Here is a 144,179-nt window from a genome sequence, read left to right on the forward strand (position 1 = left end):
GTCCAGCACGAACGCTGGTCCAACTGAGGCGCCAGGTGGAAATGGCATGGCAAGCCGTTCCACAGGACTACATCCAGCATCTCTACGATCGTTTCCATGGGAGAATAGCAGCCTGCATTGCTGCGAAAGGTGGATATACACTGTACTAGTGCCGACATTGTGCATGCTCTGTTGCCTGTGTCTATGTGCCTGTGGTTCTGTCAGTGTGATCATGTGATGTATCTGACCCTAGGAATGTGTCAATAAAGTTTCCCCTTCCTGGGACAATGAATTCACGGTGTTCTTATTTCAATTTCCAGGAGTGTATATATATATATATATATATATATATATATATATATATATAATACAGGGTGGGTGTAAACGGTATAAGGCGCCAAAATTATACAGATGGTATATCTCGGTGTGCTTGACAAAAAAGTCTAATGACATTTTCTTGTATCATGTACTTTATTTTTGAATTATTAAAACCTAATGTTCGTACGATAGATAGTATACGCAACCAACAGTACACAGCGTGGCGAGCTTATTGCCTACAGCAGGGCCGGCCAGAAACTCTGCACACGTGCGATGCTCCTGCACGTGTACAACTTCTGGGTCACAGCGTGCACGCCGCAGCCGCCAGCGTTCATGTAGTGCATGTTTCTACGCACAGATGTCAGTTTATCCACTTGCTGGGATACTCTGTACCAGCGCATTCTAGTGCTCTTTCGACAGCCTGCAAGCCAACCATGGGAAGGTATTTCGCGTATTAAACATTTAAAATACTACCACAGTCTACTCATTGAGACGTCTACTTTTATGTTAACAGTTTAACCCAGTAAGACAAGTAATACGAATAACAACCATGGGTTTTTATTAAGGCAGCTTGACTGACGGCACGTAAATACGTGTAATTTTTTTGATCTAGTACAGGCGATCATTGTAGGCAAAACCACCCTTTCCTTCTGCTCGTTGATTTCTATCTCACCATCTATGGCCGTCCTATCGCCCTCACTCCCACCCTTAAGTACCTTGGCGTCACCCTCGACCGTCGACTCTCCTGGACCCCCCATCTCCAGACAATCCAAGCCAAGGCACACTCCCGACTCTGTCTCCTCAAGCTCCTTTCCGCCGTACGTGGGGTCCGGACCCCTCCACCATCCTCCACACCTATAAATCCCTCATCCGCCCTATCCTTTGTTACGCCCATATGGCCTGGATCTCCACCCCCCCTACCTTTTATAAATACCTTCAAATCCTTGAACGCTATGCTCACCGCCTCGCCTATCACATCCGTCTCCCCTCCCCCACGTGGATCCTGTATGATCTCATTCCGTTCCCCCACCACCTCCATTTCCTTGAAAGGATACAGATCCTGTACACCTCCCGCAAACTCGATCTTCCTCACCCGCTTGTCTCGCCCATCCTCTCCCACCCCCAACCGCTGCCGCACCTGTATTCCCACGTCCCACCCAGTCTCCATCTCTGCACCCTCCTTACCCTCTCCCAAAGTGGCTTCCGCCAGCTCCCTCTCCCTGATGATGCCCCCTCCATCTAGCCCTCCTACCAACTTTGATCCTCCCACCCTCTTCCTGTGTGCTCCTTTGGGCACCCTCCATCCCTTCTTTCCCTCTTCCCTCCCTCCTCTATTTCTCCTCACTCCTCCTTGTTCTCCCCTCTCCCCCACCTCACCCTTATCCCCCTCTTGGTAGGTCCCCGGACTCGCACACGCTAAGTGGACATTCGTGCACTGGAGATCATCGCCATCAGTGTCTCGTGTGTGCCGTCGTGTTTAATGTTCAGTGTTCACCGTCACACTCCATCGTTCACCAGTGCCATCGACAACTTCAGTGTTTGTGCTTCGTGTCAACAGTTTGTGGTGTGGATTGTCATCGAGTGTGAAGAGCTTCATGTTTTTATGTTCATGTGTCTACTGTTTTTTTCCCCACCGTTTTGTTCCAACTCTTGTGTCTTCTCTGTTTTTATCATTGTACTATCTTTGGCTGAAGAGTAGCGTCTTGTGCTGCTGCCATCCTACCTGTTCTACGGGTTTTAAAATCACAATAAAGAAAAAAAATTGATCTAGTATTTAAGAAATAGAGCACTTAGCGACTTCCAACGAACCTTAGTCATGATTTCAAATAACATTAAACCAATGCAAGGTTTCCTATAACTAATTCTCGGTGCCCTCAGTTACACCCACATAATTTCTGTCTCGCTGACCTTTCGATGATCACCTGTACCATTATTGCTATATCTTTCATCAGTTCCGTCTGAAATCTGCGTAATAACCGACAATTAGATAAATGTTATGTTTTATCGACTTAACTGAGCGTAGCCCTTCACACATTTAAAAAAAAAACTAAATGTAAGTATACAACAATCAGTTTAATGACCAATTTTCCTGATAATAATGTAACATGGGGCAGAATGAGGCAATAATGCACAGGTAGTAAACAATAATTTTTAATTATGAAAGGAATAAATCCAAACACCGTTTATCACCAGTCATGCGAAATGATATAGTTAATATCGGGCACAAAAGCACGGCTCATTGACAAACGCAAGCAATTGCGGGGGATTTTCATCACTGATGCTTGTTCGAAACGACCGAGAACATAGATCTGCCGTCCTTTGCTTTTTCACAGTACCTGCCATTTCTCAGTACTTCTCTGTTAAGGTTACGGTCACCAGGGGTAAACGAGACTGGGTATGTTGCGCTCTTGCTTGTACCACATAAACAGGGAAGAGGAGCCGCCGCCGTTGATTTAGGACACATGCCTAATAACAGATGTCGCTGTCGCACACGTGCGCACATGTGCGGCACTTCCCCACGTCTGGACACTGTGCAGCATTTGGCCGGCCCTGGCCTACAGTGACGGGGCGGCCAGAGAAAGGCAACGAGCCGACCAGAGGATTGAAATCATTAGGCGTGTACAACGACGTGGTGTGATAATCAGGTGGTACCGAAAAAAGGAATGTAAACGGTTTTTGGGTTGTCAAGAATGTGTAATTCGCTTTATGTGAATTAAATACAACCAGTCTGTTTCTCAACAAGTCGATAACGAAGGTCGTAGTAGTAATGACAAGCTAATATCAAACTCAATGTATTTCCATTAGTACAAATTCAATCAATCACCGAGTAGACAGATGTGCATTAATTACAATCAACTGTTTCATCTTTTTACGACGATGTCATAACGAATACTAAATTCACATTATTTTCCTTCCGTACAACAACACCGTAACGAAAAGAAAACCCATTACTTCGTTTCCTCTTACACCAATACTACAATAAATGTTCGAAATGACCACCATTCGCTTCTACACATGCTTCATTATGGCGAACCCAGTTTCGTTGCACTCATTCACACACATGCACATTGGCCTTTATGGTATTGGCAGAATCTAAAATCTTCTGCGTCGATTCGTCCACATTATTTACTGGCTCAGCATAAGCAAGTTCCTTCATATGGCCCCAAAAGTAAAAATCCAGTGGATTTAAATCAGGGCTGCGTGCTGGCCATCGACGTGGACCCGAACGCCCGATCCATCGTCCTGGAAATCGACTGTCCAAAAATCTGCGTACTCTGTGACCAATGTGGGGTGGAGCACCATCGTGGAGGACCCACAACGTTGGTAACAACGTTTCCTCTAGAAACGTTCGGTAATGGTTCAAATGGCTCTGAGCACTATGAGACTCAACATCTGTGGTCATAAGTCCCCTAGAACTTAGAACTACTTAAACCTAACTAACCTAAGGACATCACACACATCCATGCCCGAGGCAGGATTCGAACCTGCGACCGTAGCAGTCGCGCGGTTCGTTACTGAGCGCCTAGAACCGCTAGACCACCGCGGCCGGCCGTTCGGTGATAGTTACCAGTCAAACGTGCAGGTAAAACATAGCGCCCAATAATGTAATTATCGCACATACCCGCCCACATATTTACGGAAAATCGCCGCTGAAAATGTGTTGCCACTACGTGGCGAGGATTGTGTACACTCCACGTGTGCATGTTATGATAATTAGTTATTCCGTCGCGAGTGAAACACGCTTCATCTGTGACGAGTATTTTGTTGACAAAATCATACTGCGCACTGTGTAACAAAAACCACTCTGAGAATTCACATCTTGGAGGGAAATCTTGTTCTTCCAATGCTTGTACGCGTTGAATGTGGCAAGGCCGCAGACGCTCCTCTTGAAAAGTGCGATGAACGACAGTGTGCGGTATAAGCACATGGCGGGCAATGCTTCTAGCACTCTGAGAAGGATCCGCCTGGATGCGGTCCAGAATTCTTTTCCTCAGCTTCCAGTGTACGATCGGCGAGTTGTGGGCCTCTGCCTTCTGCGCGGGGCAGTAAAGAGCCAGTGTCTCTCAATCTAAGGAAATTAAATACGTACTCGTCAGTTGTATTCTGTCATGATGTAACAAAAACGGAAAGCATATCAGAACAGAAGATACGTTTCGCATACGGACGAAAATTTACAAAGGTGCAGATAACTACTGTACTTTATTAAGATGCAAATGCATAATAATCGCATACAAGTAGAGAATTACAATGACAAAAACCTTTGGTGCACAGCAGCAAATGCCTTTCGTGCAGAAGGTCGTCGATGTGGGAAGCGTTCTCGATTAATTCGTACAGCTGCCCTCGCAACACCTTTTGCCTCGCCATAAATTAAATGCATATCGCATAGTTCAGCTATAATAAATCTCCTTTCCATTCTGACAGTTAATATATAATATATATTGCAACGTCCCCTTAGAAAAATTATACATGACTGTGCTTAAACTGACACACAATATTTTTAGTGCAACGCAATCTGACTTTCAATAATCCCTACAAAAGAATGGCCCTGACTAACATTAACCTATACCTTTCACAAATCACTTACCTCACAAAAATCTTCGTTACTCAGACTACTGCAATACAGCGAGCGCCAAAACTGCCAGCTAAATAGTTAGCAAATGATAGATTTTGATAGAGAACAACCAGTGTATTTACCTTAATAGTGTTCAAAGTCATAATATATATATCAGTTCATGACATCCAGTCTTACAAATTTACTGTCTCTGTCCAGATCATCCGCTCTCAAAACTCCACCATCTCTCTCCCCACCTCCACCACTGCTGGCGGCTCACCTCCAACTGCGCAACGCTATGCACTGTTAACAGCCAACTGCCCAACACTACAATAGCGACTATTGCAACAATGCTGACCAGCCTCAGACTGCACATAGCACAGTCCGTGATTTTCATGTAGAGCACTACGTGGCGTTACCAATAAAAAAAAAAAACTAAACAGCCTACTCTCCTAGCCCCCATGCTTCCCACAAAAAATTTTACGAATTGTTTTGGGCAGTGGCCAATACCGATTTGAAAAAAAATTTTCATAGTTACAATAACAAAAGATATCAAATGCACAGACTTATTGATACACTGTTGGTCAAAAGCAAAAATTGTTCTCATAAAGACAGTCCTGATCATTTATCACAATAGTAATTACAGTTTTTTTCACAAAGTCTCATTAATAAAAGAAATTGCGCACAGAAGTAGTGAATTTCCATGCAGTCTTGAAGAAGTAGTGTTGTCCATCCAACAGAAAGACAGTGCTGACTCTTGACATGCAGACAGGTAATGGGCCACAACAGAGCAAACCCACAGCAGAGTCAGTCGAAGTTGAAGAATATTGGTAGGTAGGTCACCACAGAACAGACCACTGTAGTCTTGTTAGAGATTACTGTACTGGTGAGCCACCAGAGGTGCAGACTCACTGCAGTCCTTGTAGAAATAATGGTATTGGCGGGCCATCTAAGATGCAGACCCACTGTAGTCCTTGTAGAGATGGCCAGCAACCATCTGTTGCGACTGTGCAGGTGCACAATCACCATTGAAGAGTCTTGTGGACAATATAGCAAGTCCATAAACCACCACCTGTGCACTCACAGAGTTTTTGGAATTGTCCTTAGAACCAGCAATGCTGTTAACCAGTCCCTTGCTGAATTATCAACACACATGCAAGCACTAACAGTTCCAACTTCTCACATACTGTGCATATATTATGACCAACAGAAATGTGTGCAGTGAAATGATACTTAATTTGAAGAACTGGTGTCTATACAATTATAAATTTACAACATAAGAATACAATTACAAAGGTACAAAATACATCATTAAAGAACATAACAGTACAGATAGCATTTATAGTAACACAGGCTTTACAAAAGAATAGAAATAAACATATACATCAGTGTTACAGGAATTATGACATAACTAAATATATAAAATAATGAGAATAGTTTTTGAAACATTAATTTCACATATGAGCATTGAAACAGAACAGAATTAATAATGTCTAAACATCTGTACAAAGTAAATAACATATTATTAATGCAAATTATATTTGAGGATAACAGTATTCTTCATCATAGTGAATTTAGCTTAGTACTAGAAAAATTCTACAACATAAATCTTATTAGTTAAACACATAACAACAGGAAAAACACAAATACACAAGAGTACACAAACACATAGCAGAATAACACAGGAGGAAAGGACAGGGTTTTTTTAGTATAACATTTGGTACCGCAGTCCAACCAAAAACATCATTACATAGATCTTTTGTCTTATTTCAACATTTGTTTCCACCAAAAAAATCCTATCCAAGCATGCTTTCTGTATTTATATGTTCACATATTTCTTACCTCATTATTTATTTTCCATTATCTTACCTCATCATTTATTTCCAAGAAAATCCTACCTAAACCTGTTTTCCCTTAACCCTACTTTTTTGTTCATATCCTCTTTCAAAATACTTTTTCGGCCAAACCATTTTCTTATAGCTTCTCAATGCATTTCTTCCAATTCATCACAACTCGTTCTCTTATATAGCCTACACCATCTTAAGCTAACTTAAATCTGATGAGCTCAGATGCATAAACTAAGGGATGAGGCAATGCAGCGGCACAAAACAATTAACACAAACAGCAATGACAAAAAAATGGAAATTGGCATAGCAAGCAGCAGTAAATGTAATAACTTATATCTAAACATGACAAACCCACAAGCAGAAAAAGTAGTACACTAAAGACAACAATGCAGATAAGGGAAATGTATATTCACATCTTAGTGTCTATGTAATTAAAGTGGAGCACCACAAAAACTTATTCTACAAAAAAATACCAAGTACTTGAAAAGAAAATTATATATTGCAGTTACTGTTATTAGTCCCTTCTTGTTGTTCTTTCCTTTCCAAGTGCTCCTTTTTCGAAGAATGTGGATCATAAAATATTATTTAATATATCTGATGACAGAAAGTGTTCACATTAGCAAATGCATTTAATTTTATTTTACATAACCAATGCTGCAACACAGCTGGAAGCCAGATATCAAATGAAATAAGCAACTATGTAAAGCAAAGCTCAACAACAACATTCAATAGCCATGTGCCATTTCATAAGTCAGTAGAAATTCTTTCAAATCTCGTAGAAAGACACTTGTCATAATCAGCTGTGCAGATGTAAGAATATTTCCCATCAACTCATAAGCATATCAGCAAGTAGCACAAAGTACATGCTCCACAGTATAATCATATGTTTCCAAGTAATAGCGTGTCATATTTGTGATGCTTTCTTCAAAGGAATGTCAATAGCAAGGTTAATGGCCTCTTTTTTCTCCACCTAATGGCTTTTTCTCCAGGTGGCTGGCACAGCTGGCCGCTCACAACGCATTACATCAAGGTCACTTGGCTTTCTTACCAAAATATTTACGACAGCAGTTTGCACTACAGTGACAGTCTCATACAAAAAATTTCACAGGTCGAGAATTTGCGTTACAAATGTGTAGAAACAAAATCCTATAAATATAACAGTGTCCAAAAAATTTTCGTCGGCATTGTAATACATTCATCCATTTACACAGATTTCATAACTCTTAAAGTACGATTCTTGGTTTCCAACATTCTTTTTCACAAATCAGCGTCCCTAACCACTACTCATTATTCCTTACCTTATTACACATGTACATATTCGTTGACATTCTTCAATATTTCATAATTGTAAATATGTAGCATAATCAAATTCCTCATATAGCATCAGCTTATTGATCATAAACATACCTCAACAGCATAATACACATCGTCGTCGTAAAAATAACATCATAACACCTCAGTCAAATCTCAAAGACGTCGTAACTTTCTGCAATAATGTCAAAACCTTAAAAAAATGCTCTGCTCATTTCAATAGTGTCATCTAACTCAAACGTACTTTAAAAATCATGCTCCCTTACGAAATACGACATTCAAAGCTCTCATAATATCACAATGGTTCCGAAAAAAATATGAACAGTTCACAAAGTACAGACAAAATACAATTTCATAAGTGTGAAGTTATCCAACTGTGTAATTAAGTAAACATCTGTCACTGATGTAGTAAAAAAAATGTTTGTCTCTCTCAGTTAAATGTTCAGATAGCTGTGTAATTCTATGTTAGAGAAATATGGTACTCATGTGTAAAGTTGTATATTAGCTAGGGCTCCTTGTGCTTGCCAAACACATGGTACACAAAGTAAGCGTGTACCCCCCTGAGCATTCAGGTAATTATAACCTCAGGTATTACAGATTACAGCAATGGAATGAAATGTATCATGGAAAACCTTTGTATCATTGGAATTCAAAAATCTTTGAAATAAATGTTTTAAGTACAAAATTAATCACTCAAATGCATGTCCTGTAGCGCTAAATGTGCGTCTTGCTGTAAGATAATTCTGTGGAACTGTCGTAGTTATCGCACTCTGTAAGCAAAGTTCTGCTGAAGTCAATGTACTCACATCCTCATAAACAAAAGTGAAATGCTTTGCATATAGATATCTTAGTTATTACGCTTATTGCCATGATGAAGAAAGTACTGTGCTGTAAAGTATTGTTGTGCTATGGAAAAGGCTGTCTCATTGTAGCTATACCACAAAATTTACTACTAAAACATGTTTTACTTTCCAGAATAATACAGAAAAGCTGTGCAGATATAAAACAGATACACTGCAAATGCAACAATGTAAATTCTCACACATTAGTAGCATTGTGATATAATCATGTAGCTGCCAAGGAAACCAAATACTAAGTGATATTTAATCACATAGAAAGTACTTCAAATAAGGAATTTATTTTCAAGTAAACCTAAATGTTGCATTAAAATATCGTTAGCAGTATATGTTCTAAGTATGTAAGTCATATAGTCGTTACGTAATCGTGCAGCTAACAAGCGAGAACGTACACACACAGTAACACTGTGTCCTCTGTTCACTATAACAATGCATTCGTAATTACTTGTCTAAATACGTTCCCTAGGTTATTGACTTGATAGTTAACTTTAAAACATAGTTGCATGTTAACAGTTTCTAAGTCTGACGAAGTGTACTCGTAATGTGAAGTGAAAAGTTTTATGGCAAAGACAAAGTTAAAAAGCAGATTATCTCTCAATAAGCGGTTTTACATGTGAAGTGTGGTGCAATCCTTTACTCTTCATAGTACTCAGAGTTTGAACTTGAATGCAATTATCGTGCGGTATACGTCGGTAAAGAATGCTGGAATTTTTCTCAAGGCTAGCCTCTATGTTATTTTTCTCTGAGTCAGCCGGCGCACGTGGCTGCCTGCGGTGCGAGTTATTGTCTGTCTCTTTGTTGGCGTGCGTCGTTATTGGGATTAGGAGACCAAACTTCTACAAATTCACCTTGCCGAGAGGGTCCTGCTCTGTTTGAATCCCGCCCATTCTGATGCAATTCAGGTCTGTCGTTACGATTATATAGTCGGTCGTCATGTCGGTAGAATCATTAATTTCTTTCTTGTCGGTCACGTGGTGGAGAATTTCTCCCGGAATCGTAACTGCACGGTGGACCATTGCGTCTGAAGTTATTCTGTCTCCCTTGATAATAATTGTTTTGGTTCCCATGTTGTCTGCTTCTATGGTTATCTCTGTCATATTCATTACTACGGAAGTGCGATCTGTCTCTGTAACGAGTATTCTGCCAACAGTTGTCATACGGGTGATGTCTGTTTTAGTCACGATTTACGTTGTAAGAATAGCCTTCTCGTGTCCAGTTATTATTTCTGTCATTGCGGAATTGTGACGGATGTGACCTGTAATTGTTCTGTTCCTGTTTCCGCGTCCCGCGGTTGTCAGTGTCAATGTCCAGTTCTTGTAACAGTTTCTGAAAAGCTACGATGTTATGTTTGCAACGTCCTACCAAAATAATATGTAGTAAATGTACAGGTAATTTGATTAAGCAAATGCGGATGAGTTCTGAGGGGCTGTATTGGTTTGACAGGTACTGATTCTTGTGCAACATGTCTTCGAAATATTTCACAAGACTGGAGAATTCAGATTGTTCGAAATGTTTCATCAATATGATGCTATGTTTTACTCGGTCTTGTGTAGCTTGAGACCAATATGCTGAGAGGAAGGCATGACAAAATTCGCCTTCACTGTGACAATCGTGAATGACCGATCGCATTCTTACAGCTGGTTCATTCTCTAAGTAGCCACACATAAATTCTAATCTGTGCTGCAATGACCAGTTGGGAGGAAAACATTGAGAGAATTGATGAAGCCACACTCGTGGATGAATGTCGTTGCCAGAATTCTTAAATGTTTTGAATTTACGTGTAGTAATGAACAGCTTATAGTCAAAATCATCGTGTCGGCGAGTCGCACATCGCTCATTGTTACTTCGTTTCGGCGGTTCCATCTCAAAATTCAATGCGCCTTGCCAATTTCTTTCATAATTTCCCAAGTGTCCTGTGTTATTATTTTGTGGTTGTTCCGTTTTTCTATGTCCCTCTTCCCGTACTGGCCCGCGAGTGTCCTCTGAAATATGTAATTCTTGTATTACTTGTGCCAACTGATCTTGTACTTCCCGGATTTCTCATTTGTAGTGTATTGATTTGATTTTGATTTTGTTTGAATTTTCTAATTTGTTCATACTCTTCAGTGTCAGTGAAGGCTACATGTCTTTGTGTCATTCAGATCATCATCTACCTTTGTAGATAAGTTAGTGAACTGATCTCAGAGTTCGGCTACTTTATCCGATAGTGAAATTATTTCCTCTGTGTGTTTTTCTGAACCAAGTTTCAGAGTGTCCATTTGTGTTGAAATCGTATCTACTGTGTCCTTTAAGTTTTCCTGAGTTTTTGGAAGTTGCGTAACCGAATCAGTAGGTGCAACTGAGTCAATTTTAGCTTGCAACGTCTCATGATTTTCATGAACAATAGTTTGCAGTTCCTTTATAGCTGCTTCGTGATTCTGTAATGCATTTTCATGCCGTGAAGAAATAGATTGAAAATGCTCACAAATTTGTGTTTTTACATCATTACAGACTTTTTGACATTTCGATTCAATGTTATGTAACTCAGTAGTTAAATCTTCACGTGTTTGTTCAAGCGTGGTGTCTAACTTCCGAAGATTTTGTTCCGTTGTGTCTAACTTTTGTAGCCTTTGTCCCATTTGTTGCATTAACTGTAATAACAATGCACTTGTGTCTGAAACATGTTCCTCAGTGCTATTCGGCAGTGCATTTGAACCGGCAATATTCGCATTTTGAAAAGCAGAAAATGTGTCTTGACTTATTTGAGAAAACGGTGAGGACGCAAAACCTGAATCTACAGTATTTGCAGGATTGTGCCCTGTCATTTCGGATTCCTGAGGCCAGCTGTTGCCGACCGATCGATCGATAATGCTTCCCTGTTCACTATATATATATATATATATATATATATATATATATATATATATATATATATATATATATTGCAACGTCCCCTTTGAAAAATTATACATGACTGTCCTTTTTGACACACAATAATCCCTACAAAAGAATGGCCCTGACTAACATTAACCTATACCTTTCACAAATCACTTACCTCACAAAAATCTTCGTTACTCAGACTACTGCAATACAGCGAGCGCCACTACTGCCAGCTAAATAAAAGATTCAAACTACTAAAGGCACTAACTACTGATAGGCATAGTTAGCAAATGAAAGATTTTGATAGGGAACAAACAATATATTAACCTTAATAGTGTTCAAAAGTCATAATATACATATCAGTTCATGACATCCAGTGTTACAAATTTCAAAACTCCGCCATTTCTCTCCCCATATCCACCACTGCTAGCGGTTCACCTCCAACTGCGCAACGCTACGCGCTATTAACAGCCAGCTGTCCAACACTACAATGGCAAATTCCAACAATGCCACCCAGCCACAGACTGCACACAGCACAGCCAGTGATTTTCATACAGAGCGCTACTTGGCGTTACCATTAAAAAAACCTAAACAGCCTACTTGCAAATCTAGTGGCCAACATTGCACTGGACTGTGCCAGAAAAATTTCTTACAGGAGCAGATATATGCGCATTATCCGGCGACATCATTGAGGTAAGAAATTTTAGTTTATTCAGAATGATTTTTCAGGGCTGTGACGCAGCACTTATTAAAGAGGTTACATTCCAAGATTTCTTTTGAAAAGTTATATATGAGTCACATTTTTATTGCGAGGTTAGTCATATTTTTGTTGGGAGGTTACGGAATTTATCTGTTGGGAGGTTATACTTGGCGTACGGGATTTATCTTTTGGGAGGTTACAAACCCTTACCTATGACCAAGTCACAAATTTTGGTGTGAGGAAGAGGCTGAACACACGGTGTTGTGGTGGCAGGAAAAAATTTTGCTTTCACTTTTGATAAGTTTTCTGCTGCAATGACAAGGTTCGTTATCTACAAAATGTAGGATTTTACTTTTCTGAATGCTCATTTTTGAATTTAAGTTATTCAGCCAAGAACGAAAGAAAATCCATGAATTTTTATTTGCATGCCATGAGTCACTAATAAGCAAGGAAATGTCATTGTTTTTGAAGCACCGTAGACGATTTGTTGTATGTGTCAGCAGTGTTTCGCCTTCTGCACCGCGTAGTTAGCACAAAGACCGATCGTTAATCTTTGTTTCGCCATTTTCCGTCTTTGCACTGATCGCCTTCACAGTTAGTGTTTTGTCCGGAATGGCTTTCACTAATAGACCAGTTTCATTCATGTTGTAAATGTCACTGCCATAATAGCCACCTGTAATTTTACTAAGTCTCGACTCCCAGTCTCATACAACACGCTGATTAACTTCTTCTCCACAGATTGGTCGAAAAACAATACTCTGTCGGACACGAAATCGGTCCAACCAGCCGTTGCTTGTATTGGAATTAGGGATTCCAAGATCACAGGCAAATTTAAGAGCTTTTCCTTGTAACATCGGTCCACTAATAGGCAATCTTTTGGCACGGGGTCTATTAAACCACTTTAAAACAGAATTATTAACGTCTTAAACTGGTTGCCAGTGACTTTTCTTGGAATCTTTGGTGGTGTTTTTTTCCTACACTTCTGGCCATTAAAATTGCTACACCAAGAAGAAATGCAAATGATGAACGGGTATTCATTGGACAAATATACTAGAACTGACATGTAATTACATTTTCACGTGATTTGGATGAGAAATCAGTACCCAGAACAACCACCTCTGGCCGTAATAACGGCCTTGATACGCCTGGGCATTGAGTCAAACAGAGCTTGGATGGCGTGTACAGTTACAGCTGCCAATGCAGCTTCAACACGATACCATAGTTCATCAAGAGTAGTGACTGGCGTATTGTGACCAACCGAGTTGCTGGGCCACCATTGACCAGACGTTTTCACTTAGTGAGAGATCTGGAGAATGTGCTGGCCAGGTCAGCAGTCGAACATTTTCTGTATCCAGAAAGGCCCGTACGGGACCTGCAACATGCGATCATGCATTATCCTGCTGAAATGTAGGGTTTCGCAGGGATCGAATGAAGGGTAGAGCCACGGGTCGTAACACAACTGAAATGTAACGTCTACTGTTCAAAGTGCCGCAGTGTTAACAAGAGGTGACCGAGATGTGTAACCAATGGCACCCCTTACCATCACGCTAGGTGATATGCCAGTATGGCGATGACGAATACACGCTTCGAATGTGTGTTCACTGCGATGTCGCCAAACACGGATGCGACCCTCATGATACTGTATACAGAAACTGGATTTATCCGAAAAAAATGACGTTTTCGCATTCGTGCACCCATGTTCGTTGTCGAGTACAGCATCTCTGTGATGGAGCGTCAATGGTAACCGCAGCCACGGTCTTCGAGCTGATAGTCCGTGCTGCTGAAAACGTCTTCGAACTGTTCGTGCAGATGCTTGTTGTCTTGCAAACGTCCCCATCTGATGACTCAGGGATCGAGACATGGCTGCACGATCTGTTACAGCCATGAGAGTAAGATGCTTGTCATCTCGACTGCTAGTGATACGAGGCCGTTGGGATGCAGCACGACGTTCCGTATTACCCTCCTGAACCCACCGATTCCATATTCTGCTAATAGTCATTGGATCTCGACCAACGCGAGCAGCAATGTCGCGATACGAAAACCGCAATCGCGATAGGTGCGGTATCATTAAGTGCATAAGAATCGCGTTGGGGAATTTATAACGGAATGCAGAGTTCAGTAAATAGTTCATTCGCATATCGCCTCACGGCAGCAAAGCAGAACTCGGAGGTCGCTTCTGGCCCCAACAGGTCGAATCGCCAGACTGACGTACAACTTAGCAGTCAGGGTGCATGGAGTAACCACGAGAGTGATCCTGCTGTCATAAGAAACCACACTGCAGACCGTAACCCCGGGTGTGGGTCCCGCGTGTCTAGCAGGCAGGCAGGTCGGCTGCAGGCACTCAAGTCGCCTCCTCTTAGTCAACACCCGGCCATCACTGACACTGAGGTGGAACCAACCTCCACCAGAAAACACAAGACACCTCCACCCTGCTGCGCTCCACTGACTTCTCGCTTGACACCACTCAACTCTCCATTGTGGCTGGTCTTCACGCAGTGGTATGCACGATACAAGGCATCCACCTTGGACCTGTTCTTGAAGTAACCACTTTGTAACAGTTCAATATGTCATTGTGGTGCCAACTACCACCTAAGCTGCCGCTGCAGATGCAGTACAGTACGCCAGAGCCATACGCCAAACACAGTTGTTTTCCCTCTCTGTAGTTCCACGTGGCCGTTTGGAGCCCAGTCTTCTCAAGACCATAGTACACTGTCATGACTGCGTGTGGCAACAATGCCGAACAGTGGCAACATTCGTGCCAAGTTTTTTTGTAGTGTTGCAGACGGAACATGAACCTTCTTGTAGCCCTAATACACGACCTCGTTCAGCCCCAGTGACGAAAATGGACTCTTTTGTCACCATACAGACGTTCTTGACCAACGTCAATTCACAACGTCCAGTTTCAAAGATAAATGAAATGTCGTGTGACTAGAGCCTCCCGTCGAGTAGACCAATCGCCTGGTGCAAGTGTTTCGATTTGACGCCACTTCGGAGACTTGCGCGTCGATGGGGATGAAATGATGATGATTAGGACAACACAACACCCAGTCCCTAAGCGGAGAAAATGTCCGACCCAGCCGGAAATCGAACCCGGGGCCGTAGGATTGAAATTCTGTCACGAAGTAATCGGGGGGGGGGGGGGGGGGGGGGACGACGACAATTTCAAAGGTAATTAACGCTCACGACCATATTTAAAGGAAACCTGATTTGCATCCCCATAGAGTCGCTGCTAGCTCCACTCTTGTGCAACTGGCACTGCTCTTATATCTGCATAGACATTTTCTGAAGCAGAAAGACGCCTCCCAACTTTCGTTTAAGTTGCACAACTTCTTCTTGGTGTTGCGATTTTCATATCCGACTTTGGCGGTGCAGGTTTCTCCGTTTGGAAGGAATGGCCCCTGGCGTACCCCCCTCACCACCCCTCCCCTCACAACCACCACCCCCCTCGTCCCACCTGCTGATGTGGTGGCTCTGTCTGCTGAAGTAATATCCTAATAGCGCAGTTCTCTCGCAAATAGTTGCCATCTCGACACCTCACACTTACTACAGTACATACACACACTTAGCGGTACCTGGCGGCATTCAACTTCCCGGACTGCAGTGGTGGTCATGTGTTCGCTCATTAGCGTATTTCCTGCATAATGTATCCATCGACAATCATTTTGATCAATAAATTTATTTTTATTACAAACGCAGTTATCGACGGATTTATACAACGATACGATATTTCAGTGCCTGTGTTATTCCGAATTACGATGGGAAGTTCGTTTCGACGTGCATTAATTGTAATTCGGAATAACACAGGCACTGCAATGTTGTATTCATCCGCCGACTGCAGGCAAGCGACTTTCTACAAAAATGTCTCCCCTGTATTGGAATACACATAATGGAGGTAAGAGTTCAGCTTGCAGACACATGGTTGACAACAAATAGGTGTTTGCGGCTGGCCGCGGGTCTCGCTCGGATAGCCTAATGGTAAGGCGGCCACTAGCGACGAGTTGGACGTCCGGGTTCGAGTCCCGGTCCGGCACAAATTTTCACTGTCGTCACTCCACTCCACAGCTTATGGTTGTCCATGTTCGCAATTTCGAATACATTTAATGCACAAAGGGCGTTCAAAAAGTTTTGCACAGTCGTCTCTAATTTTTTTTATTTTTTGAAGGAGAAGAATGAAATATTTTGTGAACATACTTGGAACATTTTGCTATACATTGAGCCTACACTATGTAGCCTCCATCAGCTGTGACGCATCTGGCCCAACGTTCTTTCTATGCACTTTGGTAAAATTCTGGGGATTGACTGTTAACCATCGCTTGACACAGGAAATAAGTCCCACTATCAAATGTTTTACCGCGCAGGCGGGCCTTCTGACGATCAAAGAGGTAAAAATCAGATGGAGCCAAGTCCGCACTGTAGGGAGGATGAGGAATAATTTTCCAACCCATTGTCCTGATTTTTTTCTGAGGCATAAGAACTGTATGGCGTTTGGCATTGTCACGGTATAGTCTGATGAACTGACGCTGAAGCTGTGGGCTGTGGGTCTTGATGGCACGTCGTAGCTTGTCCATTGACAAACAGTAATGGTCCCGATTAAATGTGGAGCTAGGTTCCAAAAAGTCAATGAAAACGACACCACACTGATCCCAGAAGAACGAGGTCATCACCTTTCACCCTGCTGTTTGTGAACGTCTTTGTTTCTACTTCCGAGGGGAACCTGGATGGCGCCGCGCCATGGATTGGACTTTGCTCTCAGGTTCGGACAAAAAGAACCATGTTTCATCCTGTGTAATGACGCCGTCAAGACACCGTTTCCACTCTTCAGTGAAGGTCTTCATGAGGCCCTAGCACACATTCTTCCTCATCGTTATCATTTCGCTTGTCAATAATCTAGGCACCCAATGTGCACAGACTTTCTTGTGCAAATGGTGCAAATGGCTCTGAGCACTATGGGACTTAACTTCTGAGGTCATCAGTCCCCTAGAACTTAGAACTACTTAAACCTAACTCACCTAAGGGCATCACACACATCCATGCCCGAGGCAGGATTCGAACCTGCGACCGTAGACCTTTTTGTACCCTAGTGACTGTACCAGTGATACCACACTACCCAAACGAGTCATTTCAGCAATCTGTCATGTCGTCACACATCTGTCATTTTGGATGATTTGGTCAATGGTCTCCTTATTCACATCACTCACTGCCATCGATGGTCTACCGCATCGTGGACTGTCCAGTAGAGAGAAATCAACTTCTTTAAACCTCTGTAACCACCGCTGGATAATGCTGCGATTCGCAGTGTCCTCCCCATTAAAAGGGGGCAACCTCCTGTGAATCAATGTGGCAGAGTCATCGCCTGTCTGGAGGGGAATTCCATCATCGACCGTTGTCGCAACCTGACATCTACCTCACGGTCCATTATGAAAGGAAATACTTTTATATACCAACTGATAGCTGAATGTTCCAAGTATGTTCACAAAAAATTTAATTCTCCTCCTGCAATAAATAAAAAAATTAGAGATAACTGTGCAAAACTTTTTGAACGCCCTTTGTAGATCTACAATGCAGCAAAGAAACTGGTATAGGCATGTATATTCAAATGCAGAGATATGTAAATAAGCAGAATACGGCGCTGCGGTCGGCAGCGCCTATATAAGACAACAAGTGTCTGGCGCAACCATTAAATTGGTTATTGCTGCTACAGTGGCAGGTTATCGACATTTAAGCGAGTTTGTACGTGGTGCTGAAGTCGACGCATGAGCGATGGGACACAGCATCTTCGAGGTAGATATGAAGTGGGGAGTTTTCCCCGTACGATCATATCGCGAGTGTACCGTGAATATCAGGAATCGGGTAAAACATCAAATCTCCGACATCTCTGCGGCCGACAAAACATCCTGCAAGAACGGTACCAACGACGACTGAAGAGAATAGTTTAACGTGACAGAAGTGCAACACTTATGCAAATTGCTGCAGATTTCAATGCTGCACCATCAACAAGTGTCAGCGTGCGAAACATTCAACAAAACATGATCGATATGGGCTTTTGGAACCAAAGGCCCACTCGTCTACCCTTGATGACGGTACAACACAAAGCTTTACGCCTCGTCAGGGCCCGTCAACACCGATGTTGGACTGTTGATGGCTGGAAACATGTTACCTGGTCGGACGAGTATCATTTCAAGTTCTAGCGACGGATCGATGTGTACAGGTATCGAGACAACCTCATGTATCCCTGCATGTCAGTAGCGAGGATTCAAGCTGGTGGAGGCTTTGTAAGGATGTGGGGCATGTGCACTTGGAGTGATATGGGACCCCTGATACGTCTGTATACGACTCTGACAGGTGACACGTACATAAGCACCTTGGCGGATGACCTGCATCCATTCATGTCCATTTTGCATTCGGACGGACTCGGGCAATTTCAGCAGGACAATGTGACGTCCCACACGTCGAGAATTACTACAGAGTGGCTTCGGGAACACATTTATGGGTTTAAACACCTCCGCTGGCCACCAAACTCCCCAGACATGAACATCACTGAGCACATCTGGTATGTGCTGCAACGTGCTATCCAGAAGATATCTCCACTACCTCTTGCGGATTTATGGTGTTCATTCCTTCCAGCACCACTTCAGACATTAGTCGAGTGCATGCGGCACTTCTGCGTGTTCGCAGGTGCCTTACATGATGCTAGGCAGGTCTACCAGTTTCTTTGGCACTTGAATGTGCATCAGTTCCCAATTAATTATTAAAGACTGGAATGTCTCTTAGTGTAACACGATGTCGTCCGAAGTCCAAGTAGCAGGCGTATTTGTGAAGGAAATACTCTTTTGTGACGAATGCGTGTCCGCAGCTGATGACTTGTAAGGTAAAGGGAAAAATGAGCGAGTCACGTGTGGGAGACGTCACGCTTCCTGCGGTTTAATCTTCCTGCGGAAACACTTCCGCTGCACGTAGCGCACACTCAGTCAGTCCTCCCCGCGGTACGCACCGCGTGTGTTCGTTCCAACCTCTGGGTGAGTAGCCGACAATGGACCCAGCGGGCGTAGCTACGTCGCTGCTGGTTTTGCTGGCAGCAAATAACACCTCGATGCTCGACTGTGTCTGTAACCACGTCGCCAACGTCACCGACGAAATGAGTTACGGCGATGGACTGATGTGGGAGACGTACTGTCAAGACATCGGTGAGTACATCTTCGTACAGTGTCGACTCACTCGACGTTACGCAGTACACACTTATTATCTGCAAACAGGCTGTTTGACTTACACATAGTGCTGTCAAACGTTCGCAGCCCACCAGCGAAGGAGTACATCATACGTCTATATCTGTATGATCACTCCACAGTTCATATTTAAGCAGTTAATCGAACTACATTGTACCTTCAAGTTACGTGGCTAGTGTACAACTCTCGAACAGCCTGCGGGAGAAATGAACATTTAAATCTTTCCGTGCGAACCCTGATTTCTCCTCGTCTTCTCTGTGTAGGTGGGCGCCAAAAAAAGATATTCCCACACTGTGAGGAGGAAGCTGGTGTTTGCAGTTTCATGATAAGAACCTGCCTTAACGTGAAACGTCTTTTTTTTCATGACAGCCACCCCAATTCCTGTATTATATCCGTTCAAATGATTCAAATGGCTGTGAGCACTATGGGACTTAACTTCTGAGGTCATCAGTCCTCTAGAACTTAGAACTATTTAAACCTAACTAACCTAAGGACATCACACACTCCCATGTCCGAGGCAGGATTCGAACCTGCAACCGTAGCGGTCGTCCGGTTCCAGACTGTAACGCCTACAACCGCTCGGCCACTCCGGCCGGCTATTATATCCGTGGCACACTCTCCCCTATTTCGTGGTAATACAGAACGAGTGCCCTTCTTTGGACATTTACGATGTCCGTCAATCCTCTCTGGTAAGAATCCCACTGAATACAGCAATATTCCGGAACAGGGAGGACAAGTGTAGTGTAGGCAGTCTCTTTAGTGGACCTGCTGCAGTTTTCAAATCTTCTGCCAATAAATTGACGCCTTTGGTTAGCCTTCCCACACACATTACCTATGTGACATTTCCAATTTAATTTACTCGTAATACTAATCTCTAATTGTTTAACTCAATTAGATTTCCGCAATTTATCGTGTTCCTTGAATTTCGCGGACATATTTTACTACTCATGTTAATGACTTCACACTTTCCATTATTTAGAGTCAGTTGCCACTTTTGAAATCATACAAATATCTTGTCTAAATCATTTTGAAATTGTTTTTGATCATCTGATGACTTTACGACAATAGTAAATTACAGCATCAGCAGCAAGTGGCTTGTAGTGAAATACCGTGCTGACTGAATATCGTTTCAATTATGCGACTGGATTCGTGATTTCCTGTCAGAGAGGTCGCAATTCGTAGTAACTGACAGAAAGTCATCGAGTAAAATACAAGTGATTTCTAGCGTCCCCCAAGGTAGTGTTATCGGCCCTTTGCTGTTCCTCATCTACGTAAACTATTTGGGAGACACTCTGAGCGCCGGCCGGTGTGGCCGTGCGGTTCTAGGCGCTTCAGTCTGGAACCGCGTAACCGCTACGGTCGCAGGTTCGAATCCTGCCTCGTGCATGGATGTGTGTGATGTCCTTAGGTTAGTTAGGTTTAATTAGTTCTAAGTTCTAGGCGACTGAAGACCTCAGAAGTTAAGTCGCATAGTGCTCAGAACCACAGTCTGAGCAGCCGCCTTGCAGATGATGTTTATCGACTAATGAGGTTATCAGAAGATCCAAACGAAATGTAAAACGATTTAGAAAAATTATCGGTATAGTGCGAAAATTGGTAATTGTCGCTAAATAATGAAAAGTGTGAGACCATCCACATGAGTGCTAAAAGGAATTCGTTTAACTTCGGTTACACGATAAATCAGTCAAATCTAAGCACCGTTAAGTGCAACTATATAACTAGGAATCACAATAATCAACAATTTAAATTGAAAGGAGCACACAGAAAATGTTGTGAAGAAGGCTAACCGAAGACTGCGTTTCATTGGCAAAACACTTAGAAAATGTAACAGGTCTACTCAAAAGACTGCCTACACTACGTTTGTCCGTCGTCTTTTAGGATACTGCTGCGCGGTGTGGGATCTAAGGAACAGATAGGATTGACAGAGTACATAAAAAAAGTTCAAAGAAGGGCAGCGCGTTTTGTATAATTGCGAAATATGGGAGGGAGTGTCACTGAAATGATACAGGATTTGGGCTGGACATCATTAAAGCAAAGGCGTTTTTCGTTGCTACGGAATCTTCTCACGAGATTTCAATCAGCAACTTTCTCCTCCGAATGTGAAAATATTTTGCTTACGCTGATCTACGATAACCATAAGAAAATAAGGGAAATCAGAATTCGCACTGAAAGATATAGGTGTTCGTTTCCTCCGCGCTGTACGAGATTGGAATAATAGAGAATTATTGTGAAAGTGGTTCGATGAACCTTCTGCCAAGCACTTAAATGTGACTTGCAGTACCCATGTAGATGTGGATGTAGATGAAAAAATCTTTGTGGACTGTTCAGATTGTCTCCTAAATGATTCATGTAGATCAGGAACAGCAGAAGTCCCATAAATATTCCTTGGGAATTACTCGATCAGTTTCCGTCGATTACTACGAACTATGACCTTTCCGACATGAAATCACGAATCCACTCGCACAACTGAGACACACGTAATTTGATAACATTCCGCCTGTGAGGAACAGTGTCAAAAGTCTTCTGAAAACATAAAAATATTAAATCAATTTGACATCGCCTTTCGATACCAATTAGTACTTCGTGAGAATAAAGAGCGTGTTGTTTTTTCACGAGAACGATATTTACTGACTGCGTGCTGGTTATCTCTCGATAGATCGTCTTCTTCCAGGTGATTCATAATGTTCGAACACATCTTCAAAATCATACTGTAAATCGTCGTTACTGATATGGATCTGTAATGCACAGGATTACTCCTGTTTCCGTTCTTAGTACTGGTGTGACTCGTGCAACTTTCCAGTCTTCGGGTAGGGGTCTTCCGTGGAGCGGGCGGTTGTATGCGACTTCTAAGTACGGAGCTGTTGCATCAGCGTAGCCTGGAAGGAACCTAACTGGTATACAGTCGGGACTTTATTAAAAGATTTGAGCTGCTTCGCTACAGCAAGGATAACTACTTCTAAGTTACTCATGTTGACAGATGTTCATTATTCGAATTCTGGAATATTTACTTCGACTTCTTCGGTGAACGAATGTCGGAAAACGATGTTTAGTAACTCTTATTTACTGGCACTGTCATCAGTAACATCATCATTGTTAACGCACAGTAAAGGTATTGATTGCGTCTTGCTGCTGCTGTACTTTACATATGACCGGAATTTCTCTGTTTTCTTTCAGATTTTGAGAAAACTATTCAAGACATGTCCGCTAAATATCGAGCTTTTGTAAAACTTTGACGATCTAGGTGTTCTTCCGTACTTTTCAAAATTTGCGTGCTTTTTTTCTGATGCTTCAGCAACACCGTTCTGATCTGTTTTATGTATCATGGGGAAACTGTTTGATACGTATCTCTCAACTGCGGTCGATGCCATTTCCTAGCATTCAAACCCCGTCTTGTCTGTATTTACATATTGAGATCGAAAAGAGTGGAGACTGCTTGAAGCGGACTTTTATCTGCTTGTTTAGGTAGATGTATTTTACATGTACACTATGTGCTCAAAAGTATCCGGACATCCCTAAAAACATACGTGTTTCATATTTGATGCACTGTGCTGCCACCTACTGTCAGGTACCCCGTATCAGTGACCTCAGAAGTCATTAGGCATCGTGAGAGAGCAGAATGGGGCGCTCTGCGGAACTCACCGACTTCGAACATGGTGAGGTGATTGGGTGTCATTTCTGTAATACGTCTGTCCGCGACATTTCCACACTCCTAAACATCCCTAGGTCCACTGTTTTCGATGTGATAGTAAAGTGGAAACGTGAAGGGGCACGCACAGCACACAAGCGTCTGTTGACTGACAGAGACCGCTGACAGTTGAAGAGCGCCGTAACGTGTAATGGGCAGACATCTATCCAACCATCACACAAGATTCCAAACTGCATCAGGATCCACTGGAAGTACTGTGGCAGTTAGGCAGGAGGCGCGAAAACTTGGAATTCGTGCTCGAGCGGCAGCTCATAAGACACACATCACGCCGGTAAATACCAAACGACGCGTCGCTTGGTGTAAGGAGCGTAAACATTGGGCGATTGAACAGTGGGAAAACGTTGTCTGGAGTAACGAATCACGGTACACAATGTGGCGATCCGATGGCAGGGTGTGTGTATGGCGAACGCCCAGTGAACGTCATGTGCCAGCGTGTGTAGTGCCAGCAGTAAAGTTCGGAGGCGGTGGTGTTATTGTGTGGTCGTTTTTTTCATGGAGGGGGCTTGCACCCCTTGTTGTTTTGCGTGACACACTCACAGCACAAGCCAACACTGATGTTTTAAGCATCTTCAAAAATGGTTCAAATGGCTCTGAGCACTGTGGGACTTAACTTCTGAGGTCATCAGTCCCCTAGTACTTAGAACTACTTAAACCTAACTAACCTAAGGATATCAAATACATCCACGCCCGAGGCAGGATTCGAACCTGCGACCGTAGCCATCGCGCGGTTCCAGATTGTGGCGCCTAGAACCGCTCGGCCACTCCGGCCGGCTTTAAGCATCTTTGTACTTCCCACTGTTGAAGAGTAATTCGGGGATGGAGATTTATGCTTAAAACACGATCGAGCACCTGTTCATAATGCACGGCCTGTGACGTAGTGGCTACACGAAAATAACATCCTTGTAATGGACCTCGCTGCACAGAGTCATGTCCTGAATCCTACAGAATACCTTTGGGATGTTTTGAAATACCGACTTCTTGACCAGCCTCACCGACTGACATCGATACCTTTCCTTAATGCAGCACCCCGTGAAGAATAGGCTGCCACTCCCCAAGAAACCTTTCAGCACCTGACTCAACGTACGCTTGCGAGAGTGGAAGCTGTCATGAAGGCTAAGGGTGAAGTCCAGCATTACCACGAACTTGTAAGTCATTTTCAACCAAGTGTCCAGATACTTCTGATAACGTGGCATATTTTTGGTGGGTTTAGGTGTTACGGTATTCAGTCTCGCTACAACAACCTTGTAGTCACTAATCTGTGTATCAGCCATTATACTCTCTATTTGCTAACCGTTATTTGTTGCTAAGAGCTAAAATATAGTTTCGGAACCATTAACACTTCGAGTGCGCTCCTGAACTAACAGTTCGAAATAGTTTTCTAAGAAAGCATTCAGTGGTATTTCGAAATAAGTTTCTTGCATGCCACCGACTGTAAACATATATTTATTTCCAACGTATCGAGGGTAGATCGAAGTCACCGTCACCTATAATTGAACGTATGGGGTGCCTGTTTGAAATGAGACAAGCTTCCTTTGAAGGACTACGTTTATTAGGACTGAGTTTTTTAGAGGAAACCGACACCTCAGTTTCAAGCCTACAGATCTATGGACTTTGTCTGTTTTTTAGGCGAGACGATGTCTTGAAGTATTTTTGGGAAAGCCTGCAAATTACCCGTGTAGATCAATCAGAAAGAAAGAAATTGTAGAAGGTAGCTGAAGATTGCGATCTTTTTGCAGGGGCAAGGAATCGGAATTCGGTGCATGCGCAGTGATACACAAATGTAAATTTCCGTGTCATAAGCGAATATGGCGAACGGCATTCTGCGTATTACAATTGATCTGTCTGTCATGACAGTACTGAGCAGGTATCATCAGCGATTCAGTTAAGCGCCCCCTAATGCCGATAATACGTGCATTCTCAGGCGACATCGGCAGTCTGAAGAGCAGAACGTTCGTACAAAGAAAGAACAACCGGCCGGCGCGAAGCAGATTATCACTAATGTGTTCTCCATGAAACCCACACATAACACGCTTTTTTTATGTCTTTTACACTGAAAAGCCAAAGAAATGGTACGCCAGCCAAAGTTCGTGTAGAGCCCCCGAAAGCAAGCAAAAGTGCCGCAACACGGCGTGGCATCGACTCGACTAGTATCTGAATTAGTGCTGCAGGGAACTGACACCGTGAATCCTGCAGGGCTGTCCGTAAATCCGTAAGTGTACTACGGGACGGAGATCTCTCCCGAACAGCACGTTGCATGGCATCCCAGATATGCTCAGTAATGTTCATGTCTGAAGAGTTTGGTGGCCAGCGGAAGATTTTAAACTCATAAGAGTGTTCCTGGAGCCGCTCTGTAGCAATACTGGGCGCGAGGGGCGTCACATTGCCCTGCTGGAATTGTCAAGTCCGTCGGAACGCACAATGGACATGAATGGATGTAGATGATCATACAGGATCCTTACGTGCGTGTCACTTGTCAGAGTCGCATCTAGACGCATCAGTGATCCGATATCATTCCAACTACACATGGTCCACATGATTAGAGGGCCTCCACCAGCTTGAACAGTCCACTGCTGACATAGAGGATCCATGGATTCCTGATGTTGTCTCCGTACTCGTACACGTTCATCCACTCGATACAATTTGAAACGAGAGTCGTCCGACCAGAAAACATGTTTCCAGTCATCAACGGCCCAATGTCGGTGTTGTCCACACCACTTTCATTGGTGCTCCAGTGTATATTCTCTGCAATTCCTGTCGGTATGTACTGGTGTGCATTGAACAGCTACAGCCGTTTCCAGTCGCTATATTAGTTTTCCAGTGCCCTCTGTTATTTCGAGCAGTGGCTTGTGGTGTGGTAGCACTGGCCGGTGAACGTGCTTAGCTGACATGGCGAGTCAGACTGCGTGGTGCTTACAGCAGGCCGTAGTTGTGAGGCGTGGAACGATACTTGAGAACACCTCCTGCCTGCATACAGTCACGTAGATCGCGGATCAGTCAGAGAAGGGACGCCAAACATCATCATAGTTATAATAATCTACACACACACACACACACACACACACACACACACACACACACACACACATATACATACATACATATATATATATATATATATATATATATATATATATATATATATATATATTTTATAGCGTGGATGATAATTAATGGCGTAAACGCATGTAGTTCAAAGTACACGATACTAGAAGCAAAAAAGTCTCAGTAAACATAGCGTCGTAAATGCATACCTTAAGAGCTACGAGCAATTTTTCATCTTCAGTACTGTGAAGCAGATCTCATCTACTGCAGGCTCTTTGCTTTCCACATTTGGGGAAGTATGTCCAGTAACATTTGCTATAACATGCAAACCTGAAAAGTTATTAGCAATTGTTCATTAGAAGAGGTGTGTTTCCAAGTAGCGAAGATGAGCACGTGCTCATAGCTCTTAAGGTGTCATTTTAGAGCAAATGTTTACTGGACGTTTTTTCTTGTTTTGGTCCATACTACTACTTCCCAAAATGTGGGAAGCAAAGAGCTTGCAGCAGAAGAGATTTACTTCACAGCAGCGAAAATGAATACTTGGTCGTAGCTCTTACGGTATACATTATCGACCCTTATGTTTCCTGAGACTTTTTTGCTTCTAGTATCGTGTACTTTCAACTCTATGCGTTTACACTATTAACTACGATACACGGTATATGGTGTTCGTTTCTTTGTAATTCATACAAATCTACAGTATTATTCCGATCTTCATGAAATTTTGCACACTTTACCTTCAACGTAAGAGGATGGTCACTGTCTGCATAATATTTCGTAATCTGGCTCTAAATATATGTCTATGTGGTATATATAGAGGAAAGGTTTTTACGAAATAACTCTAAAAGTTCTTCGCCGATTTACTTCAAATTTCTACATGATCCCCTAATGAACGTTTGGGAGGACGTAGGCTATATATATTTTTAGCAAGAGCTGGTATTGTCATTTAGAGAGTGAAACCGGTAGATAAATAATACTAACTGCGACCTGTGGCTCTTTTCAGAAACTTGTATACATACCTACACACTAGCAGAAAAACCTCAATGAGGGGCGCAAAAGATATCTTGAGCTAACTTTTCTTTTAGCTTAATATTAAATAATCGCCGGCTGGAGTGGCCGAGTGGTTGTAAGGGCTACAGTCTGGAACCGCGCGACCGCTACGGTCGCAGGTTCGAATCCTGCCTCGGGCAATGATGTGTGTGATGTCCTTAGGTTAGTTACGTTTAAGCAGTTGCAAGTTCTAGGGGACTGATGACCTCAGAAGTTAAGTCCCATAGTGTTCTGAGCCATTTGAACAATTAAATAATCAAGTCACACGGAAAGTATAAGAAAGTATCATTTAAACTGATTATACGCATATACAACAGCATGCCGTCTTACGATATAAAAAAGTTACAAATGTGGTTCTCTTCCTCAAATGAAGAATTGTATGCACAAATTGATTAATTGGCATAACAAACATTATTGGGCAACTGAAAATCCATGTTGGCTGCGGCAAGTTGCACACCAAAAACCGTGGTCGGTGACTGTACGGTGTGGGATTCTGGACAGAATTATAGACCCCTATTTCATCGAATGAAATCCTAATGTTAGGAAGTACACCACGTTACTGTAAGAAACATTAGGTCTGTTATTGGAGGAAATACTTTTAGGAACAAGGAGCAGAATGTGGTATCGACACGTTGGGTGTCCGGCACATTTTTCGCTTATGGCCAGAAACGAGTTGCAGAGACAATTCCCAGATGGTTGGATTGGACGCGGAGGAGACGAGTCGTGGCCGGCTCGTTCCCCAGACTTGACACCTCTGGAGTTTTCTTGTGGGGATTCATAAAGGACATTGTTTATAAAGACGTTCTTACTACACCTGAAGATATGCGAGAGAGAATTGTCAGAGCATGTGTTTCGATAAGTGCCGAAGTGAGAAGGAATACCACTCAATCCATGATAAGAAGATTGCAGCACCGAATTGATAGCAATGGTCATCAGTTCGAACAGCTTCTCTACACGGACGTTCATGCCTCGTTTTTGACCTTCGTTGATCTTCAAAGACCTTACTGTTACACGTCATTCGATTGGTCTCGATAGCCGTTATCAGTTAATAAGTACCAAACAATAGCATCCCATTTAAGAAAACGAAGTTGACCTTCATATCTCTGACGCGACACCACCTAGCAACAACAAACCATCGTCATACAATGGCCACCGTTGTCCCATGCAACATCTGCCCCACAAACTTTTCAGCTACTATCATACTTTCGGAGTTATTCTTGGTGGCAATAGTTGGTGACTCACCCTGTATATTCGTATGCGACTCTCATTTTCCATTCATCTGTATCTGTAATTCAATTAATTACTAAATCAACTTCTTGTATTTTGATTTACATAACTGTCGATCTGTCTTTTATTGTACAAAACGTAAATTTTTTTGCAACTGCCATGTCCAGATTTTATAATACGTTTCTAAAATTTTTCCTCTCATGTGACTGAAGCGCGGCAAATTGTATCTCCTGACGATCCAACCAAAGCCCATACGTTGGCGGGGGGTGGGGGAGGGGGGGAGGAGGGAGAAGCAACAGTAAGGAAGAAAAAAAGTTGATTTCTGTTTCCCAAGCGATTTGATTTCGCTGTGGGTATCACCAAGTCACAGGGCCAATCACTTTGTTGACAGATATTAAAGATCTTGGGCAATGTCCGGAATTGCAGTTACTTACAAATAGAAATAAGTATGACTAATTTTTGTTGTAAAAAATGTCAGGCAATGTCTTTCAGCCACTGCGACGCTACTCCGATCCAGTAAACTTCCAGCCTTCTCCAAACAAATGACGAGGACAGTGATCAGACGAGAGGCCACGCAGTCGTACCAAACTACTCAGTGGGCTGTGCTGCGTGCGAAGTGAACTCGTTGGCTCTTAGACACAATGCAGCCAAGATCTGTGTGTCGATTAGGACCTCGAAGCTTTCTGCATTTACAAGTTTATTAATATCTCATGTACATTACTGTAAAGCTCGCACTGATTATCTGCAATATACACACTATGGTGACATCCCGATGTTTCGGCTGTTGATGATAGCTGCCTATCAGAGGCCACGCTTCATGAGTTTACTTCACGGCAGTGCTCCGACTGCAAGGATCACCACAACGAACAGTAACACGGAGCAGGTACGAAACAGCTTAAGTGTTCTCTCGCGAGATTATCTCTCAACCGAGATAAACTTTATCGGATGGCTCCGAGGTCGCTTCTCACGGGCTCGGCGTTGTTTGCTTACAGAGACACTAAATTTTCTCCTGTATCTCTTAGTGTAGGGCTCTTATTGCTCTTTGTTGGTGCTTTTCTAAAGAGTACTTGAGTCGCCCTTTTAAAATATTCTCCTATCCTTCGTAACGGAACTAGCGGGGATAATGTCTTTTGCGTGCTAGAATAATGTGACCACAAATTTTTAGGCAGATGAATATATATATATATTTTTTTTATTTATTGTGGGTCCACTTGCTGCCATTCAATGCTCTGACTGCTGCTTCATTTACGGCGTGCACTCATCTGTCAGCCACACTACTACATATAAAGGCAGATCCTGTTGGATTATTGTTTTAACCGATCCGAAGACTGTTGAGTAATTAGCTATCGTATTAGCTTACTGTCAACCGTGTAAATGTACGTGGAAAAAATACTGTAACACTGTGACTCTCTTACACGAGTAAAAAACGAAGAATGGCGCAGTGCGTCAGGTAAATATACCTGACGAGATATTCAACGTATGCAGCTCAGAGGCGCATCACAGAAATTAAAACCACTACACTAGGGGTGTTCAATAAGTAATGCAACACACTTTTTCTCGGAAAATTTTGATTGAAAAAATACGTAGTTTTGTATGGTACATATTGAGATATTCCCGCCTATTGCCTCATGGAGCTCCGATAGTTGGTGGAGGACAATACGTAGCCTTTAAAATGGCGTCTGTAACAGAGGTGCGTTCCAAGCAGAGAGAATTTCTAATTTCTATTGGCGGAACACCAGAGCGTCGCAGATACTCACAGGCGCGTGCAGAATGTCTACGGTGACGAGGCAGTGTGTAACCTCCCCACAGTAAAATAATATGAATAAGATTCACATTTAGTGTAACCTCTCAACAGTAAAAGTTCCGAAACCTCCCAACAGTAAAAAATATAACCATAACATTGACATTTAGCGTAACCTACCAAGAGATAAATTTCGTAACCTACCAATAATAAAAATGTGACTAATCTCTCAATAAAATTGTCGCTCACTTATAACCTTTCAATAATGACTGTGAATTTAAACTGGTAAATTTTGGACGTCAGCAGTGCTGCGTCATGGCCCTGAAAATTCATTCTGAATAAACTGAAAAGTCTTACCTTAATTAGGTCGCCGGATAACGCGTATATATCTGCTCCTATAAGAAATTTTTCTGGCGCAGCTAAGTGCAATTCTGGCCGATAGATTTGTCATGTATAAAAAGAAACAAATGATTTTTCTTTTCAATAATCGGGATGACCAAGGATTGGAGAAATTAGTAAATTCTTTAAATTGAAATGAATGATTGTCAAAAGTTACTTTTTGTGAGGAAGATTATTATTAAGAGATTTTTTTAAACATTTACATGGAACTTGATATAACAATACTACAAATGCCCGAGGCTGCTTTTACCTTATACTACCTCGCTCAGGCTCCGCCATCGCTCCACCACGACCGGCCCAGCCAACTCCATACACCAGACTGCTACCACTACTACTGACACACAGTTCCTACTGCAGTCAACACTGCTCTTTGGTCTGAGATTCTCTTATAGCTTACATATCGCAGGCAGCGCGAGCAATCCATCGAAATTACATCTGCTCGAGTGCGCCAGCAACAAATTTCTTAATCATGGACCTCTTACAAGTGAACGAAAGCACGCTGAGTCGTTGGGCGAGGCATCTAACGTCATCGCAACAAGGTCGCGCAAGACCTTCCGATCTGCCGCGTGCCGGCCGTCCACACACAGCTGTGACTCCTGCAGTGTTGGAACGTGCGGACACTCTCATTCGAGATGATCGACGGATCACACTTAGACATCTCGCTGCAGAATTGGACGCCCGTGTTGTAAGCGCTGACACACTCGTCCACCAGGTGAACTACTCAAAGGTGTCCGCCCCCTGGGTTCCTCGTCGCCTAACAGAAAGAGTGTTCTAGCAGCAGTGGACACGGGAAGATCCTGAAGAAGATCCCAGCAGAGGGGTCGAAACGTCGATTATTTTAGAGGAAATATCAAGCGGCCTAAGAGCCCAGAAGATATTAACTTCATGGAAGGACCGTCTGTGCGGAAATGCTTGCACATTACGTGACTGATAGTTACAACTTTTTGTTGGACATCGTCACATGCTATGAAACTTGGATTCATCACTTCGAAACGAAGAAAAAACGGCAATCCATGGAGTGGCGCCACACAGCCCCACTTCTGAAGAAATAACTAAAAGCTGTACCGTCAGTTGGTAAACGAATGGCGTCGGTCTTGTCGGAGTCTGAAGGGGTGAAGCGGTTATTCTGTTCGATCTTCTCCCTCATGGTGCGAGGGTCAAATCTGAAGCGTGCTGCGCTACATTCAGTGAACTGAAGAAGCGACTCCTGCATATTTGCCGTCACAAAAATGTGAACTGAATTTAACATTTGCATCTACATGGATACTCTGCAGATCACATTTTAGTGCCTGGCAGAGGGTTCATCGAAGCACCTACACAATTCTCTATTATTCCAATCTCGTGTAGCGCGCGAAAAGTACGAACGCCTATATCTTTCCGTATGAGCTCTGATTTCCCTTATTTTATCTTGGTGACCGTTTCTCCTTATGTAGGTCGGTCCCAATAACGTATTTTCGCATTCGGAAGAGAAAGTTGGTGACTAGAATTTCGTGAGAAGACTCCGTCGGAACGGAAAACAACTTTCTTTTAGTGATGTCCAGCCCAAATCCTGTACAATTTCAGTGATACTTTCCCATATTTCGTGATAATAAAAAACGTGCTGTCCTTTTTTCAACTTCTTCGATGTACTCCGTCAATTCTATCTGGTAAGGACCCTAGACCGCGCAGCAGTATTCTAAAAGAGGACGGACAAGCGTAGTCTCCTTAGTAGATCTGTTACATTTTCTAAGTGTCCTGCCAATGAATCGCTGTCTTGGGTTAGGCTTCCCCCACGACATTTTCTATGCGTTTCTTACAATTCAAGTTCTTCGTAATTGTAATTCTTAGGTATTTAGTTGAATTTACGGCCTTTAGATTTGACTGATTTATCATGTAAGCGAAGATTAACGGATTCCTTTCAGTACTCATGTGGGTGACCTCACACTTTTCGTTATATAGGGACAACTACTAATTTTCGCACCATTCCGATATCTTTTCTATATCGTTTTGCAATTTGTTTTGATCTTCTGATGACTTTATTTGCCGATAAACGACAGCGTCATCTGCAAACAAGCTAAGACGGCTGCTCAGATTGTCTCCCAAATCGTTTATATAGATAAGGAACAGCAACTACGTTGCGGAACGCCAGAAATCACTTCTGTTTTACTCGTTGACTTTCCGCCAATTACTACGACCTCTCTGACAAGAAATCACAAATCCAGTCGCATAACAGAGAGACGATATTCTACAAGCACCCAATTTCACTACAAGCCGCTTGTGTGGTACAGGGTCAAAAGCCTTTCGGAAATCCAGAAATACGGAATCAATCTGAAATACCTTGTCAATAGCACTCAACATTTCGGGCGAGTAAACATCTAGTTGTGTTTCACAAGAACAATCTTTTCTAAATCGATGTCGACTGTGTGTCAATAGGCCGTTTTCTTCGAGGTAATTCATAATGTTCGAACACAATAGGCTATATGTTCCAAAATCCTGCTCCATATCGACGTTAACGATATGGGCCTGTAATTTTGTGGATTACTCCTACTACTTTTCTTGAATATTGGTGTGACCTGTGCTACTTTCCAGTCTTTGGGTACGGATCTTTCGTCGAGAGAACGGTTTTATATAATTGTTAAGTATGGAGCTAATGCATCAGCATACTCCGAAAGCAACCTAATTGGTGTACAGTGTGGACCAGAAGCCTTGCTTTTATTAAGTGATTTAAGTTGCTTTACTACTCCGAGGATATTTACTTCTACGTTACTCATGTTGGCAACTGTTCTTGATTCGAATTCTGCGATATTTACTTCGTCTTCTTTTGTGAAGATATTTCAGTAGACTATGTTTAGTAACTCTGCTTTGGCAACACTGCCTTCGATAGTATCTCCGTTGCTATCACGCAGAGAAGACATTGATTGTTTCTTGCCATTAACATAATTCGCATACTACCAGAATCTCTTTGGATTTTCTGCTAGGTTTCGAGACAACGTTTCGTTGTGGAAACTATTGCAAGTGTCTCGCATTCAAGTCCGTGCTTAATTTCGAGCTTCTGTAAAACATCGCCAATCTTGGTGATTTTGCGTCTGTTTAAATTTTGCATGTTTGTTTCGTTGTTTCTGCAACAGTGTTCTCACCTGTTTTGTGTACCAAGGAGGATCAGCTACGTCGTTCGTTAATTTACTTGGTATAAATCTCTCAGTTGCTGCTGATACTGTTTCTTTCAAGCCACATCTGGTCTACACTGATATTATTAATTTGGAATGAGTGGATATTGCCCGTGAGGAAGGCGTCAAATGAATTTTTATCTGCTTTTTTGAATAGGTATATTTTTCGTTTATATTTGGAAGACTCGGGTGTAACAATATTCAGTCTCGCTACGACAACCCTGTGTTCAGTAATCCGTGTATCCGTTTTTATGCTCGTTATTAACTCAGGATTATTTGCTGCTAAGAGATCAAGTGTGTTTTCACAACCGTTTACTATTCGTGTGGGCTCACGAACTAACTGCTCAAAATAGTTTTCAGGGAATGCGTTTAGCACAATTTCGGATGATGTTTTATGCGTATCTCCGGAATTAAACATGTATTTTCGCCAACATATCGAAACTAAATTAAAGTCACCACCAACTATAATCGTAAGAGTCGGGTTCATGTTTGAAATCAAACTCAAGTTTTCTTTGTACCTTTCAGCAACGGTGTCTTCTGTATTGAGAGGTCGGTAAAAGGATCCAGTTATTATTTTATTCCGGTTACCAACAATGACCTCTGCCCACACTAGCTCACAAGAAGCATCTACTTCAGTTTCGCGGCAAGTTGAACTACTTCTGACAGCAACAAACACGCCACCGTCATCCATGATTGTGGAAGGTCTCAGACAAGTCTACACACCCGAGACGAGCTGACAGACCTTCATGGGACTGTTCTTCCTCGTGCATACTACATCACGGAATTCACACATTCCGATTGCCATCTGTTTGGCCCGATGAAGGATAACCACTGCAGGAAGCAGTGTGTGGATGGTGGGGGAATTATCGATGCAGCAGGAGGCTGGCTCCGTCATCACCCAGTAGAGTGGTGCCATGAGGCCCTCCCAATGAGGCGGCGTAAGGGTGTCGCACTGAACCGACGTTGTGTTCAAAAATACAGTTTAGGAGCCAGAGAACTGGGGAGTAGTATGGTGTCTTGGTACCCTGAATAAAACATAACTGTTGGCAGAGAGAAAGTGTTGCGTTACTTACTGAACATTCCTGATATGTCCATTATAATGATGAGGATTTTTGCTTTCCTGTATGTGGGCAGACAGGTCATGGTGAGAGATGTAAAGAGGGTGTCATTCCGGGAGGTGAGAGCATGTTGGAAGGCAGGCGGGAAGTCGACGGCAAAGGCTGCAAGTCTGCAGAGCAGGCCGGACTGAAGCTCTGGAGTTGGCAGCACCCACCCCCGCTGACCGCCAGCGTACAGACGAGCAAAGTCTTAGGGCTCCCGCGAGCGGAAGTTCAGGTGCCACAGGTGCAGTCCAGCGTCTCTCATGAAGCCTTGAACGGACCTCTCGCCCTCTGACGTACCGCTATCTCATCTCTATCGTTCTGAAAAGTTTCCCATCGGCGCGTGCATACATCTGCCTAGCCAGCTCGAATTCTCCAAATTGCCAATCAAATCACTGAACAATAGCTACGTTTTCGATTTGGACAACACGCTCTGTGCTCGCATTAGATATTGCACTAGTACGAGATATTTCGGATAACGCTGTAATTCTAACTGATAGGCACCATATTATCGTGTATAGACAGCCAGTCGAAATACTCCTGCTCCGTGCCATCTGAATCCACTACGACAGTGAGTATTAAAATTATCTGTTTAGCACTGTCCTGTATTTAGTACATACTGTGTCGAAACATCTATCAACATTTAAAGCGTGTTGTCAGCCTGCCTTCATATTTCTGCAGATATTTTTCTGGAAGCACTTCATCATACACTGATCAGCAACACATTATGACCACCGATCTACTATCGATGTAACCCCGTCCAGGCGACAACAGCGCCACCTGGTGGTCAGACACATGCACACTGCATGTAGTATGAATGAGCCTGCTGTCCATGTGTAGAATGGGGAAGGCGTGCGATCTATCTGGGTTTGACCAAGGGCAGCCTGTGATGGCCTAGAAGGCCATTTCGGAAACGGCACGACTTGTCGGATGTTAGAGGACTCCTGTGGTGAGTGTTCTAAACGTGGTGAAACCAGAGTGAAACCACATGCAGAGGTTGGGCAGCCACCCCTCATTACTGGTGTCGCACATCGTAGGCTGGGCAGATTGGTAAAACAGGACAGGCAGCGAACTGAGGCGGTTCTAGCATCAAACTTCCATGTTTAGTAGAAAGTATATAGATACAGCAACAAGGAATATCTCAGTGGACAGTACAGCTGAAGAGAAATGGACGTCCCTAAAAAGGGCGACAACAAAAGTTGGGAAGGAAAACACAGGTACAAAGAAGGCAACTGCGAAGAAACCGAGGGTAACAGAAAAAATATTTCAACAGAAAAATGTTCTCGGAAACTCAGGAATACAGAAATACAAGTCACTGAGGAACAAAATAAATAGGAAGTGCAGGGAAGCTAAGACGAAAGGGGTGCATGAAAAATGTGAAAGAATCAAAAAAGAAATGATTGTTGTCAGGACTGACTCAGCATGCAAGAAAGTCAAAACAACCTTCGGTGACATTAAAAGTAAGGATGTTAAATGCAGATGATAGAGCGGATAGGCGGAAAGAATACATTGAAAGTCTCTGTGAGGGGGAAGATTTGTCTGATTTGATAGAAGAAGGAACAGGAGTCGATTTAGAAGAGTTAGGGGACCCGGTATTAGAGTCAGAATTTTAAAGGAGCTTTGGAGGACTTAAGATCAAATAAGGCCGAAGGCCTAGATAACATCTCATCAGAATTTTTAAAAACGATGAGGGAAGTGGCAACAAATCGACTATTTACGTTGGTGTGTAGAATGTCATCCACACAATTCCGAAAACGGCAAGAGTTGACAAGAGCGAGAATATCGCACAATCAGTTTAGCAGCTCATGGATCCAACTTGCTGACAAGGATAATATACAGAAGAATGGAAAAGAAAATTGAGGATGTGCTAGATGACGATCAGTTTTGCTTTAGAAAAGGTAAAGTCACGAGAGAGGCAACTATGACGTTGCCGTTAATAATGGATGCAGACTAAAGAAAAATCAAGACACGTTCACAGGATTTGTCGACCTGGAGAAAGCGTTCGACAATGTAAAATTGTGCAAGATGTTCGAAATTCTGATAGAAATAGGGGTAAGCTACAGGGAGACACGGGTCTTATACAATATGTGCAACAGCCAAAAGAGAATAATAAGAGTGGACGACCAAAAACGAAGTGCTCGTATTAAAAAGGGTGTCTTGCACCCCTACTGTTCAATCTGTACATCGAGGAACCAATGATGGAAATAAGGTTCAGGAGTGGAATTAAAATTCAAGGTGAAAGGATATCAATGATACGATTCGCTGATGACATTGCTATCCTGTGTGAAAGTCAAGAAGAATTACATGCTCTACACAATGGAATGAACAGTCTGATGAGTACAGAGTATGGATTGAGAGTAAATCGAAGAAAGACGGAGGTAATGAGAAGTAGTAGAAATGAGAACGGAGAGAAACTTAACATCAGGATTCATGGTCACGAAGTAGACGAAGTTAAGGAATTCTACTACCTAGGCAGTAAAATAACGAGTGGCGAACGGAGTTAGACCGTCAAAAGCAGACTAGTAATAGCAAAAAGGGCATCCCTGGCCAATAGAAGTCCACTAATATCAAATATCGGTCTTAATTTGAGGAAGAAATTTCTGAGAATGTATGTCTGGAGTACAGCACTATATGGTAGTGAAACATGGACTGTCAGAAAACCGGAACATAAGAGAATCGAAACATTTGAGATACGCTGCTACAGACGAATGTTGAAAATTAGGTGGAATGATAAGGTGAGGAATGAGGAACTTCTGTGCAGAATCGGAAAGGAATATGTGGGAAAAAAGTGGTAAGGGGAAGGGACAGGATGATAGGACATTGTATAGGAAGACAGAGATTGGAATACATCCAGCAAATAATAGAGGACATAGGTTGCAAGTGCTACTCTGAGATCAAGAAGTTAGCACAGCAGAGGAATTCCTGGCGGGCTGCATCAAATCAGTCAGAAGACTGATGACCTCACCCCCCTCCACCCCCCCCCCCAAAAAAAAGAGTACAAGGATGTCTGAACACACAGTACGCTGAACACTTCTACCAATGTGCCTCTGTAGCCGACGACCCATGCATGTGCCAATGTTAACACCATGACATCGGCAGCTATGACTGAAATGGGCACATGGCCACTGGCACTGGAGGTTGGCGCAGTGGCAGACCGTTGCACGGTCTCGTGACTCCCAATACTTTCATCATACCGATGGCAGGGCGCGAATCGGTCATCTTCTGGGGGAACAGCTCCTTGATTTCTGTACTGTGGGACGGAGACAAGGTGGCAGCGGGTCTGTTTTGCTCTCGGGGACGTTCACGTGGGAATCTGTGGGTCCAGTGGAACTCGGGCAAGGCACCGTGACACCCAAGGAGTATCGTAACTGGTTGCAGACCATGTACACGATCATGTTTCCCAACACTAGTGGCACTGTCCAGCAAGATAATGCTCGATGTCAGAAGGCCCGGAGTATGATTGAGTGGTGCGGGAAACAGAGTGGCGAGTTCCAGTTGATGCACTGGTCCCCATGCCCTCCAGATCTGAACACAATTACACACATCTGCGATGTGACCGAATGTGGAGTCAGAGCTCATCACCCCGCTCCCCGGAATTTATGCGAATTAGGTGACTTGTGCGCGCAGATGTGGCGCCAACTCAGTCCAGCGACATACAAAGGCAACACTGCTTCCATGCTGTGATGTGTCGCCGCCGTTATCTGTGCCAAAGGTGGACATACCGACTATTAGCTAGGTGTTAACAGTTTCCTGGCTGATTAGTGTAGCTGGCTGCATCACCTGGGCTTACTATTAATATTTTCTGATGGGTAATCGACATACAGTGTGGACAGTAAGGTTCCTGTAATTTTCCCAAAAGATTATTCTGTTTATGAACGTAGTGAATTTCTTTACGTCAAGCAGCAAGGAATCTGAAATATGAGGGACATGCATGAACAGACATAAATCTTTATATATGTGTCAACTCAACGGCTACGACTCAGGATATCAGGTAGGGTATTTACTTATCTTAAAATAAATTTGAGTAGTCATCAAACCAAAAATTACTAGAAAGAGTACCGTGATGGGGTTCCATTCAGGCTGCAATAATGCAGGTAGGACTGAGACTAATTTGACAGATGCAGAGGTAATCGTAGCGAACTACACTACAAAATAAATACGACGCACCAAGAATTATGTGAATGGGACGGAAATCGGTAGATGTGATGTACACGGACCGACAAATATGTAATTGTAGTTTAAGAAAAATTTGATGATTTATTGAAAAAAAAACATAACTTCACAAGTTGAGCAAGTCTGTAACTCGTTGATCAACCTCTGGCCTTATGCAAGCAGTTGTCTGGCTTACCTTACCACTGCCTGGGGCGACTCCAGACACCTCTCCACTGGCCATCGGGGCTCAGTTCGAAGCAGAATTCATCAATGAAGACGATTCTACTCCAGTCACTGAGCTCTCAGACCAAAGACGTGTCTACAGACGTCCCGCGCAATGGCGGGACACCAACCAGAATGTCGCCCGCCGCATGGCGCGACACCCAGGAGTGGTCTGGGGTGACGTTTCTTTTCTCTTCGTAGCAGGAACTCTTTGGTAGCCATCTGCACCGCCTTTACTGCACTGTAGTACGTCGACGATTTTCTACTCCCACTTTTGTCGCCTTTCATGGCAGACCATCCTGGGCTTATATTTCAGCAAGATAATGCTCTCCCACAGACGGCGAGGATTTCTACTACTCGTATTCCTGCTTGCCAAACTCTGCCTTGTGCAGCAATGTCGCCGTATCTCTCCCCAATAAAGAACGTAAGGAGCATTGTGGGAAGAGCCCTCCCACCGTCTCGAGGCTTTGGCGATCTAATTTGCCAGCTGAGCAGAATTTCGCACGATGTCCCTCAGCAGGTCATCCAACAACTCTGTCAGTCAATGCTAAGCCGAATAACTGCCAGCATGAGGACCAGGGGTGTACAGCACGTTATTGACTTGCTCAGTTTATGAAGCTCTTTCTCTTGAAAAACTATCAAGTTTTTTTCTTCACTTGTCATCACTTGTTTGTTTATATCTGTCCACCACATCTACCGATTCGGATAATTTCTTCGTGGTGCGTCGTTTCTTCTTTGTGTTAGAGTGTACTTTGAGAAATTTATGTTCGTATTGAATGTTGATTATGCAGTGGAAAATATTGATAATAACCTCACATGACGCAGTTATCTATAATGAAGTGCTACCCAAAAGAACCGGCACAAATGTCTAACCATATGTTGAAAGTCGATATGATTTCAAACTGGCACAAAGAATGGCAAGTTGCATTAAACGCTCAGAAGTATAAAATCGTGCACTTCACACATAGGAATCACTCATGTCGTAGAAATATCTGGGTGTTACAACTTGTAAACATATTGGAATGATCACATGTGCTCAGTCGTACGCCAAGACGGTGGTAAACAACGGTTAACTGGTACAGTACAGGGAACGTACAACCCATACAAATATTACAAATGTGAAAGTAACTCTGTGTGTTACATTGTCGTGACTAAATCGCTGAACCAATTTGGATAAAATCTGGTATAGAGATAGCTTGGACCCTGAAGGAGAACGTGGTCAATTCACGGAAGAAGAAGAAAAAAATCCTGTTAAATTGTGTAGCTGTTCAGCACTTAATGTTTCTTGTTTCCTTGTTTCTCTAACACTATCTTTTTTTCGGTTTCTAAAATGTTTTCAATATTATCTCCTCGTATTTCTAAAACATCCTTTCGATCTTTTTTTTCAGTTGGGTAGTTGTATTATCTTTAGGAGTATTACTATCAATTTTAAATATGGTATACGCTTCACGCAGACGACACTCCAGCAGATGTCGACGACTCCAATGTTTATAGATTAAACCGTTACAGGTCTACTCGTGTGTGTGGTTTCTGCAGTTTTAAAAATAGCTGCTACATCACCTGGTGAAGTCGTACGATTTTTACGGGGTAATATTGTGGAGACACAACGACAAAGTCCGCATCTCGTGGTCGTGCGGTAGCGTTCTCGCTTCCCACGCTCGGGTTCCCGGGTTCGATTCCCGGCGGGGTCAGGGATTTTCCCTGCCTCGTGATGACTGCGTGTTGTGTGCTGTCCTTAGGTTAGTTAGGTTTAAGTAGATGTTAAGTCCCATAGTGCTCAGAGCCATTTGAACCAGCCAGAACGACAAAATACGGAGGTAGGCCCGAGAACCGTGTTTAAAACTATTACTCAGGTTAAAATGGCTCTGAGCACTACGGGACTTAACATCTGAGGTCCCCAGTCCCCTAGACGTAGAACTACTTAAACCTAACGAACCTAAGGACATCACACACATCCATGTCCGAGGCAGGATTCGAACCCGCGACCGCACTGGTCGCTCGGTTCCAGACTGAAGCGCCTAGAACCGCTCGGCCACACCGGCCGGCTATTACGCTGGGAAACCTATAAGAAACATACCGCTACGAGTGGAAAAATCGCTCCTATCAGAGCACAAAAAAAAAAATCATTTCCTTAAAAGGCTCTCACTCAAAAAGTGGGCTAGCAGCTACTTTCTTCTCCACCTGTAAAATTTTACGCAAAAATATAGGCATGCGAGCATATTCGCTCTTTTTTTTGACATGCATACTTCCAAACGTTCCACTACTTGTAACTCGCTCACATCCAGTAGTCCACCCCTGCAAACGGCTAACACTCATCCACTTCCAGATGTCCTTCCTCACGCACCCATTCAGCCCATCATCGCTATTACCACTGTGTGTCTCTCTGTCATTCTCTCCTGCCTCACAGCTACACTCCCCTTCGTTCTGTCCTACTACTACACTCTCCTGTCACTGTCTCTGTCTCCCTCTTGCTCTTTCTTATTGCTAATATACTATTTCTTCCTCGCCACTGCTTGTGTCTCTTCTTCGTTGTCATTGTCATACACTTCATTCACTCTGTCTCTTAATATCGCTGGCTCTCTTCCACCCCCCCCCCCCCCCGGCCTCGCCTACCACCCTGGGACTGTCTCCTTCACTCGTTTCAAAGAACTGTTCTGTCACTCTCAACTATGCTCCACTGGCTCTGAGCTTCTCTGTTCCCCCCCACACTGCCACTGTCTCATTTGTATTTTCTATAGCACAACCACTTTCTACCATCTTTCAGTATTTATTACTTTCCTGTCTCTTCGCAACTGCTACTCTCTTCTCTGTTAGCATAAAAGAGCGTGAGTATGTATGCATGTCTAAATCCTTAAAGATGCTGAGGAACATAGAGTGGCCAGATAGCACTCAGTTTTCAGTTAGAGTCTCTTAAATAAACAGGGACATATTCGCATTTTTTTCTGTCTGGTATGAACGTTTCTCAGTTGTTTTCTTTCCTTTCCCTGCTGTAACAGGGCATGTAACTTATATGAAAAGAAAGTTATTGGCCAATAAAATATAGATACTTTACTTACACTACGTGATAAAAAGTATCAGGACACACGAAAACCATATGTTTTTCATATTAGGTGCATTCTGCTGCCATCTACCACCAGGTACTCCATATCAGCGACCTCAGTAGTCATTAGACTTCGTGAGAAAGCAGAATGGGGTGCTCCGCGGAACTCACGGACTTTGAACGTGGTCAGGTGATTGGGGGTCACTTGTGTCATAAATCTGTACGCGAGATTTCCACACTCTTAACGTCCCTAGGTCTACTGTTTCCGATGTGGTAGTGAATTGGAAACGTGAAGGGATACATACAGCACAAAAGCGTACAGGCCGACCTCGTCTGTTGACTGACAGAGATCGCTCACAGTTGAAGTGGGTCGTGTAATAGGCAGACATCTATCCAGACCATCGCACAGGAATTCCAAACTGCATCAGGATCCACTGCTAGTACTACGAGAGTTAGGCGGGAGGATTTCATGGTCGAGAGGCTGCTCATAAGCCACTCATGAGGCCGGTAAATGCCAAACGATCCTTGGATTGGTGTAAGGAGCGTAAACACTGGACGACTGAACAGCGAAAAAACGTTGTGTTTATTGACGAATGACAGTACACAATGTGGCGATCCGATGGCAGAGTGTGGGAATGGCGAATGCCCGGTGAATGTCATCTACCAGCGTGTGTAGTGCCGATAGTAAAATTCGGAGGCGGTGGTGTTGTGGTGTGGTCGTGTTTTTCATGGAGGGGGCTTGCACCCCTTGTTGTTTTTGGTGGCACTGTCACAGCACAGGACTACACTGATGTTTTAAGCACCTTCTTCCTTCCCACTGTTGAAATGTAATTCGGGAATGGCGATTGCATCTTTCAACACGATCGAGCATTGTTCATAATGCACTGCCTGTGGCGGAGTGGTTACACGAGAACGGCATCCCTGTAATAGACTGGTCTGCACAGAGTCCTGACGTGAATCCTATAGAACACCTTTGGGGTGTTTTGGGACGCCGACTTCGTGGCAGGCCTCACCGATCGACATCGATACCTCTCCTCAGTGCAGCATTCCGTGAAGAATGGGCTGCCATTCCAAAAGGCCCCTGATTAAACTTATGCCTGCGAGACTGAAAGCTGCATCAAGGCTAAGGGTGGGCCGAATTCCAGCATTACCGATGGAGGGCGCGACGAACCTGCAAGTCTTTTTCAACCAGGTGTCCGGATACTTTTGTCCACATAGAGTATGTGAAACTGAAATAACGCAAAACTGAGTTTCGCCTTCAGACCTGATTTTTAGGAGCAAATGGATTTTAGTTTTACAACATGAAGTTCCCAGATGATAACGGAGACACCTTACAGCATATTAACTTCTTGTTGCGTCACTTTATGTATCATGATTTCGTCTCAAACCGGATTATAGGTGCGTATTTTGCGTGTACTAGTAGGATATCTTTTAACCTCTCTGTATCTCGGAATGTAAAAAGTTATGAAAACAATTTTTAAGGTTGTTCGAGACCCGGATCTTTGGGATATTTGCTGTGCATCGCTGTCTTGGAATCCTCGGCTGGGTTCTGGTCAGCCGGTGCTGGCGAAAATATAGTAAAAAACCTTTTTTGTATGGTTTTCCAAGGAACCGCATATAAACTAATGGTGCCTCCGTCAGTTTCATGAAACACATTATAAACACTCCGTCATCAGGCCACAAGTGCCCCATCGCTACCATCCGACCGCCGTGTCATCCTCAGCTGACGTTGCGGATAGGAAGGGCGCGTGGTCAGCACACCGCTCTCCCGGTCGTTACGATGGTTTTCTTTGACCGGAGCCGCTACTATTCGGTCGAGTAGCTCCTCAATTGGCATCACGAGGCTGAGTGCACCCAGAAAAATGGCAACAGCGCATGGCGGCGCGGATGGTCACCCATCCAAGTGCCGGCCACGCCAGACAGTGCTTAACTTCGGTGATGTGACGGGAACTGGTGTATCCACTGCGGCAAGGCCGTTGCCCAAACACATTATAGACGACGTCAAATGCAAAAAGAGCCAACCGATTTGCTCCATTTGCCTAAGCAGGATGAAGCGTGTACTATTCGTACTTTGATCCTGTACTGTAGGATAGTGGCGCTGAGAGGATCCTTCTGCTGGCTATGCAAATGGCCTCTAGCCCAAGGTCCATCCACAACACTGGGCCCTACCTTTTTATCACTAACACAACCTCAGGTTCGAGAACATTAAGGTCCTGTTTTTATACGCAGAGTTTTGGAGTATATTAGGTTCGTGTGCTGCCAGATGCGCACCGATTATCGTTTGTTTCATGCTACGCTTCGTAAACGTAAGTGTGATTTAGAGTATTTTCTAAGATAGCTCGGTCTTCGAAAGTTTCTCGAACTCATCAAGCCTCAGAGCCGCCGTACCTTACATGCAGAACATCATGCGGCAGTAACAGCTGCAGAGACAGACCAGTCACTAACACGTTGCATTTTAGACACTGAGTGTCGCAGGTGTCTTACAGCTCCCGAGACGCTTGAACACTCTGAGCGAAGGCGTTATTTAAATGCGATATAAGAAACAGAGAGACTACGTACCTTTACATGTAAAGCATTTAGTGACCTGCATTTAATTATGAGTCATTTAACTGACTACGTTAATCATCGATTGGTCATCTTAGGGAGGATACATCAAAAATGTAAACATCGTAACGCGTTGAAATCGTAGAAAGAAATGGTTGGTCTGATTTGCTCTGCACACGAGCTCTCTTACATTCCTAGGAAAGCCAGAGGAACTCCTAAAAACTGCATTTTTGACGGAATGTAATGAATCAATGTGTTGTTAAAATATAATTGGGAAATGCAATGCGTGCTTTGAGACGACTTCATTTGCTACGGGTACGGAGGTAAAAATGCCAGGTTTTCACCTACTCTTACGATTCAAGGTGAAAATTACCGTAATTGCCTCTTTGCGTCCTCCACTTAACCATCAACATCAGTCCCTACAGACAGACATAGTGGGGAATGGAACCAATGAAGCAGCCTGTAGGGATAAATATATCCGAGGCGTGGAAAAAAGAGAATGTTGGGTGAATACAATCACCTAATTACCAATTTTAAAACTGCATTGGAGAAAATGCTAGGAGGAGATTACAAAGAAGTGATTCACCCTGTCCATGCACCGAGGGCCGAACTGTAAAGTCCGTATACTGCTCCGTTACTCATCACAACATAACCACGGGTATGGGAGTACAGCTGTGTCTAACGACTAATTGGTCTATACGGGAGCTTCCTTACAAAACGGTCGTGCAACCCAGCCCTGCTTACTGGTCAAATGAATGGGATGCATACCAAAAACCATTAAGTGGGGATACAGAAGGTAGGCGAAGAGACCAAAGGAGGTTATAAGATGAACATCAACAAAAGGAAAACGACGATAATGGAATGTAGTCGAATTAAATCAGATGGTGCTGAGGGAATTAGATCAGGAAATGAGGCACTTGAATACTAAACTAGAAATTAGTTTTGCTGTTTGGGAAGCAAAATAACTGATGATGGTTGAAGTAGGGAGAATATGAAATGCAGCCTGGCTATGGCAAAAAAAGCGTTTCTGAAGAAGAGAGTATTTGAATGGAGTGTAGCCATGTATGCAAGTGAAAAATGGCTGGTCAATAGTTTACAAAAGAAAGGAATAGAAGCTTTTGAAATGTGGTGCTACAGAAGAATGTTGAAGATTAGATGGGTAGATCATGTATCGTGTGGTGCAAAAACTGTAGAGGGAGACCAACAGATGAATACAGTAAGCAGATGCAGAGGGATGTAGGTTGCAGTAGTTACTCGGTGATGAAAAGTTTTGCACAGGAGTAGCATAGAGAGCCGCATCGAACCAGTCTTCAGACTGAAGAACACAACAACAACAACGAAGAGAGCAATTCCAATGGCTACAGGCTTCTCTGAGTCGCGTAAGAGCATCAGGGGAACGCTGTAAAGGCCAAACTAATGTCCGATATTACTCGATAGCCTATACAGGGTGACGATCCACTGAAAAAGTTTGGAATCAGATATTAAATTAGAGCCACATACGCATTTCATTCTTCTCGTGTACAATACGCAAAGCATTGAGGAACCCCTCATGTGTAGTTCAAGGGAAAGTAGCCTGTAACAAGCATTCCATCTACATCTACGTACGTACTGCCCCGGCCAACACACGGTGAATGCAGGAGGGTTCAGTCCACCACTGCTAGTCATTTCTGTTCCACTCCCTAATTATCTCAGCAGGTTTTCGCGAACAGAACATCGTCTTCATTCCATGAGTTCCCATTTGACGTCACCAAGCATCTTAGTAGCACTCGCGTGTTTATCGAACCTACCGGTAACAAGTCCAGGAGCACTCCTCTGATTTGCCTAGACATCTTCCTACAGTTCGACTTGTCGGACGTACCACACACACGACCAGTACTCAAGAATGGACCGCACAATTCTTCTATACGCGGCCTCCTTTGCAGATGAGCTACACTTCCCTGTTACCGAAGTCGACCATTCGCCTTACCTGTTACCGTCCTTATGAGCTCGCTCCATTGCACATCGCTTTATAGCGCTACTTCTAGGAATTTCACTGATCAGTTCTTTCGTTACTGCTTCAACGTGGATATAGGTCCTCTCTCCCAAAATGTTAGCTAACCACACATACAACAATGTAGATTACAAAAAGACGTTACGAAAATGAACACAGAAAACACCGCCAACACTTCCCTATCCACAACAATGCCAACCACAACATATCATTTATTTTACATTTAAGAGACAAAGAAACTGGTACACCTGCCTAATATCGTGTAAGGCCCACGCGAGCACACAGAAGTGCCGCAACATGACGTCCTATGGATTCGGCTAATGTCTGAAGGTGTGCTGAAGGGAACTGACACCATGAATCCTGCAGGGCTGTCCATAAATCCGAAAGAGTACTACGGCGTGAAGATCTCTTCTGAACAGCATCGTATCTAGTATCTAGAGCCTCCACCAGCTTGGACAGTCCCCTACTGACAAGCAAAGGTCCGTGGATTCATGAGCTTATCTCCACACCCATACACGTCCAACCGCTCGATACAATTTGAAACGAGGCTCGTCCGAGCAGACAACATGTTCCCAGTCATCAACAGTCCAGTGTAGGTGTTGACGGGCCCAGGCGAGGTGTCAAGCTTTGTATCGTGCAGTCACAAGGGTACACGAATGGGTGTTCTGCTCCGAATGCCCATACCGATGACGTTTCATTGAATGATTCGCACACTGACAGTTGTCGATAGCGCAGAATTGAAATCTGCAGCAATTTGCAGAAGGGTGGGGTTTCTGTCACGTTGAACTATTCTCTTCAGTCGTCGTTGGTCCCGTTCTTCCAGGATCTTTTTCCGTTCGCAACGGTGTCGGAGATTTGACTTTTACCAGATTCCAGATATTCACGGTACACACGTGCTGGACATGACAGCCCAACACTCTCTGTATTGATGTACGTTGGGACAGCGTGGGAAACATAGAATGAGATTTTCAATCTGCAAGTCGAGCGTGCTCAGATATGAAACTTCCTGGCAGATTAAAACTGTGTGCCTGACGGAGACTCGAACTCTGGACCCGAAACTTCCTGGCAGATGAAAATCGTGTGCCGGACGGAGACTCGAACTCGGGACCTTTGGCTTTCGTGGGCAAGTGCTCTACCAATCGAGGACTTGCCCGCGAATTCAAAGGTCCCGAGTTCGAGTCTCCGTCCGGCACACAATTTTCATCTGCCAGGAACTTAATATTTTTCTGAAGACAGAATGATGGAGATCTCGAAGGTGAGAGGTCTGCAGACCACTCACAGGTCTTAAGATGTCAGAAATTTAACGATTTTTGTCAAACTTGCCAGCCACTTACTGTGTACGATGACACAAGGTGCCGGAGATATATGAGAGCGACCAGTTCAACCTGGCAACGTTCGGTCTCGGTGGAGTCGAATTTTTGTGTTGCAATTTCAGTGACTGCTAGTGACCGTCTAGACAGTAGTAGTCAACAAGAACCTGTCTGATCAGTCAGTGTGCCAGCCTAATCGGTACTGAAAATCGTTTCGCAGGATATTATTATCTGTTCGAAACGTGCGAGAACCTGGAGGCGCCGTCCGTCGCGTGGCGGCCGCCACACGGCTGGTGCCGCGCAGAGGCCACGAGGAGGACGAGGAGTGCGGCCGCGCCCTCGCAGAGGTTCGCCACCTCACGGAGGACAGCTCCAGGGAGCTCACCAGGGGCCTCATCCGCGGCGTCGCTGCCGACTGCATTCGCTCTTGCTCTGTACAGGGGTACGTACACCACTGAAAGAACCAACCCATAGTCGTACGTGTAATCCTCTTCTCCAGTTCTCATATTTGTTCTCTAAGCTGCCTTTACTACCTCTATTTTCCGAGACTAATATTAGTCAGTAGACGGGACGAAACTTTGGTCATCTAGGAGACATTAAGGTAACACCTTGTGACACCGCCTGAGAACTTGATAATGACCTCTGGATTTCATAAGACTCTTCAGGTTTGCAATACGGATCTGAACTTCCCTTAAAGTTACCAGTTGAGCAGGTGGGAAGGGGAATGGCAGAGGGAGATGAGAGGAAAAAGAGTAGTGAAGGCATTGGTGAAATAGAAGGCTGTGTAGAGCTGGAGTGGGAGCAGCAAGGGGGTGCGAGTGTGGAGCAAAAGGAATAGCAAAGGCTTGGCCAGGGGGCTTATGGGAAGGTAAGATAAATTGCAGGACAGTTCCCACCTGCTCAGTTAGGAAAAAGCTGGTGCTGTTAGTAAGGATCCAGATGGCCCAGGCTGTGAAGCAGTCACTGAATTGAGGTCCAATGTACTGGGCAGCGTATTCAGCAACTGGGTGTCCAGCTGCCTCTTGGTCACAGTTTGTCATGCGGACTGACAGCTTGTTTTTTGTCATGTCCCCATCCTATTCCTGCGTGTTCCCACAAGCAACACGGCACCCTCCCCCACAACCATCTTGCTATCCTTCCTCCTTCCCCACCCTCCTCATTACCACCAACACTCACGGATTGCTTTTCTCATCAGACACGATGGTAGTCATATGTGTGTAGATGAATGTACAGTTCTACCTTGCAACAATACTTCTGTACTCAGTGGTCCACCGAATGGGAGTTAAGTCCACAAAGTCCACATGATTTTGGATCTGCTGGCAAGTAATAACATGAGACAAACTGATTTAAGCCTGTCATCATGACCAAGAGGCCACGCACGATGATATAGTCACAACATTCAACCAGTCGACAACTTGGCACCCTCCATCGTCCCACTTACCATTTCGAGTTGGGGTGATGACGTATTGCACTGCGTATCATCTTTTAAGTCTGTATAGATTGTCACAAAACGAAATATACTTCATCAATGTCAAACAGACTCAAACTGTATTTGATGGCAGTTTGTTAACTGGGAATGAGCAAGAAAAGCTTGTTATGCCATAGAGGTGAAGCACCAATTTTTTGCCTGTCCAGCTTCTTGTCATACGTGGCGCGTTCTCACTGAAGAACTGGTTGCCATTCTCTCTGCTCACATTTTTTGGCTGTAGTGACGTCAAACAGTTCACTGTAGGACAAATAATGCTTTTCATACTATAACGGCCTAATTCGATGGCCCCACTGAAACACTCTCCTGACCATCCATTAAATAATTTTTTATACCTCCCAGCGCTGACAACGTGGGAGGGACTATTTTTCCTTTCAATTCAACATTGCCTGTGACTGTTTCACCTGTTAGCACCTCAGGGGGTGTCTGTCTCTGCAAATTACACAGTATTTTTTCTCCTAACGCGACAAGCCAAACTACTGCCATGATGACTTGGGATTTTTGTGGGCACTGTCTTCCTCCTGCGCTTCAATGAATTCTTGTTGCTGTCGTATTCTAAAAATTAAGCAGTTTCGTGATTCCAGGTTTGGATCATGATGTAGTTTTCGCTAACCTCTCTTTAATAAAAGTTTACACCCATCTACATACACTATGTGATCAAAAGTATCCGGACACCCCCAAAAACAAATGTTTTTCATGTTAGGTGCATTATGCTGCCACCTACTGCCAGATACTCCATATCAGAAAACTCAGTAGTAATTAGACAGCGTGAGAGAGCAGAATGGAGCGCTCTGTGGGACTCACAGATTTGGAACTTGGTCAGGTCGTTGGGTGTCACTTGTTTCATACGTCTGTACGTAAGATTTCCACACTCCTAAACATCTCTAGGACCACTGTTTACAATCTGATAGTGAAGTGGGAATGTGAAGGGACATGTACAGCATGAAAACGTACAGGCCGACTTCTTCTTCTGACTGACAGAGACTGCCGACAGTTGAAGAGGATCGTCGTGTGTAATAAGCAGACATCTATCCAGATCATCACACAGGAATTCAAAACTGCATCAAGATCCACTGCAAGTACTATGACAGTTTGGCAGGAGGTGAGAAAACTTGGATTTCATGGTCGAGCGGCTGCTCATAAGCCACACATCACACCAGTAAATGCCAAACGACACCTCGCTTGGTGTGAGGAGCGTAAACATTGGACAGTTGAACAGTGGCAGTGACAAACCACGGTACACAATGTGGCGATCCGATGGCAGTGTACGGAATGGCGAATGCCCGGTGAACGTCATCTGCCAGCGTGTGTAGTGCGAACAGTAAAATTCGGAGGCGTTTATGTTATGGTGTGGTCGTGTTTTTCTTGGAGGGGGCTTGCACCGTTTGGTGTTTTGCTTGGCACAATCACAATGTAGGCGTACACTGATGTTGTAAGCACCTTCTCGCTTCCCACTGTTGAAGAGCAATTCGGTGATGGCTACTGCATCTTTCAACACGATCGAGCATCTGTTCATAATGCACTGCCTGTGGCGGAGTGCTTAAACGACAATAACATCCGCGTAATGGACTGGCCTACACAGAGTCCTGACCTGAATCCTATAGAACACCTCTGGGATATTTTGGAACGCCGACTTCGTGCCAGGCCTCACCGACCGACATCGATACCTCTCCTCAGTGCAGCACTCCGTGAAGAATGGGCTGCCATTCTCGAAGAAACCTTCCAGCAACTCATTGAACGCATGCCTGCGAGAGTGGAAGCTGTCATCAAGGTTGGGCCAACACCCTATTGAATTCCAGCGTTACTGATGGAGGGCGCCACGAACTTGTGAGTCATTTTCAGGCAGTTTTAGTGATTGCCACTCCAATTCACATATCATGTCTGTGGTACTATCTCCCCAATTTCGCCATAATACAAAACGAGCTGCCCTTCTTTGAACGATTTAGATGTCATCTGTCATTCCCAATTGATGCGGACCCCACAGCGCACAGCAATACTGCAGAATAGGGCGGACAAGCTGGTGTGAGCAGTCTCTTTAGTAGACCTGTCGCACTTTCTAAGTGATCTGCCAATGAATCGCCGTCTTTGGTTTGCTCTACCCACAACATTATCTATGTGATAGTTCCAATTTAGGTTATTTGCAATTGTAATCCGTAAGTATTTAGTTGAATTTACAGCCTTCAGTTTTGTGTGACTTACCGCGTAATCGAAAGTTAGCTAAATTCTTTTAGTACTCATGTGAATAACTTCAAACTTCTCTTTATTCAGGGACAATTGCCACTTCTCGCACCATACAGATATCTTATCTAAATTATTTTGCGAGTCGTTTTGATCATCTGATGACTTTACAAGACGGTAAATGACCGGGTCATCTCCAAACACCCTAAGAGGACTACTCAGATTGTCTCCTATGTCGTTAATACAGATCAGGAACAACAGAGCTCCTATAACACTTCCTTGGGGAACGTTGGATTTTACTTCTGTTTTACTCGATGACTTCCCGTCTGTTACTACTAACTGACCTTTCTGACAGGAAATCACGAATCCAGTTGTGTTTCACAAGAACGATATTTTCTGAAGCCATGCTGACTATGTGTCAATAAATCGTTTTCTTCGAGGTAATTCGTAATGTTCTAATATAGTATATGTTCCAAAACTCAACTTCAAATCGACGTTAGTGATATGGGCCTGTAACTGAGCTGATTACTCCTATTTCCCTTTTTGGGTATTGTTGCGACTTGAGCAATTTTCCAGTCTTTAGGTACGGATCTTCCTGTGAGCTAAATAATGTGGGGCTATTGTATCAGCTTACTCTACAAGGAACCTGACTGGTATACAATCTGGACCGGAGGCCTTGCCTTTATTAAGTGACTTAAGCAGCTTTGCTGCTGCGAGGATATCTACTTCTACGTTTCTCATCTCGGCAGTTGCTCTTGATTGGAACTCAGGAACATTTAGTTCGTCTTATTTGATGAAGGAGTTTCGGAAACTCTGCTTTAGTGGCACTGTCATCAGTGTTTTCACCGTTGTTATAGCGCAGTGAAGGTTTTGATTGCGTCTTGCCACTGGTGTGCTTTATGTATGACCAGAATCTCTTCGGGTTTTCTGCCGGATTCCGAGACAGAGTCTCGTTGTCGAAATTATTAAAAGCATCTCACATTGAAGTACGCGCTATATTTCAAACTTCTGTAAAACTTTACCAGTCTTTTGGATTTTGCGTTCTTTTGAATTTGGCATGCTTTTTTCATTGCTTCTGCAACAGCCATTTGTCCCGTTTTGTGTACCATGGGGGTCAGTACTATCACTTATTAATTTATGTGTTATATATCTCTCACTTGCCGTCGATACTATGTTTGATATCATTCCACATCTTTTCTACGCTTACATGATCAGATGGGAAGGACTGGAGACTGTCTCTTCAAAAGGCGTTAAGAGCTCTTTTATCAGCTTTTTTAAATACGTAGGTATACTTCGCGTTTCTTTTTGATCGTTGTAGGTGTTACGGTATTCAGCCTAGCAGCAACTACCTTGTGGTCGCTAATCCCTGTATTCGTCATTCTATTTGTGCAGGATTTGTTGCTAACATGTCAAGTATGCTTTCGAAACAATTTACGCTTCGAGTGGGCTTATGAACTAATTGTTCAAAACTATTATCTGTGAAAGCATTCAGTACAATTTTGGATGACGTTTTATGCCTGCAGCAGGCTTTAATCGTATAATTTTTCCAGCATATCGAGGGTAGATTAAAGTCACCAACGAGTATAATTTTATGAGTGGGGTACTTATTGGAAATGAGACTCAAGTTTTCTTTGAACTGTTCAGCAAATATATCTTCTGAGTCCGGGGGTCGGTAAAACGAGCCTATTAATAGTTTTGTACGATTGTCAAGTACAACCTGTACCCATACAATTTCGCAGGAACTATTTACTTCAATTTCGCTACAAGGTAAACTACTTCTGACAGTGATAAATACTCCACTACCAACTGTGTTTAATGTATCCTTTTTGAAAGGTGGATTGAAAAATTTTCGGTTGAACTTATTTCCGGCTTTAGCCAGCTTTCCGTACCTATAACTATTTCAGCTTCAACGCTTTCTATTAGGGCTTTCTGGTTCTTTCCCAAAACAGCTACGACAATTTACAACTACAATACCGGCTGTTGCTACAATTGCCTCACTGTGTTTTACCTGCCCCCTTTTAGCAAACTCCTTTTCTGTTGTTTCTTGAGACCCTCTAACCTAAAAAAAAGACGCTCAAACCTGAAAAGGAGGAAGAAACAGGAATCAATATAGAAGAGAGACGGGATCCAGTATTACTATCGGAATTTAAAGTGCTTTGGAAGTCTTAAGATCAAATAAAGCAAAGGGGATAGATACCATTCCATCGAAATTTTTAAAATCATTTGGGAAGTCGAAAGTAAACGATTATTCGCGTTGGTGTGTAGAATGCTTGAGTTTGAGGACATTCCATCTGAGTTTTAAAGAAGCATCATCAACATAATTCTGAAGATTGCAAGACCCGACAAGTGCGAGAATTATCGCACAATCGTCTTAACATCTGATAATCCAAATTTCTGACAAGAATAATATTCAGAAGAAACAAAATTAAAATGGAGGATCCATTAGATGACTGTCACCTTGGCTTTGGGAAAGGTAAACCACTAGAGAGGCAATTCTGACGTTGCGGTTGATAATGGAAGCAAGGAAGAAAAAGTCAATACACTTTCATTGGATTTGTTGACCTGGAAATAGCGTTCGACGAGGTCAAATGGTGTAAGATGTCCGAAATTCTGAGTAAAATAAGGGTAAGCTATAGTGAAGAGCGGGTAGTATACGACATGTACAAGGATCAACAGGGAACAATGAGAGTGGAAGACAGGGATGTACTCTTTCGCCCCTACTGCTCAATCTATTCTTCGTATAAGCAGTGATGGAAATAAGAGAAAGGTTAAAGAGTGAAATTAAAATTAAAGGTGAAAGGATATCAAAAATAGCATTTGCTGATGACCTTTCTGTCTTCAGTGAAAGTGATCAAGAATTACAGGATGTCCTGAGTGGAATGAACAGTGTAATGAGTGCAGAATATGGACTGAGAGTAAATTGAAGAAAGACGAAAGTAGCAGAAATGAGAACAGCGACGAGCTTAACATCAAAATTGGCGGTCACGAAGTAGATGAAATTAAGAAATTCTGTTAGCTAGGCAGAAAAATAACCCATGACAGACGGACCAAAAAAGGACAGACATGCAGCCTAGCATTGGCGACAAGAGCATTTATGGCCAAGAGGAGTATGTCAGTATCAGACATAGGCCCTAATTTGTGAAAGAAATTTCTGAAAATGTACGTTTGGAGCATAGGATTGTATGGTAAGTGAAACATGGACTTTTGGAAAACCGGAAAAGAAGAGTATCGAAGCATTTGAAATGTGGTGCTACAGAAGACTGCTGAAAATTAGGTTGACTGATGAGGTAAGGAATGAGGTGGTTCTCTGGTGAGTCACTTAGGAGAGGAATATATTAGAGCACTGACAAGAAGAGGAGAGAAGACTGTAGGACATCCTTTAAGATATTTGGGAATAGCTTCTATGGTACTAGTGGGAGCTGTCGACGGTAGAAATTACAAAGAGAAGCAGAGTTTGGAGTATATCCAGCAAATAATTGAAGACAAATGTTGGAAGTGCTACTCTGAAATGGAGAGATTAGCACAGGAGAGGAATTCATGGTGAGGTGCATCAAACTAGTCAGAAACCTGGTGGCTTAAAAAAAAGTGCCTGTCGTTTAAGAATACAGTATACCACCAGACACGAGAACACACTGTGTCCTGATGCATTACTCACACCACCATTGTAAGAGTTGAACACCAGAAAAGACATGTTCATTGACAAGAAAGTGCATGTTCCTACTTCAATTTTATCAGCCTGTCCCCTATAAACCAAAAGCTACTTCCTCCAGAATATAATTTATTCAGTTCCTAATTCGAGTGTGTAAAGATAGTGTCTATCCCATCCACAAGAAAAACGTCGCCAGAGTCATTTGCTGAAGTTGTTACATTGTCATTAAGGTATATTAGAAAAAGAAATGGCTCTAGCATTTCAAGTTACTTAGTGACGTGTTCCACACATCATAGTCACGATAGATAAATAAATAAACGTTTTGATGTGAACTGTCTATCTGAAGAAAAATAAGACAGTTTTTTGAACCAAAATATACTATTCACATGACTATGTGCTATGCACTTGAAGAATTCTTCTATGGAATAAAAGGGATTGTTAGGGAGACACATCTTGAATCTACATTGAAAACTTCTTCTATGATCTGAAATTTCTCTTCAGATGGTGTATATTTCAGTTTTTCTGTGCCAAGGTTGCATGAAGGGCAAAGCAAATCCTTCTAGTGTTATGAACATCTCTGTTACTTTGAAACTCGGATTCACTGGTTGTAACAAATTTTAAAGTTCATAAGTGAATTCCGAGGCTGTCATTAATATTCTCGGATTATTAGAGGGATACTTGCTGGACATATGTGTGAGGACCACTCACATAATTGTAATTAATTTCTTTGGGGAAATGAATACTTTTTGCCTCTGTGAGAACTTAGGCAAGAATATTTTCCATTAAGACATCAGTGAATGGAAATATGGAAAGCATATCAACTTACTGACTTCTATATCTCCAGAGTTGAAAACTATTCTCTTTGCAACAGTAAACAAAGCCAAAAATTTTAGCAAGTCTACTCAACGGGTTTTCCAGTTGAACTTTTCATCAGTATGGGCACTCAACTACTTATAACTTCTACACTGTTAACTATTTCTATTCTGTATTCTCGGTTAATCAGTGGCAGGATGCTTTTGACAGCACAAAACTAGTTGGTGTGTGTGTGTGTGAGTGTGTTTTCAAATTTTAAAGGTAGCCCATTAGTGGCAACAAGTCAGTAACTTTTACAAAGGAACAATTAACTATTTTTTCTGCTGATGATTTTTTACTAGCCTTCACAATAATGTATGTATCACCTGTGAAAATCACTAATTCTGTCTGCTGATGCCAGTAAAATATTAGATCATTAACATAAAGCAAGAACAGTAGTGAGTACATTTATCAGTCAGTTAATTAGAGCAGAAATTTCTGTGTTCATGAACATGGGTATGTACTGAGGAATAAAAATGTCCAATAGATAGCTTAAGAAGACAAAAGAGACTATAAACGAAAATATTTACAGAGGCAGTTAATAACCACATGTTAAGCAGTAAGTTCTATACAGTGAAGGATTACTTGATAACACAGAGGTTCCCTAACAATGTAAAACAAGTAAATAATAATAGTACACCACAGTCATATCACAGCAAATTTTCTATCTGCATTTTGTTATTATGTAAAACTTCATCTCAGTGTTCTGTACTGGAAAATACTGACATGCCTCTGAGCCCAATATCTCACTCATTGCGGAGGGATGTTAGCTCAGTATTTTCCAGCAAGCCGATGGGAAGTTATGGTACATGAAATTAAAACCTAACATCATCGTCATACTGTTGATTGCAGTTGATATTGTGTACGTAGAGCATGCAGGTATGCTAAGAGATGAACGGACAGTACACCACCAGTCTGCTCTATTCACCACCCAGATATTCTAACTTCAGTATTACGTTTTCCCTAAATCACTTCAGGCAAATGCCCATATGGTTTCTGCTATGAGGCCCCGGCTGACTAATTGGCCCTTCTTGTCAAAATGGATGTGCAGATATCTAAATGTCTGTCCATAAGAATCGTAAGAATTATGTTTGTTGTCTTCAAGCTGTAAAACAACGACATGTACAACATCCTTAAAACATTGAGCCACACAGGCATTAAACTACCATTCCAGCTGTGACATGAACCAGGTTGAGCATGCTTTAGACCTGGTGAAAGTGTAGTCCACCATCACGAGAACTCTCTCCATACTCATTCGATGGTCTCAGGAATGCCTCCATCGAAGAGTGTGGTAGGCCTGGGCAGCGATGAATCGGCCACTTTGCAGACAGCATGCCAAGAGTCACTAGCAATGTGTCCCACAGAAGCGTGTTAGGGCCCTTGTTGTTCATGTTTGGTATTAACGACCTGGGAGCATAATTACAATAATCTCAGGCTTTATGTCAATACTTACTTACTTTACGTGTCCAGATTGGTAACAGTACTAGAGACCCGATCAGCCATAACATTATGACCACGAACCTACCAGTGATATAAACCCACCCAGGCGATGGAACTGTCACCCTGTGAGGAATAATTGCCAGTCGACACATGCACGGTGCATCTCTAGTATCAGTGAGTATTCTGTGCATGTTTATAATGTGGAAGGCACGTGATATACCTGAGTGTGACCGAAGACAGAGTGTGATGGCCCAGAGGCCCAGCACGGAAGCTGCACCACTTGTCGGGTTCTGGGACTGCAGTGTTGAGTGTGTTCAACATGTGGCGACACCAAGGTGAAAGCACGTCCACACGTCCTGGGGTTGGGTGGCCATCCATCATTACAGATGTCGTACGTCGTAGGCTGTGCAGACTGGTAAACCACGACAGGCAGCGGACAGTGGGGGAACTAACATCCAACTTTAATGCTGGCCAGAGTTCAAGTGTGTCTAGACACACAGTGCACCAAACACTCCACAGCTGACAGCCTGTGTCTCTGCAAATGTTAACGACGTCAGCAACTGCGACTGAAATGGGCACACTACCATCGACTCTCGAACTTGGCGCTATGGTATGTTGTGGCATGATCTGATGAATCTCGATATGCCACTGGAAGGGCGCCAATCCGTCGTCTTCCAGGGCAACAGTTCCTTGACACGTGTACTGTGGGATGGAGACAGGTTGGTGGTGATGGCTCCATTATGCTCCAGGGAACACTCGCGTAGATATCCGTGGGTCCAGTGGAGCTCGTGCAAGGCACCATGATGGCCGAGAATAGTACACTGGTTTGCAGACCACATACACCCCTGCATGACGATCATGTTTTCTGACAGCTTTTTTTTTCAGCTAGATAATGCACCATGTGACATGGACAGGAGAGTGATGGACTGGTTCAAGGAACACAGTGACAAGTCCCAATTGGTTTGCTGGCCCTCCAGCTCACCAGATCTGAACCTGGTCGAAAACATCTGGCATGTGCTTCAACGTGGCGTCGCAGCTCATGGCCCTCCTCCCCGGAATTTACGGGAATTGGGGATTTGTGTGTGCAGATGTAGTTTCAACTCCGTTCAGCGGCCTACAAAGGCCTCAGTGCTTCCATACCATGATAAGGCTCCACTATTATCCATGCCAAACGTGAACGTACAGGCTATAAGGTAGGTAGTCATAATGTTCTGGCTGATAAATGAATTTCCAGTACTGAAACACATGGGTGGCTTTGTCATTTGCCATCGTAAAGTATGCCACTGTGATCGTTTTGCCTGTTTTTGGACATATCGTTAAGTCTTGTGTTGCAGCACATTCCCAGGAGTTGTTCTTCTTACATCTCCATTTTCTCAGATTGGTATTGCAGTGTGTGATGGTAGTTCTTAAGTGGTGAAGCACCTGCCATGTTGGAAACAAAAGATGATTCGCAGCAGCCAGTGGTTCTTCAGGCTTTATGAGCATCTGATCAGTACAGTTTCAAAAAAATGGCTCTGAGCACTATGGGACTTAACTGCTGAGGTCATTAGTCCCCTAGAACTTAGAACTAGTTAAACCTAACTAACCTAAGGACATCACAAACATCCATGCCCGAGGCAGGATTCGAACCTGCGACCGTAGCGGTCTCGCGGTTCCAGACTGCAGCGCCTTTAACCGCACGGCCCAGTACAGTTTTGCAATACATTTTTATCCTATTTCAGGAGGCTCGTTTACAGAATTAGTCCTTCGCATTAAACTGCACTGGGATACCAGTAGCCTGTGCTGTATTTGTTAACCGTATAAATGGTGCCGGTGATAATCGAACTGCAACTTACCTTCTGTTTATGGGTCGAGCTATGTCGAGAGTTGGGTAAATTTGCCGAACTAGCTTTGATTTTAGGAGACAGACACTACGCGCTCTTACTCATTGTTTGCCACGTCGGCATATGTGGCAACTGCAGAGTGGTACCAGGCATTTGTCGCATTCTCAGCTGCAGAGAAACATAGGACGATAGCCGATGTTCTCAGAATTTGAGGATGAACTCCCCATTTCGTGCCGCTGAATTTTTGGATGATGTTATTATTCACACACGCTTTTCACTTAACGTCCAAAATGTCGCATTGTTTTCAAGTCGGAAACCCAAATATTTCAGCGGTTCATCTGGTTTAGTTCTTGACCCAGCCTCGCCACTTTAAATTGTGTATGTGCGTCTTTATTTCTAAAGTGAAAGGCACAAATCAGAGTTCTACTGGGATTTGATGTGCGGAAGTGTTCTCCATAGTATGTCTTTGAGAATTCACACCACAAAAGATTTACCTTGTGAGCCCATGGCAATATCGTCGATATATATATATATATATATATATATATATATATATATATATATATATATATGTATGTGTTTGTGTGTGTGTGTGTGTCTGTGTAGACCGGCCGAAGTGGCCGAGCCGTTCTTGGCGCTACAGTTTGGAACCGGGCGACTGCTACGGTCGCAGGTTCGAATCCTGCCTCGGGCATGGATGTGTGTGATGTCCTTAGGTTAGTTAGATTTAAGTTGTTGTCCAATAATGCTCAGAGCCATTTGAGCCAATTTTGTGTGTGTGTGTCATTTTTTCGCCTTCTCCTGTGCCTGTTTCTTGTTTGTACCGTCACATAAAAAGTCTATTTTGAAATAGACGTTCCCCTAATTTAGTCATTCAGAAGTCCTTGTTCTAAAATTTATCGAGCAGCCGTTGGTGACTGACCATCATAACCAGCCGAGAGATCTGTAAAAGCGAGTCCTATTATCTGTTTCTGTTAGAGGCCATCATCTATATGTTGAATGAGACTGAGTATTTTACCACAACCACCAAGCATAAATCCTACTGGTTCTTGTATGAATTTCGTCTCTAATGCTACAAAAAGTCTTTCAAAAAGTATTCTTTCAATGGCCCCATACAGATGACACAAATGTGACAAAGGTGAGAAGTTTGAGGATCTATAGGGTTTTTAGCAGGGCTACCACTCTGGCTTTCCTCTAGAGTTTCGGAATGTGCATGCTAGTGATACAGCTATTCATTAACCGTACATTACATTTTAATGCTGTAGTACCAAAATGCTTTATTCCTGTATTGCAGATATCATCCAGGCCAGCAGCCCTGTGTCCCTCCATTTCTTGGTGTGGCAAAGACGTCTGTTTCATTATTCATATCTCGTTCGATTTTCAGTCTTTTTAATTTTATACTTTCCCGTTTAATTGAGGGCGGTAAGATGATCTTTAGGGAGTTACTCTGGTTTGATCAGGTGCTGGAGTTGTAGGATGTCAGGATGTGGTTTCGCCTTAGTGTCGCCTCGCATTGAAGACACTCCCGCAGCACTCCCGGAACATCCGTCGAGTCGTGCAGTTTCTGAAATGCTCGTGCCGAGCCTCTGGGCCATCACAAGCCGCCCTTGGAGGAACTCAGATGGACTGCGTGCCTTCCCATTCTACACACAGACAGCTCGCTCACTGATACCACATGAAGCGTGGGTGTGTGTGATTAGCACACGTTCCTCGCCAGGTAACGCTGCTACAGTCTGGACGGTTTCATATCGATAGTAGTTTGGTGGTCATAGTGCTTTGGTTGACCAGTGTGCTGACTGTGGCCAAACCCAAATAAAATAACTGCTTCTCTAAACATCTACTGTAGGCGTCTCCCTTATCTGTCTCTGTCATTTGTGCTGCACTTAATGAACCTGACAAAGTTTGGCTCGACAGTAAATCAATTGCACCAATTTTCTGGAAATGACTGGAGATTAAATGCAGATATGCTACGCAATGCCCCAGCATGAAAATGTAGTGACCATTATGCACAACGAGGCCTTGAGAACCGTTAGTGGCACTGCCAGATCAAGTGCCACACAGTGGTTGCCTGTCCTATCCAATATTGCTCCTGCTCACCTGAGATCTAAACCGACCAAGGTGCAAATTCTGAAGCACCGTATGAACTCAGTTCTAAATACCGTATTCCATAAATCCACTGATTGCATACCTGAAGAAAGTCACACAGGCCACTTTGTGTTTATTTTCGTATTTATCTTCGATGTCACCGAGATGTAGAAAGAATGTGGGAATGAACATCCACCCAAAAGGCGCATCTTATTCAGAAACCAACGGTGAAGCGTGCAGAGTCTGATCTTCGTTGTGGTGAATGCTCATGACTCATCTGCACTCGAATGGCGCAAGGGAGATATGGCCACCTCTTGATGAAGTGGTGCCTTTATAGTGAAAGTGTTGCATTTGGCTGTGCTGTGGAGGAACAGATACTTGTAGAGAACTGTCAACGCCATGTTCCGAAACTTAGCCTGAAAGACTTGTGTCAAGTGACACCAAGTGCTATGGTATGATTATGAAATTTGAACATTCACCAATGAACACAATGTATATGTTTGTATATTATATAAGGAGTACGTTAGTAATGATCTATCTATAGTAGAGCCTGTACTTGTTCTATCATTGTATTGGATGAATTTGTGCACAAGTATTCTTGTATTTCAACAAAGACCGCTCACTTTACCAAAACGTGTCAACAGACTCGCATACCATTCACAATTCACGCTGGAATAACTCAATCTAATATCTTGATTCATACCTAATTACTTGGATGTCAGTGTCGAAGGGCGACCTAAAAACTTGAGAAGTGCCTGGCTGAGTTTGGTTTCATTGCTCTGTTCAAGAAAAGACGGTCTAGTATCAAAATGTAACTTGTTACATCAGGTGACCACATTTCATTGTTTAAGGTTGGATGACATGGAATGGAACCTGGAGACACTGCAAACGGATCGGCTGAGGAGTGCGACCCTCACCAAGTTACTGCACGCTGTATAGCAGATCACAAGAGCCATAAACCACAGGAATCGCCTTGTCTTGGATTATAATTGGGAATTTCTTCATAATGACCACAACATCAGCAAAACTGGTGAGTAACTCCTTTGACAGTTTGTTATCTCTATATATTAAGGGCAATGTCCTGAGTGACTCACTCGTCACAATCCGGCCTTAACCACCAAGGATCGAAATTTGGAGAGAGTAAAGAAACAGTGTTTCAGCACTTATAGGAATTGAATGCCTGTGAGGGGGAAATAGTGTGTGACTGTCTCTTTTTAAAAATAAATCTTTATTAAAGAACTGTTAAAACAATTATTGAAGTTACATCTATGTTACTTGAATTTTTATTAGAAATAAAAAGTAATACGGTTTTCAACGTTTTTGGAATAAGCAGTGAAATGTTTTATGAAATTATTTCATTAAGAAAGCATTTTAAAGCTAAATTAATTAAAATTTGTATTTGGATTCTCGATTAGAAACAAGAAATACGTGTTTTGGTGTTTTTGGAAATTCAGCCCCTAAGTGAATGAACTAGTGTGTGACTCATCATTCACTAGCCCAAACTGCTAATGAGAAACTTGAACTACTAGAATGGGCGCTGGTCTTATACTGTTAACACCATTTAGTGAGGCATTGTTCGAAATTCCATTCCTAAGAGGGTGAAGTAGGGGCTGAAATGTTTTTTGAAGACATGTCACTATTATGTTAATTGTGATGCTAGAGCTGAAAACTGGTATTTGGTTTCTAAATCAGAAATAAAAAAATACATGCTTCAGTATTTTTGAAAATTCAATTACTAAGGGGTTAAAATAGTGGATGAAAGTTTATTTTGAAAATCATTATTACAGTACTAATAAAGCATTTTTAAAGATGTATCTCTGAAAAATGGCATAGGACTTCTTCGTTAGTAATTAAAAAGTATGTGTTTTGGGTATTTTAGTCGCTAAGGGGGTGAAACAGGCGATGAAAATTTTTACGAAAGTATTTCATTAAGTAATCCTTTCTATAGGTAAACTGAAGAAAATTTGTATTTGTGTTCTTGGTTGGAAATTTAAAAAATTATGTGTTTCGGTGTTTCTGGAAATTCAGCTGCTAAGGAGGTAAAATTGGGAATGAAAATGGTTCTCGAAATATTAGATTACGAAAGAATTTTTCAAACAAAATGTTGAAAGTTTGTATTAGGCTTCTTGATTAGACGTAAAGAAATTGATGTTTAAAAGTTTTCTGGAAATGCAAACCCTAAGGGGGTGCAATAGGGGACGTTAATTTTTACAAAAAATTTCTTTATATTAAAACATATTTAAAGTTAAATCCATGAAAATTGGTATTTGACTTGTAAATAAATATGCGTTAGGGAATGAAAATTTTGATGAAAGTAAATGTCACCGAAATAACTCAAAAGGGTGGATTAACGAGGATCTCCGACTCCAGCTACCAGAATTGATTTCTGGTCGGAGGTGCATTCCGAAAAGACCATACTTTTACGGCCTTAATTAGTGTGAAAAGCTTAGAAGATGTAGCAATTTCTGAACGACGTAAAAATCCGATAAAGAAATAACCAGTGTAGACGATAGACTCCACACAAGAGAAGCAGTGGGTGCTAAGATAGTCGTTAAATGAAGCGGAATTGGCCCTATAAGTTATGTTAGGAAGTAAATCATGTCTAAAATAAAGAACACATAGATTATGGGGCTGTGTTTACCGCACACTCCTCGAAAAGACACGAATGGTACACTAGTCCGTTGCCTACATGTCGGTGCTTATATACCCGCATCAGAGTCATGCTACATTGCAGATATAACGTTTCAGACGGAAAGACGTTTCAGATGGAAACTTTTTGCAAATAGAAAAATGTTTTTAAAAGTCTGATGTCAGATGTGGCTTTCAGGTTAATAACACCCTAAAACTACGAATAAAACATAAACTGAAAGGGAACTATGATAAATTTGATGGCTCTGGAGTATAAAGGATTGACTGCAGTAATTGTGACAAATATTAAATCGGTCAAACAGGCCGCTCTTTTAAATTAAGGTTTAAAGAACTCTGACAGAAAAACAACGGCTTTGGGGCAGCATTTATCTGATACTGGTCATTCCATAGAGAGCATTGAGAGTTGTATGCGTATTCTTCACCGATTGGGAAAATGCCGTGCTCTTAATTTGTTAGAGTAGCTTGATATTCATAAAGCAAAAAATAGAGAACCAACTCAACTGCTTAACTGGCAAAATGACTTTGCGCCTAATGCCTACTTTGCTTTATTTGACAATGTTTTACTCTAATCATTTCACGCCTCTGTTATATATAGTGTGTTGACAAGTTCACCTAATATTGAGTGCATCACATTTACTTCGTTTTCATACGTTTTACTCATGACTCTAGTATGTTCTTGTTCCTTCTCTATTCACTTCATAGACTACATTAATCAGATGATGTAGATCATCCACTGTTACGGAATTTTATCGTTCTTTGCTTGCAACGGAGCACCGCTGGGTAGGAGGTGACCTCTGCCGGTCACGTTCCTCCAGCCACCTCCCGCCTGTGCGGAATTCTGTGGTTAGCGGGGCAGAGGGCGCTGATTATGTGCTGCACTATGTTTTCTTTCCTTTGTGGCTTCTTTAGTGATTTCTTTTATGGTTGTTTAATATTACCCGGTGCACTATCAACGGTGTTTAATATTTACGTCATTATCTAGAATATTGGCACTAGAGCACAAGTCAACCACTGTTTTTTAACTCTTCCCCCCTTTTAGCAATATTAATTTTGTCGTGTTCTTCTTTTTATTGCTTTTTATTAATGTAATGCCTGTTATACTTTATAAGCTTATTACAGACTTCAACTTTTGTACCAGCCCTTTATTTTCGCTGTTTCAATAATTTATTGAAAACTAGTGTATGCCGACATTAGCGACTTACAACACAAACGTCTTGTGGCTACTGTACGGCAACTTGTTTATGCAGTAGTACTACTGACAAAATGACTCGTGCATGTGATGTTATTTACATGTATTTGACGATGCTGGTGCTGATTCCGCATTTAACATTTGACGATGCCACTATGGCTGCAGTACATTAGGACTTTGTTTTTATGAAACAGGTACGCCTCTTCATATTCAAACCGCACAAATGTAAATTTTGTCAGCGCTACTTTTCATTATGGTCTGTGTATTGTTCTTAAGCTGTATATAGTTTGCGAGTGAATTTATGTTTTTCCCATTTCTGCTGCAGATCTAATGATGGTCATTAAAGACCGAAACCGATAATCTGTTAACAAAAAGTTTGTGACCATAGGAAACGTTTTGATCGCACCTTATATAAATCAGACATAATTTCTTCCTGTACTTGCCCTTTATTTGTCTGCAGCACTTCTTGCAACACTGCAATTATCTGCGTTTTCCTGAGACATTTCGGAGAACCTCTATTTCTCCTCAATATACACGACGTTTTATACTCTTTTTATTCAATATTGCTCCATAAACCATCATTATGCTGACCCCTTTCAATATACAGGGACGTCTACTTCATTAAGTCTTGAGTTATTTTACGTAATACCTAATAATTACACTTAGTTGAATCTTCAGGCTTTTACTAGCTTCATATTCCATGCAACGTACATGATATGAGATAATATGGCTCTGTCTCCATACACATCACATTCTCTACTATCTACATCAGATATAAATGTATATATATTTGTTTACGTTGTTCTCAGATGCAAACTCTCGTTTCAGATTTCTGTCTTGATTCAAAGTGGTCAGTATGAGGTAATTGTTTCAGCTGCGCCAATCTAGTCAAGATAGTCAAAAATAAAGACAAATAACACATAATTAATAAGAACGAAAGATAAACGGAAGTATGGTACTTGAATTAGGAAATAAAGTTCCATCCAGTTCAGGCCTCTTAGTTCGCCAAACAGTGTAACTACGATGCAGATGTACCGTCCCAACAGACTCTTAGATACTGTTATCTATAATTTTTTCCAGGTCTACAATGTTCCAGAGTCTCAATTCCTTCCAGATTTTCAGATATTCGAGAGACATTCACGTGAGGTTTCGTACAATTCTGAATGGTTGCTGATATACCTGCATATCCATTTTAGTTTGTGCCATTCTGCTTTATTCAGTACTCTTTACTAGTACCAGTTATCCTACTTTGAAATTAGATGGGGTTACAGATTTTACACCATATCACCATTTGGCATCTAACATTCTTTCCCCTATGTTTACTCTTTCTTGTGCTTGATTGTTGCCTAATGAGAAATCGAATAAAACAAGAAAGTCAGACAGCTCTGGTTTATGGTTACATATTAATTTGTATGATGAAAATACTGTTGCATCAGGCTTGTGGTTGTTAATGATGCCTTCTAAATACTTAATATTATTACCCCATGTTGAATGTTTCGTCCACATCTTCTGCAAAGTCCCCTATAACCTTATCACTCATATTTATCTAAGGGAAAATCCTAAGGTAATAATGTATCCTATCCTGACAACATTTCTTCAATTTTTTAGCATCAAACCGTTTACCGCCGACCGGAGTGGCCGAGCGTTTCTAGGCGCTACAGTCTGGAACCGCGCGACCGCTACTGTCGCAGGTTCGAATCCTGCCTCGGGCATGTATGTGTGTAATGTCCTTAGGTTAGTTAGGTTTCAGTAGTTCTAAGTTCTAGGGGACTGATGGCCACAGCAGTTAAGCCCCATAGTGCTCAGAGCCATTTGAACCATTTTTGGAAACCGTTTACCATTACTCACCACAACATTCTCAGGCCTACCCAAATCAACAAAATTGTTGTTACCCAGCTTTTCTGTAGGTGTTGTGGCATTAGCTCTTCTGTCTAGAAATAGCTTAATGTATTTACTGAATCCACTGAAGTAGAACAAAGCACGCTCCTCTAGATCTAGGTGTAGGTCGAAAATGATCTACTGCTAATAATTCCACTGTGTTCAAGGGATTGCATATTCCCTTGCACAATGCTATTTACTAATCTTCTATTTAACTCAAAACGCATATTTTCTAAACTTACTCTGTCATTAAGTTTGAAATGCATTTCTTAGTCCCTTAATGCTCTTACTGTAAATACACTTAGTCTATTGAAATGGCAGATTTTTGGAGGGAAGCATAGTATCCGTTCTGACAAATCCATGTTCCTCCTCTTGCACCAAATTCCTTGATGGATATTGTGATATTGTGCTACCATGGGATAATTAGGGTCTCCAAAATGGTGTTTTACTGATCTCCGAAGATCACCCTATTCTATTCTCTTTCAGAGTACCGACATATTTTCTTCAAAACAATTTCCGCCTTGATTCCATTTATAGCAAAAGTGGGTACCGAATCGTTTTTAGTTAATGTAAGTTCAGACGCCTTATATAGTTCAGCATTTCTAGGCAACCTGTTGGCCGCCGAAGTACACTTTCTTCATATGTTTTTAATTTCATGATCGAACTGTTGCAGGAACATTGCTCACCTGGCATGTTTTAGCTGACAAGTTTGCAAAAATGTTAATGCTTTAAAATCATTGCATATTATTACTTCGTGATTCAACAAAGAATGCTCAGATTTCTTCATTTCAAATACGATGGCCACTGCGTCTAGCTCTGATACTCCTTTATTATGCTCCACTGATTGCAGTGATTAAGTGGTAAAAGCTATCATCTTACGCACTTCAATATCCCCTTCCTTTTATTTTACACTCTTTTACCATATGCACCAGAGTTCAATAAAATAAAAGAAGTCTTTTCAAAATATGAGTGATTCAGCAGCGGGTTATTTACGAAATGATTTTTTAGCTTTTAAAATGTGGGCTGATATTCTTCAGTCTGAACACAGGGGCTATCCGCTTTTACAATTGATGTGTGTAAGAAGCGTAGAATGACTCCTTCTACAAAACGCCGATAAGGCATAAACAAGTCAAACATGGCTTTACGTTGTTGCTTTTTCTTTGACGTTTCAAACAGCTCAGTCACTGAGAACCTGGATGGTTTTGCTAAAATACGTTCTCCGTTAAACACATGGAGCAAGAAATACAATTGGTTCTTAGTGGATGCCATACTTTCTTAATTCACTTATGTGCCACCTTGTCCTACTTCATGTCATACATTGTCCAGAAAACTAAAATACTCTTCCCAAGTAGGACATGCAACTTCATGTTGTCTACGTAAAGTGTCACTTGCCCTAACGCTTCCTGCCTCTGTAACAGCGCCATATATCTGAAAATGGCAAAGACCGATATATTACAGAGGGAAATACTCTATACCCATGAGAAAATCCATTATATATACGGGACACATAATTTCTTCAGTCTTTTGCCAATGGAAAATTCCAGTAACCACAAATTATATCCAACCATTCATGTGAAACAAGTAGCTCCTCAGAATTATTGCAATAACTTTGTGTATTTTGTGCGCTGTCCCTCATTAAATTTTGTTTAAACTATGAGCATTCAGTACCAGCCTTACAATTCTATCACATTTCAGTGCTACTGCCAGTGGATTTTTAAAAATGTGTATTGCGTGTTCCAATATTCCCCAATCTAACGTTCGTTGAATCGTTTTTTAAGAGGTTCTTGGCAACTGGTCGTCATTGGATATGGTTTTTTGAAAAAATATTCCAACTTCTTACATTTAAATTGCATTAATAATATGTTCCCATACATTTGAAAACACATTGTTATGCTTGACTAACACTTGCCTAAGCTCTTCTCTCTGTTTACTTGAAACTAGATGTACAGACTGAATTTTATGTTCAGTACACAATGGCTCCTGATATTTGTAATTCTGTTATAGTGTGGCTCAACTTTTTATGAACTACACTGGAGCGCCAAAGAAACTGGTATAGGCTCACGTATTCAAATGCAGATATATGTAAAGAATCAGAATACGGCGCTCCGGTCGGGAGCGCCTTCATAAGACAACAAGTGCCTGGTGCAGTCGTTAGATGGGCTTTCGAAGACGATAACTGCACAACACAAAGCCTTACGCCTCGCCTGGTACCGTCAACACCGACATTGGACTGTTGATGACTGGAAACATGACGCCTGGTCGGAAGAGTCCTGTTTCAAATTGTATCGAGCGGATGGACGTGTACGGGTGGGTAGACGACCCCATGAATTCATGGACCCTGCCTGTCAACAGTGGACTATTCAAGCTGGTGAAGCCTCTGTGACGATGTGGGGCGTGTGCAGCTGGAGTGATACGTGACCCATGACACGTCTAGATGCGGCTGTGACAGGTGACGCATGCTTAAGCATCATGTTTGATCACCTGCATCCATTGGTGCCCATTGTGCATTCCAACGGACTTGGGTAATTCCACCAGGACAATGCGACATCCTACACGTCCAGAATTGCTACACAGTGGCTCCAGGAATGCTCTTCTGAGTTTAAACACTTACGCTGACCACCAGAGTCTCCAGTCATGAATGTTGTTGAGCATATCTGGGATGCCTTGCAACGTGCTACTCAGAAGAGATCTCCATCCCCTCGTACTGTTACGGATGTATGGACAGCCCTGCAGGATTCATGGTGTCAGTTCTCTCCTGCACTACTTCAGACAGTAGTCGAGTCTGTACCACGACGTGCCTCGGGCATGGATATGTGTGATGTCCTTAGGTTAGTTAGGTTTAAGTAGTTCTAAGTTCTAGGGGACTGATGACCTCAGCAGTTAAGTCCCATAGTGCTCAGAGCCATTTGAACCATTTGTACCACGACGTGTTGTGGCACTTCTGCATGCTCGCGGGGGAACTACATGACATTTGGCAGGTGTACCAGCTTTTCTTGGTTCTTCAATGTATCTTGAAAAGCATGCCCTTCAGGTAAAAATGGGAACCTTCATGGATGGAGGATGGATAGCTACCGCACCATAAAACTCCCTTAATTGTACTGGGACTCGTTTCTGAGTTTCAGGGACACACATATTATGCACTTACTTCTCCAATACATATTGATTATAAACCACCTGCATGAGTTTTGTACTCGATAAATCATATAAATCATATATAATATCATCAACGATTTTACTTAGAAATATTGAATCATCTTTGGTGATGTGTCATCTCTCTCACCGTCCATGGTCGTGTTGGGAGTAAACAGGAAAGACGGTCTGCTTGTGTATTGTAACTTACATCAAGTACATGTCTAATTAATTACACCTTCTAGTAATTCAGACTGTCTGTCTGTGAGTTTGTCTGCTTAGCATGGTATTTCAGTTAAGATGTATATTCCGCCTTATGAGCCTGGTCAAGTTAGACCAAGTTAGGCCAAGTTGAAATTATTTAAGCATGATTATGGCAATGGAATTCTTACTTTAGGCTTCAAAATCTTGTTTTGGAACCAGTTTCGCCGGATATGTGTGTGTATGTGTGTGTGTGTGTGTGTGTGTGTGTGTGTATGTGAGTGTGTGTGTGTGTGTGTGTGTGTGTGTGTGTGTGTGTGTGTGTGTCTGTGTGTGTGTGTGTGTGTGTGTGTGTGTGTGAGAGAGAGAGAGAGAGAGAGAGAGAGAGAGAGAGAGAGAGAGAGAGAGACTGAGAGACAGAGGGAGGGAGAGGGAGAGAGAGAAAGAGAGATAGTTCGAGTGTTTGTGTACAAAAATGTCTTACGTAACTAACTTTGACTTCAATGTGAAAGTTATGGAAATAATGCAGCTTAACTCCATTTTTGCGCGAGATTTACACAATAAAATTATTAAATACAGAGAAATGTGTGTGTGTGAACGAAATTTTACTGTCAAGGGAATGATGCCTGTCTGCCACATTGGTTCCCATTCGAGTTAATGTTACGTAATTCTTTACTGCACATCTTTGAACTTAGTAACATCATTATGCTTGATTTTAATACCACGGTGTGGCTGTTTGGAGAGGCTGATGAGACAGTGGTGGGGGGGAGAAGGGGGGGGGAAGGGCGTGGGTTGTCACTTGATAGACAAGGGGGCGTGGCTGCCGCTATCTTAGATTGTGACGTGGGTCACATGCTGTAAAGAAAGTGGTCCAGAACATACGTATAATGTAATGAAAGAGGCCCAGCATCCCCATACACCATGTGACTTACACTTTTGCACCAAATCGAATTTACTGCAAACTAATAGAAGGGCATCGCAGCAACATGGAGAGAACAGAATCTCGAGAAGCGATTAACTGATCAGTGCTAGAAGGAGTTAGAGTGAACATTTCGCGGCTATGTGGACATACAGTGTCGAAAATGGAAAACGTTACCGTAAAACACCAGTCAGATTTCTGCTTAACTTTTCGCAAATGTTTAACATTAATCGGTATTAAGGGGTTAAACATTCATTTTATTCGGAACTAGTGGCCATCATCATAAATGCTCTCCAAATGTCCTCTTGAAGAACTTATTGCCACGCTTAAAGTATTTGATATGGCATTTCATAAGTTTTTTAGGGTGGAAGTTGGTATGAATTTATGTCATCCTATCGCATCGTAGTTTTAAACTGCTGGGAAAATTAATTTTTCTTTATTTAAAATCATAGGTGTCACCACCGATTGTGGGGAGAGGGGGCGACAATGGGGACATGTCGGCAAAGGTTTCTTGAAAAGCAGTTTCAAGTTTTTGAGTCTCACGAGGAGAGATCCCCAGCAATACGATCGACTTTCTGAAATCATTTGATATACGTCAAGATCTCAAGTTTCAGACGCTGCAGGCATTCACCGTGACAAGCCCTCATTTACGAGTAATCGACGAAAAATTTCGGAATTTCGCCTAATGATCTTCAACTTTAAAGAAGACACTTTTAAACAGACTGGCTGCACAGCGTATTTGTTAAGATACAGGCCTCACATGTAGGAAGTTAAGAGTTCAGAACTCGTCAGGTAGATAGAATTTTTTTATTTTTAAATGTTTTCCGAAATGGCTTTAATCATTATTTTTGTTCAATTAATTGGGTTCAATTTTTTTATTTCCACACGTTTGTAACATCATTTTAATCAATATATTTTCAAAATTGCTTTCACTTTTTCTGGTGCTTTTTGAACTTGGAATTTATTTACATTTCATTTTATTATTTTTGTATATTACTTTCGACTCAAATTCTTCTACTTTGTCATTCTATGTTTCTCTCCATGTTATTGCATTCATTATTTCCATTCCACATTTGGCTAAGATTTCGTTTTATTTGTAATCCCTTCTTTTGTTTAAATCACCATCTGCGTTACTTAGTCCCTAGTGGAATAAGATCAATTTTTTAAAATGTTTTTATGACATGAACCATCCAAAGAAGCAACATCTTAAATAGAAATATACATTTTTGGCACAAATGCACAGCCAGTGTAAAGAAACTATTTCGTCTTTTGTTTTTAAACGATTCATCCGTTGTTTCAAATGTTTAAACATTATGAGTGATAAATAAAAGTAATGAAAACACTTGCGAAATGATCCCAGTTGGAAAAAGAGCATAAAAAAGAAAAGAATGAGACAAATTGTAAATGTTGATGTGTTGTTGTTGTTGTTGTGGTGTTCAGTCCAGACTGCTTTGATGCAGCTCTCTATGCTACCCTATCCTGCACAAGCTTCTTCATCTCCAAGTAGCTACTGCAACCTACATCCTTCTGAATCTGCTTACTGTACCTACCTCTTGGTCTCCCTCTACGATTTTTACCCTCCACACTGCCCTCCAATACTAACTTGGTGATCCCTTGATGCCTCAGAACGTGTTCTACCAACTGATCCCTTCTTCTAGTCAACTTGCTCCACAAACTCCGCTTCTCGCCATTTCTATTCAGTACAACCTCATTAGTTACGTGATCCATCCATCTAATTTTCAGCATTATTTTGTACCACCATTTCAAAAGCCTCTATTCTCTTCTTGTCTAAAACATTTATCGTCCATGTTTCACTTCCATACATGACTACACTCTGTACAAATACTTTCAGAAAAGACTTCCTGACGCTTAAATCAATGCTCGATGTTAACAAATTTCTCTTCTTCAGGAACGCATTCCTGGCCATCGTCGGTCTACATTTTATATACTTTCTATATCGACCATCATCAAATATTTCGCTAATAAAATAGCAACTCATCTATTACTTTAAGCTTCTCATTTACTAATCTAATTCCCTCAGCATCACCTGATTTAATTATGCATTCCATTATCCTCGTTTTGCTTTTGTTGATGTTCATCTTATATCGTCCTTTCAAGACACTGTCCATTGCATTCAACTGCTCTTCCTGGTCCTCTGCTGTCTCTGACAGAATTACAATGTCATTGGCAATCATCAACGGTTTTATTTCTTCTCCATGGATTTTAATTGCTACTTCAAATTTTTCTTTTGTTTCCTTTACTGCTTGCTCAATATACAGATTGAGTAACGAAGGGGATAGGCTACAACCGTGTCTCACTCCCTTCCTAACCACTGCCTCCCTTTCATGTCCCTCTTATAACTGCCAACTGGTTTTTGTACAAATTGTAAATAGCCTTTCGTTCCCTGTATTTAGCCCCTGCCATCTTCAGAATTTGAAAGAGAGTATACCACCCTCATTGTCAAAAGTCTTCCCTGTGTCTAAAAATGCTAAAAAAGTAGGTTTGCCTTTACTTAATCTATTTTCTAGGATAAGTCGTAGGGTCAGTACTGCCTCACGTGTTCCATCAATTCTATGGAATCCTAACTGATCTTCCCCAACGCCGGCCAGTTTTTCCATTCGTCTGTAAAGAATTCGTGTTAGTATTTTGCAGCTGTGACTTGTTAAACTGATAGTTCGATGATTTTCACACTTATCAACACCTGCTTTCTTTGGGATTGGAATTATTATATTTTTCTTGAAGTCTGAGGGTATTTCACCTGTCTGATACATCTTGCTCACCAGCTGGTAGAGTTTTGTCAGGGCCAACTCTCCTAAGGCTTTCAGGAGTTAATGGAATGCTGTCTACTGCCAGGATCTTGTTTCGACTTATACCTTTCAGTGTCCTGTCAAATTCTTCACACAGTATCAGGTCTCCCATTTCATCTTCACCTACGTCCTCTTCCATTTCCATAATATTGCCCTCCAGTACACCGCACTTATATAGATTCTCTATATACTCCCACCTTTCTGCTTTCCCTGCTTTGCTTATAAGAGGTTTTCCATCTGAGCTCTTGGTATTCATACAAGTGGTTCTCTTTTCTCCAATGGTCTCTTTAATTTTCCTTTGGGCAGCACCTATCTTATCCCTAGAGATATATGCCTCTGCATCCTTACAATTGTCCTTTAGTCATCCCTGCTTTGCCATTTTGCACTTCCCTTTGATCTCATTTTTGACACGTTTGTATTGCTTTTCGGCTGCTTCATTTACTGCATTTTCTCCCTTCATAAGCTAAAATCGATATCTCATCTGTTACCCATGGATTTCTACTAGCCCTCGTCTTTTTACCTATTTCATCTTCTGCTGCCTACACTATTTCTTCTCTCAGAGCTACCCATTTTTCTTGTACTGTATTTCTTTCCCCCATTCTTGTCAATCGTTCCGTAATACTGTCTCTGAAGCTCTCTACAACCTTTGGTTCTTTCAATCTATCCAGGTACCAACCTCTTAAATTTCCACCTTTTTGCTGTTTCTTCAGTTTTAATCTACAGTTCATAACCCATAGATTGTGGTCAGAGTGCACATCTGCCTCTGGAAATGTCTTACAATTTAAAACCTGGTTACTAAATCTCTCTCTTACCATTGTATAATCTATCTTCCAGTGTCTCCAGGCCTCTCCCACGTGTACAACCTTCTTTCATGATTCTTGAACCAAGTGTTAGTTATGATCAAGTCATGCTCTGTGCAAAATTCTACCAGGCGGCTTCCTCTTTCATTCCTTCACCGCATTCCAAATTGACTTACAATATTTTTCCTTCTCTTCCGTTTGCTACTATCTAATTCTAGTCTCCCATGACTATTAAATTTTCGTGTCCCCTCACTATCTGAATGATATCTTTTATGTCATCATACATCTCTTCAATCTCTTCGTCATCTGCGGAGCTAGTTGGTATATAAACTTGTACTACTGTGGTAGGCATGGGCTTCGTGTCTATCTTGGCTACAGTAATGCGTTCACTATGTTGTTCATAATAGATTAACTGCACTCCTATTTTTTATACATTATTATTAAACCTAGTCATTACACGTATTTTATTGTATTTGTAATCCTGTATCCACCTGACCAAAAGTTCCTCCTGCCACCGAACTTCACTAATTCACACTATATCTAACTTCAACCTATCCATTTCCCTCTTTAAATTTTATAACGTGCCTGCTCGATTAAGGGATCTGAAATTCCACGCTACGATCCGCAGAACGTGTCTTCTTTCTCCTCATAACGACATGCTACTGAGCAGTCCCCGCCTGGAGATCCAAATGGGCTACAATTTTACCTCCAGAATATCTTATCCAAGAGGTCGCCACCATCATTTAACCATACAGTAAAGCTGCATTCACAAGGGAAAAATTACAGCTGTAATTTTCCCTTGCTTTCAGCCATTCGCAGTACCAGAACAGGAAGGCCATTTTCAGTAATGTTACAAGGCCAAATCAGTCAATCATCCAGACTGTTGCCCCTGCAACTACTTAATCAGTTTGATCTCAAGAAGGTTTTCCATTCAAATCTCTTGCGAATTCCTATTTAAATCTTATGTTTCGAGTGTAGATAAACCCTAAATACCACTTTCATGATTTTAACAACATATTTAGTATCAAAAAATTGACGTTCCCAAAATGGAACAGTGTGAATGGGAGGGTACAGGTACCGTGCATGATAATACTGTGAGAAGCGAACGTAAATTTTTAATATTTACGTTTATTTTTCTCACTACATAGTTGGTACAGCTCATTTATAGATGATCCAAAATGTGGATGTATAACCAAATGAGGAATAAACAAAATTAAACTGTGTTTTATTGATTTCAGTTTCAACTTTAGTTTGTATGAAACTGCTCAAAACAATTTGCATGCAAAGGAATTTTACATTTCTTACATTGTTTTGCTGTGTTCTTCTTGCACTGGCCACATCTTAGTTCTTTGCCTAATGGTACAATCAGATGTTCTTGTCCATCATAGCGTACATCATTGAGCACCCTTTTATGTAAGGCTTTCGGATTTCGCACTGGATGGGCAGGTGATTGTCATGAGCTGTACTTTTGAAAGTAGCAGTTGATCACATACCTTCTGAAGCCAAGAAGATCGAGTGGATTGCCCTTATACTGTATTGTTTGTCTATACAACAACCAAGCATTGTTTGTTGATTCAGTTAGCAAAAAAGCAAGAAGTTGGTAGCATCATTTCTTTGTTCTGAAACTAATTCTGTATTTTACAATATTTTCATTAAGTCTGTCCACTCCTCCCATGTAAGTGTTGTAGTTAACACCTACAGCAGGAGTAATTATATCAATAAAGTTTTTCTCACTACTACTGTATCATTTGGATTGTCCAGTTGGTTGAACTCCACTTCTGTTTGACATGATGGTAACAATACTGTTGTCATGGTAGCGAATCAGAGTCAAACCATATTTATTATCGGTTACGTGGTCATATGTTCCTCCTGGAGCTTTTTTCATTTTATGAAGTTCTTGCAGAGAAGGTTCCTCTGTTCTACTTGAGCGAATTGTTCCTGTTCCAGTCCAGCCCTTTCCTTTTAGTGCATACAAAAGTGGCAATGAAGTAAAGAAGTTATCAAAAAAGAAATCATATATTTGTTCATTCTCAAATGGTATGATTCTGCTTGAGCCTACCCTAGTCTTGTCCGAAGACAATAAATATTATAACCAAACCTAATCGGTTTACCTGCTATTTCTTACTTTGTTCCATCTCTACCATAATAGGAATCATAGCCTAATCAATACATAGCAGTCTTTCATTATTGAAAGCTCTTAGCCACCTGCTATACAAGAGTTTCCAAAGGGCTCTCAATTTTGAAAATCTGTTATATTTGGATAAGCTGTTGTTATCGCAGACATGTATGCATTTCACAATTTTGTCAAATCTTCCCCTTGTCATTGCTTTTGACACAGATAGATTATGGCAATCCTCGTTCATTTCGCAGTACATTCTAAACGTAAAGGGTTGTAACGTGTCAGAAGAAATACGGACAGTAATACTCTTTTTTCTACACTTGACACATTGACTGATGTATCTCCCTACTGCATCTCAACAATAATGTCATCATAAAACAGTTCAAGTAGCATTTCTTCCATCAAAAATTCTGTAAGTGCCCATGTCTTCATCTGCACTTCATTTATGTCATTCTGAGTCCATCTCTTATCAGCCCTCTTTCTTCTGCCAGTAACAGGAATAGTATTTGATGTAGAACATTCGGGACTGAGAACACTATCAACATGGGCAGCACCAGAAGCTGAACATGATGGCTCATTAGACTCCCTATGACCTACCTGAAAAGTAAAACATCAACTTTCTAGAAACTATAAATAATATTTAAATAGTTACTGATAAATAATGTAGAAGATTCTAGTAAGTGTATTTCCTAATCAAAATCTTTAATTCATAGTACTGTCTAATATTTACCTCTTGGGTAACAATTTCCCATTCACAATACTTTGTAAGTTTTGCTTCTGCAACAGATTCTAGCTGGTTGCCACTATGATATATATCAATTTCACACTCGTCACCTGAATCTTCATCTGACCGCCATGGGTGATCAGAGGGATTTATGTACAAATCTGCATCACAAAAATCAATATCCTCTTCCAATAATGCTGTCATTTCATCGGCAGTCAACCTAAAATGCAAGTGTTTTACTGTTATTTCAATGCAACCACTCAATCCTACTGTTCCAAAAATGTAACACTCAGCTGTAATGCATTATAACCCATTGTTGAGAACAGATATTAACAAATAAAACACACACAGACTATCATTATTGTATTTATACGTCCTATTTATAAACTATAACGTCGTAATCACTGTCAAATATAGTAAAACTTACTTGCCCTTTCCTTGTAGCCATTTTTCCATAAACAGCAATTACTACAGCACCAACACTGTTCCTACACAGATACTCGCAGCGCAACTGGCAGTTTTGTGTAAAAGCAAGGAGCATGTAGAAGGCCAGCAGTGTAACAAACTTACCAGAAACTAAAATCACTGTACACAAAAAAATTACAAACTTTTGTTCCAAAAATGGAACAGTGGGATAAAATGGGTTAATATGCTGTTGCCCCTCTTCAGGAGGGACCTCTCAGCAGACACCCCTCTGTTGTGGTTGCACCTATGGTGCGGCTATCTGTATGGCTGAGTGACGCAAGCCTCCCCACCAACGGCAGCACTTGACGCCTGTAGCTTCACCGTTACACTGCACAGCATGTTATCACCGTACAGAAGATTTCTGAAAGTCCATGAGATCGCTGGGGACGTCTCCTTTTTAGCTGACAAAAAAAAATGACGTCGTTGAACGAATATTTCGAAACTCTAACGAATTACACATATCGAAAGCTCTTGTGCAGTGATTAGTAATGGTTTGTAAGATTTACTAACGTGTCAGTTTATTATTCGATAAAAAGTAAATATTTCGAACTTTAATGAATTGTGTTCGTATGACTATGTGGGGTGAATGATGAGGGTAGATGAACGTTTTCCTGAAAGCTTTTTCGAAGGAGGCACCCAGCTGGATTCCATGCAACAATCACATACAGCCTGATGTTGGTATAATAATAATGTTGTGGTTAGTGCTTGTGTCAAAAGGAATTGCTATGAAAAGTGTTACAGGCAAGTGATTGCTTCTTTCTTTCCTGAAAGGCAAGGGAGTGACTACCGAGCTTGTAGGAATTTATTAACTGTTTTTTAAACTGACTGAAAGACAGCTTGTAGAAAATTACGTTTGTACATATTATCATTCCTTGAATGTTCCCTAGAAAAAGGTTCATAATAAACTAGCGCCTTACATGTAGCAGTTTCGCCCATCTTACACAGAAAAAGGTATTCTTGTAAAATAACAGGTTTCCAGCGATCTCCATGTTTTTAAAGCATAGGTCTGTACTTGAAACTATGAAGTACATTTGTGCTTTCTGACGGGTTATTTTCACTTCCTTAAGCTGGTGTTCATAATGAAACTAATACAGTATTTAAAAATGTGGTCTCCACCTCTTACTGTTTTACTCAACCGACTGAGACGAAATCGTGGATGGACGAATCTTTTATTTGCTTTGAAAAATGGTAAAGTCTGAAATGGTTTCCACGTTGGTTTAGGAGGTAATAACACTTTAATCATACACACAGCCCTGACAGTGCATATATTAATATCATATATGTTTTTATTTTAGGTAATAGCAAAACAAGTTTTAATCTGGGTTTAAATTGGAGAGGTGTAGAAGTTTAAAAAGCTACTGAAATAAAGTGACTGAAAAAAATTGCAACACAACAAATTAATTAATGTAGACTAACTAAATTTCGGGAATATACATGTCGAGGTACCATATTTAGATGATTAGCGCTGGTAGATCTCAGCTTAATGTAAGCAGGGCGAAAGCTGTTGCAAATGTAAAATGCTGGCACATTAGTAAACGTGTAACTCCCGGAATTAAAATGCAAGCATGCAAACGAGCATCCATTGTGTTGTGCCAGATTTCAGTTTGTCGGATGGAGTTTCGTGCCTGTTGCACATGGTCACTCAATGCAGGGACGGTTAAAGCTTGGTGTGGATGACGCTGGAATCGTCGTCTGATGATGTCTCATACGTGCTCGATCGGAAATGTGATGGTCGAACAGCCCAAGGCAACATGTCGACACTATGTAGAGCATGTTGGGGTCACTACAGTGAGCGTTATCCTGTTGGAAAACACCCTTTAGTTTAACAGGTCGAGTCATCAGACTCATACAAATTTGCGTCAGATTTATACGAAATCGCACCTCCTACCATAACTCCAGATGTAGGCTGAATGTGTGTAACACACAGACAAGCTACCTGCAGGCCTCTGACTGGCCTCCTTCTAACTGACACACGGCCGTCACTGGCACCGAGGCAGAACCAACTCTCATCAGAAAACACGACAGGTCTCCACCCTGCCCCCAGTGAGCTCTCTCTTGTCAACACTGAAGTCGCAGCTGGCGGTGGTTTAGGGTGAGGATGGGGCACAGTACAGAGAGTTTTGCTCGGAGCTGTTCTTGAAGTAACCAATTTGTAACAGGTCATTGAGTTTCTGTTGTTCCAACTGCTGCTCACACTCCTTCAGCCATCTGCTGAACACGATGGTTTTCCCTCTCCATAGAGCCATGTGGTCGTCCAGAGCCCAGTCTTCTCGAGACCGTGCATTCTCGAGCCCACCGTGGCCAGCAGTCACGTACAGTGGCTACCTACCTACCTGTCAAGTCTTTCTGCAATATCACAAAGGAACATCCAGGTTCCCATAATCCTATTACCAACTCAGTGAGGTGTTGATAATAGCGTGTCTGTCACCTTGAAGATATTCTTGACTAACGTCAATCTGCCACATCCCGTCTCAAAGGTAACTGACCATCACAACCGTTACAGTGTGTATTTAAATAAATGTAATTTGTGTCGTCATAGGCGACTGGCGCGAAATTGGAATAGGTGTCATCATTAAGATATAGAAACACTGCTACTTTCGTTTATGTCGCACAATTCTTTCTTGGCGTTGCGTTTTTTTCTGGCAGTTTATATGGTCTGAAACCTTACCAACGCTCCAGAAAGTGATTTTAGCTCCTAGTTTTTCTACATTGTTCAAGGAAAACAACTCCCATTTAGACTCTTTTGTGATGTAAACCTATCTATTTGGTCCCCCCCCCCCTCCCCCCCCCTCCCCCCCCCCCCCCAGTGCCATTCCTCCCCTCTGGAATTTTGTGCTGGCGACGCCAGTATTTAAAATAATAAAAGTAAGCTTACATTGAGATGGCATTTCCATCAGAATACGCAACAGGCATAGATATACTTTTCGTGTATCGCGTGGGTTCGAAAAAAGTGTCCATACTGTAGTGTGACTGTAGTCTGACAGTGTATTCATATTTAGTAAATTTTATTTTCATACCCTCTGTATCCTTGTGAATGCAGAAAGTGAATGTTGTGCTTGCATAGAAATCTGATCCACTGACCTCTTCACCACTCTGTCGTCTGTCTTCTTGTCCAGAATTCCAGGTCGAGATACCGGTCTTCCTGGAGCACCTCTCTGACTACTGGCGGGACTCGGCGCAGCTGCTCTCACTGGGTGTGAAACATTTCTCTCAGCTGCTCGTCCCCCTCGCTTTCGAGCACATGGTAAGTGGAGATTCTTCTCGTCTTTTGAGATATGATGTATGTATGCGGGATGAGAAAGTGATACACCCAGCCACGAGTACGTGGTCAGTCCTCTTAGTCTGTTTACTGGCTTACGTGGCTCGCACTGTCGCTGTATCCGCCGCTGTGACTGCAATGTTAACTCACTGCAAGAGATCTGACCCCCTGTACCCTGTGCGGTTATTAGGCAAAGCAAGCACAGTCGGAATGGTTAAGGATAGGAAAGAAAATCATCCGTACCTTTCTTGTTCGTGGTTTCTCGTAAGTTCCTAAAACAGCTGGAAAACTTCCTGTCAGATCGTACAGTACAAGCCTATGCCTGGTAGCCACATATTTCTTAGGGAATGGTTCAGATGTTACTAAACCGTCCTTTATCTCACTATCTGAGAATCTGCTTATTTGGAGTCTATTACTCTGTAGGTAATACGCGGGAGAGAGGGGTCAGGGATTACGTTCTGCAATAAAGATCACCTTGCGTAATAGAATTTGACAGCCTATGTTGATTTTTTAAATGCTTCATCGTTCAGAAATAACTTGGAGAATGTGTATCCACACATGAAGAATTTAATGGGCGCGAACTTAAGCTTATGCACCGTGGACATCTTGACCAACCACTACCTACCTCACACTCCAGTATTCCTACTCCTTCTGCAAAATTACACTGAGATGACAAGACACGGGGTAACGATGTGCTCGCTTACTGACGGTGGTAATGTCGCGTGCACAAGGCGTGGAACGGCAGTGCATTGGCGCAGCTGCCAACTGTACTCAGGTGATTCATGTCTGACGTGGTTATGATCGTACCACGGAAATTAACAGACTTTGCATGCAGAATAGTAGTTGGAGCTAGATTCATGGGAAATTCCATTTCTGGAATCGTCAGAGAATTCAGTATCCTGCTGCCTACAGTACAAAGACTGTGCCGAGAATAGCAAATTTCAGGGATATCCTCTCGCCACGGACAATGCAGTGGCTGACACCCTTCACTTGATGATCGAGAGCAGCGGCGTTTGACTACAGCTGTCACTGCTAACAGACAACCAGCACTGCGTGAAATAACGGCAGGAATCAGTGCGGGGCGTATGACGAACGTATCCATTAGATCTGCGCGGCGAAATTTGGCGTTAGTGTGCTGTGGCAGCAGACGACCGACGCGAGTGCATTTGCCAACAGCGAGACATCGTCCGTAGCGCCTCTCGTGATCTCGTGATCATATCGGTTGGATTGCAGATGACTGGAAAACCGTGGCCTCTTCAACTGAGTCCCAGTTTCAGTAGGTAAGAACTGATGGGGGGGTTCGAGTGTGGTGCAGACCCCACGAAGCCATCGACCCAAGCTGTCAACAAGGCACTCTGAAAGCTGGTGTCGGCGTGATAATTCTGGTGGCCTGTGTTTACGTGAAATTGACTAAATTCTCCGGTCCAACTGAACCGATTATTGACTGGGAATGCTTATGTTGAGCTACCTGAAGCCATTAAAGGCCTATGTGTTCCCAAACGACGATGGAATTTCCATGGATCGTAGTGCGCTATGTCAATAGGCCACAATTGTCTGTGATTGTCCGAAGAACATTGTGGAAAATTCGAGCCAATGGTTGGGTCACCCACTTGGCCCCACATTAATCCCATCGGACTTTTATGGGGCGTATTCTAGAGGTCATTTAGTGCACAAATCCTGCGTGGCAACACGGATATAGAGGCAGCATGACTCAATATTCCTGTAGGGGACTTTGAAAGACTTGTTTAGTCCATGCCACGTCGAGTTGCTGCATTTCAACAGGCCAAAAGGGGCCCAACACGATTTTAGGAAGTATCCCCCGACTTTCGTCGCTGCAGTGTAATTTCAGTTTTTCAGTACAGAATGGGAGCGTGTAATATTACTGGAACTTTCCACAGGGATGGCATAACACTGTATGGTCAGTGGACATGGATGTACAGCCTGTCGGCAACTATAGAAACTTGAGTAGAAAGGACATAGGAACATCATAGCGACAGATCGCACAGTCGGCTGTAGTGCAATAACTTCCCTTCCAGCAGGAGTACATTAAGACAGTTTTGTAGGAATGTCCTAAGAGATTTGACAAATATAGCTATAACTAAAGATGAAATTCAGGTGGAGGATACAAGAAAAGTATTCGCACCAAACGGTCGGGAACAAATTAGAGGAAGATGCGTTATTTCGAAATGCCTTGCGTCATTTACCTCTGTCACCATACCGCAGACACCAGCATGGTGGAGGAACAGAGTCAGCTGAGACATTTAGTGTGACTGTGTGGTATCACATATCAGTACCACCCCACAGGCACTGGGATGTTGGTAACGGAACTGCAAGTTTCCGTCAGACACTGATAGCAGTCGCTCTGGACCTGGCAGACTCAGCGGCATACATCCACTAAGCCACACGTCCAGTGGCTCTGTACCACGAGCGCCCACTTGCACTTCCATTATGCTTCGATACCTTCACCTCTGCCTCATCTTGGTTGACACTGTGAGAGCTGGACTGTTTCTTGTTACATTATTAGTAGTGAGTCTACCTTCGCTTGGAGAAATATAAGTAAATCTTCCATTTACTGTTCGCTAATCATTTCTGCTCCTCTTCAGCGGTTTTCGACATGCATGCCCATGGCGTGAGGTGCTGTTGTGTATGGTAACAACAGTAATTTGGTAATTTGCTGAAGGGAGGACAGATGCTTGCAAGTCTGGCAAGACTTCCTAACCTCGTTGTTGAACCCCTCACGAGCTGGGTAAAAAAAAATGTAAATTCCAACTGAATAATGCAAATCCTCACACTTCACTTCAAATCATACATACATTGAGGAACAAGCAATCTCTGTCTTGCCTGCAGGTTCCCCTTATGTATCACACAGAGGATATGTCTGGGGAGTGATTAGAAGATGTGAAGTTTTGCAACAGCTTCCAGACAACAGTCTTCAAAAACTGACATAGAATGAGTTTTAGAAGCAGCAAAAATCCCTACGGATGGTAATCGGAGGCTTCTTGTTTCCATGTCGCTTCAGTTACACGACTCGCGGACATTTGAAACACGTTCACACTATTTCACGATTTACACTAGATGCAGAGAGCTGTGGTCCACTAATTCCGTCCCGGGTGGTATGGGGTGGCGACAGGAAGGGCATCTGGCCACCCCTTAACTTAACCATCCCAAATCCGTATTTAACCCTGCCAACCCTGCACCCAATGTGGGATAAAGGCAGTAGCGAAAGAAAGAAAGAAAGAAAGAACTTCTACAAAAGGTGCTCAATATGGAGCCCATCAGTGCCCAAAAGAATCTGAAGGCGCAGGATTTTATTCTACACAGCAGAACAAAGCGTGTCTGTAGGTATGATGGCTACCTCTCTTGACATGCTGCGCTTCAGATCTGCTGATGTGTGAATGTTCCCTGTCCTTCAGGTAGCCCCACAGCCAGAAATCACGGGGAGTGAGTGCATTAGGAAACGATCGGCTGATATCTGGATCGTTTCCAAATGTTTTTTCGGAGAAGCATGTGCACTCCAAGAGTGATGTGTGGCGGGGGCCCCCTCTTGCAAGCAACCTATTGAGTTCAATGAGTCTCCTTCCTGTACAGTGGGTATGACATTCTGGCGAAGCGTATCACAGTAGTGCTGGCCAGCCACGCTGCACATCTTTGGTCCTTGAGCACCAACATGTTTAAAAAAGGATGGACCAATGATGAATATAGCCGTGAAGCCACACCATACGGTGACACTTTCGCCATACAGAGAAATATCATGCACAGTGACTGGATTTGAAGATCCCCACACTCGGCTATTCTGTATCTTCACCTCACCCATCAGAGAAAAATGAGATTCGTCTGTCCATAGGATGGTCCCATAGGATGGCTCTCCTCAACTTCAACACTTGCAAGAAAGTGGAGAGAGAAGTCAACACATCGATGTTTATCCTGTGGTGCAAGCTGGAATGTGATATGGATCTTGTATGGATGTCATTTGAGAATGGTTTGAAATCCCTTCTGTACTGTGGTCATGGGATGTTTAACTGGGGTGACACTGTGTGCACGCTGCTAGACGATCAGGAGTTGCTCATAGCCTTGACTGCCATAGCACCAGCGATTTCATCAACCACCTGTGGTGCAACCGGTTGTCAGACGCTTCCTGGAGCGACGCCCAGCTCTTCAGTTGATTCAAACTCCTTCATCCCACTACAAACAGCAGGTGGCGAAAGAGGACCCTTCCAAAATCCTTTCAGCTGGCAATACTTTCAAAGTGCAGCTACAGCATTACTGTTGTTTTGACACTAGAGCTTCACCAATAATGCCCTGTTACTTTTGTCCAAGCTTATGTTGACATTTCAACAAGTGCACTGTGACTAATCAGGTACAGGAGACTATGAATCACGATGACTCTTCACACCTGGTGGCCGTAGTTGGAACTGGACAGTGGTGCTGTGAAGCAAGGAAATCATGCACCCCACACTCTGGACATTAATGCTACCAAGTTTCATACTCTTATGGTACTTAGTTCCTATTTTATAATCTGCTAAATCTATAACCACCCATAGACCATCCATTGCTAGTGTGTGTTGACGTCAAACATACGCTGTGGTCACATTAATTCGACTCCACTGTGTATAAATAAATGCAACTTTCTCATCTGTGTTTGTAGGTTGAGAATCGTGTGTTTGATAAGACATAAATACATTTTGCATTAATGTTATAATATGCTGTACAAAACTGAATGTTTAGTCATAAGCTGGCATTATTTTAAGCATTATGCAATAGTCGCACCTACATGTGTAACTTAAAGTTGGCTGCTCATTGTGAATACTGTAAGTAATTTGAACCACCTTCTGTGTGTCTCAGGGTATCCACTCAAATGATCTGCAACTCCACGGATGGATTAACAGCATGAAACATTTGAGAGACATGCTGCACACGAAATTAAGCGGCTGGGTTCATGATGTGCAATCCGTCAGCGAGCAGATGGCGTACTAAAAAGTGGAAGAACACAAGAACAGGCCTGGGACTTATATACTTAGGTAAAAGCGAGTATACTTTGTAACTTTTGTCGAACTCATTACGATTCATGAATTTTTATTCCATTTCTTCCCCTGGTACGTATCTTTTACAGTTACGTAAACAGCTGCGATAATTTAATTCAGGACTGAGCAGAAAATGTGACTGGTGGAAAATAGTGGGATACCGTTGCTGCCAGATACTACCTAAGTTTTCATAATTTAAGGAAACAGTGAGAACTTGGAAAAATTTGTGGTACTTGACACAAAAACAGAGTATAAATGTCAAACAGGGCTAAAACTACTTATCTAATCGAGGAAAGTCATGGTAATAACGTGTACTTCCACGTCCAGCCTAGATGATGGCCCCAGTTAGGGAAGGAAGAGCCTACAGAAGTTATATTAATCTAAGGGCTAACCAGCGAAAACGATTCAACTAAAGATGAAGAGGTGTCGACAGGAGGGTGTGGGGTAGTAATTGGTTATGGTTTTCATATCTTACACTGTGACTGGCTGTTTTAAGTCCGTTCATAGCACAGTGCATAAATACTGGAAGATTGAAGTGAGAGGTACAACGTGTATGCCTCTTCAGCACTGGGCGTGTGGGGTCATGAGATGGCCAGCTTAGGATTTCCAAGGATGGTGAGTGTATCTTAGAGGTGGAGGCTGAAAAGTTTTACTTTACTTATGAGGAACCCCTTGAGTGTGAGGTTCAAAAAAGGCCAATGGTGTTTATGGCATTCGACTCCCCTCATACTGTCTAGCATGCAACCACAATATTGACTGCCAATGGCAACAGGGGTGGGACTGGAGGTTCTCCAGCTGCGAGCACAGCATGAGGCTATGGAACATAACTGAACTGCTTAGTCAACGAGTAACTCACAATAGTGTTACAATGCTAGTAGTGCTGATACAAAGCAGAGCAATGGCAACAATAAAGAAAGCAAACATTGCAATATATCTACAACAACAGTTGGCGAAGTTGATGATTCGTCAGAAAGAAACACAAGGATTTTTGCAGAGTGAGAAAGAAGTGGCAGATGAAATATTAAGGTTTCTGCAAGATATTCAGTGGGATGTGTGGCATCGTTTAGGTTTGACTGTACAGATGGTATAAATAACGAGCGGAGTGATGATAATATGTGTTTAACAAGTGAAACTGATACCGAAACAAATTCCAGTTATGTAGTTCATCATACTTGTAGGGCAGGGAGCCAGAAATCCCATCTCCAGTGAAACGTAGTAAACACCAATCGTGGTCCAAGGAGCGGGTATTAAACATAATTACATACATGGAAGATCATCCGCAGCATAGCAAAATTGCAACTATGAATAGATTTTGAATAATTCCACATGACTGTGTTGTGCATAAGAAAAACGACAAATATTTAAGGGGAGAACAAGAAGCACTTGTTACAAAAACTGGTGCTCACATGTTTCATGGATGTGCATGATAGATACCTACTACGTTATGCACATCAAATTGTGAGTGACGTAGATTACAGTGATTTCAAGGGAAGTAGTGGTTGGTTGCATAACTTGAAACAGTGCTAAAGATTTGGAAGACATAAGATAACGACATTTCAAACGGAGTGTCAACTTGATATGCACAGCAAAATACGGAATCGACCCGAAAATTTGTAGATGATTATTCTATCCTTCAGGAAGGAACTTGTTTGCAGAAGAAATGCATTTAAATGGAATCCAGGTAATTAGAGGTACTAAAAGAGTTGTGTCAAAGTCGAGTAAAATCAATGCCTCAATACATTAGTATACAATTACACCGATTGTTTAACTTAATGGTAAATCGTCTATAAAATTATTTATTGTGCTGCAAGAAGTTGAAGGTGCTGTGCTCCCTACGACTCTCAAATGTTTCATGCTGTTAATCCATCTTGCAAGGTCAGTAATATATATTTACCTCACAGCAAGCCAGAGTGGAATAGTGACGTAAGAAAGCTACAACTATGGTAAGAGCAGTGGTTTGGGGCCAATAGATGGTCCATATAACTTGCTTTTGCTTGATTCCTCGTCTCCAGATAAAAATCATGTTCCTTTAGAGCAAACTATTCCTCCCAAAAAGGGTGTGACATTGCATTTCATACAACCTGGAAACACTGGATAAAGTCGACCTCTGGATGTATGTTTTTTGCATGCCTATAAACTATATTATCGCACTTTCTGGTGCTATGTCTTGAAGGATTTCAGTTTCACAATAAGCTCCTCAGCGAACTGTTCTGCATTAAGCTGGATGAATCAAATTCTATATGTTTTCATCACCCTATAATACCAATATGATTCTGTATGCATTCTTTAAGAGTGGATATTTAGTTGAATGTTCTTTTCGGTTTGTAAACCAAAAGAAGTTCGCCTTGTATTTTCACGGTTGGAACCTCTTTGATGACGCACTGTTTACCCTTTGGTGTTCATGGTGCAATTTCATAGTTCTTTTTTAACATGTCTTGAATATCGACGATTTCTGTCTTGTGAAGTATAATACGTGCATCCACTAGAAGTAACATCTCTGCACCTCCTGGACACTTATTTTCTGTCACTCTCCTGATGCACATGGTGAGTCATTAGCAGCTGATGTTCTTCCTGTCAGAATTGTTAACACAACACTTGCAAATGAGCCTTACTGAAGATTGACGTTGTGATCTTGCACTCAAGAGGATCCTTGTTAGACTGTCAGTCAGGGTTTGATTGTTGAAAAAGAGTAGGTAAATTTGAGTGGATCACGTCTGGTTATTCAATAGAAAGCTTTCCAGTACTTGAGTTTATATTTTGTATACTCTGAGCATTTCTGCCATCAGTCCAGGCGTCTGTTTGTTTGAAGTATATTTCTGCCGCATTTCTCTAATTCCCAGGAGCGAGTTAGTGTGTGGAAGTCATTGGTGAGAAAGAAGGAGCAGTAGTACCCATGAGATTTTTTTAATATTTCAAGAGATCGAGGAGTATGGAGAATTCAAATGTGATTGATAGCTGGAATGAGTGTGTGTGAGTGCGTGTGTGTGTGTGTGTGTGTGTGTGTGTGTGTGTGTGTGTGTGTGTGTGTGTGATAGTGGCTTTGGCTGAACTTTGCTGCGACAAGGAACTAGTATCAGAAATACCTTCGAGATGTGGAGAGTGGCAAGGTATCTTCTGATTTGAGTCTGTAGAAGCTTCCATTAAACATCCTAGATTTTATGGTACTGTTCTAGGATTATTTTCCATGGGTTATTCTGGGATGGATATGAAGATGTGGAATGAGGATAAGGATTGACTTTTGCATGAACTCGTGATCACTTTTGATCAGATGAAGGACCTCTGCAGTTACGCCTCTGAGGAGGTTGACAGAGGAATCATTTTAGGGATAGGAAAGTCGAGGAGGCGTGCTACGCCTCCTGAAAGGAAGTAGATCATTTGTCCCCCAGTTACGTTCAGCATGGTAACTGCTGTGGATATACAGGTCCACAACGATACTGTAGGTGTAGAAGGGTTATTCAAACTAAGCGACGAAATGGTGTGTGATAACTCATATAAGCGGTGATTGTTAGGTGATTGTTACATAGGGAAAAATACATGCTCAGAACAGATTATTCAGCAGGATGACTGAACAGGGTTTGTAGCCGAATGATGTTGATTCGAGGAATTCAGTTGCTGTTCCGCCTCCTTTTTCTACAGTGTGGGCGTTATTGGTTCTCTAATTTAAATCTGGCATGGCTACTACGTGTGGGTTACTGGTCTTCTGTAGGTTACAGGGACAGTTGAAGATAGTGTGATCAGGTGCAAGCAATGATATTCTTTGGGACAAGTGTTGAGGCAATATCACCTTTTTGAAGTCAAGGATAATCTACTGCTGTGATGCAATTTGTATCTAGGGTAGTATGATAGGAAAGTGATTAATTTTAAGTAATATTTGTAAACTGTTGAATGTGTAATTACTTGTGAGAGTAGGTCGCAGGTACATTGAGACTGAATACAAACTGGGTAGTTGGGGAGAATTGATGAATGGTGTGGGATATTCGATAGGGTGGATGGTTTTGACAAGTATGGTAAAATATCTGGGTGGGCCACATGTTGCCATTGCTGTTTCAGGTACGCTGCAGGAGTTTCGTGGGAAGCCCTTACATGGCATCCATACAGTTCGATCCCTTTCCCTGCGATTTCCATAATTTGGAGCCCTGAACAAAAATTTTTCGTTGCTGTCTATTTGCTGTGGAAGAAGAGGTAAATACCTGGGTACAATCGTGGTTCCATAGGCAACAGCTAACACTTTTCCATTAAGGCATGGACTGTCTTATGTCACAGTGGGATAAATGAATTAACCCTTTTGACGACTACTTTTGAAGCAACTACCAAATTACTTACTTTTTTCCCGTCTGTCTTATTTTTATTTGACTGTCCAGTTCGCTCTTTCAGTCCTTGCACCATGGTATGTTTTTCTCGTCTTCTTTCACTGAAGAATGTGACTGTCAATTATCAAGTAATTTTGCATAGGTTTTTAGATACTCGTCTCCGTAACTACTGCCGTATCTTCATAACTTTAAAACATTCTTATTATTACTCTGGCATATGACGACTACATTTTTCTCCTTGTGTCTTTCAGCATGTTTATCTCAGTACTAATCAGCTCACTTCTTGCTCATTACTTATTGCCGGTCACTGGTGGCCGAGCGGTTCTAGGCGCTTCAGTGTGGAACCGTTCGACCGCTATGGACGCAGGTTCGAATCCTACCTCAGGCATGGATGTGTGTGATGTACTTAGGTTAGTTAGGTTTAAGTAGTTCTAAGTTCTACGGGACTGATGACCTCAGATGTTTAAGCCCCATAGTGCTCAGAGCCATTTTAACCATTACTTATTTTTCACATCTTAGAGGAACGAGGTTTTGTCAGTGTTGACTGGAATACTCTCTTTCAAATTCTGAAGGTGGCAGGGGCCAAATACAGGGAACGAAAGGCTATTTACAATTTGTACAGAAACCAAATGACCTTTATAAGAGTTGGGGGGCATGAAAGAGGCAGTGGTTGGGAAGGGAGTGAGACACGGTTGTAGCTTATCCCCCATGTTATTCAATCTGTATATGAGCAAGCAGTAAAGGAAACAAAACAAAAATTTGGAGTAGGAATTAAAATCCATGGAGAAGAGATAAAAAACTTTGAGGTTTGCCGATGACGTTGTAATTCTGTCAGAGGCCTGGAAGAGCAGTTGAACGGAATGGACAGTGTCTTCAGAGGAGGCTATAAGATGATATCAACAAAAGCAAAGTGAGGATAATGAAATGTAGCCAAATTAAATCAGGTGATGCTAAGGGAATTAAATTAGGATATGAGATACTTAAAGTAGTAAATGAGTTTTGTTATTTGGTCAGCAAAATAACTGAGGATGGCAGAAGTAGAGAGGATATAAAATGTATGGCAAGGAAAGTGTGTTTAAAGACGAGAAATATGTTAACATCAAGTATAGATTTAGGTGTCAGGAAGTGTTTTCTCAAAGTATTTGTACGAAGTGGACCATGTCTGGATCTGAAACATCGATGATAAACAGTTGAGACAAGAAGAGAATAGAAGTTTCTGAAATGTGGTGCTACAGAAAAATGTTGATGATTAGGTAGGTAGATCGCAGAACTGGAGAGAAGAGCAATTTCTGGCACAACTTGACTAGAAGAAGGGATCCGTTGGCAGGACATGTTCTGAGGCATCAAGGGACCACCAATTTAGTACTGGAACGAAGCGTGATGGGTAAAACTCATAGAGGGAGACTAAGAGATGAATTCAGCGAGCAGATTCAGAGGGGTGTAGGTTGCAGTAGTTACTCAGGGATAAAGAGGCTTGCAAAGGATAGAATAGCATGGGGACCTGCATCAAACCAGTCTTCAGACTGAAGACCACAACAACATGGGGAATGACTCCTCCACCCCAATATCCTCTTACTATCTTGGGAGGTGGTGGGGCTTAACTGAACACCTACCAAATGAATTCGTTTTAAACAAGTTCCAGTTGCCTATATTATTGAATATTCTCTCACTTCCTTCCCCTTCACGTATCTTATTAATCTGTAGTCTACTGCAAGTTGTTAATGCTATTTAGTGTTCTGTTACTTTCGACTCCTTTACACACTTCAATAATCTGAACTGCCTGCTCCAACTGGTTTCCTCCCAGGTCCTACTTTTTTGACTTATTAATGCAGATATCTATTTGCCTTATAATGTTATTCACTTACCTGTTCTTTTGCCTTATAACTTCTAATCCTTATTCTTTCGCGTTTATTCCTGTATACTCATCAAACTTAAATGTCAATGACGTCTACATAGAGTAGTAGTTAATTCTTTGTTGCTGTGTCATTGACACTACAGGATATATTTTTCATGTTTCTGAGTACATCTTGTCCATCCATGTGACTTTACATTTTCACAGCTATGCACCTGTCAGGGACTATCTTGTCTCTTGATCTATTTTATGTTCATGACTTCTATGACTTCCACTTGTTTTTATTAGGTATAGTTAAAAGAATTTAGCTTTATTATTTAAAGATTGATAGAATATTTGAAGAATGCATGGTCATACAAAAATAAATGGAGAGAATACTAAACACGAACTTGAGCCGTTTTGCTCCTTATCCACATGTTCCGTATAGCTGCACAGCGCCAGAGATTTTCTTTAATGCTGAGACTCAGTCTGTCTCGTTTTTCTTTCCTCGATATCGTCTTTTACTCCATAACTGAGTTACACATTTGCATCTACTTCAGTCCTATTAGATCCATAATTAAAGAGTATTCTTGATAGGAGAGTTGGCAATAGTGCAGAATTATGATGTGAAATAAATAGCACCACCTTAGCTATGGGTATTATAATGGCGAATTTCATAGCCGCAGAACAGTTGTGAGTCCTCTGAGGTTACTTAGCATCGACTACAGCGATCAGTTTAAATTTTGTACTCATCACTAATTTCTAAGAAACATATTTTCTCATCAAGTGTATGCATTTTCTCTTCATAAGTTATCATATCGCTGTAACTTCGAGTTTCCTTTTGTTTCTCGTTTGTCCTTTCTTTATAATCTGATTTATCCTTCTCCCTTCTCAGGTACATGAGACATTACTAGTGTCCTCTCTGTATTCAACAGACTCCATTATTCAATCCCCATACACGTATTTATGATGTCTATGTTCTCTTCACATGGGTGACTGGTTTCGATTCCATATGTGTTAACCCACATTATTTTCTTGTGCCGTTTCTGTTTTACTCTCCTTGGTACATTCAAGAATTTTACTTTGTGCAATCCCGTAGTCGTTAATGTAGATGATCGGACCTCATACGAACCTGATACGTCACCCATCACCCTCCTGTCTCCATTTGTCTTTCCATGTGGTGTGACGTGGGTAATTTTTCACTGAGTCAGGTAAATTTAATTTCCAGTAATTGTGCGTTATTCCATAAGTGCACAACACTTCTCTTTTCAGGATGCCTTACATCGCTACCTAACGATGGCTGGCGATAATAGCTATCAAATCTATATGTTCAACTTATCTAATCTCTATTTCACCACAATCTTAGATCAAAAGACAGTTCGCTTGCACCCTCATAACATTTGATGTTAAGTAGATCTGTTATAGTAGAAAGAGATTTGCAAACACCTTATCCAGTGAATCACCGCTGCTTATCTGAAACGTGAAAATTATCGTTTTGCATTTGTTTTTTAATTAACTGTCCGTCGTTAACTTCTAAAGCCGCCACTTTTTGGTCATTTCCTATGAAATGCAGGTGCAGTATCTACAAGACAAACTGAAATTTCTAAGGGAACTTCATTCGATAACGACACCGCATTAGATTTAAACTAGCTATTGTGGGCTTGTATGCCGCAAACACTCTCTAGTCTTACATAATTTTTCTTATATAGGTTTAAATACTAAATTTTGCCTCTCATCCCATTCCTTAAATGAGGTTTGTAAGCAAGTCTCATACTAGATCTCGCCAATTTTAAGATTTGTGCCATCGATTTCTTGATTTGTCTTTCCAATTTTTATTTGTCTTCTCACTAGCTTGTTTATATTCGTTACTAGAATTGTCAGTTTTATGACACAACCCCTGAGGAACCTCATTACACCATTTTCACGATCAGTAACGTTTATAACTTTGCTTACACTGGACGATTTGTCATCGGTGTCGACAACTACTGTTTCTGATGATGTAGTGTGGCGAGTCGCACTTGGTGCACGCATGTCAGACACATAGTCTTGTGAGTGCACTTGAATGGTGTGCATCTGAAAACTGTCTTCCGTTAGCCCTGAACTGCTTTGCAGTAACGCGCTGTCGTCATATGATTCCGACAGTTCGTCATGTGAACGTGATGAAATTTCATCCCCGTCACTTATTCTGTTAGCAGAGTAACGTACCTCTCAATTTCTTAACACTACAACTTTCTTAATATCACCCTTGTTTAAAATATTACTGAGTTCTTACAGCAAAAACGAATCTGTTTACTACTTGCTGCACATGTGTGCTTGATCTGCGCTGATCTGCACTGCTGCCGTAGTTTGTCACCACACTAAGCTGTTGGGCCGTTTGAAGTGGTAGGACCAGACAACGTGTCACACTGTCCTACGCAAGGTCATCCTTGAAGCTGTGTGTGCTGACTGGGCTGGTAGACTTTGGGTTGCCAGTGGCCACCTCCTGCTGTGAAAAAGGTCGTCTTCTCAGACTGCATTACAACTCTGTCATCCACAAAACTGCTCCACCGTCCACATCGTTTTGTTGTTGGTGGCTACCTCCTCCCTTGCCATGTATGTCTACAAACCGATATATTGGCACTGTAGCGAAGTCTCACTGCTTTTTGCTCTCGATGTCAGTCTCTGATTTGGCGTCCGATATCACTATCCTTTACACATGCCTTATCAACAGTTATGACAACACATATTATCACTAACTGTCACGGAATTTTACTAAATGTCAGTATCTTAGTTTTTTCTCTGCATTTCACTAATTACAAATGTTATATATCATACACTGTGCTCTTTACAGTTACTAATAATTGTCACAGTAAATCTGATCACTGTCACTGTTCCACAGATTTTCACTGTCATAAATTTACCGTTGTGCTGAAAACCTCCTTGAATGCCCCTCACCCACAAATACGATTCACTGTTCAGTCCAACCATGCAGTTTTGAAGCAGTATAAAACTCATCCATCCCTGCAAGGGATGCCATATGAAGCACTCCCCCTGTGTTAACAAGATATAGCCGGCCGGTGTGGCCGTGCGGTTCTAAGCGTGTCAGTTTGGAACCGCGTGACCGCTATGGTCGCAGGTTCGAATCCTGCCTCGGGCATGGATGTGTGTGATGTCCTTAGGTTAGTTAGATTTAAGTAGTTCTAAGTTCTATGGGACTGATGACCTCAGTAGTTAAGTCCCATAGTGCTCAGAGCCATTTGAACCATTTTTTTGTTAACAAGATGGGTCTCAAATTCTGGTTGTAGCAGAGTATCTGTACAGACACTGTTTGTCGTTGGAGATGTGTGTGTCCACCACATCTAATGATTGTTCTCTGAAAAGACTTCAACCTGATTCTTCTAAACATGTGTATCTGTGGCAGTGGAAGTACTCGGGCATCACCTCATGCAAAAGTAGCCATGTAGTGGTCATTATCAGAGAAAATACTTAACTAGTTTGTTCTAAAGAGCACACAGTTACTCTGTCTCAAAGGGTGTCTTTTATTCATTCCTCTGATTTCTGACCATAGCATGGTGATCACAACACTCCGTGTACTGTAAAGCACATTGTTCACTCCTGAAATTCTTAAATTAAATGATAATTAATTGAAGCCCTCAGCTGCCGACAGGTGTTGTTGATATACCTCGATGAGGACAGCTGAAAATGTGTGCCCCAACCAGGACTCGAACCTGGGATCTCCTGCTTAAATTAGACTCAGATTAAATTTTTAATTAGTTCTGACCCACCTATGCAACCACACTAACCCACCAGTCTGATGATAAGTCGTTTAAATGCAATGTTCAACCCATTTTAGCAAACAACAATCGAGAACCACCACCGATCTGCCAATCTACTATGCCCCTCTCTCCGAGGTTGATGTTGACAACCATGACTTCAGAGAGTCTGTCGATACAACAGAGCTACTGGCTGAAGTGTTTTAGCCAGTCACAAAAAAGGGAATTTCGTGCTACTATATACAGTGGAGCCTTGCCTGGCCATTGATAAGTGAGGACATTGTTTGCAGTTGAGTGACACCATGCCATGTGAGGAAGACGCCACACTGCTACTGCCACACGTACTTCTGCCTACACTGTACGACTTGTGACACATTGCACTATGTCACGAATATATGATACCCATTTCAGCATAAATTTCTTATGCAGATGGTGTGGAGATCGCTGTTTCCGGGAGAAAAGGGGGACAGGATGTGAGGTTGCTGTGGGAACGGAAGACAGGAGGTCTGCAGAGAGTGAATGTGAGTGGGAAAGCATGAAGGTGTAATTGTATGGGGAGATGAATCGAAAGGTTGATACACTGGGTGTCGATATTTGAAAGGAATGCCGATTTCATGTCCATGATTTCAGATCAGTCATTTTTGGATAGGATTTCTTTTTGTAAATGAGGATGATGGTTATATGTTCTATTTTGCTAGTGGTTCTGTAGCTGCATGGATGGGATTTATGGGACAATAAGTGGCACTAGCTGGGTGTAGGTAGGGACATTAACAGGAGTTCCTTACAGTTGCTATGTTAGTTCAGTACTGGCGAATAGGATTGGAATAGCTGGCACCAGCAATGGTGCTAGTGATACAGGTGATGACAGTCATATTGATGTAGGTAATGGTGATGGCTCTGGAGCATTTGGGGATGGCAAGGTAACGACGCGGAACGACGAGAGATTATGGGTGCAGGAACAGTGGGTGGCTATATATGAAGGAATTGAGGTGGTAACGTAAGTTACTGAGGTCATATTGATGTAGGTAATGGTGATGGCTCTGGAGCATTTGGGGATGGCAAGGTAACGAAGCTAGTTATGACTAGTAAAAGATTTTAGGGGAAGTGGAACGACGAGAGATTATGGGTGCAGGAACAGTGGGTGGCTATATATGAAGGAATTGAGGTGGTGACGTAAGTTACTGAGGTTGTTGTTTGTTCAATGTCGATGCAATTTTGAACTACTGCAGCAGTGACAGGTCTTTGACACCAGTCTTGCAGTTCATGGAGTGCAGCATTACATGTACGTTCTATAGTTTTCGTATCACTGTTTACAATTTGTCATCTATAAATTTCACTAGGCCACATCCTTAATGCAGTCACATAATGTCTATAGCAATGGTTCCATCGCTACAAGACGAAACTGTGAACTACACATTGATCTCTGAGGCAGCTATTCTTCGCACAAAGACGACAGTTCTTTAAGATTTTAGTAGCCTTTGCTCATTTTACAAAGCCTCTAGAGACTCTAATTTCCTCTAACGAGTAAAGAGGTTATCTAAGGCATCCCTAGCGAAAATAATCAATGAAAATCGCATTATTTATTGTGTCTTCTGTTGAATTTCCCACTTCTTGTGCCACTGCTAGCATTTCTAAGTTGACTTCCATAGTCAATCAGTATTGATGACTACTACACTGCCAAATTACCTGCCCACATACGTATGGATGTTAAAGTGCCGCTTCTGGGAAGGGAAGGTGCAGCTGCCCAAGATCAAATTCGCTTGGCGCACGACCGCCTGGCGGATAGTCGCCTGGCGTGTCAGCCAGTCTTGATCTAGTTTCTGCCGGTTTTCCCCTACCCAATAGGTGAATACGAGGCAGTACACATGTCACATCTCAGTCGTACACGTTTCGCGATAATTTTGAATACTTTCGCTCACTTACACATCAGCGACACTACACCCAGACATTTGAGTAAATATATCCCCTCCCACATGTAATGGGGTGCCATCTGGAAGGGTATATGGCCACCCCATAAAGTAACCATGTCAAATCCGTTAATGCACTAGAAAATGAAGATCTACACTGGCAGATTGGGCTTTTCCTTACACTTCTTCTGTGAAAATTATAATCTCACTTCTTTCCTGCAGATAATGGTGTCCTCTGATTGCCTGTGGAGAATAGCCTATTGCATCACATTACAGGCATCCCTCTCCCCAAATTCGTCGCCATCAAGTCTCCTTCGAACAATTGATCAGTTCATTGTCAGTACCAACCTCCTTCCATATTTGGCATGCAAAACAACTTACTTGCGTCAAAGCATGGATTCTGAGAACCTAGGTTTTCAGTGAAGTTGGAGTGGACTGTACGTCCAAGCACAATGGCCTCTAACAGACAAATGATTTGTGAGTCTCGGACCAATGACATCAAGTGTGATGTAAAAGATTGCTTTACATTTGAAGTCAGATGCAGAAGATAAACTGAACTCCTTACTACACACTTCCACCCATTAATTGATGTTGATGCTCTCTAGTAACACTGATAATGAAAGAACACTCTACCATGAGTACAAGTTCTTCAGTTTTTTTAACTGACATTAATTTAACATTTCATCACTGATACAAGTAGTAGGGCATGATATGTACTGACACAGTCTCTACTGTTGTGAGATTTCTGTAGGCATCATCAATGAAATCATGCATTGTTTTCTGATTTCCTCCATCCTTTCCCACCACAATAAACCTATGTATAAAATATGAGTATGTGAAGATGGTGTCTGTGCAAAAGAACAGATACCACTGCTGATCTTGCAGCTCTCGAAGAATGAGATTACAATGAAATCCTGACCATTAGCTGCTTACAGGTGTTGATAAATATCAATGGGGACAATTGAAAACGTGTGCTGTGACCAGTACTCGTACCCAGGATCTCCTGCTTACATGGCAGACACTCTATCTGACAACCATCATGGACACAGATAATAATGCGACTACAGGAACTTATCTCTGGGATGCTCCCTGTGAGACCCACAATTCCCACTTACTGTCCACACACTACATTTGTAGTGACCCTGCCCACTATACTCATTACTCGCGGCAGTCGATCTACTGATTTCAGTAAGAGTTTGAGCAATGCGAGTGCATCCTCATTGAAGAATATCATTGGCCAGTAAGCCTTATCTATATGAAGATGGTATCTGTTCTTTTGGACATGTCAATTACCTTCAGGCATGTCGCACTGTCCTACTGGATTTGCCCAAGCCTGTCAGAATGCACAATGGACATGAATGGATGCAGGTGAACAATCAAGATACTTATGTATGTGTCACCTGTCAGAGTCGTATCTAGACTTATCAGGGATCCCACATCACTCCATCTGCACATGCCCCACACCATTACAGAGCCTCCACTGGCTTGAACAGCCCTTGCTGACATATAGGGTCCATGGATTCATCAGGTTGTCTCAGTAGTTCGTTTCACGATACATACATTTTCTTTTTAAAAATCGAAATTTTCTGCCTCCGTTCAACACAGTATTCCCTCTTTAGTGTACTTTGACTTTAGTCGATATTTACTAGCAAGAAGAACAACGAGTACTCCAGCAGCGACTCCCACGCCGCCTTGGTGCGTGATAACAGATACTGCCATGCACCACCGCCACTCCTTCAGTAATGGTTATTCTTCCTATCTTACTGGCCCTGCTAATTCATACCGATAAAACGTATGTCTCAACAGGTGCCCCAGTGGGCGCATAAAACCCCTATTCTAAAATTATTTTGAATGTAAAGGAAAATAAACAGACCCTTGCTGAAGTCACTGGGCATCTCGTGATTGACGTCAGCTACTGCAGTCCTCTCCTAAATGAACACTGCTACTGCCACCTTACCCCAAAATATTCCATGCATTATGGGTATAATCTGAAGGGTGTGTTGATAAGGGTAAATTTTTGCATTGGCGTTTGTACTCTGAAGAGACAAAAGTCATGGGATACCTCGTAATATCGTATCAAGTCTACATCTGCCTGGAGTAGTGCAGCAACTACATGTGGCATTGATTGATTGGAAATTCCCTGCAGAAATATTGAATCATGTTGCCTCTCTGACCATCCATAATAGCGAAAGTGTTTCCAGTGCACGATTTTGTCCACAAACTGACCTCACAATTAAATTAGTGTTCCATGGCATGTTCTTGATTGTCCAGAATGTCCTTTGAGGCAGTTGCAAATAATTATTACCTGATGACATGAGTAGTGGGATACTGCGGGTTGCCTCCATCAGGGGCAGGTATGCACCCAGAGGCAATCCTATTGTTCTCCTTTGATTGACACATACTTAACCTATTGTCCCATTAAGTTGTTTTCCATAAAATTGCAGATAACCTTTTGTCCCCCCCCCCCCCACCCACTCCAACTCCTCTGCCCCTCTCACTGCTATAGGTACACTTTGAGGTCTGAGTTATTGGAATAGAAACTGTCACTACTATTTCACGTGATGACACAAGTACAATTAGACCTGTGATGTCACAGACACAATGATTGGCCTCCCATCGCAAATCCAAGATGGCGGTCATGATGGCGCAAGTATCGTTACCCAAGATGTTGCTGGTGGGAAATTCAGGAAGTGCCATACCCCCTCACAGGTGGGAAATTCAAATTTTGTCAGTTTTTCGCAAGGGCCATGCTGACCTAGACTTGGAATGAGTTTTTGTGAGTGCCATACCCACCTGGACTTTGAAGGAAATAGTTAAAGCCTCCACCACAATCTTCAACCGACCACCACATCCCATTACCATGTTGGTGGGCTAATGTGTACTAACGTGCACTAACGTGTACTAACGGGCACAGTGCATAGCATCATCTAAGATGGCGGCTGTGACATCAGTTGATGATGCAAGTGCCACACCCCACTGGCTGGAAGTTGAAATTTCGGCGGGAAGATAGGTCAACTGGGCTACCTCCCCTAACTTAACTCCTCTTCCCTCACTCCAGAAAAATGGCAGAAAGCTCAAATTCCAACAGGATAATGCATCACACCTAAGAAAATGGCAGAGCTCTACATATTTCTAACACCTTGAGCACAGTGCTTAATTTATGTTCTATCTCTCTACCTATGAGAGTCACAGAGCATGCTCTAAAGTATTGTTCTAGAGTCTAGGGTCAGTACCTGGAAGGTATTGGAAAGAGAGAACATAGACACATACACTTCTAGGGCTACAATGTTCTGCACTTAAAATGGGCTATAATGTTAGATCGTCTGCATTTCCAACCTATCAGTTGTATGGAATGTAGCACTGTTAATATTCCAATGTAAGAAATATATTTCAAGCACGGGACATACATCCTCCTTCTCGGGTTCTCTATGATAAACTATGTTATCGGACCATAAAACGAAAAAACTACTTCCTTAAAACATTGGCTCTGTGTGATACGGGTACAATATAGCTTTCAGGTGATGTATAGCACCCACTGTACACATCCGATCATGGTTCCCAAATTATACTATGCCTGCATCAGCCCTATATAAAATGATTGTTAGTAACTCCAAATACCTCTTACAAGAAAACAGGTAAACGTACAGCAGCAGCGCCTGACATGTGAAAATTACCAGTCATTCCATCACTAACTGCCGTTTCGAACCCTGCCTCAGGCATGGATGTGTGTGCTGTCCTTAGGTTAGTTAGGTTTAAGTAGTTCTTAGTCTAGGGGACTGATGACCTTAGATGTTAAGTCCATCCGTCACTAACTCTGTAAACAGCATACCTGTCAGGCAAATATGTACACTGGGAATGCAGTGTCTCACAGGCACCTATCACTAACTTCGTTATGACGTTGAAGTCCAGATTTTACACCGAAGATGCGGGAGGAGGATGGAGTACGTCAAATAAATCAAAGTTCGTTTGGAGGGATGTGTCACGTCTCATCACACATGAGATGGAAGTCCTCTGATGACTGACAGGTTTACTGTTAACGATCGGAAATGTTATGCTGCTGCTTGAACGTGGCTTATGTTCTGACATACGTTTGTGGGAAGTAATCAAACTACTATTCACGTAAAAACAAAAAAGATTGCGTATGTCTAGTCATAACAGAACGATGGATTGAACATGGTGAATTGTGATTTCAATGCATCGAGAAGTATATCCGAACATACGTGGTGATAGATTCATTTCATAAGCAGCTGCACAATGTAGCAATGCAAGTGTTCATCTGGACCTGCTATAGTGTACAAACAGGACAGTTAATACAGGTGTTACAATACGTCCCCTCATCATCACCCCGTAAGTGTACCCTAGTATTTTCCTTGTTGTCTGTCAGAGGTGATATTGATTCAGTACGCCAACCCGCGTCTGTGATGCCTTTCTTAGCATTACCTCCGCGGATGCGGTATTCATTACCACACAGTGCCAGGCGCCTGTCCTTCATAACACTTGTTTGAAGAATCTTGGCAGGGTGCAGCACCTTCCAGAAGTGATGATCCGACGACTGTCAGATAATTTCCTAGGGCTGAGGAGAATCGAGACATATAGCCAGTGTGAGTGTGGGCCTTTTTTTGGGTGCTGTGCAGATACAAACGATAACTGCACTGTTTGTGCAAAATGTGTATATACTGCATTGTAAAGTTACTGTGGTTTGTGGTGTGGCATGACTAGAGAAGATGACTGTGTGTCCTATCGTGAGGGACGTAAATATTAGGGACATCGATAACCACAAGAGATTTTTTACATGGAAAATTATGTGCACTGTTGATAATGAGATTCGTTCCAGAGGAAAAATTAACTGTACATCTATCGGTGTCAGACTGCTGTTGCAATCGTAATATTTAATTGTAGTTAGACTGTTAAATATTCTTTTGAGTCTTGTATGTATTTGATGATCTGTAGACAATTTTTGCAGGGTTTAACTGTCAGTGCAATGTAGCGATATGTGCAAAATAATTTTGTCTCTGAAAGTCTTGTCTGCAGGAAACAATGGCAGATGGTGCTCCCAGACGATCAGTTTGACGGGTAAGTTCACTGGTGGACAGGATCTCCTGTTAGGAATGTGCCCTGGGAAGCATTGCAACATCTCTAGGTGGTGGACCGAACTGCAGCTATGTGTCATCACACCAGCAATGGTACCTAGGTGAACACGTATTTCGATAGGAATTTCTCAAGTGTAAAGTATGAAAGAGATGACAGCGTCTCATCCACACAGAGCCCGAACTGTCGCGTCATAGCTTCACTGGCAGTGCCAGTGCACCCGGACTCTGATGTCAGCGTCAGGTGTCAGGTGGTGGGATGTGTTTTTTATTATTAGCAATCTTTTATTTAAACTATATACTCTGCTAGCCACCAAGCGGTGTGTGGTGGAGGGCACTATTCACACCAAAGTTTTATTTCCCTCCTTCTGTTCCACTCTCAGTTCGTGTGTGGGAAAAACGTCTGTCTGATCACCTCAGTATGAGCTCCAATTTCCCTTATCTTTGAATGGTGATCATTGTTCGATATGAAAGTTGGTGGTAATAATATATGCTCTGCATCCTCGGCAGAGATAGGATTTTGAATTTCGTGTGCAGCCCTTCCATTTAGTGCATAGTCTATCTACAAGTGTGTTCTATTTCAAATTTTCAATGAGATTTGTAACACTCTCTTGAAGGTTAAAGGTACCAATCACGAATCTTTCTGTTCTTCTCTGAACCTTCTCAATCTCTTGAATCAGACCCAACTGGTAAGAACCCCCATACAGACAAACAATACTCTAAGACCAATAGGATGCCACAAATTAAAAACAACTACACCATACATGTGAAGAATATCGATTTAATTAATTTGCATAAATTTTTTATGTCAATGTGGTATTAGCGGTACAATAGTTAAGGGGAGGCAGTGTATGAGTGGGTGACATGGAGCAGAACAGCAGGTTAATTGCACCACACTAAGTTAATTTGAATACTTTTTATGTGAAACGCAGTTCAATAGTTTAAGGGGATGGGGATGACAATGAAAACCATTTAACAGAACAACAGGTTAAGTGCCGACAAAGGGCCAAACATTAGGTTAAACAACCAGAGTACAGCGCTGAAAATTGTGTTATGCAACATGTTTTCCCCTTGTAATTGATTATTGCAAGACCTAGATGTTTCCAAACAGCAGAGAATGATGAGCCAGAGAAATCCAACCCCCACAAACTGAATTTCTTATAAATAAACAATATACCTTTTCCATATATTACATAAATTTTCTTAATTGTTTAAACAATATTCCATACAGAGCAATCAAATACCCTCCAAATGATCGATCAACTGAGTCTTTTTCGTACCAATCCCTAGAAAGAGGTGTTGGTTGGGTGAATTAGGTCAGTGGAGGTGCTCTTTTTTCCTGCCATTTTCTTAGGTATGTTGCATTATCCTGTTGCAATTTGAACTTCCCACCATCTTTTTGTGGGAAGAGGAGGGGTGTTAGGTTAGCAGAGGTAGCCCAATTGACCTATCTTCCCGCTGAAATTCCAAGTAGCCGAACGAGACCGTTTGCAGTCATTTATCAGTCCAGCTGGACCAGAGGACCATGTTCATTCCATTATGGAGCCACCATCAGCTTGCACACTGCCTTGTTGGGAACTTGGGTTCACGGCTTTATGGTGTCTGGTCTACACTCAGATCCTACCATCAGTTCCTACACAATGAAATCAGTAAACATCTGAAAAGGCCACAGTTTCCCTTACTCTAGGGCGCAACCAATACGGTCACTAGCGCAGGAGCAGTAGCAGCATCTTCTACTATCATTCCCCATTGACAACAAATTGCATTGCACTTTCCTAACGGATACGTTCATCTTACGTCCAGCACTGATTTCTGCGGTTGTTTCACACAGAACTGCTTGCCTGTTAGCACTGACAACTCTACGCAAACAGTGCTGCTCTCTGTGGTTGAGACCATCGGCCAGTGTGTAGTCTGTGATGAGAAGTAATGCGGGATATTTGGTATTTTTGTCACACTCTCTAGGAACTGTCAATCTCGGAATATTGAATTCTCTAACGATTCCCGAAATGCCTATGCGTCCAGATCCAACTAGCATTCCGTGTTCAGAGTCTGGTGATACATGTCATGCCATCGTAATCGCGTAGAAACCCTTCTCACGTTAACTGCCTGATTACAAATGACAGCTCCACCAAAGCACTCCCCTTTTAAACTTCGTGTACGTGATACTGTTGCCATTTGTGCATGTGCATATCGCTACCCCCCAGACTTTTGTCACCTCAATGTATAGCACTGTAATTCATCATAATTCATCACAATAAACGACTTTTAGTTGAGCAAAATGATCTAGTGACAGACCGACACACAATTTTAATTTGCCGTGAAGTTTCATACCAGTGCACCCTCCAGTGCTGAAAGTAAATACTTTGCGGATACCTCTACATCACACGTGAGCTGCACATGATCTGGCACGCTGAATTAACTTGTTTTTAACTTTTAACCTCGCAACTTTTTTTGTTACAGACGACCTCTGTTGAATCATGACCTACTCTCCTACCACAAGCGGTTCCTCTCCTTCAGGGACGACTTTACTGCGCTGTGCGGCGAGCGACATCGACGGGCGTCACAAATGTTTGGTCTCGCCGACGCACTGTATTCCTTCTATTATTACAACTGGTTCTTAGACCTACAGTTTGTAGGTGACATCGAGAGTTTAGGTAAGAATAATTTTGGCAGTCAGCCACTTCATTTTTGTGCACTGGTAGACTCCCTACTGTATTCCAGTTCGAGGACTGAGCCTCGTAAACAGCTAATGATGTGTGGTTTCACATTTTCCGTAATTTCCCGTGTGACCTACGTTAACTACTGGTGTGCTTTTCATTGCTGGTTCCTCGACTGGTTGGCAACTCTCCCCCTAGTTCTATTGCAAGCTGACTACTCCAGTTCGACGTATCTATAGACTCCTGCCCAATAGGATGTAAAAACCTACGTATAGCAAATATTACAGTGTTTGGAAGAGATAAAAAGAATCACTTTAAATGTCACAGAAACGTCACTGGAGCGTCGGTTCCCCACTAGGCATCCGTGAATTTTGCGACGCTGGTGATATTCACAGACGTTGTTAATACTGCTGCGTGACTAGTATGGTTTTGGAGACGTTGCTGATAATGTCGCGCTATTACATTTACCCATTGCTGCCATCAACATAGCAATGCTTGCCTAATTCCATCAAAACAACCAACTGACTAGTGTTCACCAATACGCCAAAGAAACTCGTATAGGTATGTGTATTCAAATGCAGAGATATGTAAACAGGCAGAATACGGCGCTGCGGTCTGGCGAAGATGTTAGATCGGTGACTCGTGCTACAATGACAGATTATCAAGATTTAAGTGCGTTTTAAAGTGGTGTTACAGTCGGAGCAATGGACACAGCATCTCCGAGGTAGAGCTGAAGAGAGGATTTTCCGATACGAGCATTTCAGTTTACCGTGAATATCAGGAATCTTGTAAAACATCATATCTCCGATATAGCTGCGGCCCGAAAAGGATCCTGAAAGAATGGACCAACAACGACTCAAGACAATCGTTCAACGTGACGGAAGTGCAACCCTTCCGCAATTTGCTACAGATTTCAATGATGGGCCATCACCAAGTGCCAGTGTGCGAACCATTCAATGAAACCTCATCGATATGGGCTTACGGAGCCGAGGCCTCACTCATGTACCCTCGATGAATGCACGACACAAAGCTTTATGCCTTGCCTGGGCCTATCTATAACGACATTTGAGTCTTGATGACTGCAAATATGTTGCCTGGTCAGACGAGAGGATGGACGTGTACGGGTATGGTGAGAACCTCATGAATCGGTGGACACTGCATGGTCGCAGGGTATTGTTGAAGCTGGTGTAGGCCCTGTAAATGTGTGGACCGTGTGCAGTTGGTGTGATGTGGGACCGCTGATACGTCTAGATACGACTCTGACAGGTGACACGTTCGTAAGCATCCTGTCTGACCACCTGCATCCACTCATGTCCATTGTGAATTCCGACGGACTTGGGCAATTCCAGCAGGACACTGCGACAACCCACGCGTCCAGAATGCTACAGAGTGGCTCCAGGAACCCTCGTTTAAGTTTAAACCCTTCCGCTGGCCACCAAAGTCCCGAGACACTAACATAACTAAGCATTTCCGGATGCCTTGCAACGTGCTGTTCAGAAGAGATTTCCCACCACTCGCACTCTTACGGACTTATGGACGGCCCTGCAGGATTCATGGTGTCAGTTCCCTCCAGCACTACAATCTGAACATGGTCCCTGAACGTAGATTATGTCAAAACTTCATGGACAGCTAGCGGGATAACGGTACGTCTGTGACAATTACGTCACATGAGAGAAACTTTTCTTCTCATATTCGCTGAACAGTGTAAAACTTTGCATACACAGTTCGTAGAGACTGAACAAAAGGCCGGTTTTAAGTATGGCTGTATTCTGTAGCTCAACAGCTACAGATATAAATTAGCTTTTTGCTAAGCACTGAACTGCTGTGGACGAGTTAAATCGTCGTGTTCCGCTGCAGCCCAGTTACTGAGTGTGGAGTCTTGTACCGCAAGGAAGCAAGGGAGCAAACGTTGTTATGGATGGTTGCTATCCTCTTTCTACACTACAAATGTACACGTGGATTAATACTCGTATAGTTCTTTCTTTACACGAACAGACTTTTACTTAATTTGAAAAGAATTAATGTCTTTTGGTACAAGTTCATCAGTAATAGTCCTCTTGCACGCAATATCGGTAATCTTGATGTTACAAACTTTAGTGTCATTGCTAGTTTCACTATAGTTAATAATCTGGTCGCAACGTACTGTCATAGACTGTGATGTGCACTGCAAATGTACTGACAGACGCCTAACTGGAGTTAGTGAGGCCTAGAGGGCGTTGGCAACATCTTGCTTGTAGGTATGTCTCTGGCCTCTCTCGTGACAGGCGTGCTTGATTCAGCGTGCGGCCATTCTCAATAAAAATGTGATGATGGCCCTCAACTATGTACCCTACGACAGAGTTGCAATATTAAAGGTTTTGGCTGGTTTAGTTGTCTAGGGGCTGGGATACGTAGTTGTCGCATTACAGGTCAAATAGAGCTGAGTTTACAGTATACAATATGGATGTACACATGAATCGAATGGTCGAAGGCTCCTATCATTCAACAACTGCGAATTTAGGACGTAACAAAGACGTTTATAAATGAAGGATTGCAATTAAATAAAATCTGCAGGTATTATCTTAACGACTTTAAACGATGAGTACGACAGTAGAAGTACTTTTGACAATGTGGTATATTTCTGCAAAACACTTATTGGTGTCGATGGTCCAACAATTAAATAAAATACAAGTTGAATAACAGGGAAACAATAGATTCCTACTGCACGTAATTAGTTATGAACGACAACATAGCTCGCGAGCTATTCACTTCTAAAGGCACACTACGGCCTCACTGTAGAAGCCACGGAAATCTCACAAGTGCAAACGTCGGCATTCCGAAGTATTTCTATCAGTCGCGACCAGGCGCAAAGCGTTGCCCACTCTCCAAGTCTCTCCCTCGACTGTCGCGTCAAGCACTTCCCCCGTGTCCTCTGCCGTACCCCTCTCCCACTTCAGTCGAGTCTCCCCATTCACGAGAGCTGTGATTGGCTAGAGTACTCCCACCATGTCTTTAAAACAATTCACACTGACAAACATGAAACACTCTCGAAATACTGGGTTTACATTTAAATAACTTGATATTAAGTAAATATTCCTACGGCTGGACTGTAAACACGCTCTGACAACCATTATTAAATACATAAACAAATTAAATAAACGTATATCAAAGGAATAGCAAGCCAAAGTAACCCAGCAGCCTAATGTCTCTCTGCTTTCTAAAACACGGTAGAACATTTTCTTCATGCATAGGATATATCGGATATAAACGAAGACATAGATGAATAAATATATTTATAAGCATGATGTGGAGTACTTATGGCCTGACGCTATCTATACTAATCGGCTATTTTCACCTCCAATTACTCATATACTATTGAAGCTAGATGCCTGTAATTCATACCACTTTAGGTTTAATCTAATAGCTTTCTAAGGAGACGTCGATCGACGAAATCGAATGAAGGGTTTGTTGTTGTTGTTGTGGTCTTCAGTCCTGAGACTGGTTTGATGCAGCTCTCCATGCTACTCTATCCTGTGCAAGCTTTTTCATCTCCCAGTACCTACTGCAACCTACATCCTTCTGAATCTGCTTAGTGTATTCATCTCTTGGTGTCCCTCTACGATTTTTACCCTCCACGCTGCCCTCCAATACTAAATTGGTGATCCCTTGATGCCTCAGAACATGTCCTACCAACCGATCCCTTCTTCTGGTCAAGTTGTGCCACAAACTTCTCTTCTCCCCAATCCTATTCAATACTTCCTCATTAGTTATGTGATCTACCCATCTAATCTTCAGCATTCTTCTGTAGCACCACATTTCGAAAGCTTCTATTCTCTTCTTGTCTAAACTATTTATCGTCCATGTTTCACTTCCATACATGGCTACACTCCATACGAATACTTTCAGAAATGACTTCCTGACACTTAAATCAATACTGGATGTTAACAAATTTCTCTTCTTCAGAAACGCTTTCCTTGCCATTGCCAGCCTACATTTTATATCCTCTCTACTTCGACCATCATCAGTTATTTTGCTCCCCAAATAGCAAAACTCCTTTACTACTTTAAGTGCCTCATTTCCTAATCTAATTCCCTCAGCATCACCCGACTTAATTAGACTACATTCCATTATCCTTGTTTTGCTTTTGTTGATGTTCATCTTATATCCTCCTTTCAAGACACTGTCCATTCCATTCAACTGCTCTTCCAAGTCCTTTGCTGTCTCTGACAGAATTACAATGTCATCGGCGAACCTCAAAGTTTTTATTTCTTCTCCATGAATTTTAATACCTACCCCGAATTTTTCTTTTATTTCCTTTACTGCTTGCTCAATATACAGATTGAACAACATCGGGGAGAGGCTACAACCCTGTCTTACTCCCTTCCCAACCACTGCTTCCCTTTCATGTCCCTCGACTCTTATAACTGCCATCTGGTTTCTGTACAAATTGTAAATATCCTTTCGCTCCCTGTATTTTACCCCTGCCACCTTTAGAATTTGAAAGAGAGTATTCCAGTTTAGGTTTAAATTTTGGAAATTCATTGCTGGGTGTTACTTGTACAATTTACCAGCAGATATTAAACTTTAAACTAATAAAGATATTGAAAATCTGATTACAGCATCAGAATCGTCGTGCAAATGATAGTAATTTACATGTTTCTTTTTGAGGTATCATGATTCATCTGGCTAGTATTAACATCTATACAAACTGCGAAATGTCTGCCACGATGGTTTCACAAAGTCCGCCCTCTTTGGCACTCTCGGCGTGCAAGTCTCTTTCATTGACACAGCCTCACCGTGGAACTCCCAGCCTCGTGGCCGGGCTGCACCCCTCTTGCTTCGGCCGACATCCGGCACCACGTGGTCGGCCTGCCGAGCGGCCCGCGCGACCATGAAAACTCCGAACTTGGAATATTTTCAGGCCGCCACAGTCCGCCCGTTAGAGGCGCCTACTATTGAACTTTGAATATCATCTTTGCCGACTGCTGTGCTGGCGACAGCTTACACCAGCACACTGAGGGCACGTTTAAGTGCGCTCCCTGGGATTTCCTAAAGCACTGTTGACGTATTTATGTGTCCCACTCTGCCGACCTCTCCCTGCTGCATAGCAGCTACTTCATCTCGATTAACAGAAAAGTTTCGATTATTCATCATACAAACAATGTACGTCTTTGAGTGCTGTCATTTGCGTAAACCTTGTCTCACTATCTCGAACGGTTTATGAAATATTATGTTGGTTACGATCACATGACTATGATGAACAGGGACGGATATGAACGCATTTCATGGAAGTGTCGAACAGATATAAAAATCAATAAGTGGAGGACGGAATGAGATAACGTTCTGTTCTCAGTTTGAAATAAAATTTCGATATTTTATCTACATTTCCATTACTGCAATGAATGAAGTAAAACTAAACATACGCAATGTTAATGCAATGTGTTATTAGTTATGGAAACTCTACGATATTTCCTGCAATGTTTTACTTAATTTGACGTAGTGAAATATGACAAGAAGGAAATGAAAATCTGTACCTTATGGAGAAAAGATGTCAGACAGTAGTATGTGCAAAGACGAAACTTCTTCACGCAATACTTTTCCAAAGATCGGATGATAAGTATTTCATGACAGCCACTACATCGTCTTTCAGCACAGGTATAATAATTTGGCCAGCAGTATCCACATTACACTCAGCACGTCTGAGGCAATGAAAGTGATAATATTGTAAATGCTGCAGTTATTTTAACATTTCATATATGATCTGAGTATAATATTTCTTATAATTTTCTATTTTTCATTAATGAATAATATTTTTATTTGTAATTGAATAGTTAATTATGGAGTATAAATTGTTAATAATTTTCTTATAAATGTTGATTCTGTGAATCCTAATAATACTGAGAAAACTTTGTATGACTCATGTGTATGAACAGTAGTGGTGGTTGAAAAAATCATTTTAAAAAGTCAGTGTTACTGCATTCTGCACAAGGAAAGTACTGGATTGTACAGTATGATACGTTCATGATGAAAGACGTGTTATGGTCGTTCTGACCGTTAGAAACTTAGTACCAGACAAGTGTTGCAGTGGGAACACATGTATAACTAACTGATCACTGGCCTAAGGAGGGAGTGCAGTCGGATGTAGGTATGCCAATTCATACATGACTAGCTGCAAACTTTGCTGTGACATTCTGCTAATGCAGCACCTGCATAGTACCTCTAGGACAGTGATAAGATTTGCATCGTAAACATGAGTAATCATCAATATTAATATAGATATAATATACCTACAATATATGTATAAGCTAATATTACCACCTAACCAGTGTATGTGAAATCACATGAAAAGTACTATCCTGACTGGGTACACAAAATAAGACATAACTATTACTTTCACTTGACTGGAAATGATATTTCCTGACAGGATCCAACTGCCTATCAAAAGTTTCTGGCAGTGTCAATTAAATAAAATGTAAGGACTTACTGGAGACAGATCGGAGTGCCTGCCAAAATGTTGTACCAAGGTTTATCAAACAAAACATAACCATTGAACTGAATGACTCTGTTTACGAACTATGACAACAAGACATTTTTGAGTATCATCAGCTATATCCAACAGGCTAGTTGGAGTGGTCCAAATGCAACTTCACTAGCATTGTAATGGGACACCGTTAATGAGATTAATGCTCAATGGATTTAAAGGTGGCAATGGGAAACAATTTACCCACTGACTTCTTGTAGACAAGGGTAATCAAAATGAGTGCCTTTGCTCTCCACTGGCCAATACCAGCTGAATTAATATTCTTTTCAAACAACGCACAGCAATTAAGATCAGTATTTAAAGTAAAATCTTGATACTGATAGCTGTAGGAGTAGATTTCTAAGGAATTTCACACAAGATTTATCAAACCATAGATGAATGGTTAACGTTAAACAAAAAAGCATAGATAATTATATAATTCTGGTTCGTCCTCACATGGAATGAATTAATTAACTGTTCATTAATACTCAGTGCTTGCACCTATTAGTTATGCTAAATTATTCAGAGCACCACACAGCATCATGGATTTTATGATAGGCATGTGGTAACCTATTATATTGACTTACAGCAGAATAAGACTCACATGTGTGTACAATCAACAAACACAGCTACAAATGAGTTTCCCTTCCGAAAATCAGTGTTAGAATGACACTACAGTGTTCTTGGCAGAGTAGGTGGATTGCATTAGCAGACAGGTGCCAAGCCATGACAGGTTTCATTAACTGGATATTCAAGGACTTGAACTGAACTGAGTAGTGATTTATTGTTTATTATTTACTATTATTTAGTTATTATTTATCTTCACAGAGCATGCACTCCCACAATGTGTGTTCTGGTGTGCCTGCACTGTCCCAGGAACAGCTATCATGTATCTATCTTTTGATTTTGTATAGATACTTTGCATAAGGGCCATAACAGTCCAGTAATGAATCAGTCCACTCGACAGGTTAAGAAATCTCGTTTTTACTCCCTCCCATTCGTTTTGCCACAGTTGTAATATGTGGTCTTTTATTTATTACTTTTTCAGATTGGCCTCAGTTCCAGGCACCCTTCATACTTTCATTTGATTGCCTTTCTGTAGCCAGTAAAAGACCAGTTTTTTATTTTCCAACTATAGTGAGCATATTCCTAGAATTACTGACAAAGCATCATATGGGGCAGTTCAATAGACACCCATAACTTTGGCAGCACTCCTCACTGAATTCTCCTCACTAATGCAGCTGCCTTAACGAGCTCCAATCTATGAGCCCAAAGTCTCACATGATATCCTGTAATTGATGCTAATATAGATTGGTGGTATACTCTGATTGTTGTTGCCTGTTAGCTACAGTTATAACTTTATTCATCACATTTATACCTTTTCCGCCAGTTTTCTCTATTTGTAGTTCAAAGTTATGATGTTCGTCCAGAAGTACACCCTGCTATAGGTATAGATTTATTTATAATATGGGGTGATTCATTTATCGTTATCATGGGGGTCTCCAATTGACATCTGAATTAATATGGCCAAACTGAGAAAACAATGCTAATTCCATATACCATATTCGGGAGGACGATGGTTCAATCCCATGTCCGGCCATCCTGATTTAGGTTTTCCATGATTTCCCTGAATTGCTTCAGGCAAATGCCGGGATGGTTCCTTTGAAGGGGCACGGCCAACTTCCTTCCCTATCCTTCCCTAATCTGATGACACTGATGACCTTGCGGTTTGGTCTCTTTCCCCAAAATCAACCCAATCCTGTTCGTTCCCCTCAGTCCCTGATCTGACCCCATATACCATAACTGATTAAAAATTGGCCAAGTTTACAGAGTAGATTCAGGAGGTTGAAACCTATTTCTTTTAGCAAGACATTTGCAGCCTACGTTAACTTTGGTGCACATGTGGGAGGGTATGACACTAACAACCTACACATGTGGTATCTATTTACCAAATTTGGTTTATTATGCACTATGCCCCTATTGAACAAATAGTCCTGTCATGGGAAAAGTCATGTGTAACACTGTACTGCACCATTTAGTATACAGATATAATATTTATAACCAATTTTGGTATGTAGATGCAGTATAATGTGAGAATTTTTGCAGAATTTAACCATGAAATACCTAGAGCATTTTGCTTATCGGCCTTGAAATTAAAGACACATAAAAACACAGAAAGTGTCAGATACAATTTAGATAAAGTTTTAACTACTCAAACTTACTCAAATGAAATAGAATACAGTCGCCAGGCTAATTAGGCATAGAAATGCAAAACATTTCTTTTAAAGAAAAAGTAGCCAGTTTTAGTGGAAAAACTCAGTCTATACTTCTTTCCTACGAAAATGCAGTGAACCCAATCACAAGCAAAAAAATGGTAAAGTGGATACTAGCAGGTATTGTAAAACATGATTGTCCTCTGAAACACAAAAGACATTTTTACACTCATCAATTTTAAGTACTTTGTCAAACCTGAGTAACTTAATCAGCACAACAATTGCAAGCCTACACTAAATGGAAAGTGGACACAGGTCTAGTCTCATTTTGTGATATTTTCAACACAGCACGAATTCAATTAAATTTCACTTACATTAAGATTCACACTATTCTTTAAAAGTAAAAAAGCAACTGTTTTCATAGATAATGGAATTCATAGTAACTCTGGCTTCAGTCAGAATAAAACAGTAAATGGGTGCTCATAAACTGAAATTGGACCTTTTAACACACAATGTGCACAAAACTCAACATAAATTTCAAAAGCAGTTAGAACTAACTATAATCAAGTAACTTTGTGCATTTTGTGCAAATTTCGATGGGGGATCCCCTAATCTTTACTACTACAGTAAAACAAATTAACCCACTTTCATGAATAATTTGAAGAATGCCAACTTTTGGAATTCTCTCTCTGAAATATTGATTCACCTTTTAAGCATTTTTATAACAGATTTTACTGTGAATTTTTTCACTAGGTACTGGGTTTCAAACCATTCATTAAGAACATAAACTTTAAAATGACCACAAAATGGCTTGTTGTCTGTTATCATCTCAGTTGTCTACTTTTGAAACCAGAAGTTAAGCAAGTAATTTTAAGAGATCACAAAACTTTAGAATGAAAAAGTTCAATTACTGGGATGTTTTCACAAAGCTACACTCACATCCTCTTCAACATTACCAAAATCTACATTAATTTCAGATAACCTATTTCACTCAATTTTGAACAAATTTAATCAGTTAATGGTCTTTCTTCTTTTTATAATCATTTCTAACAATCTGGACACTCAGAAATCATTGTTCAAAGAGAGAGGATCCTGAGAGATATTTAGGTGAGGAACAAAATCAAGTTTGGTACATAAATTTTGGTATGAATTAACTTGTATTTGCACATACTAAATGTGCTGATCCATCACTTTACAAACTATAATTCCTCCTCTCTGTTAACGTGATTGCGCAATATTGATGTCAAGGGACTTGCCATTCGAATCGAATACTCTGTTATTTCTTCATGGAGAAGGTCATCAGGTTATATAATACTTACAGGCCACGGAGCATCATATTAAATCCATTCATCCACCCAAGGCTTTGGCGTAACAAATCCAGGCACTAAAAGCATAACTCGACACCTGCACGGTTCACTTCCCAAACACTAGCTGCCAACTGTACAGTAGATAGCCTCCGACTGACTCTCATGTCCACCTTTTCACTCACACCAATCACATTTTGCATTTGCTAAATAACTTCCGTTTAGAGGTAAACCACTCCATATTTTACTGTAACATGAACCAAGAGAGCTAAGCTAACTTTGGATCAGCAGTTACAAGTATCAAGTAAACATTTTTAAGTAAACATTGCATTTACCCTTATCAAAAAATCAATACAAAATTACTTAACCAAAATCATCCATTTCCAAATACAACCAAAGCTATTAGTCAGTGAAGAAAAAACATAGTACAACATATCAAGAGCACACTTTATGTAAAGCATAATAATCAGAAGAACAACATTACATAATTTCTTACTATGGTGTTACACATGCCCATGTTTCATTGAGGTTTATCAAACATCTATAACACTCAAGTACTACTGGCTAAAAAAATTTATTCCATCCAACTTTCGTTGGGTAAAAGAGAACATGAAACTTCCTGGCAGATTAAAGCTGTGTGCCCGACCGAGACTCGAATTCGGGACCTTCGCGTTTCGCGGGCAAGTGCGCTAACATCTGAGCTACCGAAGCACGACTCACGCCCGGTCCTCACAGCTTTACTTCTGCCAGTATCTCGTCTCCTACCTTCCAAACTTTACAGAAGCTCTCCTGCGAACCATGCAGGCTTGTCAAAAACAAGGGAAAAGTATCTACTATATGTGTATGTGTTACAAGTGAGATGTTCCTTTCTCTAAAGCACAGGAATTGATAGAAATCACAATAAAATATAAAATGATTTCCTGAGTTGATATGTGTAATGACCTAGAAGTGTGTGAAAAAGCAATGACAAATGAATAGAAAAAATCTAATTCTTGACTTAAACCCAAATATGACATTTAAATTCACAGGTTTATGATGTGTATGCTACCTGATGTCATTTGAAAAGAAATGTTTTTTGTTACCAGTGTCTAATTTATGAGTTTAAGTTTCACATTCTGTTTAACATAAAAAGATATATTGTACCAAATGTGTAATATTTACTGGAGATGATAAAATGGGGACTGCAAGGATAAAATTTCTGCAGTATAAAATTAAATAAAATGCCCAAAAATGTGTTGTTGGGCAACAAACCAAACTAGTAAAGAGAATACAATACAGTTAATGACATAGGACTGCCAATTGCAGCAGGCAATAACTAAGACTTGCCAATCAGAGGCAAGAATACTTGTATGTGTTTCTGTGTATCTAAATGTTCACAGACATAGTTTGCTGAGTGCTATTGCAGGCAACAAAATAAGTTGAATTTTCTGGATTAGTGTTGTGTATGTTTTAATTATGAGTTGCAAAAATGGACTGACTATTTCTACAGAAGTCAGTGAAAAACAGTATTAAATCTGATTTAACTATAGGTACGTCTGTGCAATTAACCAAAAAATGGACTGTCTGGTTGTAACAAGAGGGCAATGGAAATTAAAGCTAGGTTCGAAATAAATGTATTAGAGTGTTTATGTGCTTCTCCAGAACAAAAGTTTTGAATTGCTATTAATTAAACGTGTAGTGTAGGATGCTTTTATGTTTTGTTAATGTATGTCTTAGTATCTGTATATCTGCTTTTCTACAGAACGCTATACTTGTTACATATTTTATGAACTGGTTGTCTGTTAATGGATAATATATGTATGAGATGAAGATGGTTAAGGAGGTCCTGTTTAACGATGGTTTTTTTTTGTCTGTTTAAAATAATGTTAAAATTACTTCCTCTGTAGTAAAGAAAATATTTGGACAGTCTGTGTATGACAAAATAATGGGTAATGATGTCCTGTTTTACGATAAACCTGTTATTCTTAAAGTAAACGATATATAAATATGCTTCCTTTTGAAAAATCTTTTGGAAGAAATCTATGATTCTTCTTAGTGTATTTACTGTATGTATGTAACATGTTTTTTTTTCAGAATGAGATTTTCACTCTGCAGCGGAGTGTGCGCTAATATGAAACTTCCTGCCAGATTAAAACTGTGTGCCCGACTGAGACTCGAACTCGGGACCTTTGCCTTTCGCGGGCAAGTGCTCTACCATCTGAGCTACCAAAGCGCGACTCACGCCCGGGCCTCACAGCTTTACTTCTGCCAGTATCACGTATCCTACCTTCCAAACTTTACAGAAGCTCTCCTGCGAACCATGCAGAACTAGCACTCCTGAAAGAAAGGATATTGCGGAGACATGGCTTAGCCACAGCCTGGGGGATGTTTCCAGAATGAGATTTTCACTCTGCAGCGAAGTGTGCGCTGATATGAAACTTCCTGGCAGATTAAAACTGTGTGCCCGACCGAGACTCGAACTCGGGACCTTTGCCTTTCGCGGGCAAGTGCTCTACCATCTGAGCTACCGAAGCACGACTCACGCCCGGTCCTCACAGCTTTACTTCTGCCAGTATCTCGTCTCCTACCTTCCAAACTTTACAGAAGTTCTCCTGCGAACCATGCAGAATTAGCACTCCTGAAAGAAAGGATATTGCGGAGACATGGCTTAGCCACAGCCTGGGGGATGTTTCCAGAATGAGATTTTCACTCTGCAGCGAAGTGTGCGCTGATATGAAACTTCCTGGCAGATTAAAACTGTGTGCCCGACCGAGACTCGAACTCGGGACCTTTGCCTTTCGCGGGCAAGTGCTCTACCATCTGAGCTACCGAAGCACGACTCACACCTGGTCCTCACAGCTTTACTTCTGCCAGTATCTTGTCTCCTACCTTCCAAATTTTACAGAAGCTTCTTTCAGGAGTGCTAGTTCTGCATGGTTCGCAGGGGAGCTTCTGTAAAGTATGGAAGGTAGGAGACGAGATACTGGCAGAAGTAAAGCTGTGAGGACCGGGCGTGAGTCGTGCTTCGGTAGCTCAGATGGTAGAGCACTTGCCCGCGAAAGGCAAAGGTCCTGAGATCGAGTCCCGGTCGGGCACACAGTTTTAATCTGCCAGGAAGTTTCATATCAGCGCACACTCCGCTGCAGAGTGAAAATCTCATTCTGGAAACTTTTAGACAGTAATCATACTAGAGTATCCATTCAGACACTACTTTTACTTGCTCTTGTACACCTTTCTGCCAAGAACTTTAGTCATTCATTTCCATTGCGTGTTTCTACTTCTTATTACAGTACCCACTTTACTTACAACATGTTTAGTCATTTTCTAGTGCACATGTATTACTTATTTATTTATTTATCCACAAACAATTACTGTATTTTGTATTTACTTATTACATTCCTTTAGCATACACACATCTATTTATTCTGATATCAATTCTGATAGGGAAGAAGGAAAGATGATAGTAAAAGTTCTGAATGCTAGAAGAGGAAGACTGACAACACGAACAGAAAAGGAAATAGTATTGTCAATAACTTGAGTACCTGGTGTTTACCAGACACCTAGCATCGCAGAGTGCAGTGCCCTCTGAGGGTTTTGATTTCATTCATTATTTGTTTCTGTGGACATACTACTTTAGGTTAACAATGTTTGTAACTCCCAAAGGTTTTCTTGATCTAGGGTATAGAAGAAAATAAGCATTGGCATGTGGAGTTCCTTGCACTTCAAATGGTCCATTGTAAATGTATTTAAATTTAGAAATTTCATCATTAATTTCACTAGATTTTTCATGTGTTTTCACCAGAACATATTCATCAATTTTAAATTTAGTTGTTTTGAGGCCCTTATTATGCCTTTTAGATCTAACAGCCACTTTCTCTTTCATTCTCTTCCTAACTAGTTCTTTTTGCTCATGCAAGTTAATTCCTAAAACAGGTGGAAATTGCAAGATCTCTTCAATAACACTTTTGCTTTTAAGGTTCAACAGAATTTATTTGGGTGTAAACCCCATAGTCTCATGGTAGAGGGTGTTCATGGTGTTTTCAAAATCTGTCACAAATCTGCCCCAAGCCTTGTGATTATGGTGGCAATAGGTTCTACCTAATCTACCGAATTCCTACACATACCTTTCGACAGGGTTACTTGCCGGGTGGTAGGTAAAAATATATTTAACTTGTATACCATGTTGTCTCATACCTTCTTTCCATATTTTAGATATAAACTGAGGTCCATTATCAGATAGGACTGCTCTGGGTTTACCAATGGTGTTAAAATATTCATTCATTTTTACTAAAGATTACTTTTGCAGTAGTTTTTCTGATAGGGTATAACTTAATAAATTTAGAGAAAACTCCTAAAAATACCACAATATGAGACCTATCTCCTGATGTTTTAGGGAGAGGACCATACAAATCTACTGATACCAATTCCAAGGTGTCTTTTGGCACTGTGTTTTGCATATACCATGGTTGGTCTGGTTAGCAACTTTGGCCCTCTGGCACACATCACAAGATTTAATCCTGTCAGCAGTTTGCTCAGTGGCACCCACATTAATCACAATTACATCAGTTAATTTATCAGTACACTTTTTAGACCACAGTGCCCTAAGGCAAGATGGAAATAATCAATAACTTCATTTTCAAGCTTCATAGGCCAATAAACTTTCCATTCCTGAGTACTTGCATCGTTAAGTCCCATAGTGCTCAGAGCCATTTGAACCAGTACTTGCATCTTCCTCCTATACAATAGTCCATTAGAGATCTTATAAAATTTACTGATTTGTGGGAAGTTGGGATAATGAAATTTGTTTTAACAGATTTCGAGACCTCATCTTCATTCTGATAAAACCGCATACTCTTACAAATCTGTTGAGTTCTTTTTCTACCTGGAACTTCTTTGATACATCTCATGTGAAACTTACCATCTTCATTACATTCTTTCGGTAGGTTATTCATATCCTCTGGCAATGGAGATAAAGCATCAGCCACATGACTTTCACTGCCTTTGATATACAAAATTTCATAATCAAGCTATTGTAAGTACAGAGCTCTTTAACTTAACCTGCCAGTAAACAATCGACAGTCTTTCAAAAAATTTAAGGCTCTATGGTCAGTATGAATAATAGTTTTGTGCCCCATAAGTAGTTTCTAAATTTCTTTAAGCCCCAAATTATGACTAAAACTTCTTTCTTTGAAATAGTGTTATTTTTCTCATATTTAGTTAGATCTCTACTAGCAAAAGCTATAGTTCTATGTTTTGCTTCCGCAAATTCTGTGCTTTCTTGAAAGATTTCAATAGCAATCGCCTATGCGCTACTGTCTGTCATCATGTGGAATGGTTCACTTAAAATAGGATGATGTAAAATAGTTTCTCTTATTAACTCAGTTTTCAAGTCTCTGAAGTCTTTCTGACATTCTGACGTCCAAATATATGCACTGTTTTTCTTTAGCAAACTGTTCAAATGTGGGCTATTAAAAGCTTACCCCTTCGCAAATTTGCTATAAAAACCACAAAGACCAAGAAATGCTTTCAGTTGTTTTATGTCCTTAGGTGGAGGACACTTTTCAATTGCATTTAGCTTCTCTGGGTCCTTGCCAATCCCAGCTGTAGTTACGATGCGTCCTAAAAACTTAAACTACTGTTTTACAATTTCACATTTCTTCAATTTCAGAGTCATTCCTTCTGCTTGAAGAGCAACGAGAGTTTTGTTTAATAGTTAACAAAGATCTTCCCAACTTTCAGTGGCAATCAACAAATCATCTATAGAAATAGTTAATCTAGCACAAAGTTCTTTTTGTAACACAGTATCTAATGCTCTTATAAAAACTGAAACAGAAGTATTTGAACCAAAAGGTACAACTTTATACTGATAGCATTTCCCTGCAAGCACGAATGCTGTGTATTTCTGGGAATCTTTTTGTAATGCAATTTGCCAATATCCTGCAGTGAGGTCAAGACTAGTTAAGTACTTTACATTATGCAATTTTTGCAACAGATCACCCACATTTTCTGGCCTGTCTACCTCTCTCCTGACAATCTTGTTCAGTGTTAATGCATGAATAACAACTCGCATGCCACTGTCTTCCTTATTTTCTATAATAAGTGGTCTATTATATTTACTGTTGCTTCTTTCAATCACTCCCCATTCTAACATTCTGTGAATTTCGGCCTGTACCACTTCTTTCTTAGCTATTGGCACTGGATAGGGTCTTACAAAGAATGGTTCATGTTCAGCTGCATCGATGTGGTATTCAAAGTTTGTGGCAACACCTGGTTTATCAGAGAATACTTCCCTGTTGTTATTTAAAACAGCAAATAAATCATCTTTCTGTTCACACAAGAGTTCTTGGATAGTGTCAACAATTTCCTTAAAATTTTCAATTTTTTATTAATTCAGTATGAAATTTTTCACATGGCAGATTTTATATAAGTGGGACAAACCATCATTTTCAGATTCTATCTCTAGCATTATGGATTCTACATTAGCATCATGTACAGTGTCATCTTCTGCAAATTTAATTTGTAACGTATTAGGCTCTCTATTAATTTTAACAATTCCATTACCACAATCTAAAAACACTTTTTCTTTGTCCAGCCAATCAATACCCAAAATCATCTCAGCACTTAATTCAGGCACCACTAAAATGTCATGTTCAAATGTCTGTCCTTGCATTTTAAATTCAATCAGTACATTTTTCCAAATCTTCACTCCACTCACAGACATTATTACTAACCCTGGCTTACTTGAAATATGTCCAAAAAATGATTGTGATACAGCACTGATTTGTGATCCTATACCCAAAAGTACTTGCAACTCAATATTATAAACATTAAAGGGGATAATGGTTTTGTTTAACAGCTCTAGATTCTTTCACCTCCTGTTCTTCCCACAATAAATTCTGTTCAACCATTATGTCCATCCAGGAAATGTTATGTCTTATTTCTGTTGTATATCTGGTGGCTTTTTAGGTTTCTTGATCTCTATATCTCTAGCGATCTTTCACAGTTCTTGTCTCTCTATGATTTCATCAGGTTGTTCTTCTGGTTCCTGCAATTCAAATTCTTTCATGAGATTAATTAAAGCATGCCCCAGTATAGTGTCACCAAGTGGCTCTTTCGGTTTTGCATTCTGGACTTTCTTTGGAAAGGATGTAACTCATTCTTTCGTATCCTCTTTCAGTAAATGTGTACTCACTTTCGTCTACCTCCAAAAATTCATTCTCATCTAAATCTAAAGACTCTTCCTCGCATGAACTATCACTGAGCTCTTTCTTATTATAAGCTTAGAGCAAGAATGCAACTTTTAGACATTGGTCATCTCGGTTGGTTGATCGTTTTCTGCATACTGTGTTTGGTTTAAATACTTGGGTACTTCTGTGGTATCACTTTGAATAACATCAGCTTTAATTTCATACTTCGTATAATCGTCATTTACTTCGATAAACTTCATTACACCTTCGTTCCCACTATTATTTGCAAAGGATTGTGCGAAATTCCTACCTGATTTCTGTACCACAAAAAAACGTCTTCCTTAATAATCATTTCATTTGCACTGTTCATGACATCATATTTCCTATTACCGTCTCTTATATAATTGTCCTGTATTATTATGTTTATTATTTTTCTACTCAACACAGTCTCCTCTATTTTTATGTCACTTTCCTTGTTTATATCACTGGCAGCACAAATGTTTTCTTTTTGAACCATGTCTTCCTGCTCCATTTTATTTCTCGATAGTGTTTTTTTGCTCGATCTTACTATTGGATTATCTTTGTTATATGACGTATTAGTTTTGTTCTTAGTTCTGCACTCATTTATTATTCAAACTGGATTACTGAAATGTCCGATACCACCTATCCTGTCCCCCTCCCAAAGTGGCCATCTTGTTCTCACATCGACCATTTGTCGACTTCACCGAGAGCACCGTACGGTGCTGGTCAGAACAAGAGCGGCAGCTATCTGAATAACCACCAGGTTCCAGCCAGTACACGCCACTATGTATTACTCTGTATGCATCTATCAATGCAGCGTTTTTACTCTTAGTGCCCTACTGATTGCATTCACCACACTCGAAATTCGTATATGATTGCTTTGGGACTAAAACTGCCCTCCGCGTGAATCTGGGCCTTCACACATGCGGTTTTTAGTTTTCAAAATCGTCTCTGTTTTGGAAATGCCATGGTATGAATCCTCTGCTGTGGGAGTCAAATAGCCTCTTCCTCTGCCACGACCTCTCTGTATCAAGTTTACGCAACACCTATCATTTTCCGTTCACTCATTTTGATCATTGTTTTCTCGCAATCGGTTGTTATTATTTGGACGGTACGCATGATTTCCTAGCCAGTGATCTTCGTCCTCTACCCTTTCTAAGAGTGCAGAAAAACTTCTATGTGTACATCGAGCATATAGTTTAGAATTCTCAGGCAGTTTCTTCCAAAGTCCCCAAATAATTTCCGATTCGGTCCGTCTAGTTTTAAAGCGAATTAATTTTCAGTACCAGGATTCACAAAATTGTTTCATCGTTCGCCTACCTCTAATGTCATACAGTCCGGCCAGTATAAATTTGGGCCAGAAATGGTCTTGTTTCTGTTCCGACCAATATATTTTGTAGTTCTTTACGAAATCAAGGGGGTGCCAACCATTATACTTTTTGGCAGGGTCAAATTTTTCCTCTCCATCTAAGATTTTACTTTAAACCACTCTTTCAATAAAGTGGGTGGGTTTTGCCTGTATTTTTCTTTCCAAGTCGCACATTTTGCCTTGGATTTGGGAAGTTCTGTGTTCACACTTCTTTTCGCAAGTAACAATTTGTTTGAACTGTTTCCTGCCTGTTTCTGTCACAGACAGTTTAATCTGGGCAAATCTTGTGTTGTATTCCTTTTGTATTTCTGATTTAAAACGGAATATTTTTTTGTCCACTTTGTTAATTACTGAAGATTCTATCTGATCTTGAATTTTTATTACTTTGGTGTCAAGTCTCTCATTCATGAGAGACAATATCACCATTGATGACATTAATTTCACTTTTGAAGTTTCTGATTTCATTACTCACTGTGCCTCTTCAATTTGTTTAGTAAGATTACTGCTTTGCACTTGCATCTGTTGACTTTGCTCAGCAAGTTGATTATTAATGTTTCGGCCTTGTTCTGAAATGTGTGCATTAATATTGCTACTGTGCACTGTTGACTGTCAATGTTTTGACTTTGTGCTGCAGTCTGTGCAGCCAACATTTTTAACATTTCTGTCATATCAGGTCTTGAATTCTTAACACGCTGTTGGAATGTTTTGAGCAAGGGAATGGTATTTCTAGAGCAATGTTTTGAGTTTTAATCTCTTTGCCATAGCCATAAACAGTATCACATATACAGAAAGAAGTCCTGTACAGTTCTTCTTAACGGTGGACAATTTTGCTGTTTCATATTCCTCCTCCAGAGGTGCTACAGCGACCCACCAGTTGCACTTACAGTGCGGAAGTTAGGGAGGTGGGCTGCAAAGACAGGTTTTCAGTTTTCTGCAGATAAGAATTTTAATTATTCTCATTGTAATTTTAATTTACCTGACTTGCATGTAAGGGATACTAGTCAACATTTTAAAGACTCAATCAAGTTTCTGGGCCTCCAAATTCTCGTGGTTGCCACACCTATGAGACCTGAAAGCCAGAACCTAGAAGGCACTGAATATTGTAAAGTGCTTTAACCAGAGGTCTAGGGGATCAGACAGGGTGTGTCTGCTCCAGTTTTATAGGGCTCTTGCGTGTTCGTGGCTAGACTATGGATGCACAGTGTACAGGTCAGCGAGATCTTTTTACCTGAAGATTATTGACGCATAAGGATATTAGAATGGCCAGATGCGCTTACAGAACCAGCCCCATACCCAGTCTCTGTGCTAAGGTTGGGAAACCGCGACTCACAATCTAGCGACACCTCCTCATGGTTTCTTGTAGCTCCAACTTCACCTGTACACCATACCATTGCTCCTCCACCTCCGGAATGCCTTTTCTCCCTGAGTAACATGGACACCTGGACACTAGGTAGAGCATGTGCTGGAGTCACTTGGTGTGGAGCAAGTGCAACCCCAAATCCAGAGTTTTAACAGTCTGCTACCCTGATTACTGTAGAGGCCCAGATTAACTTGAGATTTAGTGTAGTATAGTAGATGTAGCACTCCAAAGGATATTTTTAATGGTCACCAAACCTTAGGAACTGTCTTTATGGACAGGTCGAAACAGGGGGACTCTGGTGGTTGCACTATTGTTTTCTCTGATTGTATACTCAATGTCTGACTGCCTTGCAAGTTTTTTGTCTTTGATGTAGATTGACATGCGACCTTGCAGGCACTGTAGCATACGAGATGTGCTTAAAGTGCTAAATTCCTTGTCTTCTCTGACTCCCCAAGTGTTCTTCACTCTCTACAACGTTTGTACCCAGTAGCTAAAGTAGTGCACAACATCCAGGACGTCCTGCTCCAACTCCAACGGCAGGGGAAGGAGAAGTCTGTCTGCTGAGTGCCAGGGCAGGTCGATATTGCTGGAAACGAAAAGGCAGATCTAGCAAGCAGGGAGGCGTGCCGTAATGCTGAGTTAGCGCGGTGTGCCATCCACCTGCCTGCTGTCTCCTTGCTTTTGGGTCGGTGGGAGGATGAGCGACTCCCCAGTCGTCTTCACATAGGCCACAGCCCTGTGACACGTGGCTTCTTACTCCGCTGAGAACTCAGTCCATTGTGTAGTACTTGTAGCATACAGATCGTAGTGCGCCAGATTTTATCAGACTATGTTTTATTTTCCGACCAGTGGGCAGCGACTGAATTGCTGATAGATCTGCGCTCCGTTTTAATTAACGTTCAAACGAATGTGATGAGCGTCTTAAGTTTTGTAATTTGTCCACTGTGTTTCCGAAAATTTTAGGGAGATGATTTTAGCGTATTAATTGTGTGCCCAGCTGACCCATCTTTTTCGTATGTGGGCAGCCAATCAGATTTCTTAGAGCCTCTTTTTTTTTAGCACATCTGTCCTTTTATTTCCGTTTTAATCCCAGGTATAGCACCTTTCACCCTTTCTCCGTTGTCTTAACGGGTGCGAGACAGAGTGCTTGTATGGTAAACGTGAGTGAGGTGAGAGGGAGAGGATGAGCGTCACATTAAAGGTTTCCTCCTCACTGTGTGATACCATTTTCGTAGTTTATCCACATTTGTTTCTTTTAATGTACGTTAGGGTTCTGATAATCTCGCTGTTCACCGACCATAAGCTCCACACACACACACACTCACACACACACACACACACACACACACACACACACGCATACTCTGCAGCAGTTACTGAGATTAGCGTTCACATTCAGACAGAGGAACGTGCCATAGTAATCGCATTGTTTTCACTCAGGCAGGGGCTTTAATTTATCAAAGCTCAGGAAGTTTGCACTAAACATTTACATATGATGCACAAAAACCTTCTTCGTGAACCTGTCTATCTGTTAGTGGAAATCGCGCCAAAATCTCTAGAGTAGTTCCTGAGATAACGCTTCACTTCAGACTCCGAAATACGGCTAGAGACTCTAAAAATAATACTTGTTGTTAACACTCTTGGGCGAGACACGGCAGGTCGCAGCTCGTCGCTCCAAGCAGCAGTCAGATTCTCTATTCATTAACGTCGACCTAAATCCTTTCATTTTTATATGGTCATATGTTGGTGACCACGGTGTTTGAATCTGAGCAACTCTTTTGTGAAGTGATATCATTCGAGACCTCCCCCCATGAACCATGGACCTTGCCATTGGTGTGGAGGCTTGCATGCCTCAAACGATAGAGATAGCCGTACCGTAGGTGCAGCCAGAACGGAGGGGTATCTGTTGAGAGGCCAGACAAACGTGTGGTTCCTGAAGAGGGGCAGCAGCCTTTTCAATAGTTGCAGGGGCAACAGTCTCGATGATTGACGGATCTGGCCTTTTAACACTAACCAAAATGGCCTTGCTATTCTGGTACTGCGAATGGCTGAAAGCAAGGGAAACTACAGCCGTAATTTTTCCCGAGGGCATACAGCTTTACTGTATGATTAAATGATGATGGCGTCCTCTTGGGTGTAATATTCCGGAGGTAAAATAGTCCCCCATTCGGATCTCCGGGTGGGGACTACTCAAGAGAACGTTGTTATCAGGAGAAAGAAAACTGGCGTTCTATGGATCGGAGCATGGGATGTCAGAGCCCTTAATTGGGCAGGTAGGTTAAAAAATTTAAAAAGGGAAATGGATAGGTTAAAGTTAGATATAGTGGGAATTAGTGAAGTTCGGTGGCAGGAGGAACAAGACTTTTGGTCAGGTGAAAACAGGGTTATAAATACAAGATCAAATAGGGCTAATGCAGGAGTAGGTTTAATAATGAATAAAAAAGTAGGAGTATGGGTAAACTATACAAACAGCATAGTGAACGCATTATTGTGGCCAAGATAGACATGGAGCCCACGCCTACTACAGTAGTAGAAGTTAACATGCCAATTAGCTCTGCAGATGACGAAGAAATTGATGAAATGTATGATGGGATAAAAGAAATTATTCATGTACTGAAGGGAGACGAAAATTTAATAGTCATGGGTGACTGGAATTCAAGAGTAGGAAAAGGGAGAAAAGGAAACATAGTAGGTGAATATGGATTGGGGCTAAGAAATAAAAGAGGAAGCCGCCTGGTAGAATTTTGCGCAGATCATAACTTAACCATAGCTAACACTTGGTTTAAGAATCATGAAATAAGGTTGTATATCTGGAAGAACCCTGGAGATACTAAAAGGTATCACATAGATAATATAATGGTAAGACAGAGATTTAGGAACCAGATTTTAAATTGTAAGACATTTCCAGGGGCAGATGTGGACTCTGACCACAATCTATTGGTTATGAACTGTAGATTAAAACTGAAGAAACTGCAAAAAGGTGGGAATTTAAGGAGATGGGACCTGGACAAACTCAAAGAACCAGAGGTTGTACACAGTTTCAGGGATAGCATAAGGGAACAATTGAGAGGAATGGGGGAAACAAATACAGTAGAAGAAGAATGGGTAGCTTTGAGAGATAAAGTAGTAAAGGCAGCAGAGGACATAGTAGGTAAAAAGACGAGGGCTAGTAGAAATCCTCAGGTAACAGAAGAAATACTGAATTTAATTGATGAAAGGAGAAAAAATAAAAATGCAGTAAATGAAGCAGGCAAAAAGGAATACAAACGTCTCAAAAATGATATCGACAGGAAGTGCAAAATGTGTAAAGGACAAATGTAAGGATGTAGAAGCTTATCTTACTAGGGGTAAGATAGATACTGCCTACAGTAAAATTAAAAGGACCTTTGGAGAAAGGAGAACCACTTGCATGAATATCAAGAGCTCAGATGGAAACCCAGTTCTAAGCAAAGAAGGGAAAGCAGAAAGGTGGAAGGAGTATATAGAGGGTCTATACAAGGGTGATGTACTTGAGGACAATATTATGGAAATGGATGAGGATGTAGATGAAGATGAAATGGGAGATATGAGACTGTGTGAAGAGTTTGACAGAGCACTGAAAGACCTGAGTCGAAACAAGGCCCCTGGAGTAGACAACATTCCATTAGAACTACTGACAGCCTTGGGAGAGCCAGTCCTAACAAAACTGTACCATCTGGTGAGCAAGATGTATAAGACAGGTGAAATACCCCCAGACTTCAACAAGAATATAATAATTCCAATCCCAAAGAAAGCAGGTGTTGACAGATGTGAAAATTACCGAACTATCAGTTTAATAGTCACAGCTGCAAAATACTAACGCGAATTCTTTACAGACAAATGGAAAAACTGATAGAAGCCGACCTCAGGGAAGATCAGTTTAGATTCCGTAGAAATGTTGGAACTTGCGAGGCAATACTGACCCTACGACTTATCTTAGAAGAAAGATTAAGAAAAGACAAACCTACTTTTCTAGCATTTGTAGACTTAGTGAAAGCTATTGACAATGTTGATTGGAATACCCTCTTTCATATTCTGAAGGTGGCAGGGGTAAAATACAGGGAGCGAAAGGCTATTTACAATTTGTACAGAAAGCAGATGGCTGTTATAAGACTCGAGGGGTATGAAAGGGAAGCAGTGGCTGGGATGGGAATGAGAAAGGGTTGTAGTCTATCGCCGATGTTATTCAATCTGTATATTGAGCAAGCAATAAAGGAAACAAAAGGAAAGTTTGGAGTAGGTATTAATATCCATGGAGAAGAAATAAAAACTTTGAGGTTCGCCGATGACATCTACATCTACATCTACATCCATACTCCGCAAGCCACCTGACGGTGTGTGGCGGAGGGTGACATTGTAATTCTGTCAGAGACAGCAAAGGACTTGGAAGAGCAGTTGAACGGAATGGACAGTATCTTGAAAGGAGGGTATATGATGAACATCAACAAAAGCAAAACGAGGATAATGGAATGTATTCGAATTAAGTCGGGTGATGCTGAGGGTATTAGATTAGGAAATGAGACACTTAAAGTAGTAAAGGAGTTTTGCTATTTGGGGAGCAAAATAACCGATGATGGTCGAAGTAGAGAGGATATAAAATGTAGCCTGGCAATGGCAAGGAAAGCGTTTCTGGAGAAGAAAAATTTGTTAACATCGAGTATAGATTTAAAAGTCAGGAAGTCATTTATAAAAGTATTTGTATGGAGTGTAGCCATGTATGGAAGTGAAACGTGGACGATAAATAGTTTAGACAAGAAGAGAATAGAAGCTTTCGAAATGTGGTGCTACAGAAGAATGCTGAATATTAGACGGGTAGATCACATAACTAATGAGGAGGTATTGAATAGAATTGGGGAGAAGAGGAGTTTGTGGCACAACTTGACTAGAAGAAGGGATCGGTTGGTAGGACATGTTCTGAGACATCGAGGGATCACCAATTTAGTATTGGAGGGCAGCATGGAGGGTAAAAATCGTAGAGGGAGACCAAGAGATGAATATACTAAGCAGATTCAGAAGGATGTAGGCTGCAGTAGGTACTGGGAGATGAAGAAGCTTGCACAGTAGCATGGAGAGCTGCATCAAACCAGTCTCTGGACTGAAGACCACAACAACAACAACATCATTCGAGACTGCTCGGCCGGTTAAGGGAAGACGCTTTCTCTTGTGTTTTTTACGTCCAGCACGCTACCAGTCTTCGATACATAACCAGCTTATTGCGCTCAAACAAGCAGAGCTGCTTTACGAGTGGCACCAAGGAAAATACTCTCACAATTTTTTTCGTTGTTTGTCCTCTCTGTGGACCTTCGTGCATCCATACACGCGCCACTAAATGCACCTCTACAGCGTAACTGCTTCATCACGAATTCCCAACTGAAATGGTGCTGTAGTGAAAGAATAGAGAGTAGTAATTACGACTACGCTTTTCGTCAGCTTCAAAGACGGGATACCAAGCAAACGAATTTATTTCCTCAGTTACTGTGCAAAGTCACCCTCTAGGACAGCCGAGAGCGCTAATACGCTGCTTCCTGGACTAGGGTAGGCGCGCTGGCCCCAGATCGAATCCGTCTGGCGGATTACCGACGAGGGTCGGTGTGCCAGCCAGCCTAGATGTGGTTTTTAGGCGGATTTCCACAACCCACTAGGTGAATGCCGGGCTTGTCCGCACTTCCCGCCTTTGTTACACGACTCACAGACAGCTGAACACTTTCGCATTATTTCATAGCTTACACTGGACGCAGACAGCTGGGGTACACTAATTCCATCCTGAGGGGGTGGGGGGATAGGAAGACCATCTAGATGCCCTCTGCACTAACAATGCCAAATCCATTGTAACAACGCCGACCCTGTGTTGAAGTGGGTGAAAGGCACAAGGAAATGATGAAGAGTTACTGTAGATAGTCAAGAGGGTTTTGGGGACTTCCTGGATACTCTGTAGATGAAAACGAATTGCATACTTTTCTCTCGATTCAACTCTGGTATATATCTTTCCGAATATAAAAAAATTTGTTGACATTACTTATCATCGATGATGTAGTTAAAGTACACCTGGTCTTATCATCCAGAGGAGCCTCTGGGATCAGATGTGTACATCTGCTTCTACATACATTTGGTGTGTGAGCACCAGTCAACTCGCAGTGATTCTTTTGCAAATGAGGAGTGGCAGAGGGAGGACAGAAGCAACGCCATGCTCTCCGTGGACACTGACTGCGTGCAGCTGTTGGCGAACGCCCTCGACCACCCCACGTGTGCACTGGAAGACCTGCCACCGGAAACCAAAAACCTGCGCGAGCGGTGCCGCGTGCAGCTGTGGGACGACATGGTGCAGAGGTCGCCCCACGTACCCGTCACCAGCTACCTGGCCTACACGCAGAGGGCGAACGTCAACCTCTGCCTACTGGCCTGGATGACAGTCAACTCGTTCAGCGTTTGTCAGGACGTCCCGTTTAGTATGCTACAGTCCGTACACGATGCTCGCTGCTATTTCGACAGCCCTGGCGATCAGTCCTGTCTGCAGTCGAACGCTACAGACGCCATCTGCTCTGTTTCCAGAGCAGTCCTGTTGCTGATGTGTGGCGATTTTTCTCTCCATAAGTCTTTCGATTTATGCGGCGTCAGTTTCTACACAAACGGATCCCATTTCACGACGTACAATTTAACGTGGGAAAGAGAGTTCTACAAAGGGTATGTGAGGCCAACAGAAAGGGCTCTTAAGTACAAAGACAGCTTGAACAGTGCCACCTTGAAATACAAAGATTTCAAAATCGACAGCTTAAAACCTTTAGAAATGTCATTTATAGCCATAAATATTATTTTCCGCTTTTTGACCACTGTTGTATACATGTACCAGCCCCAGTTACGTAATGTCCCCGGAAAGATATTCTTGTCCATCCAGATCACGGGTATAACGCAGATCTTGTGTTCTGAGGTCATTTATCGTATGACAGGTGTCCCCGACCCATCTACGATGGTCCACATTGATAGTGCCCTCACTCTTCTAAGATGTATCTGGCTAAACTTATTCTGCTACCAAATGTACGCGTGTGTCCGTCATCTTAGGCTCCCTGACGACCTGCCACCTGCTGAAGCCAGAAGGGTATTCCGTGGTCAAGCGCTTTATGCACTGATACCCAGGAGTATGGTATGCACAGCAACTATTGCTTTCGAAAAGACGAGCAAATATTACCTGATACACAGTCGGATAATATTCCTTGCGGCGATTTCACTATCGATAACTTTCAATTTGGTTTCTCTTGGGTCGGTGGGATAAATGTACTTACGTGCTCGGAACTCCATGCGGCAACTCAAAATTTTTAGTAACGATAAATTTGCCTCTAAGAAACAATATGTTTTTATGTCAGTTAAGGGTGTTATTTTGAGCGGGATAGGTATAATTATTAGAATTGGGTTCCACCAGGCACAAGGCATAGCGCAGTTTGTGTACTACGTACACATAGTTACGATGGTGCAGGGACCATTGCAGTTCGTTTTCTTCATTTGTAATGGAACGACGCTGCCTCTGCTCAGGAACAGAGTGCTGTCGTGGTGGAATCCGGATATCACCCGCCCAGGACAGGAGCTCTGTTCAACAGCTGAGAGAAATCTGGAAAAGAGGAGAAATGAACGGTCTCTCCTTGCGCAATCCTCGTTGTAAGTTACATGGGTATTGTTTCCAAACGGCTATCTTGACTGTGGACAGCACTGAAGCCAGTGACCAGTCATAATGATTGAATCTAGCTGATAATATAAATTTAACTCCGACTGCTAACGCAAAACCAGTGTCGTATTTTTCTCATTTGTTCTTAATTAATTATAAATGCCTATTTCTACATGTCTGTGTTTGTCTAGTTAATTTAATGAATTGACATTAAATTAAAATGTAATTTGCTAGAAGATAATAATAATGTTCTTGCTCTATTTCTTACAACTTGGTCTCCGAAATTTTCACAAAAACATTTTGTTACCCAAAGCATATGATAAAAACGAAAGTAATGCAAGAATTTCTTGCATATGAAGAAATATATATCAACCACTGGATAGCGAAGGGAACAGAATATACTCTTGCAATGTCTTTGGCCGGCTGCGGTGGCAGAGCGGTTTTAGGCGCTCCAGTCCGGAACCTTGCCGCTGCTACAGTCGCAGGTTCGAATCCTGCCTCGGGCATGGATGTGTGTGATGTCCTTAGGTTTAAGTAGTTCTAAGTCTAGGGGACTGATGACCTGAGATGTTAAGTAACACAGTGCTCAGAGCCATTTGAACCATTTTGCAATGTCTTTACAGGAATATTTGCCCTTTCCATTGATTCCTACAAAGCTTTAAAAATATGTCTACGTTACCCTTCTTATTTTGCAAATAACTGCAGAACTGTGCTTCGTCTTATGTCCCACACTAGATGGCTCAATCCAAAATTCTGTCTTCGACTAGTACTAGGAATTTTTTATGACAATTTTACATGACTTTCACCTCTGGCAACGCATTGTATATCTGAAAATTATTCCCTTGTACCATATTAAACTTCAGCTTGATACGGAATTTTTTGTTGCGAATTTATTTGCTTATTACTTTGTTCAATAACATTATTTATTTGTTAGGAAATATGCAAGTCTTAAATAAGAATTGTATGTGTGTATTATGTGTATGTTCAGTACTGTGCCAAGAAAAATTAACATCAGTGTCAAACCAGAGGAGCAGGAAGATGGAGATAACTCAACTGTGTGGAAGAACATGTAATGGCGTTCGTAGCGCTGTTAGTGTTCTGATTGGTCAGAGGGGCACAAAATGTTATAGTATGAGACAGTAACAAACAAGTGTCGATGTGACATGTTGTCTGAAGTGAACACATAGTGTTAAAGGACAGTTCCACAGGACACAGGAATAATAGCAGTTGTTGTACAGGATGTTGAAATACTGATTGAGAAATACAGTAAGGTATTAAAGAAAACGTTAAAAAGTAATGTATATACTGTGTGGCACTTGTAAAGAAGAAACCATGTTGCTTAAAAGTGTATTTTTACAATTAATATAGTGGAAGGGAAATAAATGTGTCAGAAGTTAATGTGAAAGAACATATGTCTGGCAAGAGTTAAACTGTAAGGACGTAGTACCCCGAATTTAGTGTGATTTGTAATCAACAGATGATAGCCTATTTGTTCGAATAAAAACAGAGTGAGCGAACAGTGCAAATGGAACCGATCCCTGTGTGAATTTAATATAAACTTCTACTGAGCATCACTGCCATAGACGGTATTACATAGAGTCATTTTTTCAGAAAGTGTCATATTACAGCGAACCTTAACGGTGAATTTCGAGGAGGAGGAATTTCTATTTTGGATATAGAAGAACTAGAGATTGCAGCATCCCTCGCCATCTTCGTATGACACGAGGTAGGTGTGATGTGCAGCTCAGCTGACCTGCATACCTATTTGATCACGTACACACTCACTCTCAAACACACACACACACACACACACACACACACACACACACACACACAAACGCACACACACACACACACACACACACACACACACAGGTGCGCGCGCGCGAGCACTCTGCAGAATCGAAACAAAGTGCTGAACTCCTTCCGTCGTTTCTTCGGAACCTCCGCAGTGTCGCGAAAACACAATTGCGGTTTGCCCCGCGTCAGCCGGCCGGAGTGGCCGAGCGGTTCTAGGCGCTCCAGTCTAGAACCGCAAGACCGCTACGGTCGCAGGATCGAATCCTGCCTCAGGCATGGATGTGTGTGATGTCCTTAGGTTAGTTAGGTTTAAGTAGTTCTAAGTTCTAGGGGAGTGATGGTCTCAGATGTTGAGTCCCATAGTGCTCAGAGCCATTTTCTTTTTTTTTTTTTGCCCCGCGTCAAACACATCACGTGACGCTCTACTCCGCGTGTTTAGTTGCAAGCAGTTTACTGGCGGAACCGGATAAATTTCCTACACTAGTAAAGCCGCTCTAAATTTGACGTCGCCATCTTCGCTTTGATCAGCGAGGCATAGTTAAACTTCACCACTCTAAGTCCAGCACCGGCAATTACCAGCACTGTTAGTACACTGAGGAGCCAAAGAAGCCTGTATACCTGCCTAATATCGTGTAGCGCCCCCGCGAGCACGCAGAAGTGCAGCAACGCGACGTGGCGTGGACTCGAATAATGTCTGAAGTAGTGCTGGAGGGAACTGACACCATGAATCCTGCAGGGCTGTCCATAAATCCGTCAAAGTACGAGGGGTGGAGATCTCTTCTGAACAGCACATTACATCCCAGATCTGCTCAATAATGTTCATATCTGGGGAGTTTGGTGGCCAGCGGAAGTATTTAAACTCAGAAAAGTGTTTCTGGAGCCACTCTGTAGCAATTCTGGACGTGTGGGGTGTCACATTGTTCTGCTGGATTTACCAAAGTCCGTCGGAATGCACAATGGACATGAATGGATGCAGGGGATCAGCCAGGATAGTTGCATACGTGTCAGCTGTCAGAGTCGTATCTAGATGTATCAGGGGTCCCATATCACTCTAGCTGCACTCCATTACAGAGCCTCCACCAGCTTGAATAGTCCCCTGCTGACGTGCAGGGTCCATGGATTCATGAGGTTGTCTCGGTACCGATTCACGTTCAACCGCTCGAAACAGTTTGAAACGAGACTCGTCGTACCAGACAAAATGTTTCCAGTCATCAGCAGCCCGATGTCGGTGCTGACGCCCAGGCGAGGCGTAAAGCTCTGTGTCGTGCAGTCATCAAGGGTACAGGGGTGGGCGTTCGCCTCAGAGAGCCCATATCGATTATGTTTCGTTGAATGGTTCACACACTGAAACTTGTTGATGGCCCAGCATTGAAATCTGCAGCAATTTGCGGAACGGTTGCACTTCTGTCACGTTGAACGATTCTCTTCAGTCGTCGTTGGTCCTGTTCTTGCAGGATCTTTTTCCAGCCGCTGCGATGTCGGTGATTTGATGTTTCATCGGATTCCTGATATTCACAGTAAACTCGTGAAATCGTCGTACGGGAAAGTCCCCAGTTCATCGCTACCTCGGAAATGCTGTGTTTTTTTTCTTTTTTCTTGGCGTTTCAGTGTATTAACGTTACTACTATCGAGTAAGGTTCCAAGATCAGACCACAGGACTGGGGAGATAACCATCTAAGTTGAATAAATGCACTTGAATTGGCTGCATGCAACATACAATTCAAAGCCAACAGGGAAACGGTGACTTAGAAAACATCACTCTCAGATCTGCACGGGAAAAGTTCAGTTTATACATGTGAATTCACCCTAGCCACGCCCGTCACTTTCTACCTAACCACTACTTCGAGCTACCTAACATGTCCACGTTTCCTCTGAGCTCACCGACAATAACGCTCCTGTCTACAGGAAACCACACAGGCTTCCAGAACACCTACAGCCAATAACGGAAGAATTCCTCCATCAGTAATAATTGCAATTATTGTCTGAGGGTACTGTTGAAGAGGTGTAGATGTTTGAACTGTTCCCAAAAAAGTTGTCAAATGGTACAAAAGTGTACAGATTATGCTGTGACTACAGATACCTCAACACAAGGACTATCACTGGTGCACATCCAACACTGAATGCAAAAGAAATTTTGGACAACTTGGGTCAGTGTAAATACATTTTTACGATGGACTTAAGAGAGGTCCAGAACATTCACACAGAGAACAGCAGGGCCGCGCGGGGTAGCCGCATGGTCTATGGCTCCTTGCCACAATTCGCGCGGCTCCCCCCGCCAGAGGTTCGAGTGCTCCCCCGGACATGGGAGTGTTTGTTGTCCTTAACGTAAGTTAGATTAAGTAGTGTGTAAGCCTAGGGACGGATGACCTCAGCAGTTTAGTCCCATAGGAACTTACCACAAATTTCCAGATTTTCCAAATCACAGGGAAGTAGGTCAGAGGCAATACACGCCCAGCACACGGGAACACACTTTCTAATACTTTGTCATAACTCCGTTAATCGTGGAGGATCACTCCCTCCAGAACACCGATGTAGTAATCATGAAACTACGCCTCAGTCGGACCCACGACTTAGCACATCCATCCCAAGAGAACTGACAGCCGACTTGCCGATTTCGCGAGCTCTAAACTTCTCCACGATAACATCCAGCACACAGCCCATTCAGCCTGTCGGAATAAGGAGCCGACTGGAAGGCACATCACTGGCCACTCCCTGCTGCTGCTTGCTGACGCTCCTGTAAGGTGATTCCTTCTGGCAGGACGTTCACAACCTTACCTGCAGCGGCGGTCGTGTGGGAATTACCCTCCCAGTAAACCCATCAAGTAGGCTACCACTGACCCACCTAAGACGATTGGGAAATTCCCCTCCAACATGCAGCAGTAAATTGGTTCAAACGACGAGAAAGGCGAATAAGCTGGCACACGTGGATAGCCACAAATGATTGTGTGCACCTAGAGTCTAGAAACATTAATATTTTGAACCAGTACACATACGCAACTCAAAAGAAAGGTTTACATCACCTCGGTTCCGAGAGTTCCGGAACCTGTACAGAAAATTGGAATACAGATCAACATAAACATCATTTCCGCCCTTTTTATTGCTCATGAAAATCACATATTGCATGTTGTACCACCATACATCGAGAGCTTCAGAGGTTGTTGTCCAGATTGCTATACACACCGGTACCTCTAATACCCAGAAGCACGTCCTCTTTCATTGATGCATGGCTGTATTCGTCGTGGCATACTATGCACAAGTTCTTCAAGGCACTGCAGGTTCAGACTGTCCCAATCCTCAACGGCGATTCGACGTAGGTCCCTCAGAGTGGTTGGTGGGTCATGTCATCCATAAACAACCCTTTTAAATCTGTCCCAGGCATGTGAAACCTTAACTTTTCTCGGCGAACTGAATGTTGAAATAACTTACGGGTTTGCTGCCTGGTGACGTCGTCGACCACCGCCGATATTTCGACAGGAGCACATCCTGCCATTCTCGAGGCACAACTGCAAGGAGGAAGCAATGTGCAGGGGAATTTAATACCTCGGTTCACAGGGGAGAAACAAGAAAGATACCACACACGAACAAGCCGGCCAGTGTGGTCGAGCGGTTCTAGGCGCTTCAGTCTGGAACCGCGCAACCGCTACGGTGGCAGGTTCAAATCCTGCCTCGGGCATGGATGTGTGTGATGTCCTTAGGTTAGTTAGGTTTAAGTAGTTCTAAGTTCTAGGGGACTGATGACCTCAGATGTTAAGTCCCATAATGCTCAGAGCCATTTGAACGCACAGAACAAGTAACCGCAGAGTCAACACGCAACCAAGGACAACCAACATCAGAAATATCTATAGTGACTATTAATCAACAGGTGAGGTAGCACTAATTCTGTCCCTCTGTTTTTGATGAGAGACAGAGCCGGATTCCAAGCAGCATTTAAACAAAATCCACCATCTCTGTTAATAAGGTTGCTTGATAGTCTGATTTCAACAGATTCCTTAATAACACTATCCCAATAGCTGGACGTGCAAGCCATAATCTCCGTGCTGTTGTATTCCATAGGATGACCGGTCTCAAGGCAATGTTCTGCAATAGCGGATTTGCTTGGCTGTTGTAAGCGTATGTGACGCTTATGTTCAATACACCGGTCTTCCACAGTCCTGATTGGCTGACCAATATATGACATGCCACAACTGCAAGGAATACAATAGACAGCCTTACGCAATCCAAGATCATGTTTTACGGACGCCAACAGGGCCTTAATCTTAGAAGATGGTCAGAAAACACATATCACATCATATTTCCGCAAAATACGACCAATCCTGTTGGAAATGATTCCTGCATAAGGCAAAAAGGCCGTAGACTTGGGTGCCACTTCGTTGCTATCGTCACTCACCCGTTGCACAGAAGGCTGATAGCGCAACGCAGGTTTGATCTGCATCTCACTATAACCATTCTGACGAAAGGTGACTTCGAGATGTGATAGCTCAGCTGCCAAACTTTCAGGGTCTTGAGATAACGAGGGCCCTGTGAACCAAGGTTATTAAGGAAGCTGTTGAAATCAAACTATCAAGCGACCTTATAAACAGAGATGGTGGATTTTGTTTAAATGCTGCTTCGGCTCTGTCTCTCGTCATAAAAACAGAGGGAGAGAATTAGTGCTACCTCACATGTTGATTAATAGTCACTATCGATATTTCTGATTTTGGTTATCCTTGGTTGTGTGTTGACTCTGCGGTTACTTTTTCTGTGTGTGGTATCTTCCTTGTTTCTTCTCTGTGAACCGAGGTGTTAAATTCCCTTGCTCATTGCTTCCTCCTTGCAGTTGTGCCTTGAGAATGGCAGGGTGTGCTCCTGTCGAAATATCGGCGGTGGTCGACGACGTCACCCAGCAGCAAACCCGTAAGTTATTTGAATGTCCCAGGCATGTTAGATAGGGTTCATTTCTGGAGAACATTCTGGCCGCTCTAGTTGAGAGATGACGTGATCCTGAAGGAAGTCATTCACAAGATGTGTACGATGGGGGCGCGAATGTCGTGCAGGAAGACGAATGCCTCGCCAATATGCTGCCAATATGTTTGCACAATCGGTTGGAGGATGACATCGTACAGACGTTACGGCGCCTACCATGACCACCAGCGGCGTACGTCGGCCCCACATAATGCCACCCCAAAACACCTGGGAACCTCCACCTTGCTGCACTCTCTGGACAGTGTGTCAAAGGCGTTCGGCCTTACCGGGTTGCCTCCGAACACGTCTCCGACAATTGTCTGGTTGAAGGCATAGGCGACACTCGTCAGCGAAGAAAACGTGATGCCAATCCTGAGCGGTCCATTCGGCGTCTTGTCGGGCCCATCTGTACCGCGCTACATGTTGTCTTGGTTGCAAAGATGTAGCTCGACATCGATGTCGCGAGTGAAGTTGCGAATCATCCACAGCTTGCGCACAGCTTGAGTCGTAACACGACGTCCTGTGGCTGCACGAGAAACATTATTCAACATGGTGGCACGGCTGTCAGGGTTCCTCCGAGCCATAATCCGTAGGTAGCGGTCATCCACTGCGGTAGTAGCTCTTGGGTGGCCTGAGCGACGCATGTCAGAGACAGTTCCTGTCTCTCTGTGTCTCCTAACAACATCGCTTTGGTTCACTCCGAGACGCCTTGACACTTCCCTTGTTGAGAGTCCCCCCTGGCACAAAGTAACAATGCGGGCGCGTTGGCCCCGCGGTATTGACTGTCTAGGCGCGGCTGAACTCAGACAACGCGAGCCTTCCTGGTGGAATGACTGTAACTGATCCGCTGTCGGACCCCCTCCGTCTGATACGCGCTGCTCATGCACAGTTGTTTACACCTTTGGCCGGGTTTAGTGATATCTCTGAACAGTCAAAGGGACTGTGTCTGTGATACAATATCCACAGTCAACGTCTCACTTCAGGAGTTCTGGGAACCGGAGTGAAGCAATACTTTGTTTATGTGTGTATTAAAGACTTTCCTATTATACTGAACGAAACGAAACTCTTTTAGGAGCGCTCTGGCAGAGAAAACACTTAACTCTTGTTATACTCTGTGGAAAAAAATTAGTGCACCCATTTAGAGGTTTCCAGTTCACTCACGATTTATTGTTGCCACTGTGCATATGGAGTACATGAAATTGTTACGTTAACAGATCAATAGCACCTGCGGTTCTGCGGTAGCACGTATCGGCCCCTGCTGAAACACATATATTAGTATATGATGTAGCTTCCACAGGTGGTAATGCACGCACTGACTCTGGTATCCAGTCGATCGCAGATATGTAGAATACTGCGATAAATTATGCCATCCCTGCTCGACCGGTTCACACAGTTCTGTAAGAGTTGTTGGTTGTCGAGTCGCACAAGTCACTTCTCGTCCCATCGTATCCCACATTTGCTCGATTGCAGACAAGTCAAGAGATATTGGACGCCAGGGAGTTTGCTGCACATCTTGCAGAGCACGTTGAGTTCCACGGGCAGTGTGTGGAGGAGGATTGTCTTGTTGGAACAACACATTACCTTCCTGTTGCAAGAGCGGCATTCAACAGGTGTAACAATACTCTGCACATATCAACTGCATGTTGACGTCCCGTCCAGAAGCAGCAAAAATGAAAGGGAGCTGTAGTGGGTGGGACCAGTGTGTCTTGTCTACGAGACAGCGCTTGCCAGGTCGGCGTCGTACGAGCAAACTACCATCACTTGCGTGCAGGCAGAATCTGCTTTCGTCGCTCAAGACCTCGGCACGCGATTCCATCTTCCAAGTGATCCTCTGATGACGCCAGTCGAGTGGTGCACGGCGATGCTGTGGTGTGAGGGGGACACAGCAAACCTCTCGCAGGCATCAGTAACTCTAAGCATGGTGAGACACTACAGTATTCACTGACGAAGTGATGGGAAGTACATGGGCTTAAGTTGAACTCCACAGCAAATTGTAGCAAACAGGGTTTTGTAGTGATCATTGCTTTGTTTAGCAGTTTGAGAAAACTCCCTATTTATCATCTTGGAACTTACAGCACACATATTTACGTATATTAGAGCCACCTGTGTTTAATAAATTAAATTCATGAAGACATGCAGGGGTTCAATGTAACCATACGTCTGAATGTAATATCAAGTCTGAGACGTACATGTAGTGTTAATGAACGTAGTGAACATATGTCAAAGGTCCTGGAGCTATCGCTAGGGTTCTGAGGTAACCAAATGTTGTTTTCAGTAGTCATTATTTTACCATTAGAACTATACAACCTGCTTTCTTTGTATAATGGACACTTCACGTCCACACAACCCTTCTTGACCCGGAAATTATTCGAGGATATCACCTGATATCATAGCTACTCTACAAATTTTTCTTTTATCGTACAAACATTTTTTTTAAATTCAAGTCAAACGTAGGATTTCTTGGTATACTGTAGGTGTAGCCCACTAAGCCACAAAATTTTGTGCATTTCCATGTAAAATAGTGTTGGACGAGCGACGATTTTGTCTTAACCTTATATTACGCTTACTGATTTGTTGTTTACATGTGCGAAATGATGTAAATGTGTTGGAGTACACAATACGTTGTCAAAACTTTAGTGATTTGCAGAATTCGTTTTATATAAATAACACTTTCCTGTGCCAGGGAAAAGAATGTAATCACCGCGAAAATTCTCCTGTCAAGGTGCAATGTAGCGAATATGCCCCTCTTTAAAAGACTGACAGAAATCGAGAGAACCAGCTTCCTCAAAGCTCAGTCCGCCTTCCTCACCGGAAATTTTTCGCGTGAGGACTACTCGCTCTCGCTTTTCCTTAAAGGTAATACAAGGGAGAGAATTACGGTGGAAGAGGAAAATGACAGTGCCAGTGAGAGAGAAAGAGAGAGGAGACAATGGTGGTGGATAGGTAAAATGGCACAGAAAGAGGAAAAGTGATGTATTAATACAATAGCGGTTGGAGCCAAAGAGAGACAAGACATTGATGGTCAATGAGAGACAGTGGCTGTAAAAAAGGAAGGGAGATGGGTGGTTATAGGAGCAAAAAAATGGTTCAAATGGCTCTGAGCACTATGGGACTCAACATCTTAGGTCATAAGTCCCCTAGAACTTAGAACTACTTAAACCTAACTAACCTAAGGACATCACACACAGCCATGCCCGAGGCAGGACTCGAACCTGCGACCGTAGCAGTCCCTCGGTTCCGGACTGCAGCGCCAGAACCGCTAGACCACCGCGGCCGGCGGTTATAGGAGCAATGGGATCAGAAAA

This window comes from Schistocerca americana, chromosome 11 (assembly GCF_021461395.2).
Source record: "Schistocerca americana isolate TAMUIC-IGC-003095 chromosome 11, iqSchAmer2.1, whole genome shotgun sequence".
Classification (NCBI taxonomy): domain Eukaryota; kingdom Metazoa; phylum Arthropoda; class Insecta; order Orthoptera; family Acrididae; genus Schistocerca; species Schistocerca americana.